General features: G+C 41.1%; 1 protein-coding gene across 2 annotated transcripts; it reads right to left on the bottom strand.

Annotated features, from left to right (window-relative positions):
* Positions 1-23,156: 23,156 nt before the first annotated feature.
* On the bottom strand, positions 23,157-101,196 carry UBE3A (ubiquitin protein ligase E3A). Of its 2 annotated transcripts, XM_059720970.1 has the most exons (14): positions 101,021-101,196; positions 77,248-77,320; positions 68,833-68,952; positions 68,034-68,099; positions 63,804-63,848; positions 50,165-50,475; positions 38,273-39,519; positions 32,773-32,917; positions 29,951-30,156; positions 27,228-27,392; positions 26,597-26,752; positions 26,428-26,501; positions 25,049-25,192; positions 23,157-24,824 (listed from the first exon to the last, which is right to left on the bottom strand). In XM_059720970.1, coding segments are annotated over exons 5-14 (2,571 nt in total). In that variant the 5' UTR covers positions 63,806-63,848; positions 68,034-68,099; positions 68,833-68,952; positions 77,248-77,320; positions 101,021-101,196; the 3' UTR covers positions 23,157-24,703. The 2 variants fall into 2 exon arrangements, with proteins under 2 accessions (XP_059576953.1, XP_059576952.1); XM_059720969.1 differs by lacking the exon at positions 68,034-68,099.
* Between the last annotated feature and the right edge of the window lie 864 nt (positions 101,197-102,060).

Raw genomic sequence — 102,060 nt, 5'->3', positions numbered from 1 at the left:
ATAGTGGTGTTTCATTTTGATCACGGAAAAGTTTGGATTTTGGGTTACTTGTTTATTCTGAAAATTGGGGTTTTGTAATCAGAGAAAATTAGGTAATGGCCTGCTGCAGCACCCTCTGCTCAGAAGGAGGGAGAGCCAGGAGCTATATAACCCCACATCCATGGCAGAGGGAAATCTGATCTGGGCAGAGCAGGAGGAAGGAGCTTGCTGGGAGCAGTGTAGGGAACTGGAGACTGACATTGTCTGTGCTAGCTGAAGGAACTCCCTGTACTGAATGGGGAAGCAATATAGGAGACTGGGAACTGTGATTAGGCCCAGGAGGGCCCAAGCTGGGAGAAACCAGAAGAACTAAATAGAAGGCTGGGGAGAGCTTATAGAAAGGCACCCCAGCTGCACATTTTATATGTTTTTGGCTTCATGTTTGCTGTTTAGGCTGTAAGGTATTGGAGTGGCTGAAGGGGAGGAGAGGAGGCCATGTGACCTGAGATCCAGCTGTCAGAGCCTGAAAGGCTGTGCAGGACAGGGCACCCAAGATGATCATTCTGGTTCTTTGGAGACAGCTTCCTAGTGTAATAGCAACAGCCAAGAGGAACACAGGGTGGTACCTGGAGTGAGACCAGAGTGATAGGGATGGGATTAGAGTTGCACAAGAAGGTGCCACTCCTGCTGCTAACTCTGGATCCTGTTATATCCTCATCCCAGGATGTGTTGATTGTACTTTCCTATGCCAATTCCCTCTTATTTTCTGCTAACATTCCTGCCATCTCTAGTTTCCTTGCATTAGTCTTCTGTCCTCACAGACATTGACATCTCCTCTAATTGATGGTGGAATCCTAGTCTCCTTGAAATCTATGGAAAAACTCCTTCCAGAACAGTCAACCTGTAATCTCATCTAGTCATGTGTTGTGTTGTTTTCATGGTTAATGTGGTATCCATTCACCTCTTGGCTCTTGATCCCATTGGTTAGAGAGAGAAACTATTCCGATTTTAACTTTATGTCTCAAATCTATTTAATTCCAAATAAAATCAGCTGACAAATGAGGCAATAGGATGCTTGTTTGTAGTGTCTATTTCTATCAATGTGTTTGGGGGAAAGAGGGCTAGAAACATAAAGATCACTGTTAAAAGAAAGGAAACTTTTGCTTTTGCAAACAGACTCCTTAATTGATTAACATTACACCTCTGTATTTCAGCCACAGAAACTGGAAATATGCTGGTTCGTTCTTACTCTGGCTCTTCTTTCTTGCACTGTTACCATCCCATTCACATTTTATCTCTAGGGTATGCACACATAAAAGCTTGTCTCTAATGTATGTAGTGTAACATTTATTTTTCTTCCGGTTGAAACACATGTGGACACTGGAATCATTATGTTACCCTTTCTTTCTCCCAAGAAGTTTTACGGGGTCACAGGAGAAACCTCCTACACACATTACCTCTTACGAATGTGTTCAGAATCACTGTCCTGAAGCTGGCCAAATGCCCATGGACCTGAATCTTTGTTAAATTTATACACTGTGAATCCCAAATCAGCTTTCTTAGCTGGAGATGTTAGAACAGTCATGTCAAAGATAAGGCCTGCAGACTGGAACCAGCCTTTGGAGTCCCTTCTTCTAACCCTCAGGTCTACCCCTAGGTCTGTATTGACACACATGCCAGCAGCGCATACACAGAGACTTGTGCTATACATGGTACTTGCTCTGGCCAGTCTGGGACTGTGTTGCATATGATGCCCCCTCCCACCGATTTGGGAAGTGGGCAGTCCCAGACCAGAAGAGGGTGGTGGTGATGCATGCAGTGTGGATCCCAAGCCAGTTGGGGCAGGCGCTGTGGTTGCTGGATCCATCATGAGAGATGGAGCAGGAGGGTCCATGGGCCTGTGGACTGGCTCTGTGCCTGCAGGGCCAGATGAGTCCGACATCCGTGTTTAGAAAACCTGGCTGTTGCATGAAAATGGCAGTTAATTGCCAACTGACAGACTTGGCACCCTTCCTAATTTAGCATAAATGAACAAGCAAATACCCATAGTGGGTGGCATCCACAGGGTATGATTTACATAACACAATACATTGTAGCATAAAAGTACCTGTGCTAGTGCTAAAAGAGGGGGCAAGCAAGACTGAGCATAACTCCACTTTGATGTGGGTATATGGCCATCTCTCTTCTGGTATCCAAGTTGGCCATTTAATATTAGCTCAGGTATTTCTATTCTGCAGTGACATGAGGACATGCACGGCATCACCCCATGGCCTACCTTTGACTGAGAATCTTACTCTGAGTGCATTACAGAAGCAATTCTGATAGTCATAATAGTAGACCAGATGGCCGAGTGGCCTTGTCTATCCCATAGAGCACTTGGCTAGGAAGTGCAAGATGTAGGTTCAAACACTGTTTGCATGAAGGGAGGGGGCCTAAAACCCAGGTCTCCTGCACTCTCAGCTTGTACCCTAACCACAGGCCTATTGAGCTAACAGATGGGTAGATGATTCTCTCTGTCAGCTGTTAGCCATGATTTTTGGTGACTAGTAGTTCAGGGACGTATACATGTGCCTACCTTGCTGGAATGGGAACGCAGAGTCAGAGTGGCCAGAGCAGCTCCTTCTGGCTATACTCAGAGTGACCCACAGAGATATGCAGGGGAATAAGAACTAAAAATACCTGTGGAAATGGCTCAGAGTTAGGTATGTAAGCACTACTTACCCACCAAAAGAGAATTGGATTTGGGCCCCAGCCTGCTTTTATTACTTCAAGGCTTTGCCTTGAGCTAAGGCTCCAAGCAGCTCTTTAGCTGTGGAATAATGTCAGTGCTGAGGTGGCTTTGTGCAAACACTGCAGCAGAAATTTAGATGTCTGTGGGGTTAGGTGGTAGCTGAGTGGAGGTTTTTGAGGTCCCTAGTGGGGAGGGGGTGACTTGGGGGCTTCAGTCCCTTTTAAAGTTCTGAGTTTTATACTTTCCCAGGGGTTTAAAAAGGCTATTCAAGGTCTGCTTTTTGCTCTCAGAGTTGCATCCAGCAATGCCATTTCCCTCCCTGCAAAGTATGTTAAAAATAAACCATTAACTAACTTACACAGTTATCTCCCTATTTCACTGTCCAACTCAACTCAGTTATTCATTGAAGCCATTAATTCCAAGATGTGGAAATGGAGGAAGAGACAAAAATCACACCAATGTATCTGAGCAATGGCAGAGAATTATAATGCCCTGCACTCTGCCACTTAGTAGCAAGGGGTTTACTAAGATTTCAAGTTCTAAGACTGAAAAAAAATACACTTTGCAACCATGCAGCCAATGGCAAAGCAGAAGTAACTTTGTGACCCTTTTATGTGACAGACCTAAGACTCTCACTGCCCGGGTGGCATATCAAAGACCTCAGCAGAGTTGTGCCAACAATGCAATTGCTACAGCTGACCCCAAACTGGCAGGAACTGCCCAGGTCAGAGCAGTTCAACTTCTGAGTAGTTGGGGGCTGCATGGGCCACCAGGCTCTCAGGTCACACACCAACCACATGGGCTGCATGGACTTCCCCAGTCCCTGCTGCTAGGCAGGCTCCATGGACTCCCCAGGTCCCTTTAGGCTGTGCCACCCTGCCTCCAACCGCAGGGGCAGGAAGTGGAGGCTTGAGGATGGGGGAATCCAGAGACTCTGGTGGCAGCAGAAGGAGAGTGGTGGCTGGGTGGAAGCTCATGGTGTTAACCCCTGGTGCGTGGCTTGTGGCTCAAGTGCTGTGAGTTGGACAGCCCTGGCCCAGACCAAGCTAGGTGCATTGTGTAGTCATTTAATCTTGGACAAAGTAAAAGTCAAATGCTACTGTTCTAATCTGATAGAATTTTACACTCACTGCTTCCAAGTGTAATTCTCTCCACCAGCTGTAAGGCAAGGGAAAAATCCAGAGTCTCTGAAACCAATTGAACCCACTCTTGTCTTCTTCCAGAAGTGCATTCCTTGAAACCAACAAGGTGCAATAGGTTTCAGTGGGTTTGATTCAACCTGAAGCAGTCCTACATAAAATAATGTATATGTAGCACAGTCAAATTGGGGGGGGGGCATGCTGAATTTAATATTTAAATGGTATTAATTTATACAGCTCCTGTGTTCAGATGCTGTCAAGTATGGGACGCTGGCTTCATGACAGCAGATGCTGTATCTCTAATATCTACTATTAAGGTCCCAAAAGAAAGAGGCTCAACAGTGTAGCCTCTCTCTTAAGATGAGAGTGACAGTCTGAAAGCTGTATTTCCCTGCTTCTGGCAGTTTGTTTCACAGCTTGGCTAATCAAACATCTTATTCAGTAGGTATTTGCACTTGATGTCATATGTTCATATCTGTCATAAAAACTTGGGTAAATATTTAGATATTTTGCAACAGGCTGCAGCTGTGCAAGCCTACTAAGGAAAAATGGATGTCAGTTTTTTAAAGAGCGTATTAATTAGCATTATTATAACTTATTTATACTTTTTGCATATTATTTACCTAATAGACCAAAACAGCTTGGTCTACCAGGTAAATACATATTGCTGTTTCTCCCTTGAGTTTGTCTATTTCTTGTCTAGAACAGCGTATAGTATTGGCTTTGTTCATTTTAAGGGTACAGTTTTTGGCAGGATTGGTGTTATATCCTTTGCAATCTTTCATTGTAAAGCCATACTTTTTTGTTTTTTGCCTGGCTGCAGCCAGAAAGTTAAAATATTCTGAGTAATGTTCAGACATCTCAACATATTATTCTAGAGGTTTGCCTTCTTGCATTTAATTTTAGATCAAAACCAAACTGTAACCACTAACACCCAGAACCCACAGCTGTATCCCTGGAGCAGATTTTTATACATGTGCTGAGCCAAGAACAAGGTTCAAAGTATTTTTGATTTTTTTTGTCACAAAATTCAGATCTGACAGCATGTCTATAGGTAATAGGAAGCACAATTCCACCAACATTTTGACCTATTGTTCTAGCAATGGGTCCGGTGCAAATAACAAATTTTAATCAAATGAACCAGTTAGTGGCACAGCTGGCTCTAAAGGGGCACTTGTACACATGATGAAAATTGGCCTTTTTTGTGGTTTAATTGCATCACACTGTACATGTGCGGAGGGTTTTAATGATTTAAATGAGTTTGCTATGTTGCAAACAAAAACACATCCTCATTGGCAACATGTAGGGGGTGCACGTGCACCCTGAGATTGGCGATGCAACCCTTGCGAAAAGCGCTGTCGATGCTGCTGGTGGTGCCTGTGGGCAGCTGCTGCTTGCCACCCCCTCCCCGCCACTGACACTGCCACAGCTGCCTGTGGGAGCTCCCCACTTGCCGCCGCCACTGTCTCCACCACCTGCGGACAGTCGCTTTGCCCCCCTCAGCCTCCAGGAGTGTGCATCATTCATGCACATCCGCATGTGGTTTAGTTTGCAGTGTAGCTATCTGTAATGTTGCAGCCTTTGATAGCTTGCCCCCTTACTGGGGGAGAGGTAGGCTGAAGGTAAAAGTGGTGATAGGCCTGGCCTTTTCTTCCCCACAGAGACTGACCACATCTCTTGCAGTCAGGGGGCAAGCTGCCAGTGAGCTGAGTGGCCCCTGAGCTGCGGGAGCAACTGGTTCTCCCCTTGGTAGCAGCAGTGCCCCCTGGGGCCACCTGGGTGGGTACCACCAGTGGGGTTGGGTGCCACCATGGAAGGAAGGTCTGGGGCCCTGCACAGCTCAGGGCCCACTGGCAGCCCACCACTGGCTGCGGGAGAGGTGAGCAGGCTCTGCGGGGAAAAAAAAAGGATCACACCCCTCGCTGCTTTTTTTGTTTTCCTCAGTGGAGCCTGCCTGCATGATCTGCAGCCCCTGGGCAGTGCCCAGTGCCTCGAGCAGCACCTGGTGGGCTTCCAGCGTGCAGGCTTGGGGAAGAGCTGGATCCAGTGGGTGCTGCCTGTGAGCTGGGGCAACACCTGTGCAGCTAGCACCCTGCCGGTGACCTCAGGGGGTGCTGCTGCCATGGAGGGAAGGACTGAGACCCCTGCAGCTCAGGAGGCTGCACAGCCTGGTGGCAGCTTGGCCCCCAGCTGCAGGAGAGCCAGGCAGGATCTGCACAGGGGGGAAAAAAAAAATCAGGCCCCTCATCATAACACTAACAAAAGTACCTAAGTTGAAAGGGTGGGTTTTTAATTGCGCAATAAAAAACCCACCATTTCAATTTAGGAGACTAAATCCCTGTCATGTGTACAAGTGACTAAGGTGATTTGTTTAAAAACACCCATGGATTAGTCAGGGAGCTGGGCAAATGGCAGTGTTTTGCCCTTGCCACACAGCTTTTTAACTCTAATTAGTTTGATGCTATTTTTGCAGCATGGAAGGAACCTCTTTTGTCTATATGGCTGTCCGTCTTTGTAATAAAAGACCCTCGCATGTGTTGCTTCATGTGCTTCTGGTCTTACTCCGCAAGAGGATTTAGGGGGCCCAACCACTAAAATAGAGACCCTTAAAACCCCAGTGTAGCTGCTGCCTCACCTGTAGGCACCTCAGTTCTTGATGTTAAAGTTTGCCAGGTGCCTTCAGCTTTTGGCCATGCAGAAGCACAGCAGTAAGCCACACCTGAGCCCTGTTGGGATTCATAAAATAGGCAAGCTGACCCCCTATTTCCCACCATCTCAGAATTGTACCGTAAATCATCAGATGACTGTATACTCTGGAGGGAGAGTTGCTCTTCTTCCAAGCTAACAATGGAAAGACAGCAATTATTGGGGCAACACCTTTGGGATTAACAAGCAAATATGATGTACTGCTGAAGCAGGGGACACCTACCACTGCTACTAAAAGGAAGCAAAAGCAGTGTGAATGAGACAGATTGAAGCCTGGGAGGGGCTGAAGCCCAGACAGGGCCAGGGGCCCAGCATGAGCAAGAAAGGCTGAAACCTGGTAGAGACTGAAGCTCAGATCAAAGAGACAGGGTAGGGGCCCAGACTAGAGATAGACAGGACCAGGAGTCCAGGGTGAGATGACAAAGAGAGAAAGAGCCCCATTCAGGCTAGGGTGTGAGGACTAGACAGATGAGAAGCCTGATGATGAATAGAGTGGAGCAAGGCACAAAAGGCCAAACTTCAGTTCTCTGAAGGCAGCCTACTTAGTAAATATATAGTATTTAATATATAGAATTTCTATATATTAAATATATATTCTATATATTTAAATATATAGAATTTAAACATCAAGGTATGGCAGACAAAAGGGCAAGGCCAAACTGGTGAACTGGAGCAGAAGGTTGGCCACCTGGGAGGTTCACACCATTACAACTAAAAAGTTCAAGAAAAAATGCTATCAAGCTGTAAATAGAGGTAAAAAGAGTGATACAGCCATTCCACAATGGACCCACATTGAAAATTTCTCCCTACTTTATTGACATGGCACCTGCTTGGGCAGAGGCATGTGGACAATGGATCACTACTCTGCCCCTACTCCAGATCATGCTGTCACTGCTGAAAAATCCCAGCCACAGCTCCAGTCCTGGAGGAGGTCCCTGCTCAGCCTCAGCCTGCCAGGCTGCTTGAGCTGATCTCCACAGAAATCTTGGCCCCACCCATGCTGTCATGGCCCCACCACTCCTGGGGTCTTCATGGAAACCAGCCACAGCAAGGTGGGTAGGGGCTGCTGGGAAATGAGAGTCAGGCCGCTGGCCAGATCTGCCACTTTGCCCACCCCTGTTCTATTCTGACCAGGACTTAATATTGGCTAACTGCCCTGGGCCAATGCTCTTATCAAAATGGTAAGCACACCATCTTCCTTTTCAAAACTGATCAAAATGTACTTCCAGATTTTGGAATGTCATACATTTGGCAGAGCACTTAGAAGGCTCATGGTTATGCATCATGACTATCTATTCCCCCCTCCATGCGTCTTCCCTGCCCACATGAAATATCCTCTACTAGGAGATGGGCTGAATTAGATGCATTTATTAGCGGTAGCTAATAAGCTTTTTTGTCACATACATGCCTATTATTTGTAGACTTGGCCACTTGAATAGCAAGCACCTGGCAACAGGGTCCTTGTATTCTCAGGTATAAAGCCTGGTGTAACAGAGTCCCACCCCTGGGGTGGCCATGATGCCTCTGGAACCCCACTCAGTGTCTGTCACTTTTACTTTCTTTGGGTAGTCTCCCCTCCCCCTTGCCTGATACACCTTGATGTCATTATGCTTTTAGAAAAAGGGAACCTGCTCCAGGGCTCCTCAAGCTTAAGGGCTAATTACATGGTCCTCCTCATCTCCCCTTTTGGCCATGCCCAAGTCTCTCAAATGTTACCAATCATTCAGCATGAAGCCCCATTGTCCAGTCTAGTCACTCTCTCATTCATGGGCCTTCAGCCCCAGTGTCAACTCCAGTCAATGTGGGCCTCTAAACCTAGAGTGGTCTGTGTCACTCTTGGGGCTTCCAGCCCTGGTGCCTTTAACCATCCTAGCCCCTCCTGGGCTCAGGCCTCATTACCTCCAAGAGACTCCACCTCTCATGGGCTCCAGGTCCTTGACCCTGATTCTCCCCACTTGTGGGCTGGCTATGGGTCCCTGCCCCTGCCTGCTGTCATCACTCTGCAGCTGCCTTGGGTCCTGGCCTTGCTCCCAGATCAGTTAAGACCTCCACTGCCCCTACAGTCTCAATCCTTAAACCACCGGTGTTGCCTATCCCAGCTCCCACATTAGTCAAGAAGCTTGCTGCAGCCATTCTGCTCAGGAGCTCCTCTCTTCATGGCTTTCAAGGCAGATTGCCTGTCCAGCTCAGGCCCTGGGCTTATATCCTGAAAGCTCAGCCCCTTTTTTGGTCATGGGGGTTCCTTGATTGGCTTCTGCTTCTCCTGCAGCCTGCCTTCCCCTAAAGTAGCAGAAGCACCAAGCTCCCAGCTATACCTGGCACAAGGGGGGTTTCAGCTTCATGCAAGGTCATTAGCCACTCATAGAACCTTTGCAATGAAGGAAATACACAGTTTTTAGAAATATTTCTCTTGACAATCTATGCCCAATCTCGTACCAAAACCTTAGTTGCCAATGGGGGAGTGGGGGAGGGCTGTGACAACTAGTATGCTTGGAACCAAAGTGCTACATAAAATTAGATCTGTGAGAGTGACTTAAATATATATTCAAATGGTGGCGACAACAAGGTACCTTTGCCTTTCACCCATCTACTGGTGTCTTTTTTTCTTGTATAGGAATGCAGTGTTTATAGAAACTCTGAGGTTGCTGCAAAGATAAGTTTACTCAGCTTAGGGTAGCCCTATTCATGGGAGTGCCCAAAGCATACGGCCAATCATTTAAATGTATCATCACATCCCCACCTTTATTGAATAAAAGACTTATTTCCCTGACAACACACAATGGAACTGGTCTCATCAACAAACTAATGGTCCAGGGTGTAGAATTTCATGGCTAACAAGCAGTGGCACCTAAAGGGTTTTCAGTCTAACTCCAGCAGCCGTGATTATAGAAAACTAAATAAGATCCAGTGTTGAAATGAAAAAGGAGGCAGCAAAGACACTCACTTGCACTCACTAGCAATTTAAAATCATTTCATAATGGGAGAGAAAATTACATTCAAAGCAGGAGAGGCAACCCAGTTAGCTTTGTCTTTCAACTGCAAAGAAGAGGGCCTGTTAAAGAAGAAGCTAAGCATTCTGGAGTCCATGAAAAAGCAGGCAACAAACTCTCTAACTCTTGATCAGAAAGTCCTGTACAAACGATTCGCCCTCAAGCTCAAGAGGTCAGAAGTAGCTCATGCCAAGCTCTTCGGCAACAAGGACCTTATCAAACAGCTCTCACAGAACACATTTTCTGCATTTTCTACCACAGTCACTGACAAGACTGACCAGGTTTTGAGAGTCATTTTACAGCATGGACAGGACACCAGAAGGGCATCTGCTCCAAGCAGACTACAGTTCCAAAAGGCTTTCATCCCACTGGCTGGGAAGAAAAGTGAAGAAAAGAGTCAAGATGAGCAAGAAAAAAAGGATGCATCCACCAGAGGTCCAAGGGTCTTGGAGAATGAAATAAATCTAGGTATTGCTGATGTGAGAAAGAACAGTGAAAGAGGATATAACTCAACTTCAGGACATTGGTGGGGAGCTGGTAAGCAAGTCCATTTTGATCACCCACGACCCCACACTAGTAAAGATCAGAAGTTTGACAGAAAGCATTTTGTTGCTAATTATAGCCTTCACATGCCATCGCCTTCCAATGTCAACATTCCTGGCCTTCGTACACCAGTGTCCCTTGAAGGAAGAACAGACAACAAAAGGCTGAAAGGGCACTTTCCAAGACACTCGCACAGAAGTGGAAGCAGCAGCAATTATAACATGAGACCCAGATCAAGGAATCTTTTTTTATGGTTGGGTGAGGCTCCAGTGGACATGCCATCCTTTGTCAAGGCACAAGCCGAAGTCAGCAAAGAAACTAGCTTTAATGACAGAGTAAATCTTTTTATCCAAAAAGTCATAGCTCTGAAGTATGAGGAGGACTCCGTTTTCAAAGATTATTATGCTGAACGACTTCTAGAGAAGTCAGGGAGGAACCACTCCATGCACCAGGACTTACTAAAGGACATGCAGGAAGAGCAGAACAAATGGAACTTTGCCGGCACAGAACCCAATCACCGTAGCATTACTATAAAGAAACTGGACAGGAATTTTATCAGAAATGACGTCCCTCCAGAGATTTTGACCTGGGAATATTACAATGAGATACTCACCAAAGAGAACCAAGTTGAGAGAAAGTGGCTAAATAACAATCCTAATCACAGGATCATAGAGTAGTCTTTGGGTTTTGTTTCAAAAGGATTCTGTCACGTTCTGGTAGGATAAAGATACAGCTTATTTTTTACTACTTCCATTTTTTAAAGTACACATGAATTACTGTGTGTGCTATGTTGTTTGTATTTTAAAAAATTAATACCAATAGTCCAGTAATTCAGAATAATGCTATAACAGTAAACAAATATCTATATGCAACAGAGAAAAGCAAAAATTTGAACTAAGTTGATATCCTTTAAGCATTTCCTGAGTTTTATTGCTATTTACTAGGTGAATCAATTATTTTAGGAGTTGTGCAAAAAAAATCATCATCTTAGATCATTTAATACTCTTACTTTGGACTATAAAAGTCTGTGTTTGATGCCAGTGTTAATACTGAATCACTCAGCTTCTCCCAGTGGTCTAAGTCTGGTAATGTACAAGAATGTCCCTTCTCAAGCTTGCTGCACATCTAAGAAGTGGCTTTATTTTACATCAGTTAATTGGTTTTATGAAAAGTGATAAAGGAAAAGACTTGCACTCAAAAACATAGGAATATTCCACGATTTTTGCTGTCAAATTGGCTGTCATAGAACTGTGCAAGACACCCTAGGATACAAGTGTGAAACACAGACACAACACTTCTTAACAGCAAGCTTTCTGGTTCACAAAGAACTCTTAATATCCCCACTGACTTTGTTACACTGCCCAACAGTAAGTCAAACATTGCTTCTAGAGATAGTATTAACCGCATAGTAGGCATTTGTCTAAATATTGTCATTTGGTGAAGCATGAAGCATAAATATTCTCCCGTCCTTCACTAACTGGGTGAAGCAGGTATTACAAACAGGGAAGTCCTCTATTTGGGTATAGTATCCATAGCAATGTATTTATCCAACATTCAAAGTAGAGTCTTTGAATGTACAAAATCGTTTCATGAAATCAATCTTAGACCTCCTCAAAGACAGATAGGATTCATTTTCCATTTGATAATTTTTGCTTTCTAAAATGTAGTAATGATTCTGCCTTCTGTCTTTGTTCCTTAAACTTCCACATTTAAAAATGTTAAAATATGTCAAAACCAGCAACAGCCATCTATAAAAGCATGGCGGTCTAACAGACTTATTTCATTCTTTACTAAAATTACTTTCAGTGGAAAATTACACCCCATTTCTAAAAAGTATTGACATAAAAGCAAAGGGCTCTGGAAAGGTCCTTGTGCATATTTACCTGACACATATCTGGTAGGCCTGTGCAAAGCTTTGGGTGCTGATTCGATTCGGAGGAGATTCAGCCCAATTTTGGTGGCTGAATCTCTGAATCCAAATCGAATCAGGAGACCAATAAAAAGGTCCCCAACCCCCACCTGCTGTCCCAGCCCCAGCCCCATGGCTGCCCTGCGCGGCCCAGCTCCTGGTTCTTTAAAAAAAGAAAAGAATAAAAGCTCACGGCTCACCAAATTCGAATCAGCAAATTGAATCACTGTCCCCTGAATCAGCCAAATCTGAAACAACTACTAGCCACTTCGCTCAGGCCTAATACCTAGAACTACATGAAACCACTTTCCCTTTTTTCCCCCATTACATTCTCTTTTTACTTTACCTTCTGACTTTTTCTCTCTCCAGATTCAAAATGTCCCTCCTCCCTTTAACTGCACTCATAAACATACCCTTGCCATTTCAAGTCTGCTGTCCTCTCTATCCAGGTCTCACCTGTTGCTATCTAGTCCTTTTCCTCCATTTTTGCCTTGCAGAAACTATTCTGTTGTTTGCTTGCCCTCCTCCTTCCCTAGTGACAGTTCATTCTTTAGGCTCTCTCAATCTGTTCATCATTAGTTCCCACCATGACCTTCCCTCTTTCTGTGTATTTGCTCCTCAAGTCATTAGTTGGGCTTAACTAATAAGCAGAGCAGGCAAGGGAATAGAGCACTGTGTGATGCTGGAGGACTAAGCTTTCCCATGTTGCATTCCATAGAACATGCACACAAAAAGCAAGTGCTTCTAAATAACAATTGTTTTCTTCGGGTTTATTTTTGGAGCACTTCAAAGGGTGTGTACACCTGCCTGCTCATCTTTTGAAGCACTTCAAAGATGGAAAGAACTGGAAGAGAGGAAGTTAAGACAAAACATAAACTACATGTTCACACCCCTTTAGAGTGAAAAGCAATAAGGGAAAAATAGTACTGGAAATTTGGATCATAAGGCAAACATCAGGGCTGCAAAACAAGAATATACCTGATGGAAGAGGGAAATAATACAGAACAATTAAGCAACCCCTGAGATTGACAGCACTTCTCATAACACTGTAGGAAGAGGTGCAAGTAAATAGAAAGTAATTGCAATGTTTATCTTCAGGGAACCATTGCAAGTAAATAAGTCTTCTCTAAACCTACCTCTCAGTGGATTCTCACTAAAAGGATTCAAGACTGTTAAAGGACATCATTAAAAGAAAAATGACAGGCAGAATGTGACAGGAGAACAATATGAATGCGTGCCCAACAACAATATTAAAAAATATAGGAGGGAGAGACAAGAAAAGAAATAGTGACCTTCTAAAATAAAGTTTTCAAGGGCAAATGAATCTGCATGGCCTGATGACTGGAAACATTAACAATGATAGTTCAACTCCAGATTCCTGGTTGGAGGTCAAATTTAACCAGTTGTAGCTCGGCATGTAGAGCCATACATTAACATAGGTGCTTTGTCAGTTCCCTTCATACATGCAAACTATTGCTAGACTTGTTTTCACATAATGGGTCTTGATCATACACACATTTTTTGTAGTTTATATATAGAGAAAATAAACAAATGTCAAGCTTCAGACTTGCTAGATTGTCAAAGCAAGCAATTTAGGCAGTGACTTCTTGAAGGTGACAGCATAAGCCAAGTGCCAAAAACCAAAAAACCAAAAGATTCAATCTGCACTTTTCATATAAAGCTATCAGAAAGGATTGAATGGGGATAGGACTATAAAAATACTGGTAAGATCAAGAAGAAATCATCACTGCCTGTGGATAAAATTTATGGTGCATTTGCAGAACTCTCTTTTCTCTGAAAACCATAAAATAAGGACGTGAAACCGTTGAACACATCCTGATGAAACTTCTGTTGGTTTTTGTATAGCGATACAAATGATATAAAGATCAGGAATGTGAAGATATCCCAAAGTAGCTCACACAGTAGGTAGTTACTACTGTCTCACGGCTGCATGGCAGGAAAACAGGAAATAACCTGTTTGCTTTGAGGAAAGGCTATCCAAGGATGGATGTGGACAAATGTAAATTAAACTTAAACTGACAAATTATATCAGCTTAAGTTTAATTTACATTGGCAAAGAGTTTTACCTCCAATTCTTTCAGGTTCCATCCTCTGGTGAATTGAGTTAGGTTATTTGGGTTTAGGGGTTTACTTGCTGATCTGCTACCTTGTACACTGGTATAACACTGATTATACTGGTGTAAACATTTCATCTGCCCATACCCTAAAATAGATAAATTAGTGGAACCAGAATCATCATTAGTTTAGTCAGAATTACAGTCTTGCCCTATGTCATGCATAGTTTTTACTTTCATTAATACCAGTAAAGGAATAAAGACAACTGAGACTCCTTCAGATAGGTTAATGAGAAACGGAAGCTCTTCAGTGTCTGGATGAAGAAAGCAATTGCAGAAACATTCTTCTTGGAAGCATAAAGCGTTGAGGTAGGCTTCTATATCAGATAAGAAACAACATTATAGTTGTCAGTATGCTACTTCCATGCAGGTAGAACACGCACCCTTTTATAAACTACCCACCACCACCTCTATTTTGCCTCCCTCTCAAGAGCTGAGCTGACAAAAAAAAGAGAGCTCTTAGTTTAAGAAAAAGTGTCTTGATTCTGCAACTGGACTCTCAGATGGAAATTGTTCCTGCTATTCTAAACAGGTTTTAAAGCAATTTCTCGCTGTCACATGCAGTTAGGTCAGTCAACTCTCATCTCTCAAGCTCAGTCAAGACCTTTGCTGCAGTGGTCTACATGAACAGATGAAAGTACAGCAGACAGAGAAGGTGTCATGTCTAGGCAGTCCCCTTTCCTCTTGATTCCCTTGTGTCACCAGGAAGTTGGCATTAACAAGCAGCACAGAGTCAAAACAGAATATCTTCTATCTTGTTCTCTGCTGTCAATTGGATGGTTCACTTTCTGATTAATGACTGAACATGTATAAAACACTTAGCAGCTATTAGGAGTTACTACTCAAAGGATATTTCTGAAACTGTTGCTTAGGAACTCCAGTCAGATCCAGTGAAGATTGCCAATTAAAAGCAGTAAGAAAAAATAAACAACTTTGGCCCAAAAGGAGGAAGAAAAATGTTACAAATTGACTTATAAAGCTTAAACCCTTTAGAGCAGTCTACATGGCAGAAAAATTAGAATCATACAATCACAGAAAAGTAGGGCTGGAAGGGACCTTAGAAGGTTATCTTGTCCAACACCCTACTCACAACAGGATCATCCCTGTCTTATCCAAGTGTTTGTCTAGCTTGCTTTTAAAAACTTCCAAGGATGGGGATGTCACCACTGCTATGGATAGCCTCTTCCAATGCTTAGTCAACTTCATAGAAAGGAAGTTCTTCTAGATGTCCAACCTATGTTTTCCTTGCTGAAATTTAAAACCATTTCTTCTTGCCCTGTGCTCTGCAGCCACAAAGAAATGTTTAGCTCCATCTTTTCTATAAATACCCTTCGGGAATTTGAAGACTGTTAGCAATTCCACCGCCTCTCTTCTGGAGAAGAGAAGACCGGAGGCAGGGAAAGACTCTAATTTGTCCATATCTTTCTTGAAGTGCAGTCCTCAAAAATGGACATAATACCCAAGGTGAAGCCTCACCACTGCTGAGTAGAACAGAAAAATCACTTCCCTTGATTTGCAAGTGATACTCCTATTAATACAACCCGACATGATACTGTTTCCTGTTGTTTTTTGCAACAAGACCACGATGCTCATAGTTTATGGTCCACTGTAACCCCTGGATCCTTCCCCGCAGTACTGTAGCCTAGTGAGCAATTCCCCTGTATGCAATTGGTCCACCCCAAGTGCAAGATTTACTTATTCTAATTAAATTGTATTGGATTGATTTTGGATAATTTTTCCAGTTTATCTACCCGATTCAGAATTCTAATCCTTCCTTCCATAGTGTCAGAAACTCCACCCAGGTTGGAGTCATCTGCAAATGTGTTTACTGTGTACTCAATCCCATCTCAAAATCAGTAATCAAGATCATCAGCAGGTCCAGGACAGATCTAGGAACCCCTACTTGATACCTCCTCCCAGTTAGACACAGGTAATTTCTTGCAAGGGATTGATGACTATGGTATGTGCATGATGATCCAGGTAGTTATATACCTTCTGGTACTTTTAGCTAGACTGTATTTCTTTAACGTACAAATGAGAATGCCATGGGAGACAGTGTCAAAACCCTTGCAAAGTCAAGGTATACCACATCCACTGCTCTCATCCCATCCACTGGAGCCTGTTACCTTGTCACAGAAGCAAATCAGGTTTGTCAGGCATTACTTCCTCCTGATGAATCCATGCTGGCTCTTCCTGATTATCTTGCTCTCCTCTCGATGACATTCCTTGATGATGTGGTCCACAATTTTTCCAGGTTTTGAGGTTGGAATGATCAGTCTATAATTCCCCAGATCTTCTGCCTTCCTTTTTGCAAAGATGGGCACTATGTTTGTCCTTTTCCAGTCATCTAGGATCTCATCTGATCTCCATAAGCTTTCAAAAATAATAGCCAATAGCTCTAAAATGGTCTTGGCCAGTTTCTTGAGTGCTCTTGAAGGTGTCCTGCCCTGCTGACTTAGAAACATCCAGCTTCTCTAAGTAATCGCTGACCTTTTCTTCCACTACTTCAGCTCTCTTTTTCTGTCCTTGCTGCCAACTGTGCTAATCTGGTAGCTAATCTTTTTCATGAAGATGGAAGTAAAAAAGGCATGAAATAATTCAGCCTTCTTAGTATCATCCATTACTAGATTGCCCTCTGCATTTAGTAAGGGACCTACACTTTCTTTGGCCTTCCTCTGATTTCCAACATACCTGTAGAATGTTTTTTTATTGCCTTTTATGTTTCTTGCTAGTTGCATCTCAGTTTGTACCCTGCCTTTCCTGATGTGTTCCTTGCCTGCCTGTGCAATACTCCTAATCAACCCTTGTAGCACAATCAAGTTTCCACCTTTTGTAAGATTCCTTTTTCAGTTTTGACTCATTGAAGAGTTCACTGTTTAGCCAGGCTGGTCTCTTGTTGCACCTCCTATCCTTTTTTGCATTGGGAAAGCCTGTTTTTGCACCCTTTATATGGGCTCCTTAAGGTACAACCAACTCTCCTGGACTCTTTTTTTCCCCTCAGGCTTGCATCCCATGCCCACAAGTTGAGTTTGTAATAGTTTGCTTTTTTGAAGTCCAGTGTCTTCTTTCTGCTCTTCCCCTTCCTTCCTTTCCTTAGGATCACAAACTCGTGGTCACTGTCACCCGTTGCTTTCCACCTTCACATTTTCAACAAACTCCCCCTTGTTCATGAGCAGAAGATTGAGAAAAGCCTTCCCCTACTTGCCTTTCCCACCGCCTGAACCAAAAAGTTATGCCTGACACTCCAAGAACTTGCTGCACTGCCTGTGTAATCAGAAGATGTTTTGGGAATTGAAGTCCTCCATGAGACCAGCTCCTGCTATTTGACTTCCCTTTGTTGACTGAAAAAAATCCATGCCCCATGCCCTGATTTAGTAGTCTATAGCAGAAACCATGAGCTTTTCTCCCCTCACCTTGACCAAGAGGCTTTCAACAGGTTGACCTGCTTTGTACCACACACCTTGGAACAAGCATGTTTCTATTAGAAAGAGCAACCCCATCTTTTTTCCCCTGCCTGTCTTTCCCAGAGAATTTATACCTATCTGAAAGTATTCCAGTCATGTGAACTATCCCACCAAGTCTGTTATCCCAGGTACATTATTTTTCTGTCATTGTATTATAACTTTCAATTGCTTCTGCTTATTCTGTGCTTACATTAGTTTATAAACACCTCAGATAACCCATTACCTCAATTTCTCTCTGCGAACATTAGTAAGGCTCCCTATAGCGTCTTTTCTTGCTTGGATTTTATTCAGGTCATCTGGCTCTTTACTTAGCTCCAAACTTTTGTCTCTGTCCCCCCTTTAAACCTGGTTTGAAGCTGTTCTCACTAGGTTAATGAGGCATTATGTAAAGACAATTTTTCCCTTCTTTTTATCTTGCTGGTAAGAAGCATGTGTATACATATTGTTGACTTTAGCTTTTAATTCTCAGAACAAACTATACCTTGCTAAATTAGGCCATTTAACCAAGAAAGTAAGTAATTTAATACTATCCAAGTTGGACACTGCTGGTTGTATTTTAACAAAGGAGTTGAGTTGCACTGTAATGTAATCTGTATCTTACATGTTTAATTCACAGAAGTAAAATTCTTTGTTAATGAGCAAGTTACGTACTTTGATGATATAGTTAGCCTGAAAGATTATGAAGCCTTTAAACATACTCTTTTGACTTAAAATACATCTTCTGTTCCTCATAAATGTTTACTGCTCCTAAGATTGTATTAAAGGGGAAAAAAAGCCCCTCTGTTCGTTAATAAAGTCTGATGAAATCACTTGCTGCAAAAGAACCCCTTTTATTAGCTGGAGGGGAGTGTGTGTGCACGCGCACACACACATGAACATGTGCACTTTAGACTGAAAACTGTATTTTGATTGGGATGCTTCAGTCTACTACTTCCACATTCAGCTAAAATTCACAGGAAATTAGAAATGTTTTCATTTGGCACATGACAAGAAGAGTGTGATTAAACTTTGATGACCATCTGGTCAAATGACTGGGATAACTATTAAGGACATACTAATTTTTTCAAATATGAACCAGAGAAGAGTGAGGACTGAGAAAGGTATGGGTATATCCTTGCCTAATTGGTGATGATGAACCATCTCTTGCTGATAACGTTTTGTTCAGAACTTTCAGTATGTCAGAAATAAGAGGAAGGCCAGGGAAAGTGTAGGTCCCTTACTAAATGCACTGTAGTAATGGATGATACAGAGAAAGCCGAAGTACTTAATGCCTTCTTTACTTCCATCTTCATGAAAAAGCCCAGCTACCAGTTAATAAAAACAGTGGTGGCAAGATTGTGCAAGAGGCAAGACGCAATATGACTAACCATAAGGTCAAACATGTGCCACAGGAAGGGGAGGAAAAAAAAAAAATCAAATAAAACTTCAAAAGAAAGATGACTGTGATGTGGTCACTTCCATACTCTGCAAAGAGACACAGAGAAACAGAATTACCAGTAAACAATTTAGTCTATTTAAAGATTCACTCATGGGAACTGAGAACTTGAAGAAGCCTACCATGAACAGTAAGTGCAGTATGAAGAGATGATTTATAAAAAATGGATAACAAAAATTAAAATTAAGAGGTAGTGTGTAAATCTACAGAATTGAGACCGTAATCAAAGAACCCCACCTTGCCAAACACAAAGAAGTCAAATAAAAATATACAGCACTGCAAACAAAACTAAACTTTTTGGGATGAAAGAGACTGAAAGTCAGTTCACCTGCAAACAATGATTTGTAAACATGGGAAACCCCACATGTGTAAGCTCTGAGGAACATGGATTTAAGGCTAAGTGGACCAGAAACCTCATTACGCTTTCCAGTTTCACATCAGCCAGATGAAAACAATATGAAATGCAAGACATTCTTGGAGGCATGGCTCTTTTACTAAAGCATTGTCCACTGACCATCAAGTGGAAAAGAACTGGGTGTTTTTAAATATTAGATTCACTTAAGGCAGAACATACAGGACACATTAACAGTAAAGATTTGGAAAAACCTCCAAAACTGGAGCAATGTCTGGTTTGCCACTTCTAATCTAGGGGGCTCACGCAGGAAGCTCTCGCATCTCAATTCAGCAAGTTTGCAATAACATGCTGGACATGCAGCATTTTAGAGTGAGACAGAGGGCAAATCCCTTTCTTTGTAGGGCTTCCCACCACAGATGCGACTTGCTGCTTCATTGGCATTTATATAAAACCAACCGGTTGTCCCTTTTAGCCAGAACAACCTTTCAGAGCACTTAGACCTCCAGAGGACTTTAAAGAATGCAGGTATGGCTTCGTTTCGACTGGGTACAACTGCTTGTCTGGTGATGCTATATAATAGTGGAACTTGAAGTCTTTGTGAGGGTGCTGCATTCAATGCTAGTTAAGTCTATGGTCACCAGTATTTGCACGTGTTGTTCAGACTACAAATGTTCCTGAAATATCATAAAGGCAAAATTCAAAGGTCACTCTTTACCCAAATAAAATTCAGGAGTCCACGATGCTCATTTCCATGAGCATGCACTTAAAAACTGTTTCTGAGAGATCAGCTCTGCCCAATTGCTGGTCGCTGGAGTGTCAGAGTGGGAGTAAGCAGGCGGGACTTATTTTATCAACACTGGTCCTAGAACCAGGTGAAAAGGTACCTAGACACTTCCAACATGACTTTAATTAATGTATCTGCTTTTGTATCTTACCATCATCACACCATTAAGTTTGAATCACAAAAAAAGCAGCAATGAGGAGAAGGACCCACTCACCTTCTGCATTAACTGTTTTCCAGGAACTCCAGCAGGGTAGAATAGAATTGCACTTCTGTGCATAACTGGGCAAACAGAATCTGGCCATGACATGACTTTGAAAACAGGAATGCTACTTCCCAGGATGACCATCTTGAGTTTCTCTCAGAATTTCCTGAAGCTTCTTTCTGATCCTGGGAAACATGGGAGCATTTTCCTTTTGGAAAGGGGGTATAGATTGGGGAGGGTGATCTGGGGGTAAAAGCTTTTGAAAACATAGTTCTGTAGTCCCTTACTGCAAACCATTTAAACTATTTGAGGTGCCCAGGTGCTACCATGGCCAATAGGCAAGTGGTGGCAATACACATGCAGGAAGCATGTAGCCTAGCATTAGAGGAATGCTTCAAAGTTGACAGTAAAGCACATCACACCATGTACATGGGTAATTCCAGGTACCAGTATAACCACCTCTGCTTTAAAGCACAAGAATGCAAAAAAGGGAAAGTCAGAGCATACCCAGGAGCTGCTAGCTCTCTGCCTTCCTGCTTTTGCTGTATATTTTGATAAGCTAACCCTGAAGTCCTCAAGAGACAGGACCAGTTGGTAAGTCCTGTAGCTTGGCTAATGAGAGCAACTGTATGTGTTTCACTGGTGAAGCTGTCCTTTTGTACTGGCCTGTTAGGGGAGAGGTCTGTGCCAATACCAGTACTGCTGGGACAGAGTTCCAGTCCTCAGCACCAGTAGGCTTAAGCTTCAGCTTTCATAAAAGAATGGGACTAGAAGGGACCTTCAGGGCCAGTCAAAGGGCAGTACAATTATAATAGGCAACTACGCTCTATAACCCCATTTATGAATGCATTATTTCCCATCTTAAGTCAGTTAGGTTGTGTGTCCCCTACTACTAGTGGGAAACTACTCCAGACCATAACTCCCAATTGCCAATCCAGATTTATTCATGGCCAGTTTATATGCACTTGCTCCTATGAATTTGTGCCAACATGGTCTTAAATGCCCCTTTTACTTCCCTGGTGTTTCCGGGTTTAGCCTTCAAATCACTCCTGGCCAGTCTCATGTTGGATTTACCAGAACATCTTAGACCACCTCAGGGGCACTTATAGCATTTCCTCAGTTAAGTCTTTCAACATATCTAGCACCCCCATGCACTTCAGCTTCACAGGACAATGTAACAAAGCTGGCAGTCAGCTTTTGATATTCTGTAACCCTGATGAAGCTTGAAGCATCTAAGATCTTTTCCTTTTCCCTATATTATGATGCCATGCTTGAAATAAAGGCCAAGAGACAGCTGGGTTAGGAAGTGTCTGATAATGAAAGTGATGGACAGCTAAGTATGGGAATGAGCCAAGATAGATGTGAAAGCAGAGGCCAAAGGTATTTCAGTGTCAGTATGCTGAGAACACTGTGGCAGAGCATTGTGAATCTCAGAAGACATAAAAGTGCTGGCAGAGAAGGAATGGATTCTTAAAAAGCCGGGTCGAAAATTATGTAGGAAAACCAGGCATTAAGGTGCTTCCTTAATATGTACCTGCATTTGGTGTACCTGACGGCCTACAACATTTCTTGGGAACTGTACCTGTATGAAGGGTAAGGGAGAATGAAGGATGAGTGTTCCTGGAAACCTTTACAACTATAAAAAGAAAAACGGAGTCTTTTAAGGGAAATTAATTTACCAACCCTGTCAAAAAGCAAGAAACTAATGAACTTCTGTAAGGCAGAACTGTCACGGGGGGGGGGGGGGGGGGGAGGGGAAGTGTATGCAGTTGCCAAGTTGGTGTTCTGGCTTAAAGCTACTACTGCTGCAGCTAGCTCAAGGGCTAGAATATATTAGTGCGATACTAAAGAGGGAAAAATATAGATTCAGCACAGTTGGTATCTTTGGGGAATAAGGTATTTAAATGGATACATTTGGTAAGTTTAAAAAGCTGAAGTATTTGGTAATGTGCCCTCAAAAGCAATTTATCCTTCTGAAGACCAGGATAGTTATTTATTATTTTAATATTACCTTATATTACAAGAAAAAATGTAAAGCTTCCATCCCTCCAGAATATTAATAAATTCAGAGCAAGACCCCAGTATTTTACCTGCCTGTTAAAAGGACCTACTTACATGGCTGGAGCTATAATAACAAATATCTGCATGAACCTTACATCTAGAGAATGGGGCATAAGCACCATCCACAGCAAATCATATTAAAGGGATATGGCTTGGTTAGTAATAGGATATGCATCTGGTACCAAACATGTTTCATACTTACAATGTTCTAAAATACCTTAAGGCACGGAGGTGGGAAATCGATTCTCTATACAGTACAAAATGATTGCAAAGAGCCCCAAAGAACCAGTATGCAATTCTGTCAGCTCCCTATGGTATTTTAAGACACAATACCCAATATATTTTTTAAAACCCTAGCTCTCGGGGGGACAAACTATTAGATGGAAATCCCAATTTTATTTAAACAAAATAAAGAGTGCCCTGTATGGCTGTGGAGAAAAGCTCAAGAAGCCTCGAGTGTGGCCAAAAATCAGAAGCCAATAAAAGGTGCCCCAAAGTTTTGGCCTTCATTTAAATACATATTTTTAAAAGTGAATTTCAATATACTGTGGAGCCTGGCTCATGATTTTTGAACACTTGGGGCTGGCCCAACTGAGTTACTGTTGCTTCTGAAAAGCTGTACATTAGGGTAACCCTCAGCATACAATATACTGTCAATAAAGATATCTAAACAAAGTTAACTTATCAAAGTAAGGAAATCACTTGTCTTCTTTTTCACTGAACCATGGTGAAAAACTTCACTGTTTTATTCAGCATCGTAGTTACATAACAGTTGTCTGTTTCTAGTACTAGAAAGAATTTATTAAAATAATCCTGAAAGACATCTTTTCTCTCTCCAATGATTTTCAAAACTATGCCTTTTAATGCTAATTTCACACAAATCAAAGTGACTTGATCTGTAGTAGTCAGTTATAGTAATTGTCAAGGCACAAGCTCAGCTCTGCACATCAGCTGTTGCTTGTTTTAAAAAGAGATATGCCAATTATGTTCTCAGTTAAAGATGCACAATCCCTTTATTTTATATTGCAACAGAAGTTAACATTAAACATGAAGAAGACTAAGAAACATAAAGGATTTATTTCTGATACGATTTGTAGATTTAACTTAAAAACCTACTGTATACTTGATGTATTTGATGCAAGTAACCTTAGCATTTACTTTTTAACAGTATATTTCACAGGTGGGAATATACAATGTGAAGTAGGCCTTAAATTTCAATAATTTTCAATTTCACCTATTGTTCTGTTAGACGGAAAACATAAAGTACAGTAGCCATCCCTTTAGATTATGTTGCAACACTGATCATGTGCCTTGATAAAGGAACAACAGTTCATTAAATGAGAATGATGACATAACATGTAGGGAAGACTTTGGATTGTCTGTTTAAAATGTCAACATAATAGGCAGTTAATAATAAAACTTCATTTTAAGTGCACTTCCACATGCTTTTTGTTTATAAGTATAGCAACAACCTCCTATCTTTTTTCAAATCACACTTCACTCTTTTCTAAAGCTGTTTGGCTGAAAATGCACTTTCCCCAGTAAACTTTTTTTAAACAATATACTACAATTTCTACCCTTTCATATACTAAGAAATATGTTTTGCTAATTAAAACACAATATATTACAAGACATATGAAGACAACATATAGTGAAATGAGTTTTAATTTTTGTGCTGTGACTAAAAGTAAAGTTCTCAAGGCTGCAGTTTAACATTCCAAGTTCTCCCTTCCATCTTTATTGATTCTTAAGATTTTGCACAGAAACTCTTTGGGGGCTAGAACAGCAGTAATTGCATCACACTGTTTTCCAAGACTTCAAGTTTCAAAAGCAAACTCTTCAAAAAGTACAGTTCCTGATTTGATTAGATACAGGGACAAAAATATAGCACATACTTGAAGGTTACATGGTCTACAAATGATGGCAATATTTTCCTTGGGAGAGTACAGTTTGTTTTCTTGTAAATACTCAAAAAGGCTCAACTTCAAGCAGTAATAAACACAAGCAAAAGTGATTTAACCCTTAAAATAAATATTCAGGAAAACCTCTCTGTACATACAAGTGAAAGAATATGTAACACTTTCACGCTAAAAGAAAAAATAAAGGATTTGTTCATATAAGCAGCTGAAATCTGCTGTTCCAGCCCAATGTCCCCAGTAAAGAAGGGAGGCACAAACACAGGTGACTACTGTAGCTCACTATCTTATGGCCTTTTTTGGACAGGGACATTATCACCACCAATTTATCATCCCTTTTGTTATATTTATTTATTACAGCATGCCAAATCCTTTGGCATATGTGATGGCCTTCAATAATCTCTCTTTAAGTTTTTCCTTGCTTGAGTATTCCGGAAGCAAAAGGACATTAAAGCATGTGTGAGATGTAGGCAACCTGAGGGAAAACAGAAAAAGAAAATTCAATTACGGAAATTCATATCAAATGCACAAAGGTACTGCTATGTATTAGAAATACCATGACGTTTTGTTAATGTAGAAAATAGTCATTCAAAACACTACCTGGTTTAACCTCAAAAATCTGGATGTTGGTATTTTAAAAACTCTGAAAAACTGACCTTAAAAAAGTAAAAATAAAAAAGTTATCAGTCATTATTTTACCTTTCTGTATCTGGGCCATTTTTGGCTATAATCATCTTTAATTTTCCAAGTCCTCCCACAGGTGCTCTGTCTGTGCCTGTCGTAAATTGCAAGAACAGTCTTTTCTGCTCATCTGTAAATGAATGGACTATTTCCCAGAATTCCCTAGTAAAAGAGAAAAATTAACAGCTTAAAAAAGCTGAGAGAGCAAAAGAAAAGTGTCACTATAAAAAAAAAAAAAGTGTCCTGGGCACAAACAAGACATTCAACTGCTTGTAAATGTAAATTTACAAATCATAGCATCATACCAATTGCAGCAGTTAATAATTGATATACCATCAATGACAGCGCCATTTCTGATCTTATCTTTAACATGAGTACACAAACTGAATACAGAGTATTTGTACAAAATTTCATGAAACATTTGCCAAACATTGTGTAATTCAGAAGTTACAACTGAAGCATTTGTAAATCCCTGCAGGTAAGGAAATTGGTTTTTTTCAGAAACCTGGACAAGTTATTCTGAAATCAGTGACTTCTGAAGGTGTCTGATTTGTTTTCTGTACCATTATATTTCTAAGGTTCCTGGTTCACCCATAATCCAATAAAATGTTCCATGTGTGAATCTTGTATTCTCTCCCCCTTTCCCCTACTCCCTCATAGCTTATTATCAAACACATCAATATTAATTTGTCAAATAGGAACTGTGTATCAAGGTCAAAAAGTAGTTTAAAAATCCCCCTTTTTCATGGCTCCGCAGATCACTTACAATGTGTGCACATGCAATACAATATTTTATTCAGTTTTGGAAATCTCAATACTAGAATACTGTAGATGGGTTAAGGGAAGGGAGTTCAGAAGAAAAACAGGTCCAGAGAGACTTAGGATGAAATACTGCAAAAATTAAGAGTTATCCTATCTTGTCTGGGGCAGGGGAATATGAAAATCCTGTGTGGCATTTTGTTCTGACCTCAAAAAGGTGCTTGTTAAAAGCCTGCATTCTGCAAGTGAGAAAGTAGGCCAGGGATGCTGTTGGACATAGCTCCCTAACTATAGTCCCCTGAGATGAGGCTAGAGTCAGAGCCCTTCCTTCACTAAAATGAGAAAACGTGAAAAAAGGAGGAAATAAAGATCTATGTTAACCTTCAGTTTCTTCTATAATTTTTGATCTGCTTCAAGGAAGCAAGCTTGTCATAGCCTGTCAAACTACTTTGCCTATTTTATCTCCTCTCATCAAAGCATAATTAGGAGTTACTGAGGCAATAAAACTACTTCACTGTCACTATTTTTCAGCATGTATGTTAAATGCACTGAACACATTACAGCTACTGCTTTTTGATAACAAACGTATGAAAATACAGTTTTCTCTGAATATAACTTCAAAAATTTTAAAAGCATACCTAATAATAAGAGAGTCTCTTGTATAGCCTCCATCATATTCCGTAGTTTCTTCTAGTGCTTGAAAGTCTAGATTCTGTAAATATAAGACATTTTATAACTACTCCTAATTGTTTCTTTGGGATTAAAAAATAATATTAATTCTTTTGCTGCACATTTTGGCTTTCTTACCCTACTTCCACAAATAAGTAATTCAATTTCTTCTGGTCTAAATAAATATTTCAATGGAGACTCATTAGTCACCATATGGAATCCTCTCCGAAAGGCCTTGAACTGCTTTTCTACTGATTTGTTGAGAATGTAGTCAGCATACAGATTGACAAACTCCTGTAAGAAAATAATCCCAAAAAACCCCTTAATACTGAATTCCAAATGTCATGTCTCAGAAACAAAGATCCCAAAAGTCATGTTGTGTATATAAAAGAATATCCTGACAAACTCTCAAGGCTAATCAACTGTTGTTTCCAAGAACTGTTTAAAGGCATCTCAAATATTTATGATTTGTATAACAAGTTGAAGCACCAAAAACACAAAACAAATTCATGCTATTTGCTTTAGAAATACTTAAACATATCTGTTGTAATAAATGTATAATCTGTTTAATAAGTAATGTCATAAGACAAAAGGGCTTTCTTTTGCTTCCTTACCAAGCCCAAGTTCTAGAATTTTACATGTTCTTTCCTCTTTTGCTGTAACTGAAGTTAGTGTTTTAGTTACATGCCTAGAAAATCCGATACAGACTGATTATCATCATGATGAGATGAAAAATACCATGAAACAATTAGAGTGCCATATGAATTACCTTCCTGTTTTCATTTGTAATAGGGATTTTATCTCCATTTTCCTTTAAATCGTGCATCATTGGATTGCCAAAGAGATCCGTATGAGATATTTGAAAAGTTATCATCATATCATCTTCCACACTTCCTTCATACTCTAACAAGTCTCTTAAACTCTGATAAAGAACCTAATTGGGAAAAAAGTATGTAAGCTTATAAAACAGGTTCCAATAAATTTTACCAAAACCATCACTGTATACCTGATACCAACTGTCCAAATCATGTCTGGATTGGTCAGGTGTAGAGGCAGATCCAAGGAGGTGCGGGGGAATGTGTAATCACACTCCCCTTGGGTTTTAAACTTCGGTTCACCCAAAGTTTAAAACCAGCTGCTTGGCAGTGGCAGCAGCATTTCTATTCGCACAGCAGTGAGGGAGTCATTTGCCTTCATGGCTTATTATGATCTACCCGATTCCTTCTAAACTTTTCATTCTACAGGTGTTAACAACCCTCTCTCCTTTTCTAATGGTCTTGATGTTCCATTACTTATGCTATCCTTTCTTCTGCAATTCTGCTGCCTGTTAGCTGTTCCTCTTACTGTAGCCCCTATTTCACAGCCCTGCTGACTGTTTTTAACTCTAGCTAAAAACATTAACTCTGATGTGGAAACATTAACTCAAGTGAATATCAACTTGTGTTGAAATAACTTTCAGTGAAGCACTGGATGCGCTGTCAAGATGTTCAAGGAGGCTAGATTTTATGAGTCTGGAAGAGGTATGCATTTCATTCTAATGACAACAGGACTGAAGAAACAACATCTTTTTTTTTTACCTAGTTGTGCTTTTTATACAATTTCTATAACGTTATATTTGTTTTTGCTTTGATCTTGAACTGAATAATATAGTCCTGGACCCCTATCATATCAGTAAAGCTTCTCTAGTATATTTTTACCTGGGAAGAATATATTGTGTTATATGTGATGATGCCCCACAGAATCTGTACCCCACTTTCTGAAATCAGAGACCTGCCCCCGGCCAGGTGTATGTTCTAGGTGAGGTCAAAGCTCCCAAGGGTGCATAGATGGAACAATCAGTGAAAGCAGCAAGAAAATTACTGTGTGCTTAACAGGAAGAGGAGGAAAAATGCTAAACTGTTACTAAATACTTACAAAATAAGCGTAAGTTTGGGTCAGAAACTGTGCAGTAGCATTAGGGGGAAAAAAAGAATTTAAAGTTGTTTGATGAGATTCATAAGGCCTTGCAACTCTCCCTGCACCCAAGCCAGGAATCTGAGTCCTGCATCCCTGTACAACATTTGGGGAGTACTGTAGGCATATCTCCTGGTATTAGCACAAAAATACACAGGGAACAGTAGTTCAATGGCTGATATTCTGAACTGACATGTGAGCCTTTCAAGGCATGCAAACTGAAGGTAAAAGGAAAACTGAGCATGACTGCCCTTTAATAAAGTAACATCCTGTGCCCACTTGCTTAAACTGTGATATGTTTTAGTTGTAAGTTTCATCCTCTTACCAGGTGTCTCCCTCCTGTGCTCCTGCATTAGCATTAAAATACAGCATCTGATAAAACAGGTACAGTTGACTATGAAAGCTCATGCCTCTATGAACCAGTTAGTCTCTAAGGTACCACCCTGCCCTATCTTTTGTCTTTAACATGTATATAAACAAAACGTATGCATGTATGTATGCATGCATGCATGCAAATCTGGATTTCTTGCCCTCTCAACTGTGGTGTTCAACACTAGTGGCTCGACTACTATGAATTATATACTGCTAGGCTGGGAACGTCTAAATTTAACATGTACATGATCTTAGTATACTTAAATGATTTTAAAAGAGAGGTTGCAAAATAGATATAGCTGAGGACAGACATGGAGATAACAACTGAAGTTAATTTTAAAATCCCCCCCCCTTGCTTCTTCCAACCTCTTGAAAACTTAATTCATTTGTTCTTAAAAATACATTCAACTGAGAGGACTAAATTGCTCTCAAAATAGTCCTTCCAGTTGAAAGTAGCCAAAAAATACTTAATGCACTTTTGGAAGAAGTAATCTAAATAGCCTCTGCTCCCAAGACTATACAAAGTTAAATGGGAAAAAAATCCCACAGCTGAGTAAAACATTCTTTAACAGCAGTAAGGTACAGCAGATTGGATTGAACAGTTAAAAAGCTACTGCTGAACTTTGGGCAACTGAAGACAAGGCAAAAATGCCTTAAAAGTGTGTTTGAGTGTAGACAAAGCACTTATTGTGGTGTTCTGGTTACATATATATGAACAGAGGGAGTGCCATCAGGACAAATAAAACATTTTTTTAACTGTGAAATTAAAAAAAATATGACAATACTGACTACTACTTTAAGAAATCATGAATCATCTTGATTTGACACTTTCTTGCTTTTAAAAGAAAAATTAACAGCTGTCACCACAGCTTTGCACTTCTAAAAAAGTTATCAAAAAGTATGTTTATAAAAAAAGAAAAGAAAAGATAAATAAGTTTATTTTACCAGGTCACTTGAAATCCAGACCTATTAACTAGACGATGCTGCTTCTCCAAATCAGATGCACTAGTACCGAACCAGTTCAACTACAGAATTTCTGTATTTTCCTGATAGGACATTTCACTTTCACCTATTCTAACAGCATGTTCATGTTCATAAGAAGTTTAATTAAGCAAATATATTTCCCACAAACTGCAGTAAAAAACTCAAAGAATAAAATGAACTTACAGGATGAGAGTCTGCCAGGTCACGGAAAGTTCCTTTTTTGCCCATTAGCTTCCTGTAGACAACCATGGGGAAGTGTACATCCAGTATACAGTTATTGTAGATAGCCAAACCCAGTACTATGCCAATCAGTGTAAACTGACCCTCAGTTTCAAAAGATGATGGGTTAAACCAGAACAGTTTTGTAGACTCATCATATGTGAACATACCTATAAGAAATTATTTTAAACAGTTACTGTTAGATTTTGAGAAAAGAACAAATACACGTTTTGCATTTCATTATACTATCGTGTTGTGGACTCATTTGCACTAAACGCACGCTTACAATTCCATTTGGCACTGCATTTCATGTTCTGGAAAAAGAGATGCTTGCTACCTTAGAGTAACTGGAGTTCTTCAAAATGCTCTTGTATATTGTAAATTAAGAACATCAGGTTGAATAAGGATCAGTTTGGTAAGAGGTTCTATTCCTCTATGAGCTTACAATTCAGAGAAGCTAATTATTGGGCTTTCCTGGACTGTTAGGATATCCAAGTCTAAAAAAAGATAGCAGAAGTTGTGGAATAATATTATATACATATATATTTCAATCTGTTTGCCTGGCAGTGGGGAGATCAGATACAGGGAGGTTTGCTATCTGTCCTTGGTGATCCAGGATTGCCTCATTAATGGGTAGGCCAATCTTGCAGGTCCTATTTAATACATTATGTCTACCAGTGTAATTGTTCCACCCCACCTTCTCTGAGGAAACCCTGGTATTTGCTACTCTCTTCATTAGCTCCTGGTAACCTTGCAGGTCATCTGAGAGCTGTGGTATTTGATTAAATTGAGACGGCACCTATGTGGAGGAATTCCCTGTTTATTTAATTTCTGTAACAGACTGAGTGGTCATGGGGAGAAATGGAAGTGGCCAGAAGCGTGGGTTCTGGATGAGAAATTTCCCTCTGATTGTGGAGAGAGCTGCTGTTCATCCTGAGGCCAGTGAGGCACAACTGCACTGGATCATCAGTACCTGCGGTGACCATGTAGCATCTATATTTCAGCAAATGCCTCGGATGCAATGGCACTAAAAGTGCTGGTGTCTGAGATAGATCATAACTAGTGCTCTGAACAAGAGGTCACTGCTGGTGCAGAGGATGGGATCTGTAGCAGAAAAGACAGCCCATGCCAGATAATCATGCTAGGACTAGTCACAGCACTCCTTGAATGAGCCTGGTGCTGGAGTGACAGCACCAAAGAGGTCTGTGATGCTGAGGTGTCAGGTTCATGCTGTCTTAATGCACAGAGGTGAAAGGTACCATTGCTGATTGTATTGCTTCTGCAATTCCAGGCTCTAGCATCTTTAATGCTTGGCGATTGTGCTGGCCCCTTGTCAGATCGGGGTACCAAGGAGTCCTTTGTTATGGGAGGCCTTGAGCAGGACAGCTTCCTTCATTTCTTATGCTCCAATCCACTGGCACTGGGCATGACTATCTTTAAAGCCTCTCCTTGGCCCTTTGGGATGAGCATGGAGGCTTGAAGTCTTTGGGGCAGAAAACGGTACCAGGATTAGAGCTCTCAGGTAGGCCAAAGAGCCCTCATCTCCCTTGTGGGCTAGGAAGTCTCAGAAGTCTTGTCTCTCTTGTGAAGGCCCTTTCCAAGATAAGGATTACTACAGCACAATACTGAGGACTTCCCCTCTCTACCTCTGACTGGAGAACTGCCTCAAATCTCAACTGGAGCCGGTCAACGGTGTTGATGCTGAAGGTAAAAAAACCCCAAAAACACTCTGCACACTTAGTGCTTGGCCATGTATAGTACTGAGCTGAGACCCTTATCTCCAGGCCTGACATGAAGCTGAGCAATTTGTTGCAAAGAAATAACCAAAGTTTATTCTGTGTTGCTTCCATTTCTTGGCTGGAAGAATTGACAGATCAAGCAACTGTTTGGACAGGAATCCCCTTAGGTAAACAAGGCGCTGCCTGGATCTCGGAAGCTGGGATTTGTCAGCTGCGTGCAGACAGGCAGCATGTGGCTCTGGGCAAGGCAGCTGATCACCAAAACGCTCCCATCTCAACTGAAGCAATGTAATAAAGGAAAAAAAACACTTGTTTCTTGTAAGCGTCCCTGAGCCTTTGATGGGTATACGAGGGCAAGATAGGGCCAAATCACCCTGAGCACCCACTTGGCAGGCAGGAACAGCATCTGCCAGCTGTGTGTTCATAATCGCACACTAAGTCGGTGTTTCTGCTTTGCCCGGGGCATCCAGCCACACTCCTGCTTCGGACCCTTAGAAAGGGGCATAAGAAAGGGTGAGGCTAGAGTGCCCTCTATGGATACAGCTAAGGCAAAAAATCTCCAGTCAAATCTCAGAGGGTATAAGCTGCACTCACAAATGAGCATGCGAAGAGAAGTAGTTAGCTGTGTTAGTCTGAAGTTGGGCAGGGCCTATAAGGTATAGTACCTTATAGACTAACTTGTTCAGAGAGGTATGTCTGAATGAGTTAGTCTATAAGGTGTCATATTGCCCTATCTTTTGCCTATGTGAGAACATGTATGTGGGCAGGTGCTCGAAGGAGAACTACTATTCAACTGACTAGATCTGACTTTGGCAACATCACTAAACTTACCATTATTTTAAAACCTGTATCTTGTCACATTCTAGATAAAAGCTAAGTTATTTATATGAAAATATTTTGAAAAAAAGTCTAAGAAAAAAATCCTTATATAAAATTTGCAGATACTGGGAAGCAGCAGAAAAAAGCCTCATAGAATTATAGAGGAAATACAAAAAGAAATGTTATGAGCATGTACTTTAGAAAGGAATGAGTTACTAAATTGCATACCAATATCTGGATTGAAGATTTCTTCCACAACAAGTTGAAAAAATTCTTTGGAAACACCTCCTTCATCTACCCCTTGCTCTCCTTCAAATTCCACATACAACTGCTTCTTCAAGTCTGCAGGATTTTCCATAGCAATCATCTCTAGCTATTGGTTGAATAACAAACATTTCATTAAACTTTTTTTTAAACCAGGAAAAGAAGAGAATCATGTATACACAGAAAAACACAGGGAAATGAAGGAGCTGAAATAAAGCAAATATTGTCCACAGTAGTAAATACAAAAAGTAATGTAAACCCAGAATTTGATTCTAAACCTGTTCTCCTGGCCATGAATTTGTAACCTGAAGTGGCAGATGCATGCAGTGAGGACTATCATATCTTAACCACATCAGTGCCCCTGGCTCTTATTTTTAGGATTTTTATTAGAAATTTCAGTTTTGCCATAAGCAAAAACAATACATTATATAAAGAAAAGAAAAAACCCAAACAACTATTAATGGAATAATTATGCACTGGCTCATTAGACTTAACTGAATCCCACTTAACTTGTTCTTCACACAAAATTTATGCATATGGTCTAGTCAAGCAAAGTAAGTATGCTGTTAACAGTTTTTCACATTTACATCGGTTTTCAGTGTAAGGACATCTATTTCTCACTAAACAAAAATCTGAAAAATCCACATAAGACCATAAAAAGACCTGAGAAAGAACCAAGTTAAGCGTTCTTTTTCATCATACTAACGAACAATCCTTTAGATCTTTCATATCTATTCAGTTTCTTTAACATAACTAATGCACTGCTTTCATATGAATGCAAATTCAGTTATTCCATAATAGACTTTCTATATGAGATGCCCTTAAACAGTGATTCTCTGATAGGACTGCCATGTTTTTTCATCTACCTAGGATTATTTTTAGTTCAAGACGTCACCTTAGGATTCTGTCTACATTTCTGAACTGGAAACTAGTATGAATATAACAGTTCAATTTACGGAGGTACATTAACCCAGTTGGGTCATATATTTAAGTCACTTTGACACAGGTACACTATGTTTACAAGTGAAACTGTCCTTAGTATTATGGTGTGCAGAGACCTCGTGCAGAGCATTTCTGTGGATCTATCTATTGTCATACACGTGAAGTGTACTACTATTGCTTGCCTATAACCCCAGATACTCCAAATTACACCAATTAGCTTGCTGAATTAGGCAGAGTAAAAAAAAAAATCCTGAATTCTGTGCTTGCTATTATTTGCGTTGCTCCACTCCCCAGTAGCCCCTGCTTTATTAGTCATGTATTGTTCACTGATCCTCCTTGTCCTAAAAGTTTACAGTGCAAATGTAAAGGGAAGATGCAACACAGATATGAAGAGTTTGGGAAGGAGGACAAGGTAAGAGTGTGAATCCTCAAAGTGCTGATAAGAACTGGGACCACTGTTCAACCAATTGCCTAGCCACTAGCAAGCCTTTTGCAGGGATCAGAGCAGAGGCGAGTTAGAAGATCAGGAGGAAGACAGTGTAGTGACACTGAGGATTTCCTTTGAAGCATAAGCGGCAGCTTGTAGAAAAGCCTGAAGGCATTTTGTAAAAACTTGACCAACTGGAAGTAAAGGCTGGTGTCTGAGATGTATAAGGGGAAGGACTGATGGCTGCATATTGCATAAAGAGCGCAAGTTTTCATGAACCCAGCTTGTGCTCTAAACATCTAATTTATTTAGTCTATAACTGTGCATATCTACCCTGCCTTCTGACTTCATACCAACACAGCTAACTACTTCTCCATATTACCTAAAGCCATTTAAAGATGAGGTTAAGTCATGAAGACAAGGGCTCAGAGTAATAAAACTGATGAATAACACAGATTTTTCATACAATTTACAGTGTGTACCTTTAGTTGTGGTTGAGCTGAAAAGGGCTATCTATCCAGTTGGTGTCTGACATTACTAACAAATTAATTCGTATGTGGGTTTGTTAAAGGAGTCAAATATTCTTGAAAGTGTGCTATATGTCAATATTTTTGCAGCAAAACCACAACTGTACTGTACTCATCTGTCATCTTAAACTTAAACCTTACATTTTTCAGGAAAAATGTATCTACATGCTACTTAGCACAATGTGGTCTGACCTACCTTCCCAATATTAAGGAGAGGATAATTCTCTGCTCTGAAAATGTCACATATGTATTTTCAATACATTATATTGTTATACACCCAGGAGGAATTAAAATTGTCCTGTCCACATCCTTTGTTTACAGCTGACATCAATATTACCCACCAATTTGTTGCCCATTTGCTTTCTTATTGACAGTTAGTCAGGACTTACTGGTGGCTTTGGAGAAAAACTAATAGCTAGCAGTAATATCATCTTCCAGGCTTCATGAAGTTATTGAAGTTATGAAAAAGCAATGTAGTGAGTCATTTTTTTGAAGAAAATGTATCCCTTCACAAGGTGCCAGAATCCCTTATATATCATACTAACAGACTTTGAACTGAATGATGGCATCTGCCTATACGAAGGCAATTTTACAAGCTATATTAGAATAACCTGCTTAGCAGCCTGATCACTAAACTGAACTGAACAAGACTGGATTGATTGCAGGGACTTTTTATTTTCTCTTTAAATCACTGTGCAAAGCTGGCTGAACAGTAAAAATGAAGCAGACAGGAGGGCAAGTCATGAACTTTCTGTGCTGCTTAGTCGTAACCCTTACTTGAGATACCTTCCAATACTATGATTCTGTGCTGAAAGAGGTCTATGTGAAAGCCAGCTGCAGGAATACCAAAAAGGTGGCATTTCTTGGTCATTGCCCCGGGTTTAAATCTGCCATGGAGAAATATTAAGTTTAAGCAACATTTCTAGGGTGCTCATTTCAAGCCTGTAGAGTTATTTCCTATCCCTCTCGTCTTTGAAACAAGGTGCATAGCAGGAAAAATGGCTTTCAACAGAAAGCCCACATAACAGATTGCCACACTTACTAAGGCAGTGAATCAGATTGAGATTACAGCATGGGAAATCTAGACTTCCATTCAAGAAGGAAAAACACAAGTCTTTACTTGACTTCCTTCCATATGTTGTCAGAAAGTATATCTACCAATATATTTGTTAAGTGAATACCCATGATGGAAATAATACTTATTGTTATGATGAGGCTGGCCAAATTACTAGTTTGTGGTGTTATTACAATCCCCAAAAGTCTCAATAAAGCATGCAGGGGTTTAGGTTGTAGCCGTGTTGGTCTAAGGATATAGGCATGTTTCTTTTTAGTTATGTAGCTGAAGCAGTGAGATAAGAAACTCAAAAACTGACAAGTTCAGAGGGTGAAAGCTCAAACACGGTATATAAGGAATATTTTATTTTGTAGGTCAAGAGGGACAGAAAGAGCAAACTGTGCAACAGCATTAGAAAACTTTTGTTTTTAAGAATTGCTTTACTCAGAGCACAGCATTATGCCAGTTTAACAACCTCCTGAATTGGCATTATTCATTCCAGTATATTAATATTGCAATGTTCAACTTCCTCCCACCACCACACAATGCAGCACAAACAGGCTCTTGCAACAGGTACAAGGGCTCCTTACAACAAAGGCTGTGGGAACACATCCAGCTTCTACACCAGGGTAAAGGTAGGTGCAGTAGCAGTGGATGCATAGTTCAAAAGGAAAAGGTGTTTGAGTGCAAGTGATCTGACACGCAAGTCACAGCAAGGTCTTCTCTAAACTCCACAACGTGGCCAGGTTCACTCTGGGATGTGCTCACTGATGCTCCCCGAGACAGACTACGCGTCAAGACGTCAGAACCATACAACCCGTACCAATGTAAAACTAATGTTCAGACTGACGCACATGTCCCCAGGTTCTTAACTCTACAATACTCAAGGCACTCAAAGCACTATGGGGAAATGTGTTTGTCCTTGCCAAGCCATTGCGTGGAAGTGCTCTTTGCTCACCAATACATCTAGCTATGATTTACAAGGGGAAAAGGTTTTTCCATCTGACAGCTCTCCAAATTCAACTGGTAATTTTTCAGCCAGCCTGATTTTTAAGCTTGTATGTGGCTGCCAAAAAAAAGCAGTGTAAATGGTGCTAATTCAATCCAGGAAATGCAAGCTAAAGAATGGAGTATATTAATCATGTAGCTGCAATGACTCTGTAGGGTTAAGAATTAAAAGGTAGTAAAACAAACAGAGAAGAGCCTGAAGAAACAAAGGCTCAGAGTAATACTGCTAAAAATACTGTAATGCTAGGAAACAGTTTCTCTTGTTCTTGTCAAAATTTCAACCCTCTCCCATAAATCATTTCCTTTAGCGGCTCCCCCTATATTTGTATATTCATTCCTTCCCTCTTCAGCTTGAATTTACAGAACTAACACCTCCTACAACAGCACATTTGAATGGGCAGTTTTAGCCCATCCTCTCATATAGTCCTACAAAACAGAAAAAAAATACACTTTTCCTAGCTTTGTCCCCAGAATTTCTTTATCTGAAAGCCACCTGGGGTCAATACAGTGATCTCCATTATGTTAACTTATAGAATATAAAGAGAGATAGGTATAAACTAGACAAGCAATTGATCTAATAATAAAACTTACTAAACTGTAAGATTGATACCCATATAAAGGTTTAGGCTCAAAACAACCTGTTTCTCAGGTGGTGAATAGATCAGCAGAGCTTCCTGGGCAAAACTACAGGTCACTTGGTCAATGTCCAAATCAGGCTTCTTTCCAGATCAGTCATAAAATTCAGTAATAACCAAGAGGCAGGCATGCTCTTTTTAAGTTAATATGTAGTCACAAAATTGAACTGAAAACTTGTTTAAGGCCCTCAATTTAGTTTCTTCTCTAATATTAATGTTATAATGACTGGAAATGGTAGCCAACCTATACCACATAAATATTAGTTATTAACATGCATTGCTGGCAACCTCCTGAATTGCTATTTTTCATTCTACCATGTCAATATTGTAATATGCAAACCCTTAATTCTGGAAACAGAAAGTGCAGGTTTCTGTTTATTTGTTTCTAGTGGCTTATTGCTAAACTGAGATGTAGATAAAAGGAGTAATTTAATAATATAAGGATGTCGATCTAGTAAGTATGAATGCACTCAACAGGAAATGTTCTCTCTCATTCAAAATGACTGAAAAAATTGTTCTCATCTGAAAAATAAAATCACTTTTGGAATACAAGCAAGCAGAGCTGAGAGGGTAACTGAAAAGTATGTGTAATGGCAAAGAACTAAAATGGATGTGAAATGAGAGCTGGCATACCAAATGTCGGTAGGAAAACTTATTACAGGGCAGATCATATTAACAGAAAAAAAACTGTTTAGCAGTTTTAGGATCTATCATGATATTGCCAAGAGTACTGCTCATGCATAATAATAGTTCTGTCAAAGCCACATCTTTCTTTTTTGCTTCACACTCCTTTAGTTAGCAAAAGTACGTTCTGTTTCTGACTCTATTACATCAAACCATCTTTAAAGTTTTATACTACTGCATGACTTACCCTGACAAGTGCATCATCTATGATGTGATCACGTCTCACTTTGAGTCGCAAATATGGGTTGAGCTGCTGTCCTTGAACTAAACTGTAGAGCACAGTTATGCGTCGTTCACTGTACATGCGAATTCTGTTGTCATAATACAATCCAAGGTTCTTGGTGACAGCATTCAATATGAAGGGACATGTCATAAAAGAGAATTTGTTTTCCGTTTCTACTTTGAAGAAAGTGTAGTCCTTGTCCATTTCTAGAACATCATTCAGTGGTTCATTAATAAATTCTTCAAAAGAGATAAGTGGTTTTCGGCAATCTATAGTTTTTACACCAAGTTCAGTTTCCAGTGGGTCCACTCGAGGCCCTTTTTTATTTCTTCTTTCCTCACCTAGAAGCTCTTGAAGGGTTAATTCACTGGATTCTGGGATGGGTTCTTCATCTTCTTCCTCATTGTGATCTGTATCCACATCCCCTCCCACTACATTTGCATAGTAAACCATTTTCAAGCACTTTGAAGCAGCAACAATGGCATCATCATCATTCACTAGATTACGACTATTAAATTCATTGCTTATGACTTTATAGGTAATAAGCTGCTGAAATGTTTCCATCATTCTCCGAATCTGGTCTGCACTGTATTTAGACCACAATCTAACCAGTTTTGCTTGAGCTGCAAGGGGTAGCTTGCTCATTGCTTTGCAAAACAATGGCAGAGCCATTTCCAGGTATTCAGGGCTATGAAGATTACTGTTCTCCATAACAATAATAAACAAATTCAGATAGTTAGGATCCCGAGAGTACACATTATGGTAAGTCAAGTCACATTCTACATTAGGTGACAAGTACACGAGTGCATTTAAAAAGGCAGTTTCTATTTTTTCATTAGAAAGTAATCTATTGTAGACCCTTCGAACTGCTTCAATATCTACAGATACTTCATCAGGGCCGAGTTTTTGTAGGTTGTTATCTCCCTGTGTGTTGTCACCTAGTCTTGATGAAGATGCACCTGAATCTTCCTCCATAGCAGCAGCCGAACAGGCAGCTTTTTCCTTTTCATCTTCATCCTTATCTTCATCTTTTCCTTGAAGAGACTTGAGCTCTTCCTTGGTATGCTGCTTGGCTTTTCGGAAACTTTGCACCAATGCCTCAGCACTAGAAAATACTCTCCCAATGACACGAATTAAAGGGGAAAAATCCTCTTTTTCTCTACATAGTTCAAGAATTTCATATACCTTTTCTTCTGTTAGATAAGTCACATCTATAAAAAAGTTAAAAAGAGATCACATTTCAAAATGTGCTTGAATTAAGGCATGCATATAATCTAACAAGTTACAGTGATGAAAAACAATTGTTAAAGCCACCTCGCATCTAATCACTGTTACTCTGTGACAATGTACGAGTTTAAGATGTATGTTCATTAACAGGTAGAAATACAACCTCATCTGTTTATACTGTCACTCTCCAGTAAGTTTCATTTCTTACTTCTATGGTGCTCAATGGCCTTAGAAAGCCAACTAAATTAGCTTTTTAACAGTTGCACAAGAAATGAACTACATTTGTGAGTATCCAAAGCGGTTACATCCTAGAAATAAAATCAGTACAATATTTAAAATAGTCATTATATAATAAAAGCCTTACAAAAAGGAGATCAACCTAGCAATATGCATAGTAAAACTGTCTCCTTTTAGCATTACAAGACAGAACACCAGTGTTTTTAGTTAGTTATTGCCCAAAAAGAGCAACATTTCTTTTAAAGCAGCTTGCATTAATGAGAAGCCTGCACGTTTAATTTTTAAAATAAACAGATTTCCTATAAAAGATATAGTCAGTTGTTTATTTTGTATTATAGGAAATGAAGAGACAGGCAATTAGTCATTTACATTTTTAGTATTCTCTGTAGCAGTTTTCAAAATATCATGCATAGCTAACGTATCTGGAGTCACTGTGGAAATGAGTATAGTTCTCAGAAGCTGATGCTGTCACAATTGCTGACCATAAATTAGACATGGTTGTTTCTGAATGCACTGAACCTACATTAGTTTAACACGCTAAAGACGACCATCTAACACATGCTGTTTTTTAAAAAGGTAACTAAAGTATCTCAAACAATGCAGATATGAAAAATCCCATGTTGACATTAAATTTCCTTGTTTTATCATCTTTTTACTGTTGCAAAGACTTAGGGCCAAATACAAACTGACCTTGAAGGTGTCTAAAGTAGACTTACGTGAAATATGGGTGCCCAAGACACAAAGTAATCCTTACCAACCCCATATCAGCAGCTGCAAAAAGGTCTAGATTAAGTGCTGCTATTTGGCCTGAGGTAGTTCTCAAACAGGTGGATTTGGGCTACTGCACTTGTTCAGAAGCAATCCAGATCAGTGGCCATGACACATGAATCCCACCTAAACTGTGACAATCCAAACTAGAGCTCGGTGGTCCCCAATGCCTGCAGAAGTCCCTAGTTCCTTAGCCAATCACAGGGCACACAACTTATATTTGACACTGGAAGTATTAATACAATTCATTACAGAACATGGTCAGGTAGCGATGACAGTAGTGAAGTTTTACCCAAAAAGTTCAGTGGTCAAAGCATTAGAAGATCTTGGTTTTAAGACTTACCACTATGCGCTTTCAAAAGTGAACTGATTCTATATCTTATACTGACATCAATCCTGCTTTCAGTTAGGTAAATGACTGCTGTCCTCTTTTGGGTGCTCCGGATCCTAAGAGATGACAGAGATGGCTCCCTTCTACAAGTCTCAAGATACTGGGGGAAACTTCCTATACTCTCTGAGTCAGCTGCTTGAGGTTTGATGAGCAACAGATCTCAGACATATACCTGTGTTGGGAGTTTCTACTTTCTGCAGGCACCTCTCTCTCTTGGATTGCTCTTTGGAGGTATCTATGTCTCCCCATTCACTGTACAGAAGCAAGGGTTTTTTTTTAAATGGTGATATTTTTTTTGGGGGGGATCAATTGTGTAGTTGGGAGAGATGGTAAGGAAGCTTTTGAGCACTGTGCCATTCTTCAGGTCAGATCTTTATGCCTGAAACCTTGTCTGAAATACCATCCAACTATACAGCTGGTCCAATAAAATAAAAAGTATCACCAAAAAACTTTACTTCTTTCATATTTCCTGGCCCTATCAGTTTAGATCACCTACCCAAAGGAAGATGCACACTTTGGGCACTGCAAAACTAAGTGGAAGCATCCATTAGGTTACCCTGATCTGGCCATTATGCATTAAGTATCAATGTTAGTCACACTGGACGGGTCAACATGTGCATTAAGGCACTTTGTCTAATGTGCATTAAATTTTGTACCTCAAATGTGAAGTACTAAAGAAACGTGCATTAGGCTGCCTTAGTGTGCAGTAATGAATGTGCACAGTTTTTAAAGTGAGGCTGCTGCACATGAAGCATCTCTTACTGCACATGAGCCTAATCATGCGTTTTTTTAAGTGATGCTTTAATGCACTGTAAAATAGGCTACTGCGCATTAAAGTGCACATAGATGTGCCCACTGTGTGTTAGGTTAGGTAAAGACATTACACGTTACTGGTATAAGTGACTGGAAACGAGTCTATACCCATAAACAGAACAGAAGTTCAGCACACTATCCATAACAAGTCTGGCGAGCACGGACTGGTTTAAAAATGGTGGAACCCAGTCTAAGATCCCCCCCGCAAGGGCAAATGTGTGCTCTGTTTGTTACCACTCTAAACTATACTGCTTATCGAAAACTACGTAACTTAAGACTGATTCTGCCTCAGGCTTTTTGAATATCTGTACCCAGCCTCAGTGGGGTTACTGACTAAATACTTATAGATCAAAACCAAAAAATATGCTTTAGTTGAATTTACAGAAGAATCTTAATAAGATAACTTTATACAGGACTAACTAGATTTTATAATAGTTCCAGCTCGGCTTTCAATGAAATGCATGGCTACACTACTGAATCTCATCCATTGTACACACACATTATAGGAGTTATTTTTATGAACAGTTGTTAAGTGCAGTAATTAATAATTGAGAATGCTTTTTAAACAACATTGATTTTTACATTTTTTTCATAATATAACTGCAGATCTTAATGTGTATGTGCCTAGCAAGAAACCAAAATAATCATGTACATTAAAACTACAGGTGAAATAAACACTGTGAAACCACACCGCCCCCAAAACACAGCAGGTTATGTAGCACCTTGCAAAAAAAATCCCATTAGAGTACATGTAACAGAGGAAATGATTCAGATCATGCCAAAGCAATTAGAACTGAACACAGGAAAAAAGAAAAACCTGAAAAGGGAATTATTAAGGAAGATTTGGCTCATCCAGAGACCTGAGGCAACTGGTGACTAAGTTTGATCGAGCAGAAAAGACGAACTTGGACATTCCTGATCATCTGCTAAATTCACACAGAAGCCATAAAATAAAGGAGCTTTCTGTTTTTGTTTTTCATGCTGACAGGAAGTTGAACATGAAAGCAAGTAAACAATAAAAGTTTTATTCCCGAGGAATACAGCTGCACTGCTGAAGCTACAGAAAGCAGTTCAAACTACAATAACAACGTGCATGATTTGGGTTTCTTGTAACGTACATACAGGAGGCAACTTTAGTAACAAAAAGGAACTGACAGGCGTCTTTCTAAAACATTTTCTGTTCTATGCTAGAAGCCCTTTAAAACAAACAGGTTTATAAAAGGCTACATTCCCAGGTTCCAGGGTATAGAGATTATTAGCTGTATAATAAACTGATTGTTTTATCCTAGTTATGTTTGTGAAAATGTACTGCATTTCAAATTTCTATGCTCTCACCAAATTCTTCTGCAATTTTAGAGAAAAGTACTTAATTGTGTTAGTCTGAAGTCAGGAAGGCGGCAGGACAGGGTAGCAACTTAGAAGGGCATAAAGCTTTCACAGGCAACAGACTACTTAATCAGCTGTCATCTCTGAAAGCTTACAGCCCGTCGTACCAGTTAGGCTCTAAGACACTGGTGCTCAACTCCCAGCTTCCAGAAGACCCATGAGTCTTCCCACGGGTCTGGAAATTTGGCAGTGGGGGAGTGCTAGCAGTGTTTATTACTGCTCCTCTGCTGCCAAAGTTCCAGATCCATAGAGGCCCTGTGGGCTGGATGACAAGGCCTTGCGCACTAGATTGAACCAGTGCGCAGCCAGATCTGGGTGCAAGGAGCTGAGCTGGTGCAGAGTTGGACAGCACCTGGGACCGGCGGTGCACCACTCATCCAGCCTACAGGCCTGAGAGGTCGAGCACCACTGCTCTAAGGTGATACCCTGCCCAGGCTTCTGTCTACAATTTTAGTTAGTGTCAACATACAATAACATTTCTAATATACTACATTTCTGGTTAAACTAATTTGTATACCATCAATTTGCAGTGTAATACCAGTTTTATTGTTTATACCTTCAAAGCATGCTTGGACTGTACTTTATATACTAATAACAAAGGCACTGTTATATTAGAGCAATCCAATATTCTGTCTCCAACAGTGATCAGTACCGGATGCAAGTATTTTTCCACCAAACTAATATAGAATAAAGTGCTCACAGGGGAAGCTTCTTCCTAATCCACAAATTGCTGGTTGCCTCATTCCCAGAAGTATGAGATTGTACAGATTGTGACTGTGGTCAGTCCAATGTGATCCATCCACATTTAACTGCTTTTTTGAAATCTGGTTTCTCGCTGGTGTCAACAACATCTCATGGCAATACTCTGCAGGAAGTACTATGTTGTACCACTTTAAAATATGCTACCTTTCAACTTCATTGTATATTCTTGGATTCTGAAAAGGGTAAGCTGAATCATCAAATTTGACTTCTTAACATTCATCTGTCTCTCCAGCATATTGCCTTTATTATCAATGACATTAAGCAAAACAATCTTTATTTTCTCCTTCTCAGAATATAAGCTTCTTTATGCAACTTTCCATTTTTGCTACTTATTCTTAGGTTCCTATTTCTGCTAAACCTCCTTGGATGATCACAACTGGACATAATACTTTAGGTGAGAACATTGCATTGATGTATGTAGTGATATTACAATACATAATATTTAATAATTTTTTTCTAAGCCACACTTCTTTTAAAAACATACATTTTATTTGCTACTGAACAGAGGTTATCACTGAGGCCTTTTCACAACAACATCCACTATTTTCCCTGAATGGCTTGAGTTTTTAGGAGTCACTAATGTAAGAGCAGTTTGAATTAATCTTTCTAAATTTTCTTATTTTGACTTTCTTAACAAATTTCATCCTTCACCATCCTACCCCATTCACTTAGTTTTGTTACATCCTCTTTATTGCATCCACTTTGTCTCCTTTGCTCTCAGCAACTGTGAATTATCAGCTGTTCACTCTTTTTCCAGATCTAACCCTGTAATCCCAAGTATCTCTTGTTCACTGCCTGCCAGAAACTGAGCGTTTATTCTAACTCTGTCTTTTTACAGCACCTGATGAAGTGAGCTTCCGTTTACAAAAACATGTACTGTAGTGCTGTATACACATACATCTACTTTGGTTAGTTTATAATGTGCAAACCTACACTGTCTTCTGTACTAGGGCCATGGACAGCAGCAAGGAACAGTTAAGACAGTGGTAGGAATATTTCCTGCAATAGATGCCAGCAGCAGCCCCAACAGTAGTTGTCAAAATTCTTCGTTGGTTGTCCTGTGAACATTCCTACCTCATTCAAACTCTGCACTTTTCCCTCAGATTGACTGGCTGTCACCTCTGCTTCTGCTCTTTTTTCTTGCATTGATTTGACAAAAGAAAACAATTTCTGTCTTTGAGACAGGTACAAAGGTCCTCACAAAATCATACAAAATTAGCATTGGAAGAGACCTCAGGACGTCAGCTAGTCCAACCCCCTGCTCAAAGCACGACCATGCCCAACTAGATCATTCCAACCAGGGCTTTGTCAATCCAGGCCTTAAAAGTCTCCAAGGATGGAGATTCCACCACTTCTCTAAATAGCTGTTCCAGTGCTTCACCACCCTCTTAGTGAGACAATTTTTCCTAACAGCCAACTTTAACCTTCCTTGCTGCAACTTGAGACCACTGCTCCTTGTTCTGTCATCACTGAGAACAGTCTCACTCCATCCTCTTAGGAACCACCCTTCAGATAGTTAAAGACTGCTCAGTTCAACCCCAAATCCTTCTCGTTTGTGATCTGCAGCGCTGCTCTCTTTGGAGACTGGCCTGAGTTAGGAGGTGGATCACTATTAGGGTTGTAATCACTGGTGCAGGCAGCTAAGGCAAATTCAATTATTTAAAAGTAGATTTGGATGCCTATGCTTTGGAGTGGCTGTTAAGCCTTGATCTATCTAGTCACGTGATAAGCTCTGAGTAGAGTCAAATGTAGAATCAAGTTGCTTACCCTGATTTTTGGCATTCTTAAGTTTGACTGCTGTTTCCCCAGCAACTGTGACTGCAAAAGGACCACATAATTTGTGGTTCCAAAGAAAATTAAGAGCCCCCATAGGCTTTAGAAGGCACTTATGCGCTGCAGAGGATAGTCTGTCTGTCCCAGCAGCTATGGAGACACATCAGTACTGGTGGGTGGAATTAATACAAAGCAGCAGAGACTCGCAGATTGGTTTGCCTCCAGAGATTCAAGGAGAATGTTATCTAGTGTCTATGTACCTACCTGTGGAAAAGGAAATAAACTACAAAGATTCCATTAAATTTGGAAAGATTAAAGATATGAACACAGAACCCATTCTCACTACAAAAAAACTACTGCCAATAATTCTGAACAGATGGTGGGTCCTTTTCCTACTCATTTGCCCATCTTGCAGTAGGTCAGGTTCATTTCTTACTACAGACTCCTATAGTGCCACCACAAATTAGGGCCCAATCAGGAAGTGCTATTGTACTACAAATACTGCATTTATTTCAATAAGATAACCCTCCAATAATTAGATTCTATATATGGAAAATGTATAAATTTGATATAATTTTCCAGGTATAAAATCTAATTATTGGAGGTTTGCCTTGAATTTGTCCCCTTCCCACTGCTACCATAAGGAAAAAAAACCTGGGGGGTCAGGTAGCTCCCTTGCCCTCTGCCTCCCCGACTTCTTCCTTTTTACTGCCCGACCCTGCTCTCCCTAAGCACATATTAGTCAGAAACAAATTTGAAAACACTGACCTTGAAATAAACATAATGGTAGCAATTTGTATATAGTACCCATAGACTAAGTTAATCTAGAATCAACACACTTTAGCTTTTTGAAACTGCTGCAAGTTTTAATACAGGTATTCTATCAACACACTTTTAAGCAGCACTTTGGTACCTACTTACATATAGTACAAACTCTGCATGATATTATTCCCAAGACAAAAGGCTCATGATTTACCACAGGCCCCAGCAAAGTCAAAAGCATTTCAAGCCATGATGACCCCACAGCTTAGCACTGCTCAGTACTCCAGATACCTCCCTCTACACAAAGGATCCGTGAGCTAATTAGCCCAATTTATGACTGGAACAAAGTGTTCTTGTAACGAGTCCTGGGATCCTCCAAAAACTTATATGCAGATGAAGTGCAAGGTAACCTGGTCCAACTTCACTTCATGGACCGGCAGACATTACCAAGCAGGGTCCCAAACTTCATGGAGGGCAGGGCCACAGTAATCGTATGCGACAGGCTGAGACAGGGGGATCCTGGGTGAACTGTATGGGACCCCACTTGGTAATGTTTGCCACTCATTTAAGGCTGGTGAAGAAACAGAAATCCCTGGAAATGGGATAGAATGGTGCAGCTCAGCTGTGGGAATGAAGAGATAGTTAAAATGTAATGACTTCAAAGAGAGTCACTGCTGAGAAGGACTGTACTCAGTGGGCACTAGCATGTATCTTATTCAGATGGGCTGCACTAACTTAGCCTTGTGGTACGTTCCCATCAGCATGCTTGCCCAATCGGGGCAATGCATTTTGAAGTCACAGAAACATAGAAAATTAGGGTTGGAAGGACTTCAGGAGGTCATCTAGTCCAAACCCCTGCTCAAAGCAGGACCAGCCCCAACTATATATCATCCCACCCAAAGCTTTGTCTAGCCAGGTCTTAAAAACTTCCAAGGATGGAGATTCCACAACCTCTCTGGGTAACCTGTTCCAGTGTTTTATTACCTACCTAGTGAGAAAGTTATCCCTAATATCTAACCTAAACTTCCTTTGCTTCAACTTGAAACCACTGTTCTCTACTACCACTGAGAACACCACTAGCTCCATCCTCTTTTGAATTCCCCTTCAGATAGTTGAAGGTTGCTATTAAATCCTCCCCTCTGTCTTCTCTTCTCCAGACTAAGTAAGCCCAATTCCCTTAGCCTCTCCTCATAAGTTGTGTGGCCCCCTAACCATCTGTTACCCCCTGCTGGACTCTCACCAATTAGTCGACATCCTTTCTGTAGTGGGGGGCCTAAAACTGGATCTACTACTCCAGATGTGGCCTCACCAGTGCTGAAGACTCATGTTCAGTGCTGGCTGTGTTTAATAAGCTTCATAGCTCCTTTCCATTAATGAACACATGCTGCTTTTGGCAGCAGTTTAATGATAGCCAATGTATTTAAAGAGGTTTCTGTGTATGTGAATGTAAGACACAGGACCTCCAATACCATGCTGATTTGGGGGAGGGGAGGAGGAAACCTCATCTTATATTCAAGTAAATATGGTACAGATGAATGGTTCACTCCTGAGTCTCCAGGTCTCAATTCCGTGCAGAAAAAACCCAGTTACAGCTCCCTTACATTTAATCATTAATGAACATGAACACTATGTATCACCAAGTGTGTTCCACAGGTACCTTCTTTATTTTTCAAAACAATACTTTTTGAAGTGTAATTAGCTGCTCCATATTCAACACTTTAAATGTCAGTTACAAATAGGTTAGCTTGTGATGAAGAAAATGAAAAGTGACACTCATAGAGTATTATTTTTTTTCATGGGGTAATTTATAAATGACTTTTTTTAAATGCATTTCAGCTTACAGAATCATAGAAAAATAGGGCAAGATAGAAAAATAGAGGACCTTAGGTGGTCATCCAGTTGACAGTCTTAATCAAGGCAGGATCTTCCCCATCTAAACTGACTCATTCTAAGTGTCAGTTTCCCTACTGTGAAGTATGACTGCTCTTTCTTTCTTTCCTCCCGCAATGATTGAGAATCTTCTATTACCATCAGGTTTATAACAACTGTCCATATATCTGAAGATGTAGTAGGTTTGGGGATTTGCCTAGCTCAAAAATCTCAAAACTCGACACAGTTCTTTATTTCCTGGGCGCACCCGTCCCACAGGAAATCTCTTAAACATAAAATCAGTCCTCCGTAACACAATTTAGAATAGTCCACACCAGGTGCACTTACGGTCCTTGATCTTCTCGAGCCCAAGAAGTTGCCGCAGGCTCTCTGCTGCTCCCTCCATATACAATCTTCCTCCTCAGGCTGTCTCTGACTCAGTGCTGGTGTGGTGCTGCTGTTTCCAGTCTTGCAGCCCTGGGCCTTTTCCCAGACCCTGCGTCTCGGACTGACTTTCTCTCCTCTCTCTCATCTGCCTCTCCCTGAGAGTCTCTCTAGTTTCCTTTGGCTCCTCTCCCTAGGAGCCTTTTAGCTTCCCATGGCCAGCCAATTATCTGGCTTCCTAGCAGCCTGTAATTACTCCTAACTGGTCTGTAGCCCCTGCCAGCCTGAGGGGCACAGCCTCTACCTGCCAGTCTGCTACAGAAGACTTATCCCCACCATGATCTCCCATAAACTTCTAATACTTCCTTGCATGTGTCCACTATAACTTCCAGGTCTATTTCTACAGCCCAGCCTGTCATTCCCCAATTTATATTTGCATGTGTGATTGCTCCACCTGAAATGCAGTACTCATACAGGTGTACATCTAAATAAAGTATCTTCATATGGAAATTTTCAGTTAAAAACCAAGCTATTAGCCTTCTCCATCTATATTACAAGTCAGCAGTGTTCAGCCTTTCTGTAACAACCTTAACCATAAGGAATTTTCTTGGGAGGCTGACATTCTGATTGGTATCTGAGAGTCTGATACACTGAGGAGGAGGGTTTATGGCTAAAAGTGGGTAATATTTCAAACCAAGACAAGAACAGATTTGAGCTGCAACTGATCCTTTTTCCTTTGCAAGAAATCCTGTTGTTTCCACTGTTCCTTACCTCCTTTACTTGTCTTGCTTTCCAACAAGAAATTGGGGCCAGCAAAGAAAAGTGCAACTTTGTGATTCCAATATACACTGAGGAGTCATGAAACTGAGCATGATACTAACAGTACTTAAGCATCCATAAAAAAATAGCATATGAGAAACTCCTGGGCTTAGAAGAATTCCTTCCCGACTATGGTTATCATTTTCACACAGTGATTTTTAGTGTGCATCACAGAAGAGATGCAGGAGAAAAATTCAAAGAAATAGCTAAATTTCAAACTTCAGGGTACATTTCTTTTTTTGTGGAGCAATGCTTAGTGGAAGTTATCACTTGGAAGGACAATGCTCCCATTCTTTCATGAATCTAATATCTCTGGCTGAACTACATCACCTGCAATAAATACCATGTGTTCTGCTTTCCAAAAAAGTGGCCAGCCAACTCCTGAGTTGCAAAATGTCTTTAAATGCATGATTTCTATTCCTTCTGCATCAAAACTATAGCCCTGGAAGCCTAATCTACATATAGAGTTTAGTAGGACAAGAAAAAATATCTAATTTGGAATCTATTCTGAACATGACACCTACCATTTTGCAGTATTTGTTCTATTCCAATTATAAAACGCAGCCCAATATTGAGTTCTTAAAAAGAAATGAGGAGAGTGAAATCTATACGCTTCCAAAAACACCATGGTAAATTATTTGTATGAAGAGTCTAGAATGTCTTACCTTTAAAATCATCTCTTGGGCCTTGCATTTCCTTCTTGTTCATTTTTCTGTCAGTGCAGGAATTGTTATGGGCACCTTTGGAATTGTTTTCTAGGTAAGCCGAGCTTGTTCCTTTCTTGGAGGGATGAGGATCACAGAGTTTTGCATTAATCTTATAAAGCTCGAGGGCCTTAATGGCTGCTGCATTGTTATCCATACGAAGAAAAGTTGGACAGGAAGCACAAAATTCATTCGTGCAGGCTTCATTTCCACAGCCCTCAGTTAACTGGTGGTAGTAGCGTTCTATTAGATGCTTTGCAGCTGCTCGCTTCCTGTACCAAACATTCAAACAGTAAGCACAAGGATTAGTATGGCTTTTATTTACAAAGCTCATTCAAAAGTATCAGCAAGGCAGAGATTAGTCAGACACTGAAATAAAACCTTTTTGATAAAGAGGACACACATCAAGAGATTATGAAAATGTAGAATTCTTATTTTGATAGATGGAAGTATATTTATCACACAATTTAGTTTGTGGTCACATGTAAATGGAAGATGAAGCCTCTTTTCATATATAGAGTGTTTTTCAGTTACCAGAAGCTCCCAGTTCTGCATTCTATTTTTATATTTCTATATACTATGACACCTTTGCTGGGGAAAACCAAGTCATTCTATTAAACTTAACCCAATTCAAGTAGCTCCAAATCAGAAATCTAGAATTAACTGTCATGAAGTTTACTTGCTACCTATGGAGACTTTTTACCATCTTTAATTTTCCCTGTGCCTGAGGAAGGGTGCATTTGCCCAAAAGCTTGCAGAAAAAGATATATTTTTTTGTGATTTCCTAGTTGGTCTAATAAAAGGTATCATCTCTGAACCAAGAGTTCTAGTGCTTTGCATTTCTTTTTCTCTCAGACCAATAAGTCTACCAAATACATCCCTGAATCATTACAGGCAACATTCAACTGGTTCACTTACTGACCCATTGCATGTGCTTCCATGCTGCTATTACACAATATGAACATCTTACACGCTTACTGTTTTATCAAACTATTTGAGTGGCATAAGTCTGTCCAAACTGAGAAACATCCATTGGATAAATTTAGGACCCAACCACTAACATGGATAACTTCATTGTGAGTTAAAATTATTCAGCATCTAACAGGTACTTGAATTGTGCACTTATAGGCACCTGAATTTTTGAAGCACAAACCTGAACCTTGGGTAAGATAAGTGTCAGAAGGGAGCTGACATACTAACTACATCATTCTGTATTAACTATTAAAAAAAATATCTCTAGTATGCCAAGGATGCAAATCCTTTAAGAAGCTGGGCACTTCTGCAGCACTGCTGGAGCAAAAATGGCTCTAACAATTCTAAATTTATTCAGTTACTTACCAATCAAGGCATTCAGTCTCTGGATAATTTTACTACTGAAAATACTGTAATAAAAGGGAAACTCAAGCCTAGTATCTTTCTGCTTACCCAATAAGGCATTTGAGTTTGAGAGTTTTTTCCAATAAGTCTTCCTTTCTCTTCCTAATTATATTTAAAATATAAAACAGTTAAGTGTCATGCATTGCCATGATGAATCTCATTTACACTTAGTATTAAAACCAGTAAAAAACAAATTGGGCAGTAAATGAATTAAACTATGTATCTTGAAAAAAGAACATGCAAATATTTAAAGCTGCTTGAATTTTTTTGCATAATCAGGAAAAAAAAAGAAAGTGCAGCTTATCCAGTGCAAAAGGCCTATTTCTTTCCCTTAATTGTTTGGAATATTTTACATGTATTTTTTTTCTTAAATTGTTCTTAAATTAAGAGAAAAGGAAATTAGCCATTTTAACAAAAAAGGCAGACGAGGGACAGACAACATTCTGGGCTTTTTAACATTTTAGTAAGAAGGTCTAAACCTAGACATCTTTATATTCTACAACTAAATCTTTCCCTTTTCTCTTATTCAACCTAGACAGAACAAGCCATCTTTCAGTACACAATACAATATGTGTTATTTAGTTGGAGTTAGTTTAATAAGGGAAATTATTTTGTCTTTATCAGATCATATTTGAAATGACTGCTATAATGGCAGACATAATGAATATGGAGGACTGAGTTTTGTTATCTATAACAGGAATTTTACTCTAACAGGAGTTATCTTTGCTCCTGTACTCATCATGATGGAAAAGCAAAGAATTTTCATGCATAATGCATTACATTAACCATTTCAAAACATGCTATAAAGTTTTTGAAGAATCATTTACATGATTTCTAATATCCATGATTTTCAGGATCAGCTTGAGAGCAGATTTGATCAAAATGGGGCTGGTATATTTTTCCTTAGGAGAATAAACTACAACCGTTTTTAAAAGGAATTTTATATCACACAAAAATCACCTTATTCCTACATGCTAAATGAAAGATAGGCTAGAGATTATTCTATAACCTGAAATAGGTCTCTAAACGTACAAACAAAAGTCACTCAAGAAGCTTGCTTTAGTTCTGATCACAGGTTCTCCCTGTCTAAATGCCGATTGCCATCTCTTTGGTTACCACAGGTTACTGCCATTTAAGAAGTTTGTTTCAGGTCAACTAAGCTAACTTTCCTTATTCAGAAACAATTTTCTTTCAACGTATAACCAAAACTGTATGCACTTGTCCTAAATTGTGGCGCAAGTGATGCTTTTATTTAATTCAGTATGGAACCTGTTATTTCTAGGGCAGTGGTGCTAAACCTTTTTTGTCCAGTGGGCTGGATGGGCTACAGTATCTCCAACATTCATTCATACTCCAATATTAACCTATTATTTCATTTGACATTTTATACTGCCTCTAAATTTACCAATTTTCAAGCACTGCAGTTTCTTTTTAATGAAATGCATAACGGAATACTCAAAATTAAGCACTGTAGTTAATTTCTGTATTTAATATTTGGAAATTGTACTTCCTGGTTGGGGCCTTTGGTGTTTCTGGAATAGAGAGAAAGTTTCAATTTTTGAGGTGACAAAATTAGTTGAATATAAAATGATGAAGAAGAAAAACATTCTTGCAGTTAAGGCATTGGGCTAGGACTCAACAGACCAGGTTCAATTCCTGACTGGTGGGTTTCCAATGTGGCCAGGGCTGAGTCATTTGGTCAAGGATTTAAAAAAAAAAAAAAAAAAAAAAAAAAAAAAAAAAAAAAAAAAAAAAAAAAAAAAAAGGGTTCCTAAAGTGAAGCTCTTAAGTTAGCAGTTAAGGTCCTAAGTAAGTGGACCTGATTTTCAAAAATTCAGAGCACTCAACAACGGTTGTTGACTTAAAGCCGTTAAACTGATGATAGCCCATCCACATGGAAAGTCAGTGTGCAGCAAACTAGAGTGTGAATTCACAGTGCACTGGATACTCCACACTAAACTCCTGTAAGGGACTCCTAGTGTGTTTTAATTACAGGCAAAAATCTCTCTCACCAAACCTCCATACATGTGGAGTATGCAGTTACATTTACACTGTAGCATATTTCACGCTAATTTTCCCATGTACACAAGGCCCTAAAGTAGGGAATTTGCCCTAGAGTAGGACTAATTGCAACTGTTTGATTACACTGATACAGTTACACCAATGCAAAATACTGGCCAGTCTTTAATTGCGATGACATATTTGCAGAGGAGGGTGTGCACTGAATCAGTCATCCTCAGTGCAAAGAGATATACAGAGCATAATCAGGGGCTTAAGACTAGATTCAGTACAGGACTTTGGAAGTTATGCATCACACCATGTAACTATAGGCACCTGGCTCCTGAGTGAAAACGAGAACCCAGAGAGCGATGCCTAGGCTCTCTGAACAGGACACTGAGAGAATTAAGCACTTGAGATATTTGTAGGTGTGATGTACAAATTAAACTAAAATACATTTTTTCAAAACTTAAATAATTTTGTTTCTAGGTGCTGCAGAAAAACAAGTGATTTTCCTAGAAGAACCACATTTAGTTGTACTGAGAATTACTTTCGAAGAATAATGGGAAAACAAACCAAAAACATCCCTTCGTACATACTCCATATGTATAGTTAAAACTAAATAGTAACAAGTGGACCTGTTTCTAAAACAAAGAACAATTTACAGAGAGCAAACATATTACCTAAAAGAAACATTTACAACAAAATGGGAGAAATGTTTTAAGTATGACTTCAGAAGAAATTTAGAAGTGTAACTTTTTCTATGGCTAACACAAGACAAGGAACTCACATAAAATATCAGAGCTATTGGTGTTAACCAAAGTTATAAGTATCTGCAAAAACACCTTTAAGTGAACACATTTTGGAATGAAGAATACACTAAGATTCATATATATAAGAATTACTAGTAGTACAAAACATGCCAGATGCTTCTTTAAAAAAAATATAAAATAAAAATATATAATGTTTTCATTTAAAAGAAACCAAAATGATATACATTACATGCATCTTTTACTGCATCAGTGCAATATTTTTATACACTGACATTAGAAAGGCATATCCATTAATACTCAGTGAAGTTCAACATCCTCTTTTAACAAATTCATTAGGAATTCAGAAGTGCCAAGACAATCTTAGCAAAGTTTCTTTTTCAAACCAAAACCAAACTAAAAAAGGATAGATTTCCTAAACTTCTATCATCTATCAATATGCCTCAAATAGAAACTGAAGGAAAATCAGTGTCCATTTTCCATGTAGATGGGGAGGGGGTGATGCGATTTTTTCAAAGCATCAAAAATTATTCCATTCATTTTTATACAACAAAGAACAAATGGGATTTTCAGTACAGTAGATCTTGCAAGCTTTTAAATCACTGATACAAATTACAGTATTGCTATACTAAGCTTTTGGAAACAAAAAGGTAAATGGAACACGGAAGTACAGAATGTGTAACAAGACTATTTGGGAACCCAGCTACTGCTCTTTTTGAGGATTTTTTTTTTTTTTTTTAATCAAAAACATTTGTCTTTGGCCTACCTATTTTGCTTGCTTAGCATAACAATAATAGGGCCAGAACAAATATAAACTGAAATCTCATAGGTATGCATTACCAACACAGTACCTCAGTACATTCACTGATTGAAACAGTAATGCAGTTTAGGGAGATTAATGCATCAACTATGTTTTTAGCCCAAGCAGTTTCAAACAATGGCTAATCCTAAAAAAAAATGCACTTTACATCTTCAAAGCCATAAAACTGAAAAGTTCATGAACAACTTTGTTTCTAAACAATGACAGCAAGTATTAGTCATCAGTAGAAAAGCACATATTATAGGACACATAGGGCATGTTCCCATGAGTGGGAATGTGGACTTCCCCTGTTTCTTCTGGCACTTGGTACATTGCCCTGGGTGGGGTAGGAGAGGCTGAGGCCAGAACCTGGGCTGGCCCCAGCAGCCTTATTTGGGGTCCTGGGGGCCTCTGGGAGCTGCAGCCATCCTGCAACAGGGAGCCTGGCCATCAGCTGGAGTGTGGCTCCAGCCGGCCAGGGTCCAGCCTCAGGCAGCATGTGCTGCTGCCATGTGCACTGCCTCATTTTATTAGATGCAGGGTTTTTTTTGACACTGGGAATATATAAAGTTTACACTTTACCCTTCCCTACTTTTCCCTAGCTTAAAAGGACTCTTAGCCCCAGAGTATGTGCAATTACTTTTTCAGTAGGTTTCATAACTAAATCCATCAGAAGGGGGCTAAGATTCTCCTCATAGTAATAAGTATAGAAAATAAGATTTTTTTTTTAATTTTGGTCAAAGATGTATCCTATTAGATCATGGTGAGGTCTGTGCTTACATGAGAAGTTGTATAGCTATAATCCAGGGGTGTCAAACTCATCTTGTGGGCTGGGCTCTAGCCTGGGGTAGCTGGTGGCAGAAACTTGCCACAGCAGCGGCAGCAGTCATCACTGTACTGGAAGAGCAAATGGTGGCAGATTGGGCAGCTGCTTGCCATGGCGGAGGTGCACAAGCAGAAGTGGGCCAGGCAGCTGCAGGGAAACCAAGAGCTGTGTTGCAAAACCCTTGCTTGCCCCTAAGCTGCCAATGGCCATGTCCAATGGGGACATAGGGCCCCAGGTTCTGTGGGAGACCTTGCCCAACACTATCCATGCTCCCAAATTACCGGACCCACCACTAGCCTGGCAGGCCAGACGAAGCGACTTTGTGGTTCGGATGTTTCACAGTCCTATTAAGTGCTCTTTTCATGTATTCACAGCAGATGCCCTGGTTACCTCCACTATCCTTATAATACAATACATTTATATCATGTTACAAATTACATTGCGAACTATCAGTTGAACTTGCATTTAAACTCCTTTTCATAGAAAAGTTGGGCTGGAAAAGACCTCAAGATGTCATCTAATTCAACCCCCTGCTCAAGGTAGGATCATCCTTATCCAAGCCAGCCTGTACAAGTGCTTATTTAATTTATTCCTAAAACTACAAACAATCGTGAAGCACAACTACAAGACACTGACTCGAAACACCAAAAACACCTTAACTTGCCACAGGGAAGGCATGGGTACGAGGGCATTGTCATGTGTCCCATTGCTGCAAGGGTTATTAAAACTGCTGCTACAGAGGAAGGCAAAAATCCCTACAGTCCATGCCAATCTGATTGTGGGGTAAAATTGCCCCCTCACCCAAATGTGGTGATTAGTTTGGCCCTGAGCAGCTGGGCAAGAACCTCTAACCTGGATCTTCCAAATTTTAGTCCCAGCAGCAGCACTGGCACACTCCAGTCAAAACTTCCACCCTTAGTTGCAGCCAACACCAATGTTTTTAAGGCAAGAAAAACCCTGACACCAACAGCAACAGGAAGGGAAAAAACTGCTTCCACACTCCATGTGGCAACCAGGAAAGCTGAGAAGCATGGGATAAACCAAACACCCACTCTGCTCTGCAACCTGGGGACAGCAAACAACTGAACACATCACACCTCCAACCTGCAGAGCCAAAATTCCCCTTTCTGTAATACTATCCTCTCTGTAAACTTATCCCAGATCCTTTAATCTCTTTTTTTTTTTTGTAACTAAGCTGGTTGTGGAGCTCTCCCCTTCATTCTCTTGCTGCTAAGCACACTCCTTTTTACTACCCACCTGCTTTGGGCTGCAGAGCTCTTGTGATCTCCCAATGACCTGTGCATGGTGGGCTGCCAACTCTTGGATGATTCCTGAGCAATGCTTATTCAACCTCTTCCTGAAAACTTCTGATGAAGGAGGCTGCCCTTGGCAAACCTATTACACTGTATTCTAGAAAGCAGCCATGCCCAAGAATACTGTTTGATGCAACAGTGATAGGACCTGCTTTGCAGAAGTCAAGATAATCTTGGATTTTACTGTCTCACCTGCTCACCAACTGAAGTGTTCCAATGGAACAAATGATAAAAAGAAAGTTTACATAACTAATTTTTTTTCCCATTCTGCCAGCAAGGGTTTGAGTCCATTCCTAACCACCCACCTTTATCTCAAGAAAGCAAGTCCATATCTGCTGACTGGAGTAAGACTTTTGTCTGCCACCCAGCAGCCAACTGAAAACACATGTGAACACCTCCATGCCTTCTGCTGGCTGTCATGGTCCATGAAGGAGCTTGTAACTTCCCAAGATACACATCATACTCTGACAGCATGGTGGCTGAGTGGAACTACTATAAATACCTGGGTGTAAATTTAACTCTGGTCAGAGGTGGCTGCTGTCTGTCACCAGACCTTCAGGGCAGAGCAAGGAAAGTAAAGACCAGAGCAAGAGGCTATTTCAGAGGCAGATGTCAATCTGATAAGAGAGGTGACCAATGCCATGTACCAAAAAGGACTTCTGGAGGGACTGCCAAATCTGAATGCTGACCTACTTCAGACTTACAGAAGGGGAGAGATCAGACATGACAAGAGTGAATGGTACAGCTTTGTTTGCAGAGACTTATAGTTCTAGAGTGCTTTTAGAAGTAAGGGCTGGAGATGTCTGAGACAGTGGTTTTGGAGTTTAAGATAGTGGGACTTCAGATTTCAGTGTGCAAAACAGGACTTCTGGAAGGAAGGCTGAGCCTTAAAAACCCTGAGCCAGAAACATCAGCTAGACTACCAGGTGCACCTGGCTGTGAAGCACATGGAACCCAGTAGTTGGAAATGTAAAAGCAGAAATGATTAATAAATGTGGATGTTATTTATAATACCACATTATACCTCAGAGCTGCATAGATATACTGAGAGAATTTTTGGTGCTGGCTAACGTTTCTGGAAGGACTGTTGCAGATCCATCCATTCCAAGATCTGCAATGAAGCATCTGGTACCAATACATCATCTTTGCAATTAACAGATGAGTTTGGTTCTGACCAGAGTGCTTTGAAGATTCACTACATGTTGGATTTACTGGCAGCTGGATACTTTTTAAACATTTTTAAACATGCTGGTAATTTCTTTTTTTAAGGCATTCTCTCCAGGACTTGAAAGCACAGGAGTGATACCTCAAAACCCCCCGACAAACTGTTTGGTCCCTGATCAAATAAGTATCAGCTATGTATATTCATATGACATAGAATGTTTGTACTTTCTTGGAAGCTGCTGGAGCATTTTTCTTCCTCCAGTCTATGATTTCTATGATATAAAGGAACAAAACTGAAAACCCAGTACTGTACACACACGCACCTGTGAGTAGTATAACAGAAAGAGCAGGTAATGCAGCTCCATGCTGAGCTGATCACATACCAAGTACAACAGGAAAAAAAATGATGGAAATAGGAGGGCTTTAAAACCCCTAGGTTACATAACAAAGTACAAAATGAGAAGCCTACAGAAATCCAATGTCTCATCAGAATACCAGAACACCAGCTTTCTTCAGTTGAGAGAGACCCGAGGCAATAGTCAAGATCAGATGCAGACCAACCAGAAAAGAAGCTTGGAAGTTTTGGAGGAAGTGAAATAAGAACTGGTATCCCAATGATTAAAACCCCACAGATTAAACTGGAACAATCTTCAGAAAGTTAAACTAGTTAGAGCAGGAAGTTACTGCTGGTGTACAACAGAAACAGGAAGAAGGAGGTACTCAATTACAAATAAGAAATCAGGAAATGGAAGGAGAGCCACAAGAAACATGTATAAGTATCTTCAAATTTAAATAAATTATGAGCTAGTAACAATTCATACATGGTAAGAATGGAGCTGAGAGTGGGAACCTGAAGAAATTTTAGCTAGCATAAGAGCCACACTGTACCATATGCTAGGAAGGGTAGGAAAAAAGTGCCAAAATGGCATCCTTTTAAATGACCCTTTTTGCAGATTAAAAAAAAGAAAGAAAAAAAAAGAAAGAACATGAATGTATTTAACCTTTTTCATTTATATTTGTCTACCTTAGCTGCAGGTGGCAATCCACATGGTATTTAACACTGTGTGCCAGCAGAGTGCAGGAGTAGACTAGAACAATTACAGCACCCCACAAACATAAGCAATTAATATATTCACTGCAGAATTAGCAAAATTGTAACTGACTTTGGAAATCCCCATATTCTGATTGGCAGAATCTACTAGAGCATGCCTGGTGGTCAAATTCATTCCATGAAGCAATTTTAGACCTGATCACAGAGCCCAGAAATCAGTGGCAGGCGGCTTCTGCAGCAATAAAGGGATCTGCATAAGGGAGTAGCTGGATGGCAAGAAGATATGATAATGGCTGTTTTTAGAGGTGTTGGCCTGCCATTAAGCAAGCAACATTATAAAAGTTATTTCGCTTCTAAAAGTTGTGGATCCCTGTACTGCAGTACAGTATACAGATTTGAAATCTGAAGTTATTTTTTCACCTGTACAGTGGCTAAGATGGCATCCAGAATTAGCATGTTGGGAACTGTGTAATATAGAGAAATAAAGCATACTTTTCCATTGTAAAGAGCAGTGTATATCTTGAAGGCTGCTAGATGCACAGACATACAACTGCTTAGTTATCCTGTTTCAGGATTTTCAGTCCTGCAAGTACTTTGTGTAGAATTACCATATGATTACTGCTCAGATAACTTTAATCTGAGTAGCCAAAATGCAAAAATCTGATAGGAGTTAATCTGATCATTACCTCACTAGCTCAATCCAACTAAAAATGTTCAGTCTGTGTAAAATAAAAAGATACCTGCCTCAGATTTATTTTTATCAGCTCCAAATTTTACAAGGAAAATAAAAGAGATCAGTAAGACCACTGAAAGGAAAAGTTTTGAGTCCTTTTACTTCCAGAATATCTCTGGTACTTATGTACTGGCTATTGTTATAATTGCCTATAATAGCCTCTAAGGTATGCGCGTGCGTGGCCGCACACAACTAAAAGTGCGGCTGCGCACCAGGGGAAGCTGGGGCGGGAGCCTGGCATGGGCTCCGTTGGCTCTGGGGAAGTGCTCCACTCCCCTGCATCAGGGCCAGGGAGTGGAGCACTTCCCTGGAGCCGGCGGAGCCCGCACCAGCCCCCTACCCCAGCCTCCATCACTGCCTTGCCTCACCTCGGGGAGGAGCCGCTGCCTGCTCCGAGTGAGGCTCCGCTGGCTCCAGGACACTGCGCCGCTCCCCCACATCGCCTCGGGGAGCGAGGAGGCACATGGTAATCAGGGCCGAGGAGTAGAGCATCGTCTTGGAGTCGGCAAAGCCTCACTGGGGCAGGCAGCGGCTCCTCCCTGAGGTGAGGCAAGGCAGGGATGGAGGCTGGTGTGGGCAGCTGGCATGGGCTCCGCTGGCTCCGGGGGAGTGCTCTACTTCCCAGCCCTGATGTGGGGGAGCGGAGCACTTCCCTGGAGCCGGGGAGCCCATGGCAGGCTCTGGCTCCAGGCCCTGGTCCCCACCTCCCAGCCCCTGGCTCCAGCCCCCCAGCATCCGGCCTCAGCCCGCTTCTCCAGCCCCCTTCGGTAAGTGTTCCACGCCAGACCGAGGCAGTGCACTCATGGACTGCTGCTTCTTAGAGGGAACATTGCCTGCAAGGCAGGGAGCAGCAAAGGCAGCTGCCTCTGTGGCTTCCCCTGGTGGTGCATGAGTGCTGGGAGCTACGTGTGTGCTGCTGGGAGTCACACATGATACAGGTGGGCCAGCCTGGCTGAGCTCTTTGCCACCATGCAGCAATGGCTGGAGCCGTGTACCACTGGGTGGCAGTGCCTGCATGGGGCATGAGTGCCCTGAGCACCTGCCACCTGCTGCTGCCGCCACTGATGATGAGAAGTTAGGACTTATCTGTTCCAGGGAAATGCCCACATCACATGATTAAAATCATGCTCCATCTTGCCTGTTTTCTTTTTAGCCTCATGAATCTGGTGCTCCTGGCCAGGTGGAAGGTGCTCTTCACAGTCTGTTCTATACCCTGGTGCTTAGAGCACTCCACTGGGAAAAGGGAGATGTGGGTTTGAGCTCCTCTAGGTGGGACACTTAGGTCTCCCACTCCCTGAACAAGTGCTCCAACTCAACTGGTCTCAAAGAAGGGCACTGAGACCCCACTGGGCATTTCTGAGAGGAGAATGCTGTTGACAATCAAACACTATCAGCATACAGTAGGAACTTCCCTTTTGCGGAACATGCTGGATCACAGGATGATGAATGCATCCTTTAGTTGGGTGCCTAAGCCCTAAAGGAGTGAGTCTGTAACTCTTCCTGTCACTCCTCCTGTGCCTCCTAGTATTTTCTTTTGGCTTCCTCTCGGTACTTGCTAGCTCAGTACACAACCAATGTAAATCATCCTTTGGAGGTGGATAACGTTCTCTGCTAACAAAGGAATTCTAGGTGCCTAATCCATACAATCTGGATCAGTGTCCCAGAAAAAGACTCAATTTTTTAGGTAAAGTAACACAGATTCATAGATGTTAGGGTCGGAAGGGACCTCAATAGATCATCAAGTCCGACCCCCTGCATAAGCAGGAAAGAGTGCTGGGTTTAGATGACCCCAGCTAGATACTCATCTAACCTCCTCTTGAAGACCCCCAGGGTAGGGGAGAGCACCACCTCCCTTAGGAGCCCGTTCCAGACCTTGGCCACTCAAACTGTGAAGAAGTTCTTCCTAATGTCCAATCTAAATCTGCTCTCTGCTAGCTTGTGGCCATTGTTTCTTGTAACCCCCGGGGGCGCCTTGGTGAATAAATACTCACCAATTCCCTTCTGTGCCCCCGTGATGAACTTAAAGGCAGCCACAAGGTCGCCTCTCAACCTTCTCTTGCGGAGGCTGAAAAGGTCCAGGTTCTCTAGTCTCTCCTCGTAGGGCTTGGTCTGCAGGCCCTTGATCATACGAGTTGCCCTTCTCTGGACCCTCTCCAGGTTATCCGCATCCTTCTTGAAGTGTGGCGCCCAGAATTGCGCGTAGTACTCCAACTGCGGTCTGACCAGTGCCCGATAGAGGGGAAGTATTACCTCCTTGGACCTATTCGTCATGCATCTGCTGATGCACGATAAAGTGCCATTGGCTTTTTTGATGGCTTCGTCACACTGCCAACTCATGTTCATCTTGGAGTCCACTAGGACTCCAAGATCCCTCTCCACCTCTGTGCCACCCAGCAGGTCATTCCCTAGGCTGTAGGTGTGCTGGACATTTTTCTTCCCTAGGTGCAGCACTTTGCATTTCTCCTTGTTGAACTGCATCCTGTTGTTTTCTGCCCACTTGTCCAACCTGTCCAGGTCTGCTTGCAGCTGTTCCCTGCCCTCCGGCGTGTCCACATCTCCCCATAGCTTTGTGTCATCTGCAAACTTGGACAGAGTACATTTCACTCCCTCGTCCAAGTCACTGATGAACACATTAAAGAGTACCGGTCCAAGGACCGATTTAAGTGGAGAATCTGAATCTGGCTCCAAGTGAATGGACCATGGTCATACAAGAAGTCAATGGCAGAGAAAAGGAGATCTGGGTTCAATTCAAAGGCCAATATTGATGGCCTTGCCACTGGGCTATCCTTCTTGTTAAATTCTTTTGGAGCATCTCCCTCTCTCTGCAGCAGCCGCTGCCTTCTGCCAGGGGCTGCAGACCTGGGTCCCTGGCCCCATAGCTTTGGCAGCTGAGGACCCCACTGACCAGCAAGAGGCACCAGCAGGACAAGCAGGCACAACTTATCCAGGGACAAATGCAAAACCTGTCCCTAGCTTTTCTGTCGCTATACAAACAAGAAATATGCTACTTCAACTTGCTGCAATACTGCTATCTGTTGAAATTTCATTAACTTTCAATACGTAAAAAGATTGGCAGAAAGCATACCATTTAATTTGCCAAGCCAGATCAAAGAACTGTTCTGTCTAGTCCTGCAGCTTGTCAGAAAAGATCAGATTATCTAAATACTGACTGATCACCTCTGTTTTCATGTAAGAACAATGGAGATGTTAAAAGGATGTGAAATTATATTTCTCGAGTTTTAAATCTAAACTCAGGGCTATAAATTTCAGCTACTGTATTAGACTACCATCTACTGGTTGGCACTAAATTAAACTCCTGTAAATCAAAAACAAATTCTATTTCCAAGATAATTGTGTGTTCTAGACTGAGGACCAAAATCACTTTCTAGAGAAAAATATGTATTTGAAATATATCTTCCGAACAAATAGCCAAAATGAACCATTTTAAATGTACGCTTAAAGGTGTTTTGCCCCCACAAACAGATGCAACAGCAACTCTTGCAAGTAACTCAAAACAGCTTTGAAATAAAATACTGAAACACATCTGTTTAGCTGCTTTCAATACTTACATTCGGCTAGTTTCAATGTTTTCAGAGTGAGGTTCTCCTGGTGATCTAAGATGCAGATAAAAAAAATATTATGCATCATTTTTTAGTCTAAATTAGTAAAATAGGTTGGATTAGAGTATATGATGTTATCTATACCTTACAGTCTATATGGTTCTATTATTGTTAAAACCACAAACAAGCTATTGAAATTTGACTTGTTTATTCACTTATTAGTTTGATTAACTATGGAGGAAAACGGGTTACAGTCAACAAATATATAATGATTCAGAGCTGATTCTTTTACTGAAGATAGCAACTCTGCAGATTCAGAGGACAGGAAACCCCAAGAGATTTTAGCTGGTACTTCCTTCTACATGCAGCTTTTCCAGGTAAAGCTTTTTTACCTTTTTCAAGGCAAGTTGAAGTTCCTTTACCATCACATAACCACTGTTGTGCCTTACTGACTAATCCTAAGCATTGTAGGGCCTGTTTTGGGAAGGAAGAGTCAATAGGATTGAGTACCAAGTTCCTGACACTTGAAGTGACTCTTAACAGATTCCAGTCACCTGTACCGCACAACGCTGTATTCATAAATTGTAGTTCCTTACTTGCAGTTATCCAAGAGGACTGCTAGTGGAAACAGATCCAAATAGTTACTTTTACTCTTCTTTTTCTCCACCCCAACAAAAGCAGCTGTTTTAGGAAGCAAATACCCTCCCTCACCAGCTCAGGAGATCATCCTCCTCTTTCTAACTACAATGTCAATTTAAAACTGCCAGGTAGCCTATCATTCTGTTCACTTCCTCCCCAAGCATAATGATGGGGAGACACTGACACAAGTTAAAGTCATCTTCCAATACTGCAACTGTTTTGTATTAACCCAGAAGAAAAAAATATCAGCTCAAATATACTCAATCAAGCATCAAGATAAGACTTTCCTTTCCTTTTTGTGTCCTTGTGACAAGCTATTTAGCAGAATTTGCAGATCTGCTGGAATCTGACAGGGTTACTCCATGAGCACTTCTGCTATGCCCTTGAACTTGCAAATACTGGGCTGCCAACCATGTGCCTTAGTGCCCATGCCCCAGCCTTCCCCTGATGAGAATATAATTCTGTACATGCATCCTACAGCTTTACAGGTTAGTCAATGACCATTACGAACAACGTCACTGGGATTTGCCAGTGGGATTGCCTCTAAAGAAAGGCCTTAATCTGAGATGCACAAACCAGAGTTTAAAATAACAAAGACAGTATGGTCTGCTTGGGCAGAGAAGCCTCTCAGACTTTCTGCTTGCATGATGTGTACAACCTCAACTAAAACAACAAACATTTTAAAGCAAGGGTAACCAACAACTCTGACACACGTTCTCTTAATGGTGTGATGGCATCTGATCCCCAATTCTAAAATCCTACAGTATGTATCAACTGATTGTTGGCCCTGGCCAGCATCAGGGGCTAGTTTGAGTCCCCAGTGTAGTCCCAGGGCCAGAGCTGACCAGGCCCAGACAGCCCTGGGTCTGGTTCACCTTGATTTGTCTGAGCCAACAATCAGTTGACTGTCAAAACCTGTGCCTAGCAGGTCTGGGTGGGCTGCTGAGAAGAGGGTTTTAAAAGTCCCCAGCAGGGGACACCCTTTACCCTTCAGTTCTTATCCCTTGTGTTTGGCAGTCATTAGCCAAATGACTACTCAACAGTTAAACGTATGCAATTTTTCACTCTCCAAGGCCAAGAAACAAAAAAGTTGCTTTTGTAACACCAGATACTATACTACACTATTACTATACTACATGGCCGTGCAAAGCTTCAATAGCCAATTCAATTCAGAGGAGATTTGGCTCGATTCGGGGACTGAATCTCTGAATCAGAATCGAATTGGGAGACCAATTAAAAAGATCTGAATTGATCTGGAAAAGATTTGGCTGCTTATGAGATTCAGCCATAGACTAAACAGGCAGCTGATAGCTGCCTCCAACTGGTAAGTCTGTTGGGGTTGGGGAGGGGAGGGGTGCGGGGGAGGGACAGGTTGGGGCTGGGGCAAGCTGCCCAGCCGGGGCAGGGGGAGGCAGGGCTCAGGATGCAAGCGCGGCAGAGTCCCTCTCCCAGGACTGATGCGGGTGCAGTAGTGCTGGGAGCAGGGGCTATGCCGTGCTGCTCCCTGGAGCCAGCCGCACCTGCATGACCCCTGCCTCCCTCCCCCGTGCTGGCTGGGCAAGCGGCAGCAAGGCAGAGATCCCGTGGCTCCCCCCCAGCCAGGACAGAGGCAGGCACAGCCAGAGGAGCTGTGGGAGAAGCCCTCATGGCTGTCCTGCCCTGCCTGGCCCAGCCCCTCAGCACTTAAAAAAGCCCCACACTCACTGGCTCTGGCAGCGGCGATTGGGCCTCTGAGGGCTCGTGACAGAGCACCCCCATGCAGTGCTGGGCTGTGGTGGGCAGCAGGAATCGCCCCCTGCCCCTACCTGGCACCCATGCAGCAGCTGCCCCATGGCGCAGGTGCAGCACAGCTCGACAGGGTGCTGTGTGCTGTCTGGGAGCTGGGGCAGCTCCAGCAGTCACCCAGACCCAGTGGCCTCAGCTCCCAGGCAGCATGCGGCACCTTGCTGAGCCACACTGCACCTGTGTCATGGGGCAGCTGCCGCACGGGTGCCAGGTGAGGGGGAGGGGATCTCTGCTGACCCCCGCTGCCCCATGGGGGGCACTCTGCAACAAGCCCTCAGAGGCTCCAATCACTGCTGCCAGAGCCAGTGAGTACAGGGCATTTTTTTTTTTAATAGAATGTCGGGACTAGGCTGGGGCTGGACTGGGGATGGGGCTGGGCAGAGCAGCCATGGGGGCTTCTTCTGCAGCTCCCCCCGCCCAGGGTGAGGCAGGCACAGCCAGAGGAGCCACGGGAGAACCTGCAGCTGTGCCTACCTCTCCCTGGCCAACCCAAATCTTCTGAAGCAGATTCGTCCAAATAGATTCAGGACAGTGATCCGAATCTCTGAATCGAATCACTGTCCTCGGAACTGAATACTTCCCTATTTGCACAGCCCTACTACACTACACTACACATCTACCACTTGTTCTATCACTTGTGTTGATAGAAGCCTTGAGATCTTATCTGAAAGTCTGCCCAGTGCAAAAAGGTTTGGGATCTTGGTAGTTTCTAACAAGTCATAAAAACAGAGTGTGTGCATGAGTATAGGTCCTTTCCAATCATGTCCCTGATTTAAAAAAAAAAAAAAAAGGATGTGAAAAAGCAGACTTGCAAGCTCTTTGGGGCAAGGGCAAACTTTTACTTCTGTCAGAACACCACGTAGTGTAGTAGGATCCTGAGCTCTCACTGGAGCACCCCTTGATGCTTTCTATAGTACAAATAAATATAAAAAATGGCTAGCAGTATTGGGGAAAGTAAAGATTATCACCAGTTTTCAACACTCACTGCAGCAGCATATTGAAAAACAAAAACAGAAACAGATAAAAGTGTAGACAGTAGGTAAATGAAAATAAAAAGAAAGCTGGTCACATGTTGAATACCAATTTGCTGCAGAAAAATACATTGATATCGGGTATATCTAGGATCTAAATTCTAACCTGATGATTTAGACACATTTCATTTGGGCTTCCTGAGAACTTACATCACTAGACGGTATGCATCTAGTACCAAGCAAAGTTCTTGTGCCAGTTGATCAGGAAAACAGTACTAGAAAGACATTTTTAAGGACCCTGAATTTTCAAGGAAATTAAGTAGCCAAAGAAATAACAGAAATGTTTCTGCAAATTATGGTGCAAAATTCCTGAAGTCACTTTTTTTCTGGATTTCCAGTGGATCTGTTTACAATGTGTTTATAATATGAAACATTAAACAGATTATAATGACAGGATAACACTTCTGAAAGAATATAAAATACAACTAGTTTAAAATAAATTATGATAAGCTTTCAGCAGTATTTTAAGCAAGTGTGGAACAATCTATTCTTCACTATAAAATTGAGTTTACAAACAAACATAGCATTACTTTCCAAATACGTAAAAAACAAATGGCATACTTAAACTGCAGAGAATACATTATAATATGCTAAAATATTTCTTTAACAAATTTGACAAAAATCAATTATAAGATATATGTTTTTGTACATATAATTTTAACAAGACCCCAGAGCAAGTGTTCTTACAACTTTGAGCCTTGAATTAGATTGGAGAAACTGATCACAAGACACCAACTAATCTGAAAACTGCAGCATGAGCTAGCAAATTCAAATGGTGGCTCACTTCCAACAACACTGGGAGCAACTTCTCCATTCTGCAAGCCACTCCTTTTACCTCCACTGTAACTCCCTAGGAGAGAAAAGTAAAGGTATGCAAGTCTATGGAATTTAGCAATATTATCAAGCTTCCTGGATGAATGATTTCAGTAAACTTTAACTAATTAAGTAGGTTTTTTTTCTTAATAAGGAGACTGCCATGGTATTTTTCATCATCACAAAATCTGTATACTGTTAAAGTTGGTGGAGGCTTGAAACTGTGATCTGCTTGTTAGCAGACCTTTTTCTTTACACAAACACCCCATTGAGACACTGTAGTTCAGGGCAGGCAACCCCCGGCACGGGGGCCAGAGTGTGATAGGCCAAGCCATTTTGCTTCGCATACACACCTTGGGGCATATGGCAGGGAAGGGGCCAGGGCTGCACTGCCACAACAAGGATCAGGCCCCTTGCAGCTCCCCCAATGTCCACCCCTGGCATGCCAACACCTTACAAGCCAGGTTTGCGGGGTTTTTTTGGCACTCTGTCCAAAAACATTGCTGACCCTTGCTGTAGTTTATTGTTGGAGGATGAACATGAGTGTCAAGATGCTGACATTCAAGGCAGCAGAGGGCAGAACTACATGGATTTACGAATCAATTCGAGAAAAAGAGAAAGTAATGTAGGGTTTAACCCCAGTATACTTTCAACAGCTACTTTACAATTACCTTCAAGTCATACAAACGCACAGAATTCCTTGAAATGAAAATGTTATACTAATAATAAAGTATCTACTTATTTTACACAACACAAAGTTTAATGTTTACCTTTTACAAGCTGTGGCCATTCGGTGACATCAGGGTGATCACAATTCTGAGTCACTGATTAAAAACAGGTTGTCACACCAGTCCTGCCGATCAACTGGGCTACACATAGGCTTAACAACTCTAAATAAATAAAAACAACTTTGTTAGAAGTCCTTTAAAGGTTGCTTTCAATTATGTTGAACATATATCAAGATATGTTTTCAGCCTGTCCATCAAATAAAGGTTATGGAAAGAGTAAAATTACTAATGCTAAATATTATTTTTACCTGCTAAGCTTAGAATACGCTGTTAAAATGATTATATTGCCATCCAAAAATCAACTACGCTTGTACTTTAATTCACTACAGTAGACGCTACTGGCTCATATAAAACAGCTTGAAAATTAATTCAAATTTATAAAATTCAGTAAAAGCTCACCAAGTGATGGAAAGCACTTAATTCAAGTGAACAAATAAAGATTCTGTAAATTTACATAAGCAGAAACTGCAGCTCAATTCTTACTATAACATGCTATTTAGTAAATTTTATTTTCTCAACTCAATTTATCTTGCCTGTAAAAAGAACATAGGATTCAGTACTGTGTGGGGCTTATTTTTTGCTAAAATATTATCTCCCAAAAATACGCAGAATGAACAAAGTCCATGCATGGAACTACTTAAGACATTAAAAAGCAACGATGAACTTATCACCCTGTAGAATTTGGTCTAATACACACCCCTTGGAGTGTTTGCTTCATGTACAGGTACATTTTTCTGTCTTCTACTCTCACTTTTGAAAATTATTTTTACCCGTCAACTGTTTCCTGTGATACGGCTTGACAGATTTAAATTGTAGGGTTGGTCTTCTATTCTGTCAGGCAGGTGGCAACCAGTGATCACTCGGCAATACTTGTGCCCACAGCGCCCTGGGATCACCCTGGATGATTACTTCCATGGCTGGAAAGGAACCAGTTAGTCTCTTACCTCCATCATCTACCCTAAACTACAGTTAACAGAAAAAAGAATCGCAATCATATCCTCAACACTGAAATCAACCAATTCTCATCCCCAATTGAGTTATTAGCAGAACTGGAATAAAAAGTGTAGAGGAAAACAGTGCGGATCCCAGTTTCTCTGAAGGAGTCAAAAAAGCAATTATAAAAAAAATAACTCTGTTCATTTAAGTCTATCTTTTGATAATGCAGGATTATTCAGTAAAGCACTTTATTTTTAAACATATTTTATAGGCTGCTCGTTCATGAAGAAAGTGAAAAAACAATTGACATTTGTTCCTATTTTCTTTTAATTAGGCAAATCAGGCAATATTCAGTAGTTATACAACTTAAGCACTGAGCAAGTCAGGAACTCACTTTATAAGCCTCACTGACCTGTACACACTGTAGGATTTTACTTAGCAGTTACTTCACATACATTAATGCACAAGAGCAAACAGTCTACACAGGAAGAATAGCTTTTGACATGCTGCAGTTAGTCACATCTGGGATAGGCCAAACCACACAGTAACCTTTTTTGCATGCTAAGGGAGTACATGCAACAGCTTCACGCATTAAAGGCTCCTCATCCCAACCCACTGACCACAAGTTTCCTTGCAGAAAGCACCTAATTGTAACAAATAGTAGAAATTCTTCCTATTTGCTAAAGTGTATTAGGAGGCTTGACACAGCTCAAAACAATGAGGGAACAAGGACACAAACTTTATGGAGGTTTACCAGATCAGACACTGACTGACTAGTCACTGACTAGTATAAGTCATTACATCATAAATATATCAGGTTCTTCATCTGTGAAATGGAACATGATACTAACCAACTTTGGAAGGCTCCTTGTTTTTATCTACAGAACTCAAATATTACCAATATCAAAATGACATTTCCTTCCCTCAAGGAATCTGGATTGATTAATACAACAGACTTGAAAGGAGACTTGCTTAGGGGAAGAAGGAAAATATTTTTTTTTCCAGAATCAAATTAGACCTCAAAGTAGCAGCTGAAATTTACATGCAGAAAACAGGATGCACTTAAATGCAAATAACCATTTCCAGGAAGTTAATACTGGGAAATAAGAATCCACAGATGAAATGCCAATCCTTCCCACAATGATAGTCACACAAAACATAAGTGGTTTTCAAACTGCTATCTGTCACTCATGAGTGGTACACAGGATGAAATACTTAGGAACCAAGTAAGATTTGTGATGCAATGCAAGATGAAAAGCTTAGAGTACTGCTTAACGCAGACTGAGGTTTGGATAGCACAGGTTACCTCACTTTTCAATAATTTGTTTTAAGGACAAGAACGCTGATTTTCTTCTTTTTACTTCTTTGAAAAGCAGCAAGAAACTAATTGTTTGTTGTTACTCCATTTTGTGTAAGTATAGAGAAGCAGGTTTGTAAAGATGTGTTTGTTATTAAAAATAAATGAAAGTGTTCATCTTTAAGTCTGCTCTGAGGTTCCCTACGATAAAAAGGAATGGAGCCTAAACTGGTTACGTGCAATACTTCCACAATGGACCTGAAATTCACAGATGTCAAAATTTAGGAATTATGGCCAATGTTTATTAACCTATTGTATCAATGAATACCTTGATAGGTACTGAATTAGCTATATGCTATAGAAGAAGTGTTATGCACCTGCCAGACTAGGAACCAGAAAGTATGATTAACATGGAATAGCTTTCCAGTCAATGGAAGCATCCCAGATGAGGCCTGGTACATTTCCTGTACTTAGAAATGGTAGATTTTTTTTTGACTAGTTAAAAAAAAAATTGCATAATGGGATAGCTGCGGCCTAAAGGAAACCAGTTCTACTTTGGTTGTCTCCATGGAACTGGGAGAGTTGGAGCTGGAGCAACAGAAAATCTTCAGAGATGAAGTGCTAGATCTGGATAAAAACTAATAAAATACAGAAGAGAAAAAGAACATGTCTTCCAAGCAATGGAAATTTTTTGACTCCTGGACTTGAAAAAGCTGAGGGGAACTTGCTACAGAACCCAAAGAAAACTCCATGACCAGGAAGAGAGAAATACACAGGTGGAGTGGGGTCCAGAACATAAGCTGGCATCTCTGGATGTACGAATCCATGTTGAGGGCCACCCTCAGTCTATTCTCTTAGCTTACTTTTTTTGGCCAAGTATTTTGATGCCTGGCAGATGGAAATGTGCTAGAGATTTCATTTTGCTACTCAAAGAGAGATGACTCCTTGAATAAGTTACAGCTTCTCTCTGGTAGTATATAAAGGCTATCACAGGTGCAGGTTCCTTTTGGAACAAAAAGCAATTGTTCGCATACTTAAGTCACCAATCAGAGATCTGAGCTCTATTGCTGGATCAAAACACTTGCATGCAAATATTTCACCTTCTGTAGTGAAGTTCTTTATTCCTAGAGGGTTGTTACTGGTACATGTTAATATTTCCAGACTTATACTGGCAGCTTATAAATGTCTGGCTGCCAGAGAATGTTTAATTTTGTGCACCGTCTGTTTAACTACAAAGATAATCTCTAGCAATGAACCTTGAACTTTGCTTTCAGATTTTTCATGCCATGATAACCACCAAAAGATGTGAACTGGTTTCAATCAGGGCCGAACTTAAATAAAAGGCCTGATAAATTACAGACCGTTACAACTTCCGAGAGGTTTTAAAGAAGTGGTTCTCATGAGCCAGAAGTATCAATTTGACTACTGCATTTGTTAAAAATCTTTTTAACATAACAGGAGCTCAGGGGAAAGAAATTCTGTACACTTACTACTAGACTTAAAGCACGGATAAGTTGGATAATGTTATATGCATGTAATTTGTTAGTCTTCTGGAGACCAATAATGAAAGCCACTTGAATTTCATAAAGCTGCTTTAAATAAGGTCTGAACTAATTTAGATGAAAATGAATTATGTTAGCTCTAGAAAAACTAGTCCTGAATGTAAAAATTCAATTTCTAATGAGGCAGGTTTATGTTACAGTAAAAGACAGGTCTTTTGGAGGCAGTGTGTTAGAAACCCCTATTCTACAGTCCACAGATTGAATCACAGAATTTTCACCTTGAATTTCTTTTACTTAAATTGGTTGAGCTAGTTAAGATTCAATACTTTTCTTATAATACCCATTTCTTGGCTTCCATAACAATAAAGAAAGTATATATTTTGAAAAATTAAATTACCAGTCTTTTTTTCAGACAATTAGAAGAATAATTTCCTTTTGTAAAAAGAAGCAATAGAAAAAAGAATCTCTAAACATTCCCCCAAATACCAAGAGTCACAGCATCTTTACTAAAGTAACCCAAGACCAGGCCTCATGAACAGCACACTTCTTCTAGAACTGCTTTTTGATTGCTTATCTTTTAACTGATTCTACTTAGTTTTTTGCAAAAGGATCTACAAATAATTCCTTAAATATTTACACAGTATTTATGTAAATACACTTTGTAGGTTCTTCACCCAAGATAAGATTTATTTGGAATCCTCCAGTAAATCATCTTGCTGACAGAGCTTCTAAATGAAAGGGGTTAAATCAGTTTCATATCCAGAGATACTATGCCGCTACATGGCCAAGCCTGCTTAACTAAAATTTGTGAGCCTGCAGAAGGTACTTTGAGTGAACTCTGTCTGCTGGGGGTTGCTGGAAAATTATAGGACGGTCTAGTGAATGTTCCATACGTTTTCAATTCAAAATCTTCACTAATAGATATATATTAGTAGAGTTTCATTTAAATAATGGAAAAAAAATGTGGAGTTGGGGTTACTTTGTTTTAACCAAAAATTGTGGATTTTTTTTAAATCAGAGAAAGCCAGGATCCCTGTTGATCACTTTCTCTTTCCCTGTAATAAGCCCCCCCTGCCTTTTTTTGTAAGTGCCTGTGGTAAACTGTGATTGCTGGCCAAATTAATAATCTGGACATACTCATTGGTAGAGTGGGGGACCAATAAACTCATACAAACCCAGGATATATCACTGGGAGCACCCCAAACCCCCAGGGTTTTGTCACAGTACTATCTTGGAAATCAATGACTTTGAAAAAGATTTCAGGATCTAGAAAGGACATGCAACCAAACAAGTACTCTTGGCTTGTTATAACTAATACAATCCATGGATGAATGAATAGAGGAATAGCAGGAAGAAGAAATTTATCTTTACACATGGCACTGGTGAGATAGATACTTGAATAATGCATATAGTTCTGGTACCAAAACTTTAAGAAGGATGATGAAAAATGGGAGAGGGTGCAGAAGGGAACCTCAAATATAACTTGAGGGGAGAAGAAAGTACCACACAGCAAGAAACTTACAGAAGATCAGTAGATTGAATGCTATAACAGAGGTGGCCAACTGGTAGCTCCAGAGCCACATGCAGCTCTTCAGAAGTTAATATGCATCTCCTTGAATCTTTGCACAAGCACACAGTGATCAGCTTTTATAGCCGTTACGTCACACCGTGTGCTTGTGCAAAGATTCAAGGAGATGCATATTAACTTCTGAAGAGCTGCATGTGGCTCCGGAGCCATGGGTTGGCCACCCTGTTCTGTAAATTAAGATTTGATTACATATACAAATCCCTTCAAGGAAATGAAATAATGAATACCAGCAGGCTCTAATCTAGCAAAGAGAGGTATAACAAGAACCTATGCCTCAAAGCTGAAGCGGGACAAAATGATTTTAGAAAGAAGCCCTTTATTAAAAATGAGGATGATTAATCTAACAAGGGGGAAAAAAGGAGGGGCGATTCTTCATCTCTTTAGGCTTTTCAGTGAATAATGGCTACCCTTCTGGAATACATGGTTTTAGTTAAACACCCAAGTTACTGGGCTCAGCAAAGACATTTAATGGCTTGTGGATGGATGACATTTAATGGCCTGTGGCATGCTAGAGGAAGACTAGATAAACTAGCTTCCCTCCAGATTTAAAAAAAAAATCTATGAATCTACACCATTTTAATGCTTGCCTTGCCTATTACATCAATTCCAGATAGCACAGGTAACAGAATGAGTTTTGTCTATTTAAGGTTCAAGGCTATATGCATCCTCAAACATTCCACAGACGAAGACACCAATACTTCCCTCCTTGACATCCTGTCCACATCTCGTCCACCACTGAATTATGTAGAAAAGTCCTTATAAATCTACCTGCAGTCTAGTATTCTCCTTGTCATCTTCCTCTTTGCTGAAGTCTAAGCACGAGTCTCTATGACTGTTCTTCTTTTTTAAGTGGAGTTAAATTTCTCTGCTGTGCCTTGTACATTTAAGATTCCTTTCTAGAATCTCCTTTTTTGGTATCTGTTCTTGGCTGAAGTCCAACATGGACAAATATTATTTTTTTCACACCTTCTGCATTGCTATCAACATCAGTCTCTGGCAAACAGAAGCAAGACCTGGGGGGGTCATTTTTACCACTTCTCGCTAGGTAACAATCCAAATTATACCCATCTTTCTTCCCAGTATATAAAAAGGATCGATTTTTCTTTCGCAATGACTAAACAAGTTGTCTGCAGCTCTGTGGGGAAAACAGTTACCCTTTCGTATTGAATGGATGAACAGGAAAAGATTCAAGAGAAAAGTACTGGTGTCAATTTATGAACTGGAAAAGATTAGATTATCCACACAATTTTTTCTTGGTACAACTGGAAAGTGAATTCCTGGAGAGCCAGAAGCATGTGGTGGTCCCAAAGGTGCTGTGAGTGGAAGGTGACTGAGCAGTCAGCAGCTGCTACCTGATTGACAAAGCAAAAAGGACCAATCTCTAAAGTCTCCCAGAAACATCTGGATTATAGAATGTCTCTCTCAAGGAGGTACAGATGTTGTTACAGTAGACTCAACAGTAATTGCATGTCAGCTTTCATCAAATCTCCTCACAAGAACTTTCTGTTAAAATGTTAAAAAAAAATAGAAGCCCTTTCCCCTGGACTGATATTTTTAATATTTTATTTCAAAGGCAGTTTTTGTGAATTATTTTTTAATACATTCAAATACATGTATATGTAACTTGTCACTCACTAGCAGTTTTGAATGGATAAATTTCCATCACATTTAAAACATTTCCAAATATTTTGGTGTAGAAAATTAACAGATATTTAACTTTAAAGCTTCAGAGTTGCAAATTAGTCTATGAAAGGAATGTTACTTGTTAAACTAGAAAAAAGGAACTAAAAATGTTCACTTTTGTGCATGCAGGAGCAACTATCGGTTGCTATGAAATTAAGTTTTAAAACTCCATAGTACTGTTGCTTTGAGACACATACACAATAATACAATAAAAATCCTAGCAAGTTCTGATGTGGTCTAGTTTAAGGTTCTTCTCCTCTTTCATTCCTATATGGTTATCTGCAAGCCAGAGTTTAAATACTGAAAACTGGAGTAAGTTTGATTAAGAATTTGCTCAACTGCACTATTCAAGCATATTTTATTATTTAGGCTGCTGGAAACATAAACAAAATAGCCAAGGTGCGCAATATGTTCACGTTATACCAGGGGTGTCAAATTTAAACTTATCAGGCCCTGTGGATGAATGATGAGTGGTCCAGGACCAGTCCGGGGGTTGGATGAACAGTCCAGGGTTAGCCCAGTGGGCCAGATAGGGCCCGCAGAATGCTACCTCCACTCCTGGCATGCTGGATCCAGTGCCCATAGTGCCTGCTCTGGCCAGTCTGGGACTGTACCACACGTGGTGTTCACTTTGAGATCCATGCTGCATGTTGCGCCTGCCTCAGGCTGGCTGAAGTGGGTGCCATTTGTGGCTCACATTCTGGACTGGTTATAGAGGCCTGTGTGCAGTGCAGTCCCCAACTGGCTGGAGTGGGTACTGAAGGCACTGGATGCAGCATGTATGTGTGGGGTGGGGGGAGGTAGGGTGAGCCCCAAACTGGCCCTCTGTGGGCCAGCACCAGGGGCTGGATTATGTGGTTCCACGGGCTGGACCTGGCACATAGGGATACCCCTGCACTATACCATTAATTTCAGTGTTTTCTAATGTTACATTTTCCAACTCTAAGGCTACATCAGTTACTTGTTGTATTGCCTGCTATAGTACAACTTATTACTCAAGCATCAAAATTTTAGACATTTCACAAACAACATTTAATCAGGTTCAGCATTACAATAATAAAAATCAGAGGTTGTCTTGATTCCTATTCAATTTATAAAGGAACAAATATATAATATTGGTACAACACTAAACTGGAGCAGAACCCTGTAAAGTTGTTTCACTTGAAGGCTGCATTATTCAGCAGTTAATTTATTCTGTCCATGAATGTCAAGTAACTGCCAATTTTCAAAAGAACCATGCATCGTAAATATTGCAATTTAAACATCCTAAAGAAAAGGACTGGCCCATTATTTCCCCTAATGGAGTTTCTGCTTTGTTAACAACGGCTACTTAAGATCTTGCAGTTTAACAAGCGACATATATAATGGATATAAAAATTCAGTAAACATACCATATCTTTTCAGAATTGTGGCAGTTTATTCTTGTAATTTTTTTCTAAAAATGGGCTTCCACTGTTCTTGAACCTATAAACACAAAACACAACTTTTCAAGTTTTTCATCAATGAACAAGTTTGATACCAACTTGAAATAAAATGCACCTTACAAAAACTATCATCATTCTCTACGCAAGATTCTATTTGTACAGATGTGTGTATCTGCAGTATAATTCACAAAAGGATGTACTAAACAGAGTAATAAAGGGAAATTGCAAAAAACAAACAATTTGTCCTTTGCTTCCCTTCTTAATAATGTAAAAAATCCACAGTTCTGCTCCTCTCCCAGCCTTCTCCTTCCCATTATAAATATCCATTCTCTCTCTTTGATGGAAAATCCTGGCATGGTCTTCAAAAGAGATCAGTGCTTATATAGGAAAAAACCTCACAAAGAAACAGTAAAGAAAACCATACATTTTGCTTTTGCTGCATAGTTGATCTTTAAAACACGGAAAAAATTCTATAGTTATAGCTCTCTCTCTCAACCCCCTCCCCCCACCCTAAACGTACTCATACCTAAGAGAGAGTGAAATATACTAATGCACAAAATTATATTTCTGTAGATTAAAGCAGCTCATTTGGAAATTTGCATTTGGGGGCATAGGTGCCAAAGAAATGTACTCAGAAGTTAATGCGGAGTCCTTAACTAAACACTGATTTGCTACGATTCAATAGGTCATTTATTTGGTATGGACCATCTATGGTACTTTGAATATGATGTAGTAGGTTTTCTTAATAGAGGAAGGCCAAAAAACCATTATGAGTATTTAGACTCATCTCCAACACAGACCACAGAATTTCATAAATAATCTCTGCCTCATATTCACAACTTCAGGCAACATTGGTTAGGACATCAAATTCTGATATAAAGATGCTAGGTGATGGAGAAGCTGTCACACCCTAAAGGCCAGGTGTTTGCCAGATAAAGCTGTAGAAATCTGCACCTGCCAGGGGTAATCCTAGCTACAGCAGCAGCAATCTGCAGCACAGACACTATTATGCTAGCACAATTTCATTTTTTCTGGTAAACTTTTTTTTGCTGGTGGAAGGGTGCTCCCCTATATGGAAACAAAGCAGTTCCCATGCTATACCTACAGAGCAGTAAAAGCCTTCAGGTATAGGCATGGTAGATGGGCTAGATCTAGAAGGGGTGTAATGGTGTGGCTGCACCCCTCTTTCTAACCATGCCACAAGAACAGCAGCTAGGGACTTTTAAGACCCCTAAGCAGGTAAGAATTCCCCTACACTTTTCCGTCATCTCTGAGGCATGCCTCCCCTCCCCCCTTCCACACACACTGCTGCTTCTTTAGGCTTCCACTGTAAAGTGGGTTTTTAATATTAGACTTTTTCCTTACAAGGAACAATAGCCATATCCAGTATCTTCAAATAATTTATTAAGTGAATCTTTAGGATAAAATAAGATGTTTTATCTTTGGAAACCATATCCTTTATATTCCTGAGTGTGTTACAACCATTTCCAATAACAGATACATTCACACAGGTTGAATATATCTTTTAGATAAAGCAAGGAGAATGAAAACTGTTTAAATATAAATGTAACCTTTCGGCCTGCTATTTTACTGAACGCTTCTGATATACAACCTGATTTGTAACTTGCAATTAGCACGAAGAAATAAACACATTTTCTACTGGCACAAGCATGTCACATTATTAGTATATGGTGCTGGAAATAAAAGAAAATGAAACAAGTGACTTCACATGGACCCCTTAGTCTAGAAAGGAACAAGATCAGTCCTAGTGTAAAGAACCGGATAAAGCAGAGGGCTCCACGCCAACAAAAATGACTGGTTTACAGACAGCAAAGACTTGTACTATATACAGCAGTAGTAAAAAGAGAACTACAAACTACTCACCTAAGACACTAAAAATTTGTATAAATAATATGGCCAACGAAAGAACAGTAGGAAAAGTAGCTGACAACCTAAAAAGAAACAGGAACTCTGAAAAGCTATGGCATCCACATCAAGTCCATGCATCCTAACTGTTTGTAAGATATAGAAAACTTTACTCACCATCTCTCAAGAACATCTACAATGTTAGTAAGTGTACTGGGTAGTAAAGTCCTAAAAGTATTCCCAATTACTTATGTGATTATAATAGGGTTAGTAGGGCAGTAGCATCTACAATGCCTAACAATGACTGGGGCCTTATAATGCCAGTCACTGTACAGTTCCTACCCTAAGAGTTTACAATCTAAACAAATAAGACAAGTCATTGAGACAGAAGGGTGACATGCGTAAGGACAAACAGACACTGGTGAAAGCAAGGAACAAACCTCAAGTTTTCCAGCTTCCTGAGTAGCACCCTTACAAGACCTTACAGCTCTCAGCTGTCAAGGTACCCACTTCAGCAGCCATACAGGTTACTGTAAAACAACTTTGAGCACTGAGCATATGAAAACAAACCCGATGAACTTCAGAAATGGCAATTACTGCCCACTAAATAAGCCTGTCAAAATGGCTCAGGACATCTACCTCAACTGATGTGTTAAATACCTTTATTATTAGCTTATTTGTCTATTTGCATTTTTATAAATATGAATCCAAAATAAGAGGAAGGGTAACCCTGGTTTCACTGGATCTTACATCTGTCAAATGACAGAGGTATAGACTGTCTCAGCCTTAACCAGGTGAATAAAACCAACACAGATTTAAGTCTTTTACAGAACGTCATAACCCAATGATTTTTAGTGCCTCGGCACATTGGAATTTTCCCGCCACATGGAGCTTTCTTTGCACGGTGGATTTCTCAGCTGCAGAGAGAAATCCCCGGTGAAAAAGAGTTCCCGCCACACACATGCAAATTAGTGTCCCACTATTGGTCAATTCTAAATTATTCCTACATGGCGGCTAGCAATTGGCTCGCTAGCTGTATAAAAGGTTAGAGCAGTTTCCGCCCAAGTTGGAGGACTCCACAACCATCTCGTTGGGAACTCTGAGCGTGCTGTGGAGCCTAGCAAACTCCGCGTGTGTCTTGGAGGAGGACAAAGAGGCCTGATCAGCTCTTAGCCACTCCCCGTCCTAGTGGAAATTTGACGTATCCCCCGTGTGAAGCGCTCGTGGAGTTGTACATCGACGACTCATCTCGGTTCGGTGCGGTTCGGAAGAGATCTCACTTGTGTTTGTTTGTGCGCAACTGCAACTCAAGCAAGTTTCCTCCCTGCACTGTGACCATCGGCAGCGTAAGTAAAGCTTTCTTTATAAAACCAATACGCTTCCGTGCCTAAATCTACTCCGTCATGGAAAAACCCCACCTGACAGTCCAGGCTACTGGCCATAGCCTCAGACCGACCCTCAGTCCCGACACAGAACAGCTGTCATACTTCTTGTACAATCAGAAATCATTCTTAAGAGCCTACCATAATGAACAATGTAAATAAAACATTTTTCTGATCTGGCCCAATTTACTAAGGAAACAGTTATACTGCATAAAATTTCAAAAAAAGGAAACTTATCTTCAAATATCAAATCTAATCATGTAACTTAGACTGGTACTTTCCTGTACACTGAAGACAGACACATAGTCACATTCCCACCAGGAATATGAATTCAAAAGTCTTTCTTTACTATTGATACTGGGGGTAGAGACACTTGATACCAAGAGTTTAGAAGAAAATCTTCCATAGTTACCTAAAAATAAAGTAAATTGTCGCAGTAGTTTATTTACAGCTTTCACTAAAATAATACAGTAAAAGTGACAATAGAATTGTATGTAATAAAAATTATATAATGTATGGTTATTGATACCTATATATTTTACCAATTTAAACAAAATTAAAAACAAACATAATATGATGACACAAAAATAGATAAAATGAAACCAAATGTCTCAGTAAAATAATAAAAACGGGGGAAATTTATTTGAGTTTGGCCCTTTATTCTTTGTGCAAGTAATGCAAACACTCAGAGAATACAGGACAGGCTGTGAGTCATTAAAAAGGAGCCAATATTTTTTCTTCATTAGCTCAGTGTTTAAAATGTTCAGGTAAATGAAAGATCTATTTTCTTATTTCATCAAAGAATGAGCAAGATCATAAATAGTAGTTTAAATCATCTATTTCATTTATCCCACAAGAAAAGACTGTGTCCACTTGCCCATACTGACTGCACGTCTCATTTGAGTGAATGGCAGTCTAGTAATGGCCTTTCATTGTTTGTGGTTTTGTATTTCAGATAGGTAGGTTTTTAGGCCAAAAAGAGTGTTTTAATAATCTTAAAAAAGAAGTCTGAGAAGATATCACTGCCTGCATATCTATCTGCATGATGGCATGGTATCTTTAATTCACATTGTTTTAAATAGATGGAGAATATTGGAGCACATTTCTCAACCTGTTTGTCTGAAGAAGAATATCAATGTTATTTAACCCTCCAAATAAGGGTCTACTTGGAAGAGGAGAGGCTGTTAAAATGTATTTCTTAGGGTATCTGACAGAGGTACAGGTTCTAATTTTTTTCCAAAAATTTAGAGTTTTTAATTGAGCTAAAGTGCTCACATTAAACAGCCCAGTTTCAGACTACACAAGCCCCCGTTGTAGAATTTGGTAGAAATAAAAGCCACCTTAGAACATAAGCAGAATTTTTTTCTAATTCTGAATGAACCATAGGGTCAGCACCCCACAACTTGTTCTCCAGACAATAATACAGACATTACATTAGATCTATTAGCGCTGAGACTATTGCCCTTCTACTGGTCTTACTGTAAAAAGTAAACTGTAGGTATTTAGCTCAGAATTAATGAGTAGTTAAAAATGCAAATGCTATGCTGTTTAAAAATAAAGAAGTTAAATAAACATCCTTAAACTGCTAATGCTAGCCATATGGTGGGCCAGATGAATAATCTGGGGCCAGTCGACAGGCTGGAATCAGTCAACAGGTCCACAAATCCTGGACCCCATGTCCCCACCATGCCAGATCCAGCAGACGTGGCACCTGCTTCAAGATCTGTGCTGAATGTGGCACACATCGCAGAGCAGCCAGGGCAGGTGTCACATGTGGCATGACTTATGGACCCTGTCCGTGGGACCAGTCCAGGTCAAATCTGACCCAGGAACAGCACCAGAGGTCAGATAACAGGGCTCTGCAGGCCAGATGCATGACATCCTTGCTATAGATCAAGGGTATCAAACTAATTCATTCTTAAGAGCCTGGGGGGGGAAGAGTGCAGGGCCGGCCCAGATCACGTCCACACAAAATCCCTGCATGCTAGAGAGACCACGGGACCTAGACTGGTCCCACGTACTGCATGCAGCACACAGGCCAGCACCGGTTCTATGCACCATAATGCTATGCATGCCAGCACTGGCCCCAAGCACTGTATGTGGTATGAGAAGCCAGCCTGGGGCACCTACTGTATGTGATGTTTGAGCTTGACCAGCCCTGGAGCCAGTATGCAGGGCTGGACTGTGGGTTTTCCCTGGACTGGCCCCATTCCTGCCCCAGACCAGTCTCACATATAACATGCACACAAGTACCAGCAGACACTACATGCACAGGGCTGGTCCAAGACCCACAGGCAGCACCCACAGTCCAGATCTGACCCATGCGCCAGATTTTTGACACCCCTGCCATAGAATAAGTGCTTTTTATGTAAAAACTACTGTTTAAAATGACAACTCCCTCTGTTTAGCACTACTGGTTTGCAGACTAAATCTTACTATGAAATAGCTGGGAAAGAAAAACACTCTGGGTTTTGCATGCAAATAACAAAACTTAATTTTGTTTCAGAACTCCTATTTCCAGTAAGAGTAATCTCACAAAGACCAATAAGCATTTTACTACTCATTTCACACATGTACATGGTTCTTACTAAAAGACAAAGCAAAGTACCACCTAATAAACCCAAAACATTAACATTAGTATTAAAACATACAACACAATAAACCAACTACCATTACCTCAAACACATTACTAAACAGAAATCAGGTTTCTTTTGCAAGGTCACAGAGAGACAGCATCTGAACTAGCATCAAAGAAAGCAGTAATGGAAGAGATAGCTGGCAGAATTGAAAAGGATGGCCTCCCAAAATGGTTAAAAATAAAATAAGTATAAAGGACTAGTTTGAGCCCTAAAATTCTATTAGCATCCTCTACTACCAAATTCCAAGTTAAGGACTCTTGACTGGTATAGTTCTGTCAAACACACAGATGAAGGTTGGTTTAAGTTGAGGTAGCCAGCCTGTGGCACATATGCTACATGTGGCATGGACAACCTCTTTGCATGGCACATGGCAGTTAAGGGAGCAGAAAGCAGAGCAGCAGAATAGACAGGGGAACAAGACCAGAGTGGCACTCAGGAGGGCTAATTTGTTGCATGCCTGCGAAAAAAGAAAACCATCAATTTTAAATCATAGCTTAAGCTAGTAAATAGGAAAAAAAAATCTATTGAAAATCCAAATCATCATCATCTATCATTTATTTTTCTAAAACAATTGTTCATTCGCATTTGCTAGTTAAACCCATAAAGATGTTTCTTTCCACAAAACTGGGCTTTTACACTGAACTTCATATCACCTGTTGATACATTAAGATGATATACTAATATTTATAAATGTTACATCAAGCTGTATAATTACTTAATTTACTGAGATTCTCCAAACCACCATTTTTGTTAGAAGACTGAGTGCACATTTCTTATTTATGTTTAGTATCTTTAATGTATTTTTATCATTTTTTTTCTGGTCACAATTGGCCAGGTTTGCAAGGTATTTAATCTGCTGAAGATAGGCACAGATGTTCACATACACTTGAAAAAAAAACAGCCCCATGTTCTTTAAATTGGAAAAGGAACACAAGATTCCCTGCTTTTTCAAAATTTGATTAAATCAGGCGTGGGCAATTATTTCAGCTGGAGGGCCACTTAACGAGTTTTGGTGAGCTTTTGAGGGCCACATGGGTAGCCCCGCCCCGACAGTTGCCCTGCTTCCTGGTTGCCATCTTGGGACCAGAAGTCCTATCTCTGACCCCAATCTTTGCCACCAAAGTCCCTCCCCTTGCCCCAGAAATACTCCTTTTGGAAGGGAAGGGGTTGCCGTCTTAAAACTGAACCCCCCCCCCAAACAAATCATATACTAAACAAATCAAACAGCTAATACAACTTGTTTTAATTTTATTTTAAAATATATTTTATCCCGACTTATGTGCATTTGCATAGTGTATCTAGAGATGATTGCAAAATAGCTCAAAATACAGACTTACTTTTGTATATTGTGTGCAGGGAGTTTAAGGGGGTGTACGTGGGGGCTGTTCAGTGTGGGGATGGCGGCTGGGGTGTGTGCGGAGGGGTCTGGGTATGGGGTAGGATGTGGGTATGGCATGGTGGAAGTGTGTGTGGCAGCTGTGGGGAGGGGTGTGGGTATATGGTAGGGGGCGGGAAGCCAGCTCTGCCTGTCTTGTCTCAGCTGCAAGGTTGGAACCATATGACATGGCACAGAACCAGCCCGGCATGGCACAGCACAGTTCTGGCTGCAAGGCGGGCCAAGCTGGCCCCATGCCACACCATGTGGTCCCCGAACTCGCAGCTGCAACCGTGTTGTCCTGGGCTGGGCTGCGGCCGGCGGGGCTGTTCTGTTTCCATTGGCTCCGGCTGCAGCTGCTGCTGCTCCTGCCCATGCCCACCCTGTGCCACTCTGGGTGACCAGGAGGGAACTTTCAGCAGAAGGCTCCTGCCCAGCACATGGAGCTCCAGCTCCAGCTGCCTTTGATCCACTCGATGAGCAGTTGTTGTGGGCAGGCGAAGTGGGTGGAAGGCAGCTGGGAGCTGGAGCCGGAGCCTCCTGCTGAAGCTTCCCTCTGAACCCTGGCCCAGAGCCATGCAGCACAGTGGAGCGCAGCAGGAACAGGAGCCGTAGCAGGAGGTGAGGGGAGCAAAACAGCCATGCCTGCCCCGGCCAGCATGCGCAGCTTCCAGTGAGGCTGTTCCCAGTGCGGCTGCAGCCAGCCGGGTGCTGCTGTGCTCCCCCTGCCTCCAGCAGCCACTCCTCCTCCTACTCCTGCCCCCTGCTGTGCTGCTCCAGGCATTTGGGGGACAGGGGTGGAAGCTTCATCCCAGCTGCTCCCGATGGAGGTGAGGGGAGCAGAGGAACATCCAGCCAGCTGCAGCCGCACTGGGAACAGTCCCACCAGAAGCTGCATGCTGGCTAAGGCCCAGGCTGGGGGAAGTGCAGGCATGGGCTGCTTGGGTGGGAGCAAGTGGGGCTCAGCCCCATGTGGAGCACTGCAGGGGCACCCAGGGGCCAGATCCAGCCACTCGGTGGGCCAGATCCAGCCTGTGGGCTGTATTTTGCCTGCCCCTGAATTAGATTCTAAATTTTGAATGAACCAGTCCAAATTAAGGAAGTATTGTTTATGCCTGCTAGCTAAACTGTAACCAAAAGGAAAAAAAACTAAAAGCTTTTCTGCACAACAGAAACAAATTAAAAAGATACAAGTATAATCTATACTCATTCTCTTCTCAAATTCAGCTTGCACCAACAACCATCTGGGAACAAACTTCCTGCTAGTTTAACCCCCTCTAAAAGCCACCAAACTCCGTTCGATATTCTATTATGCTGCCTGTGTAATTCTTCTACATTAATTCTTCAAGCAGTGTGCAGTCACCAATTGTTTACTGCATGAATGTCACACATGTCAGTAACCCATATTTTAAGAATGGCACAGCTCTGTTGCTGCATGCTGAACATGTCACCATTAGGGTCTACACCAAGTGTGGATAATTATTTGAGCCAGAGGGCCACTTAGGGAGTTTTGGCGAGCTGTCATGAGCTGAGTTGGCACCCCCCGCAATCGCACCAGGTCAGCACCCTGCTGTCCAACAGCTCACCAAAACTCCCTAAGTTGTTCTGCTCTGTGCTGGGCCAGGTGGCTGGGATAGGGCCACAGGTGGACAGGAAACAGCATCTGGGAGTAGGATGGGCAAGTGTGCCTGGGGCTTGGATTGCGGGGCTGAGGCTTGGGGCAGAGCAGCAAACTGTTCCCTGCACACCCCTGAGATGGGCACTGGTTCTGCAGGCAGGAGCATTCAGGGAATGGATCTCACCTCTGCCACATGACCTGGCCCCTTGCTATCACCACCCTCTAATCCCAGCCCTGCCCGCCCGTCCTGCTCCTAGATGCCACTCTCCACCTGCTCACAGCCCCCTGCCACACACCCTGCCTACACAGGTCCTACTCCAGTGGTGGGTGTGGGGTGAATGGGCTGGGGTGCTTAGGCATTGGGCTCAGGGCTGGCGGTGGCAGCAGCCAGGAGCTGCCACCGCTGGGGCTGCCAGGAAGTGAGTCTGGCTGCCGGACCACACCAAACCCACTGTGAGCACCAGGGCAGTGGGACAAGCTGCACACACCATGGTCCAAGCTAAGCCCCCATGCCTGGGAAGGGTAGGATGGAGGAACCTACTACAGGCTGGACAAAATCTCTTGGTGGGCTGGATCTGGTGCACAGGCCGTATTTTGCCCCCCCGGTATACACTTATGTGAAAAATCCACATAGAACCTTACTGGTTTCCTTTTGTACTTGTAAAACACATGCACTAGATATAGCCATACTATACTTTTTCATAAAATATAAAAACAAAAGTTTTGCTTGAACACTAAACAAAAAGAAATCTGCATTTAGCAAACAAAAAGTTCTATGAAACTACGGCAAGAAGATAATTCATTTAGGGTTAAATTCAGTCATGCAGTTAGTTAGCCACTGCAGTATAGACAACACTTTAGCCCAGAAGCAAGTGTGGACTAACACCCAGTGCTCCTAAGAAGGTATGTCGATGCAATATTGTGACCTTGAAGACATGTTGTAAATGCAGTTTGCAAACAGAAAGTCTCAGAATGCTCCGATTATAAACCCAGTCTTACACAAAAAAGCAAAGTATTTCAGTACAGAGTTTAACATTTAGAACTTCAAAGCTAGATGTAGAAAGGGGTGTCAGATGACTGGCAACAAAAGTACAGCAATTAATCCAGTCTCAATCAACAGTGACTGAGGCAGGCAACAACAATGGATCAGGCAGTATTGTTTGTGTAAGGTCTACAAAATAGAGTTTTTTTCTAGACATTACCTGGCAAATTACTGACACCAGACAAGAGTAAAGAGTCAAAAAGCAAAAGGAGTGGATGTGTGTTCATGCTGATGACAGACAGGCTTGTCACTGGAAAAGCACAGAATCAGTGCCCTTCTAGCAGCTTAACCCACAATTGTAATGCAATTGCTACACAAAAACCGTGGTTGATGAATGGGATCCTGCAAGAATTCCCACAATTCTTGGGACCTGAAAACGAAACAGAGTTGCCACATTTTGTTGCTGACAGACATTCATTGGATTTTCAAGAACTAAGTAGCTGCTGCGTTCTCTGAGTAGTTTTACTGCTGACGAATGCCAGATCTTAGCAACTAATGGACACAAGAACGATTAGTGCTTACAAAGCTCACTGCTGGCACCAACTCATGATTTCATCTTGATACTCTTGATGCCAGCTGCACACCCAGAGTCAAAATAAGGTATGTGATGCATTGGAGAAAGCGTCTCCAGTTACCTCAAACAATTGTTGATATCACCCTAAAATGTTGAGGGTCAGACAATAACACAGACAACATATAGACACCCACAGCAGATACACTATCTTCATGTAGGGACACAGCACTTTCCCTACTTGATACTTACTGGAAACATCTGAATGGTCAATGTTTCTGGCAGATATTAGGCAGTTAACTGGCAACTAACATGCAAGCCAATGACTGAGAAGTGGATCATTAGTCTAGCATTGCTTGCACCAACCACACTCAACAACAGCAGTATTCAAGACTACAAACACCAAACCTCACCTGCACACTCTGGTATCTCAATGGGACAACTTAGCTGTTTCACCAATTTGAAGGGTTGGTCACACATGTCAACCCCGCCCCAGTCTGTCAAGTGCTGGTCAAGTGGATATGCTGTACTTCATAGCCTCAGTGATCATATCCTGGATACACTGCTTTGCTCAATGTCCTGTACCAAGTAATGCCTTGATCTGAAATCTGATCCTTGTGAAACCTCATGCCTTCTTTGAAACCAAGCCCAACAAAGACTATAAGACTGCACAGAAACAGAGCTCTGCTTTGAAAGGATGAGCTTGTAGAAATGGACCATATTCCCTGCTCCAGAGCATGTTAGAATCTGGAACTCTGACCCAATGAGGACCAGAAATTTGTTTTCATGGAGCTGGTTTGTAAACTGATTTTTATTGACTTTATTACTCTATTTGCACTGCTTGCAGACTACATAATGTTTTCTATTGGTGTAGTATAATGTATGCAGGAAGCACATAGGTACAACCTTTGAGCAGATGCCTGTTATGCTCTTCAATTTGGCCCCCATAGGACAAATTTATCTACCAGGTCCCATCATCATGAAACCAATTTCTATTTACTTTTGGTGAAGTTAACATACATAAAAATAATTAATTTAAGAACATACACTGCACTATATTTTTGGCTAGGGTTCGTCTCGTCTTGCGTTTCTTGTGCTTTTGTTATCTTGCCAATGTCACTTCTGATATGACCGCTGGCAAGATAACAAGCATTGACTATACTAGCACTAGCTCCCTTGAAAAGACTGAAAATAATATACTTAGGCTGCAAACAAACATTGGATTTATCTAAAGATAAACTATTTTATCCCAGGACAAAGTGTACAGACATTCATGTCCACTGTATTAGAATAAATCCTAGAAAAGTTTCCTGGATAAAAGATGGTAACAGTTTATCCTGGGATACTGCAAAGTACACTTGTACAGTTATCCCAGGGTTGTATTGCTGAATCAATGTCAGAAAAGTGGCACTGCAATAGACATTCATTAAACCCTGATAAGTAATGTGATGTGTGTATACACATCAAGCCTGAGATATTTTTATTCCACAATAAACAAAGGTACAACTTATCCAGGGACAAATGCAAAATCTGTTCCTAGCCTAAATGCAGTTCTTGACCTTTATGGAGCCTGAGATGGCCTCATAAGTTAAGGATATCTTTCCTAATTATGTTTACATTTAAGAAAATGTTGCACTAACTCATTAACACCTGATGAGAAGTCATTAGTGTAACAAGTATATTTAAATGATTTTCATGCATGAATATTTGAAATGAAATGGTAACCTCTATATTTCTTATGAACAGGTTTGTTGTTAAACCCAATTCAGTTTTTAAATTTAAATAATTATCTATTTTTCATTCAAGCAATCTGCTTTTAAATTCACCTTATCCCACAAAATGGTGCGCACAGAATTTTGTCTGCATCACAGAAAGTCTCTCTCTCCACACCTACAAACATGGGCTATTTCATTCAGCTAGGGTTGGGTATTTGACTGGTCAAATAAAGTTTGGTCAACTGACCAGTCAAATATCATTAAAACATATTTAAAAATGCCAAATATGATCAAATAGTTTTTTTGTTTATTTACATTAACAAGCAGTAATTTCTTACATAATGTTGAAATAAATTTATTTCACAATTAAATCTTTCTGCAAAAACTAAACACAGAAGCACAAATTTTCCATTAAGAAATGTGTCAAAAAAAACTTTAAAAAATAATTTGTCAACATTCCCCATAACACCGATAACATACTTTTTATCAAAACAAAATAGTATAAAAACAATTTACGTTTCACTACTATAAATTTAAAAATGTATTTTCACCCTTAGTCTGTTTTTTTCTTAATTAATGCCATCTTCCTCTCAACTACCATTCTTTTCAGTCACTTTCTTCTGAGTCAGAATCAGAAAACTTGCTTGAAAAATATGCATTTTGTCCAAAATGCCTTTTCATTAAATATATAGCTGCCATCTTCCCAACAATTTCTGTTTGCATCCTGTTTTGGTTCTTGCTATGAATGTTGCCACAAACTAACCGGTTATGCTCTGCACAAGGAGTAGAGCTTGGAAGTGTTAACAGGATATCAGAAACAGTCACTAATGAACAAGGAGGACAAAAGCATTTCCACCAACTTGATGATGTAATCTGACCTTTTTCTGGATATGACTGCATTCCATATCACTTTATTGTTGAATAAACCACTTCTAGCTTTAAAATTATTTCAGCCAAAATAGATTGGTCATCAGGAAATTTCTTAAATTTGGCCAAGTTCATTATTAGTTCACAAGCTGCATCAAAGTCTTCACTTGTTAGCTTCTCTCCTCAATATTGTGGATCTAACAGGTAAGCTGCACTGTGCCTCAGTGATCAATTGACACTTTCTTTTCTCCATCATTTCTTTTGTTTTTTCTCAGACATCGAAAGTGATTCTTTACAAGTGTCGGTGATATGATGCTGAATGCTTGCGTACTCATATCTGACATCTTCAAGTGTACATTTGTTGCCTTCCAGCCATGGGCAACTGGTGCCTCCCAAGTCTGGGGGGGGAACCTGCAGGTGCCGCTGGCAGCGGGGCTGGAGCCGGCGAGCTCCTGCAGGTGTCGATAGCAGCAGTGGCCCTGTCAGTGGGGGCACGTGCTCCCCTGTACCCCTCCTCCCATGCGTCACCTGTGCTTCCAGCTTTTGTATAGCTTGGGCAACAAAGTTTTAGCATTGAGAAAAATTTGGAATTGCATACCCAAAAGACATCTGCATAAAAAATGTCAATACAAATCTCATGGATAAATATTAGAAACATTTTCATCTTCAACGGCTGACTACAAAGCTTTCTTGGACACTTGAAGCTGTCCCAAACATTTGATTGCTGAAGCCTATCATGTAAGACAATTTGTACTCAATGTCAGAAGTACACAGTATTGTTTTTGGCAATACAAAAAACAGCTGGCATGTGCTGATTTTTTAAAAGCTTGACAATTGTTTTTACTTTTGTGGGATGAGAATGGAATGTTTGTAAACCTTCAAAATCATTAACAAAAAGTTGCTGTGTGTGCGCGCACAACTCTAGAACTGAGTATGTGGATATTTCTCTTTCATAGTACTCCAAGAAGACTTCATATTTGCAGCATTGTCAGTTAAACCTAAAAATACTCTCTCAGGGCTGAGTTTTGAAATAATGCTTTCAAACTGTAAAGCTATGTACTAGGATGCATGGCAATGTTCTGCAGTGGTTAAGAATTTATAGAATAATGGCTGAAGAGTTGTCACCATGACGTTATGCTTTCATTCCAAATATTGCTCCCACCATCTGATACAACGGACAGATGCCTCTTTAATAAGACCACTTACTCTTCTTTGCATTTTGCCGAAAGCTTCAAGAAGATGTCCAGCCAGCTGTGTTCTGCCTGGTAATGTGTAGGTTGGATGTAGCTTGGCAAAAAATTCCTTCACATAGGGATTTTCTACCATGTGAAAATGCAAATTGCTTGCACATACAGCCTTAGCAAACATCTGGTCAAGATCACATTTTTCTTGGGTACTAATCCTGTCCCCAAATCCTAAAGATATTTGATTGTGGTTTCACAGAAGTTGATACCCAAGAACTGGCCAAAGAAGATCTGTAACCAGAAGGCTGCTGAGATGAAGCTTCAAAACCAAAATTGTTTACATAAGTTTAGTTTGAAGGTGAAAGCAGCAGAAGATCACTAGCCTGAGTTTCAGTATTGTTTTCCATTCCTGTCACCATACCATCTTCATCACAGGAATCTTCTATGCTCAAAGCATGATCAGAGGAAGCATCTGATGTATAAGTAGAAGAAAGCAGCTTCTTCTTGGAATGATTATTATTAAGGAGTCTTTCTTTTACTACAGCTGGGCACATTTCACAAGACTTTAAGAGGTGTTTTATCATTCTGTCTACGTAAATTACATATTCAGTTCCAGAATTTATATCTGCTTTTTGCTGCTTTTCCCTCTTGTGCTCTTTTACAAAATTTCCATACAAATACTTCAGGTTCCTTTGCTACGCATTTCTTTTTTTAATTAAAGTTAATCCTTCTTAGTAAAAAAAAAATAAAAAAAAAATTTGCATTTCAATTTTAAATTTTCAAACCACTTGTAATAAAAAATTCATAAAAACAAAAAGACACTGAAACAGTCACTGAGTGTAAGGCAAAAAATGTAGTGAATAACTAAATCCAGTGGAAATACTATCATATATAGGGATTACATTTGCTAGTTTCTTCTGGATTATTTGAAAAAGAGAAACAGTCAAATAATGTCTGCGTCATCTGGATGACTTATCAGATAACTGTTCAAGTCTGAGGATTTAAAAAAATGAGTTGGCACAACTTGCATTCACCCCTCTTCAGCTCCAGTAGCTCCACCCACTTGTCCTTCTTGCTATTAGGGATGTGAAAGGTTAAACAGTTAAACGATAATTAAATTTATACCATTAATGTATTACAGTTAACTTTTAAACTAGCCCACCTTTGCATGCCTCCTGCCTCTTCTACTAGCAGTTCGCGTCATGTAAATCAAAGTGCTTGGGGTTGTCTGGGGGGAGAAGGTGGTTGAGCCAAGCCGAGCCAGCCTTTTCCCTGAGGTAGGGAAAAGGAAAGCAAGGCAGTGCGTGATGGTTGGCAACAGGAGCACTGCTTGCCACCTGCTTATATCTCATCCTGTGGCAAGCAGAGTGGGTGCTGGTTACTGGGGGTATCCCTGCATCTGTCCCTCCCTCCCTGTTCTCAATCTCATTGCTTTTGGCAGTGGTGGCGTTCCCCCTGGTGGGGCGGGAGGGTGGGTGGGAGGTGCTCCAGTGGGAGAGGCTGCAGGTCTTAAATTTTTCCCCAACAAGGCTGTGGGGCAGTGCAGCTGGCTCAGTGACAGCATATTCCTCTCACCAGGTGCTGGGGCTCTGTGTCTCTGGTTGCCTTGGAGGAGGAGGAGAGGTGCTCTGCCTCTCTCCCCTGCTCACACATGGTAGAAATGACAGCTAGGGAGGTGCCTCCTCTGTGCTGCACTGTCTGTCTGCCCACGGAGAGCCTGGCTGTAGGCTGTCTAGGGCTGCGAGACACCAGGTCCTGGGTATTAGCCGCCAGTCACACAAACGCGGGGAGCTGCCTTAGAACAGAGCGCCCCAGGCTTCTGCGGTGAACTCCCCACACAGCCCCTGCGCCCCCAGCCCTCCATAGTAGGTATGTGTTACTGGTTAAACGGTTAACCAATATAATTAAAAGTTTAAATGGCTATTTTTTAAAAACAATATTTACATCTCTAGATACTATAATTACAGAAAGCCTTCCTATAATATTTGATCAATATCTAACCACTTAAAAAACATGCAGTCAACTGACTTGTCAACTGACAGTATTTGACATGTCAATTGATCAGCTTGCCAACCCTACACTCACCTACAAATCTACTAATTCTTATATTTGGACACATCTTTAAGTATTGCTCAGTCTTTGACTCTTATTAAGTGCTCTGTATCCTGATCACCATAAACATCAACTCTGGCTCATCTATGAAATTATTTCCTTCAATCCTGCCTGTCCTCTTCACATTCAGTATTGTTACCTATGAAGAAAATGGACTTAGTTTTACCTTCATTCAGTCCTTCACCTATACCCATGCATACCTGTTTAATACCTTTGATTCCCTCATGTATTCCTGAATCCAAATTTCCTCTCTCCAGTACCATATATTGAGCATTTTCTCTCTTTTTCAAAGAATTCTCTCAGGATTAGATATTAAGCCCAGCCTCGTGCCCCTCTTCCTCCTTGCTGTGGTGAGTCAGAAGATAGACCTGTTTGCAGTTTCTGGGAAACACTGCATCTGTGGCAGGTAAAGAGGAGACATTAGGTCCATGATTCTCACCTACGGTGCCTCAGCACCCTGGGGTGCCATGAGAGCCTTTCAAGGGTTCTGCAGGATGCAATGCAATATTAGTACTGGTAGATGTGCAAACATGATTCCCAAGATAAACCAAGAGATTTCAAACAGGAATCCATAATGTCACAAACATTCTGAACCACTGAGTGAGTTTTTTGCAACAGAAGAATTACTTTATTTTTCTGTAGACAAAAATCACGTAAAAACTCAGCCAACATTTTCTGAGGGGCAAAAGGTTGAGTCTAAAAAGGTTGAGAACCACTGCACTGAGCACTAAAGCATCCACACATAATTGGGCAGATCTGCTTATTCCGGACTACCTCAGGTTATATGATTACCTTGTCCACTGTAACATACCTACATGGATATAGAGACCATTACACAGATAGCTGTGAAAATATCTCGGGAAATATACCAATTAAAGCTTGGCACACTCAGGGGAGGACTACACTGCCGACTACAGTGTAGAGACAGCTGAGCTAGCTTGGGGAAGAGAAAGTTTAGTCACAGCAGCATGGAGTAAAACAAGCTAACTTACCCTGCCAAAAAGCTGGTATAGTTTAGCTCATGATGAGCTGTTGTAGCTCAAGACTAATCCCAACACCGGAACTAGCCGCCTGTAATATAAACTTATTCTCAGTCTCCTACAGGGATCCTTCACTGCCTCTGTTCCCTAGATTTCTAAAGTACTGATAAGAAAGTAACCCTCTTTTCCTCCTCCTCTCCTATTCAACAGAGCTATGCCCTCAGCATGCTGCAACGTGAGCTGAGGTGTATCCCTTGGCAGGGCAACATCCACCTTGGCAGTTAGTTCAGTCATAGCATAGCAAATACAGCTTTTAGATATCCATCCCTCCCTCTGTTCACATAGGTGAAATTAGTGTGGCACTGCTGGCTGATTACGCAGATTTTTAGAATAGCCGAGGGTGAGAACTCCAATCAAAGTCAATGGAAAGTGAAGGTGCCCAATGCCTCTGAAGATGAGGCCTCTAATTCTTAGGCTGCAAGTTTATTTGAAATTGTAGATTAGAAACAGGAAGACGAGTCCACAGATTCTCTCATAGCAAAGGGCAATATTACTGGCCTTTTCTCTAGACTCTAAGGATTCTCTTTTTCAGAAACGGCTGCTTGTCACTACTAAGACCAGTGGTAGTTGGTCTTTGTAGGCTCAAGGGACCCCTCCATAACTTCCTGGAATTTAGTGGTACCTCATTTAGAGGCTGGTTTATTGCACTCTTTGGCATCCTTAAAAGATTTTCATGGGGTGGCAGGGCACCCCAAAGAACTGCATGACTCCTCCATCCTCAGAGCTGGTAGGGGCTACTAGGCAGGGCAGATTGGGGAGTCAGTAAGAGGCAGCTGTCTCTGCAGCAGGCAGAAGTGGGTGACAGTGGGCACTGGTGCAGACGCTGGTGCCAGGTAAAGGTGGTGGGAACAGATCCCTGCTGTGCCCCACTGTTTCTGCCCCCTCGACATCCCCAGCTCTATCTGAGGGGATGAGCATGGCCCCTGCCACTGCTCCTTTAGGGACTAAATGTTGGAACTATCATTCGGCATGGCCCTCCCACAAACCCTGGGAGCATGGCAGAAGCAGGAGAATAAACCAACCTACAGCAGAGTGCACATGTGGAATGCATTGGCTACCAGGAGACATAGGCTGCAGTTTCAAGCCTGGCTTATTCCCCTGCTCCTCTCACACTCCTTTAACTCGTGGGAGGTGCCACGGGGAGTGTTGCCGGGATACAGAAGTAGGTGCCCAGCACTTGCCTCCTCTCACAGGGGCCACATACCACAGTACCCTTCTAAGCAGCTTGCACCACCCTAGGTTACCAATGAAAATCAGTGACGTATAAGTTTCTGCTAGTGGGTGATTCATCTAAGTGGACGGATTTCTGTCCTCAGCAGCTGGCAAAAAAAGACTTACTCTTTGACAAGAATTAATATATTTAGATCATTTTAAGCGTTATCTATTAAAGACCTGTACCCAAATAGTTGAACATCATTAGTTACCACCACTAAAGTCTTTGGGACATGAGAGGCAAGGGGAAAAGTGTTGCCTATAGTCTTTGCTTATGAATCACAGAAACACTATACAATTATATACCATCTAACAGTAGGCTCTCAAAATAACTTACATAAATTCATTAATTAGATCCTAATACCCTTGCAAGGTACAGGCATTATATACCTATTTTACAGACAGTTAAGTCAAGGAAATGTATTTGCAAGACAGAAGAGATATTATTAAGGATCAATCACATTCTACATTCAATTGGCAAATCATTTTAATTTTAGAAGTTTAATACAGAACTGAGTAGTCAAGCATTAAAAATATAACACACCCAAAATTCCACCCCCAACAATTGAGGCAGCTGAAAATAGGAACACAGAATTACAATATTCTGCCAGAGTGCTAGGAGGCATTGTACACACAAAGCTTAAAGCAGAACAGAAAAATAAGTACTTGTAAGTCTGCGCAATTATGTTCCAGATCTCTCAAGTGACATTAATATTGGGGAAAAGAAAGGTGGCACCCACTTTAAAAATATAAACTAAGCTATTAAATACTTTATAGATTTCATGACAATCTATCATGTTGGAACTTAACATGAGATCTTTGCCATTCCTGCAAGGCCCTCTACACAGGCCTACCCTTGATTATGGCCTGGAAGCTGCAGCTGGTGCAGAATGTGATCATCCACCTTCTGTCACCAAGAGCACATTACTCCAGTACTCCAATTTGCATTGGCTCTGGGAACAATTCAAGGTGCTGTTTTTGACCAATAAGGGCTTAAAGCACCTGGGGCTTACATACCTAAGGGGCTTCCTTCTCCCTCCTGTTCCACCTTGATTTTTAAGGTCAGCCAAGATCAACCACCTGCAAGCACTATCTACACACTAAGTTTGCTTGGTGCAAACACATGGGTGTTTATTCTTAGCAGCAGATCCTCTGCACCGGAAGCCCATTCCTGTTGTCGCTCATAAGAGCCTGAGCTAGGCTATCTTCCAGAACTAAGGTTAAGTTGGGGCACTGTTTTGGGAGTTTCTGTTATATACCATAGCTATTTTATTTTAATATTTTATCTGCTTTTATAAGCTACTGTGTCTTTTCCTATAAGTTGCCCTGAGCCTTTTTTGGGAAATAAACAAACAAACTGCACTGAAATGACCCATTTTTCCCATTTTGTAGTGACTGAAGTAATATATTGTAGCCAAGACAGTCCAGGAAACATACAAAAAACAAAGGTTTTTGGGGGGTGATATATTTTAATGGACCATCTGTATAGTTGGGAGAGATGTTAGATAAGATTTCAGATGCAACTTGTCCTTCTTCAGGTTTGGACGAAGCAATGCGTGCCCAAAAGGATGCCTGATCTCACTTGCAACTATCTAGTTGGTCCAATAAAATAAATCACCCAAAAAACCACCTTGCCAAAATCACTACATTGCCCTCATTTATTTATGATGGGGAACAAACAAGAAGCCTGAGATACTTCCAAATGCAAGACTTATCAGAGATCCACATGTTGAAAATACACTGGAGATTCTGGAGTATTATAGGCATTGAAGCAGACTTTCCGGGATAAGGCTGAAGCACTATGGCATGACAGTGTGACGTAGCCTATTCAACATAATCAATAATAATATTTGCTTATGCATAAAAATAGGACTTTAGACCTTAAGATCATTACATATAACCGGCATTACTTTTAGATAAAGAACAATAACAAAACAAAATGAACAGCTGCCTATGAAATGGAATATTTTAAGTGCGCAAAATATCACATTTTAGTTTACAACCTATATTGCCAAAAATATCGGTTTCAATATTATTTTGAACTTAGCACGAACTATTCTGAAAAGACACCAATGTTATGAACACTACCTACTGTGCACATTCAGTAACTAATTTTCAAACAATGACAGACATGGCACTAAAAGACTAATCCCCTTCCCGATCGCTTCTCTAAAACTGTCCCACAATTAATATAATTGGTTAATAAAAGCAATACAGATAACATACTTAAAACCTGGCTTGTACTGGGTATCAGGTAATCTAAGATTGCTCAGAAAAGAGAGTTTAGTTGATTGGGGTTAAAATCCCCAAACCTTATCTACATGAGCACCATCACCTGGAAGCTGGACTGGTGGTAGTTAAGGAGGAAAAAAAAAGTGGAAAATAGCTTAGCTTAGTGTAAACAAATATACTAAGGGTTTTGCAAGAGCAGCAGGATTACACTTTTTAACTTTTATGTAGTGACCATTTTTTTTTTTGAGAGTTGCACTGAAAAGCTTCTGAAAATCAACCCAGCTACTATCACTTTTGAAAGTTTGCATGCTAAAAATTTCACACATTTAAAATTAGGGAACCTCTTCCCAGGCCAGTAATTTTTGTAAGAAGTTCCAGTCCAACATGACATGAAAAGGCCCATTAATAATCTGAAAATAGAAATTATAATAGGTACAGGACTACTACAGAAAGACTATGTTTGTACCTATCCTACTTATTAATTTGCTAAAACCCATAAGAACTGCCAACTGTTTACAAGTATCACCAACAAGTCATTTAGCAACCACAGCTGTATGCAGAGTGAGTTTTAAACCTACAGTTGTGTATGTGATATAAAGGACAGCAAGATACCAGAGACACAATGTTGCAATGCATAAGGACCTGAATCCAGACTATGGCATTTAGTCCCAAAAAGGTAAAGACAGTTGGAGACCACTTCTTTTTCCCCATGTATTACACATCTCATTTCTTTGACTTAGCTTTCCTTCAATAACTTTCTCCAAGGTATACAAAAATGCACTTCCTCCCCACAGAAAGCCAAAAATAAAATACAGTAATCAAATCAAATTATTATTATTTTTTTGCAGGCTAGGAAGGAAGAAAGACTGAATTTTTTAACTATATGAGAGGCACTGAAATAATACAGTAATGGGGAATGAGAGAATCTTTCTAGATACAGACTTAACTCCAATATGAAAACATTGCATTAACTACTGTGATTATCACTGCTTCAAGACTGGTTTGTATTGGAACTGCTCACCATATTCAATGTTAATGTGTTGGTTTTTTTCCATAACAACTAGTCAAAACGTGTAGATTTAGACAATGTGATATTAGGAGGAAGTGAGTCATGTTCACGTTAGAATACAAAATGTATATGTTTAGTTTAGTAGATGAATACAGTTACTGTTCATAACAAGTGCCAAACTCGATTTCGCAGTGTTATGCAGAGCCAGAAACTTTGCATCCTTAAAGTTTTTTCCCAGGGCTAACTGCATTTGCAGCACACAACATTCTCCTAAATGACTTGCCTACTGTTTGTTTGTTTTTTTGAGTGGTGTATAACACTCAACTACAACACCACAAGGTTTTCAACCGCAGAACTGACTTTTTGGTAGAAACAAGAGGCTCAATGCCCTGTACCAAACAGGGCCTTGATCTGATAACCGGATTCTTGTGACACCTTATGCCTTCTTTGAAACCCAGCCTAAGAAAACCAATAAGACTCTGTACAGAAACAGAGGTCTGCTTTGCAAGGATGAGCTCGCAGGAATGAACCACATTCCTTGCCTTAGAGCAGCCCAGAGCCCCAAAGCAACAAGCACCAGAAAACAGCACAGTGTGGCCAACCTTAAGGCTACGAGTTTGATCAGTGGCATTTGTAGTTATACATCCAAAGTCAGGAGCATTTAATAGTGTAAAGGTTTGCACTGTTCCACCACTGGCTTCACATCCCCTGGTGCCACTGGAGAATAGCCACAAGCCTCCAGCCTGCAAAAAGTCAGGCCATAAGTTTGGACAGTGAGGAGCATCACCCAAAAAAGGCAGTCTCCAAAACATATGGTGAAGTAAACCATGACAGCTTATGCTCTCTATATATCTTATTTAATTAGTTTATAAAGGTGTGGTCCTACCCTGCCTTCTTTGACTTCAGATCAAGCCATGAAAGCTTATGCTTGCTCCTGCGGATTCACCTGTGCTCTCTTCATGTGTGTCTCTACATATGTATTGTATTTAATTAGTCTATAGAGGTGTGGGTCTACCTTGCCTTCTGGCTGACTTCAGACCAAGCCATGAAAGCTTATGCTCACTTGTGTTTGCTTGCACTCACTCGCACTCATGCGCTCACTCTCATCTTTCTCTCTTTATCTTATATAATTATAAAGGTGCAGGTCTACCCTGCCTTCTGGCCGACTTCAGAACGAGCTCTGAAAGCTTATACTTGCTTGTTCACCTATGATGTTTCTCTCTCTCTCTATATATGTATCTTATTTAATTAGTCTATAAAGGGGAGGGTCTACCCTGACTTCGGGCTGACTCTAACCAAGCTACGAAAGCTTATCCTTGCTCATGCTCACCAGCTTGCGCTCTGTCTTCCTTTCTATGCATCTTATTTGATTAGTCTATAAAGACGCAGGTCTACCTTGACTTCAGACCAACCTACAAAAGCTTAGGCTTGCGCCTGCTCTCTCCATCTCTGCCTCTCTCTCTCTCTCACTATGCATCTTATTTGATTAGTCTATAAAGAGGCGGGTCTACCCTGCCTCTGCCTCCCTGCTGGAGGGGGGGGAACTCCCTCTGTCCAGAACCAACCCAGAAACCTGCAGCTGAAGCCAGCACCTGCCTGAAGCGCCACAGGGGCCACGCGCACCACGTACAGCCCTTCCCGCCGCAACGACCACGCGCAGGCACAAATACACACACGTATATGTGCGCGCACACACACCCCAGCAGCCGGGCCCGGGCAGTGCACACCGGGCCGAGCGCCTGGCCCCTTGGTCCAGGGCCCCACTTCGCTCTCTGGCCCTGTCAGGGGGAAACTGAGTCACGGCCGCGCTCGGTTCACCCAAGGTCACGCGGAAGCCCGTGGCCCCCCCCCCCTCCGGCCCCCGCCCAGCCCCGCGCAATAGAGGCCTCCCCTGCCCAGTCTCCCCCGGCCCCCCAGCCCCGGCCCCGGCGCGGACCTGAGCGCTGCGGCCTGCTCCCCGGCGCCGCCTCCGGCCGGGCCGGCCGGGCCGGGCGTGGGCGCGCTGCGGTGCGGGGGCTGGGCCCTGCGGGCGCCGCTGTGTCAGCCCGAGCCCGCGCCCGGCGCCACCATCTTGGGAGCAAACGCGGAGATCGGCGCGGCGCAGCCCCGGAGGACTCGCGGGGCTGAGCGAGCTGTCCCGGCGTGCCTCGCAAGCGCGGCGCTCTACCCTGCTCTCCTTCCTGGCTACCTTCCCTCCCTCGCCTGGCTACCTTTCCCCTTCCCCTCTCCTCTCCTCCCGCTCCGAACCATAGAGTCCTCTCGTGCCGCGGCCTCTCCCTCTCGCGAGAGGCTCTAGCGGGAGGGCGGCGATGCGAGCGCGGCCATGTTGGGAGAGGGCAGCAGCCTGGCGCCCCGCCCCGTGGAACCACAGTCGCCCCAGCCCCAGCGGGCAGGGGATTGGCGGGGCGCGCGCGGCCGCGCTGGCGGGAGCGCTCGGGGCCGCGCGCGGGGTGGCGGCCTGCGGGCCTACAGACGCGCCCGCGTGTGTGACTGGTGTGTGTGTGTGTGTGTATAGACCATGTGCGCATGCATAGGCGTGCAGGTATGCAGAAATGTGGGGGTATGTATATATATGTACACATGCATGTATATATGTCTGTATGGACACAAGTGGATATACACTTGCATACATGTGCACGTACATATGCACACATGTATACATGCGTATATGCAGGTATGCGTATGGGTGTACATCCCTGTGTCTCTACATATGCATGCATTTATACATCCATGCGTGCATATGCATGTATGTATATACCTGTGTGTACAATGTAAATGTGTGTGCGTATGTATACACATATTTACATGATATACATTATACATACATATACTATATATATCGTGTGTATCTATATACATATGTGTATATACAGCGTTCATATACAGGGGAGCTCAGGAGTGGGGGTTAACCCCCGCCCCAAGAGGTGAGAGCCCCCCATAGGATTTGAAAATCATAACCTGCGGTGGGGACTCTGA

The sequence above is a fragment of the Alligator mississippiensis genome, chromosome 1, assembly GCF_030867095.1.
Source record: "Alligator mississippiensis isolate rAllMis1 chromosome 1, rAllMis1, whole genome shotgun sequence".
NCBI classification, from domain to species: Eukaryota; Metazoa; Chordata; order Crocodylia; family Alligatoridae; genus Alligator; species Alligator mississippiensis.
The sequence above is the reverse complement of the archived record's forward strand: the minus strand, read 5'-3'. Positions and strand labels throughout refer to the sequence as shown.

What these genes read in the sequence shown, in the direction of transcription:
- UBE3A (XM_059720969.1), bottom strand. Translation starts at nt 68,852, where the DNA reads ATGGCCACAGCTTGTAAAAG. An exon ending in CCCAAGAGATGATTTTAAAG is followed by an intron (nt 39,520 to 50,164) that starts GTAAGACATTCT and finishes ACTTTTTTATAG; the next exon opens with ATGTGACTTATCTAACAGAA. An exon ending in TACTTATTTGTGGAAGTAGG is followed by an intron (nt 26,502 to 26,596) that starts GTAAGAAAGCCA and finishes TTATATTTACAG; the next exon opens with AATCTAGACTTTCAAGCACT.